The 140,865-nt window shown below is 52.0% G+C and overlaps 3 protein-coding genes and 2 non-coding genes across 5 annotated transcripts; 2 read left to right on the forward strand and 3 right to left on the reverse strand.

Annotated features, from left to right (window-relative positions):
• Nucleotides 1–4,350: 4,350 nt before the first annotated feature.
• Nucleotides 4,351–17,501, reverse strand: STX2 (syntaxin 2). The gene is made up of 10 exons (XM_049769279.1): nt 17,399–17,501; nt 13,749–13,826; nt 13,380–13,479; nt 11,265–11,339; nt 9,846–9,919; nt 9,453–9,561; nt 8,561–8,634; nt 8,229–8,366; nt 6,434–6,544; nt 4,351–4,586 (listed from the first exon to the last, which is right to left on the reverse strand). The coding sequence occupies exons 1-10, from the start codon at nt 17,426–17,428 to the stop codon at nt 4,509–4,511; spliced, it is 867 nt and encodes a 288-aa protein (XP_049625236.1). The 5' UTR covers nt 17,429–17,501; the 3' UTR covers nt 4,351–4,508.
• Nucleotides 17,502–27,896: 10,395 nt separating this feature from the next.
• RAN (RAN, member RAS oncogene family) lies at nt 27,897–31,068 on the forward strand. Its single transcript, XM_049769262.1, has 7 exons — nt 27,897–27,998; nt 28,344–28,388; nt 28,912–28,996; nt 29,123–29,248; nt 30,048–30,235; nt 30,420–30,590; nt 30,672–31,068. Exons 2-7 carry the CDS (start codon nt 28,353–28,355, stop codon nt 30,714–30,716), a joined length of 651 nt encoding a protein of 216 aa, XP_049625219.1. The 5' UTR covers nt 27,897–27,998; nt 28,344–28,352; the 3' UTR covers nt 30,717–31,068.
• A 9,349-nt stretch (nt 31,069–40,417) lies between these two features.
• Nucleotides 40,418–40,521, reverse strand: LOC126002149 (U6 spliceosomal RNA). Its single transcript, XR_007492924.1, has one exon. It is a non-coding gene; the product is annotated as a U6 spliceosomal RNA (small nuclear RNA).
• Nucleotides 40,522–50,446: 9,925 nt separating this feature from the next.
• ADGRD1 (adhesion G protein-coupled receptor D1) lies at nt 50,447–102,523 on the forward strand. Its single transcript, XM_049768256.1, has 34 exons — nt 50,447–50,532; nt 51,471–51,582; nt 52,796–52,937; nt 53,119–53,221; nt 53,498–53,607; nt 53,728–53,999; nt 54,081–54,120; nt 56,206–56,483; nt 61,022–61,136; nt 61,670–61,897; nt 64,090–64,185; nt 65,883–66,005; nt 68,659–68,838; nt 70,279–70,533; nt 72,956–73,020; nt 74,029–74,184; nt 75,578–75,637; nt 77,291–77,408; nt 78,012–78,122; nt 78,418–78,493; nt 81,515–81,660; nt 84,372–84,376; nt 89,933–89,997; nt 90,839–90,968; nt 92,336–92,439; nt 92,724–92,835; nt 93,020–93,173; nt 96,175–96,241; nt 97,767–97,833; nt 100,063–100,154; nt 100,307–100,433; nt 101,121–101,162; nt 101,312–101,407; nt 101,894–102,523. The coding sequence occupies exons 1-34, from the start codon at nt 50,447–50,449 to the stop codon at nt 101,951–101,953; spliced, it is 3,993 nt and encodes a 1,330-aa protein (XP_049624213.1). The 3' UTR covers nt 101,954–102,523.
• LOC126003244 (U6 spliceosomal RNA) lies at nt 62,672–62,777 on the reverse strand. Its single transcript, XR_007493776.1, has one exon. It is a non-coding gene; the product is annotated as a U6 spliceosomal RNA (small nuclear RNA).
• Nucleotides 102,524–140,865: the final 38,342 nt, after the last annotated feature.

The following is a 140,865-nucleotide window of genomic DNA, read 5'->3' on the forward strand; positions in this document are numbered from 1 at the left end:
GTACGGAGGGCCGCAAAGGGCCCGCTGGCCGAGAGTTTGAGACCCCTGCTTTAGAGGGACTCAGAGAGATGTCCTTACATGCTAGTAAAACTATGTCTCAAATGAGAGGGGCTAATTTATGCCGCGACCTCTATCAATTCCCCTTCACCCTGAGCATCTCATGGCAATTGTGGGGATAGGCCAACAAAGGCATCTTGTAGAAAAGCCTCTTTGAATCTTGTGTCCTCCCTTAGCCATGGGCTCCAGGTCACGACACGGGGAGATGCGGGTCTCTCTGGTTTAGTGCCAGTAGTAAATGATAAATGATCGGCCCTGGGAAGGCGTTTAGGTCAAGAACTTGTCACCACTGGGAAGGCACTCTTTCCCTCTGTGGCATGTGTGCAGGAGAATCTCTAGGGAACCTGGCACATACAGTCCAGAGTGAGAAATACAAGTAGGATGAGCCTGGAGAGATAGCACAGCGGCGTTTGCCTTGCAAGCAGCCGATCCAGGACCAAAGGTGGTTGGTTCGAATCCCGGTGTCCCATATGGTTCCCCCATGCCTGCCAGGAGCTATTTCTGAGCAGACAGCCAGGAGTAACCCCTGAGCGCTGTCAGGTGGCCAAAAAACAAACAAACAAAAAAAATAAAATAAAATAAAATAAAATAAAATAAAATAAAATAAAATAAAATAAAATAAAATAAAATAAAATGCAAGTAGGTGGATCAGAACAACATGAAGCCATTCAGAATGGGGCCGTGTCAACAGATGTTCCAGTGAAAGACACTACACATTCAGTCCAGCTCGAGGGGGCTGTCATGGTGGTAATCCAGCAGAGGGTTAAGTCATTCACCATCGTTGGGATCTTTTTGGGTCTCTGGGTCCTAGGTCACTGTTCGAATGCCAGTTATAAAATCACCCCACAGGCCATATTTTCAAGCCCAGGTGGGTGAGTGAAACATGTGTAGTCTGGCAATCTTCTACCTCATATCTGTACCCACCTACTGTTTTTATTGAGTCTAGAGACCACCCCTGGTGGGGCAAGAAGGACAGAGTAAGGACAGATAGCTCCAGCTGTCCTGAGCCAGTCCCACCCAGATTTATAAGTAAGACAATCTCTGTTTTGGGTTAAATACAAGTTGTAAACAACCATACAAAGAAACCAGGGATGATTGGGGCCGGCGAGGTGGCACTAGAGGTAAGGTGTCTGCCTTGCAAGCGCTAGCCAAGGAAAGATCGAAACCATGGTCGATCCCAGGCATCCCATATGGTCCCCTAAGCCAGGGGCAATTTCTGAGCGCCTAGCCAGGATTAACCCCTGAGCATCAAATGGGTGTGGCCTGAAAAAACAAAAAAGAAACCAAGGATGATCTTTGTTTTGCTTAGCCAGGAGTAACCCCTGAGCATCAAACGGGTGTGGCCTGAAAAAAAAAAAAAAAAGAAAAAGAAACCAGGGATGATCTTTGTTTTAGGTAAAATAAGATGTAACCTAACAATTCTGGGTGCTCTCTCTCTCTCTCTCTCTCTCTCTCTCTCTCTCTCTCTCTCTCTCTCTCTCTCTCTCGCACACACATATACATACACACACATACTCTCTCTCTCTCTTTCTCTCTCTCTCTTTCTCTCTCTCTCTCTCTCTCTCTCTCTCTCTCTCTCATCCCCTCCTCTCGACTTTAAAATAAAACCTGCTTTTACTTTTTTAAAACAATCCCCCACAACTGTCTGCGTCTCTGGCCTAGAAGAAAAGGGTCTAAGAAATGTCAGATTTCATGTCTGAGAAATATTGAAATATTGGCACCTGTTGGATGGGCTGAACCAACCTGACCGTGACCTTGGGAACTCCAAAGCAGGCCTGTAATGGCTCCTTCTGCTCTGTGCTGCCCTATGCCTAAGAGGGTTCCCTGCATTTCTGTAAGGGGACTGCAGAGCCCACAAGCACTGGGCCCGGTGCTTCTCAGGGAGCCCCAGTGTCCCCTCTTTAGACAAAGCCCCTGGTGCCAAGAGCAGGGGTGTGTGTGTCTGTGTGTGTGTGTGTGTGTGTGTGTGTGTGTGTGTGTGTGTGTGTGTTAATGAGCTCCTCGGAGACTTTGGGAGCAGGGTCTGGGGGTGCTGCTCCCAGAAAGTCACTGTGCTTTTGGGGCCCAGCCTCCAGCAGGATGAAAGTTCCTTGGGAATTGGGGAAGCGACTCTGGGAATCTTAGTGGCCTGTTTGGGATGTGGCGCCCTCTGCTGCCCAAGCCACACCCTGCAGCACAGAACTAGGCAATGGCCTGTCCTCCCTGACCCCAAGATTCCAGCCCACCCCGTCCTCGCTGAACTCCCAAATTACGGTCCCCCAGTCCTCACTGTTTTCACAGTGCCCCCCAATTCCAGATGTCCTGGCGGGAATCCATGGCTGGTGGTCTCGGCACTCCAAGTCTTCAGCTCCCACACCCTCACCTTGTAGACCTCTTGAACTCTAGCCTAGGGGCTCAGTTTCAGGTTTCACCCCAGAATTTGATATCCCACAGATACATTTAGGGGACAGGCTTTTTTTCCTTAAATGGACAGGCAGGGCCAGAGAAACAGGACAGCAGCTAAGGGCTGGCCTGCACATAGCCCACAGGGATTTCATCCAGCACCCCCTTAAGGAATCCTGAGCCCATGCAGGAGAGATCCCAGAGCACCACCTAGTGTGGCCCTAAAATGCAACAAAAGAAGCAGCAGAGCAGAGCAAAGCAGGCGGACAACTGGGCAGGCAGCAGGTGGGTGGGAACTGAGATGGGGCCCCGTCCAGTTGTAAGGAGCAGAACCTGGTAAGCCCTCCTGCCCCTGCTGTCCTGAGGTAGAAACTGCAGCAGCTTGTGACCCAGTGACACCATCACACTGTGATTGAAAGTGCTGCTTAAAAAAAAAAAGAAAGAAATTAAGTGCTGCTTGATGAGTGACACGGTCCTGCCCGGTCACTGCCACTTCTTGAGAAGTGATTTATTCACAAAAACACAATAAAATGCTTCCCCCAAATCATCCGGGAATGACAAGGCAGACAGCAGGGGAGTGTCAGAGGATCTCTGAGAATCTTTTAATGTAAACAGCGAGATGTTTGGTGTAAGCATTAAAGAATAGCAAAGGAGTCAGTCCAGTCAATATATTTTTAAAATCCAGATTTCAAAAAGGCACAAGGCTCAGGCACGCACAAGCGTCACCTGCAAGTGAATCAGATGCATGGATGCACAGATGCCATCCCCAAAGCTCTGGCCCATCTGGGGGAAGGTTCCCAGAGGAGCTCAGGGCCACTCTGACAGAAGCTACAGGGACAGAGACCGGCCATCTCAGCACCAGGCCCCCATATGACAGACTCAAGCAAGCGTGACCGCTAAGCAGCGAATCTCCTTCAGGATGTGGGAGGGTGAGATGCACAGAAAGGGCTGAATCTGCAGCTCCTCCGGGAGCCTGAGAAGTTTGTGTCACCCACGGGGGCTCCCGGCACATGGAACAGGGGCCCTGCCACAGTCACAGCCATCATCACATCCCTCCGGGGCACAAGCTGAGGCCCACGTCCTCGTGGTCTCTGCTGACCAGAGCAGGCTCCACTAGCTATCACTGCTGTCACGGGGGCAGAGGGGGGGGACAGGCTTTTCGGGTCCTTCACTTCCTCTGTCCGGGCTCGCTCATGAGTAAAGGCGTTGTGCACGTTGTACCGGAAGATCAAGCACGTTATGCTAAAAGGCCTTAAAGCACAGTGAGGATATTCATGGCAGGCTCTGTAAACGGGGACTCAGCTTCCAGGAGTCAGTGAAGGTCGGGTGGGCATGTCCCGAGGACGCCGAGGCTTGACCCTGCAGGGATGTGCTGCCTCCTGGTTCCATGGCCCCCTTCAACCCCAGCTGTGCTCCCAGGAAGAGGAAACTGAGTCTTATCTCCTGGGAACTGGAGTCTGGTGGGAGCTGGAGATGTCGTCTGCCACCTGTTAGTGTGGACAGAGACCTGCTGTCTGGGACAGAGGCAGTAGCACCCTAGTCTCTGTGCCCAAGACCAGCGTCGTGAAGGAAACTGAGTCAACAAAGTGAATGTATCAAAGTAGTTAAGTTACAAACTCTTCAAATGACAGATAAATTACAAAATAGCCCTGGATCATAGAAATGATCTTGGAAAAACAATGAACGGAAATAAAACCAGGTGGCCCTTCATTCCCAGTTCAGCACTGGAAGGGGACAAGGCCAATTCTCTGAGCCCCTCCCCTAAACATGAGACAGGCAGTGAGAACCACCACACGCCAACACTCAGGCAGTGGGAGTCGGGGAAGAGGCCACAGCGGCCAGCTCGGGAGCCACAGAACACATTCCTGCCATTCCAACCCAGTGGGTCCTGAACCTGGACCCCCGTGGTCGCCTCCCAGTCACCCCACCCAGATCCAGTCTCAGTGAGGAGACCCCCACGTGTGGGGTTGCTCGGGATTCCTGGTAGAGAGGCAGATTTAGGGCATCAAGGACCCAGCCATGGCAAGTGGCAGGCACGGACAGCCAACTCCTGCGTCCAGGGGTGAAGGCTATGACAATGTGGCTGCCAGGACGATGCCCAGGATCAGAAGCAGGATAATTACACAGATGACGATGAATGTGATTTTCTGCAAGAAAAAAAGGATGTGCGTTTGCAAGGAAGAGAAGGGAAGAAACGCCTCAGCGACTCCGAGGAAAGTCTCCTGACTGGACAGAGCAATAGCATGGCAGGGAGTGTTTGCCTTACATGTGGCCAACCCGGGTTTGATCCCAAGCATGCCATATGGTCCTCTGAGCCTACCAGGAGTGATTCCTGAGCATAGAACCAGGAGTAAGCCCTGATCACTGCCAATGTGGCCCAACCTCCCAAACAGTTTCCTGATGCCGAGACAATCACAAACTCAAATCCTTCCCCAGAGCGACCAGCAGGGTAGACCCAGTGAAGAAAGCAGGGCCAGGCGTGTGCCCTGGGTGGCCACAAGCTTTCCTGAGGATATAAGCCAGAGCCCAGATATGCAGTAAGAAACTATTCACTCAGGGAACCTCCAGAAATTGAGGGGACAGTCCTGAGACCATCCAGCTCCACATAAAACCTCCCTCCGTGCACATCCACCCCAATAGCATCCACACTCCTCTACCCCCAAGACTGTCCACACTTTGTCTACCCTTTCGGCGTCCACTTGCCCCATTTCCTAGCCAGAGTCTTGCTGTTCCATGGAGGCTGTTGGCTGCTCCCTGGGTCCCTGCACAGAGGACTATGATGTTTGAACTATGATGTCTGAACTCAAGACCTGCTCACCTTGCCTCGGGGGCCCCCTTGACTGTGGGAAGGAGCCCAAGAGGGGCCCACCTGCTACCCACACTGCCACCCACCCTGCTGATAAGCTCACCTCAACTTCCTTCCCTGGACCCCAGTTTCATCCTTCGTCCGAATGGAAGTGAGGGAACCCACCTCAGCCCAAGCCTCGGATGCTATGGTCAATCTGCGACAGCTCAGGGGACATGAAGCCAGCCCTGCTCCAGTCCCGATCTGGGCCCCCCAACCCCTTCTAGACCCCCTATCCACTCTGATGGGCCACCAGTAGAGTAGGCAGCCCTAGAGGATGCGTCTATTGTGCAGCCCCCTTAGACAGGTCAGAGCCACTGAAACTGGGAAGAATGGAGCTGGCAGGGATGGGGTGGGCAGGTCACTACTGCTTGCAACTCCCATGCCTCATGCCATCACTGGCCATCCCAGAAAGCAATCATAAGAACAAGCCCCACAACCAGAGCCACATTCACGGCCACCATCACCCACTATTTCTGCCAGAAACAAGCAGGTGGGTCAGCAGTGGACAGAGCCTGCCCCACATGGAACAGCCAGACTATCACAGCCTTGCCCAGAGCAGGGTGACTGTGGCCCAGCCTGGACCTGTGCCCTGCAAACCCCATGAAGGCCTCATGGCCGGGCTGATAGTGGCTCACAGATCCGATTCTGGCACCACACAGAGTACGAAATCTGTGTTAAGGGAGTAGGGTTCGGGAGAGTCCCAGAACAGGCACACGCGTTCTACAGGGTCACGGTCCACGTGGACATGGGACAGACCCAAACTTGGCCCTACAGAACTTGGTTCATGTGGACATTCCATCATTCTACGCATGACGGACACCAAGACAGCAGGAATAGAAGGAAGCGAACCCGAGACAGCGAGCCAAGCCCCTCCCTGCCAGGATGTGGGACACTGACCGGGCAAAGCTGCAACCCAGGCCCAAAACCAGAGAAGGCCGGAACAGGGGCTGAACCACGCGAGGGTCTGTAGTGAGGGTCTCCAGGGTGTGGAGTCAAGGGTCACCCAGAGACAGGCAGGTGCCTGTGGGTCTAGGGAGGAGCCAGGAGCCAAGGTCACTGGAGCCATGGTGGCTCTTGGCTCTATGTGGCAGACTCCACAGCATCTCCACTGTGCCCCCCACCCCGCCAGGCACCCCCCACACTCACCCTGCGCGCCTTGCTCTTGAAGCGGACAGCCTTCTTGGTCTCCTCCTTGGCGTGCTCCACATACTCTGAGGCGTTCATCACATTCTTCTCAATGTTGTTGATCATCTCACCCTGGAACAGATGTTTCTTGCTGCAGAGACGCCTTTCCACCACTCACCTGGCTCTGACCTAACGGGGTGTGGGCATCGCTAACGGTCACAACACAGGGATCCAAGAGCAGAGGCGCCACGCAGAGAACCGGGGGGGGGGGGGTCCACACTGGTTGAGGCCAAAGGGGACAGACACATGTCCAGGCCAGCAGGACCAGGCTTGATGCCACCGAGCTGAGTGTGTGGTCCAGGGAGAAAATGCCATACTTCTCTGTAGGACAGCGAGACACAGCTATCACTCTGGCCCCAATTTTATTACATTTTATCATTTTTATTCAATTAAAGAATGGTGGTTTGGGGCCAGAGAAATAGCACAACAGTAGGGCATCTGCCTTGCATGCAGCCGACCCAAGACAGCTGGGGATTCGAATCCCAGCATCCCATATGGTCCCCCAAGCCTGCCAGGGCCAATTTCTGAGCACAGAGCCAGGAGTAACCCCTGAACACCACCAGATGTGACCCAAAAACAACAACAACAAAAAAAGAATGTTGGTTTGTGAAATTACCTGTAGTTGAATTTTGCGTATGTGATATTTGGATGCTGGGCCCACCCCTGTGTGGTTCCTCTCACCAAGGTTCCCGGACTCTGCCATCCTCCACCCCCTGCCTAGCAGCTTAGATCTCATGTTTTCGGCATTGTTGGGGCTGTACCTTGGATGTCAAGCTTCACCCCTTACCCTCACCCCAATATGACTAAAGCCCTGGGTCCCCACTACTGCTCTTTCTCAATCTTCTTCCTTCCCACCTTGATTTCTTCTTTTTTTGAAGGGGGGAGGTGCTCAGGGGTTACTCCTGGGTCCGTACTCTGGAATCACTCCTGGCAGGCTCAGAGGACCCTATGGTATGCCAGGGATCAAACCCAGGATGGTTGCATGCAAGGCAAATCCCTCCCTGCAGTGCCATCGCTCTGGCCCCATCCTACCTTCTCTGTCCATCTCCTCCCTGAGCTCTGGGGTCCAGGGTGACATAGGCACACTCTTTGCTACATAATATTTCCTCATACAACTATTTTCTGTAACCAGTTAAGCCCTGCTTCTTTCTGAACATTCTGTGCTGAAGCCCAGAGTCTTACACAGATGTGAGGGGCCCTTCTCCTATGTCCATGTTCCCCAGAACAATCCGGGATGTGTTTACAAAGCCGGAAGCAAGCTCCTCCATTTTTTTTGTTTGTTTTTTGTTTTTGGGTCACACCTGGTGATGCTCTGGGATTACTCCTGGCTCTGTGCTCAGAAATCGCTCTTGGCAGGCTTGGGGAATCATATGGGATGCCAGAAATTAAACCCTAGTCTGTCCCGGGTCGGCTGTGTGCAAAGCAAACGCCCTACCACTCTGCTATCTTTCTGCCCTTACTTCCCCAGTTCTAATGCAGAAAAAGCCCCAGCCCCTGATAGGCCACTGGATGCAGTGTCTGTGCCCACCAGCCAGGGAGCTGGTTCCACCACACCTGCAATAGCACAGGCTGGCACCAAGGGCCCCATTACAGGACGTTCCAGCACGGATGAATGTGGGACGTGTTGTCTGCTTGGAGGCAGCCCAGGAACTAGAAGCTCCCAGACACCAGGCAGGGCCACCATGAACGGCACCACAGCCCCTCAAGATGGAAGTGGGTCCGACGCTGGTCGGGGCACCGGGCCAGGCGCACCAACCTGCGTCTCCACGAACATGGCCATGTCCAAGAACATGTCGTGCAGCTCGCGGATAGTGCTCTCCAGCTTCAGGATGTCCTGGTGACGCAACTCGATCTCGTTAAGCGCCTGCCTGGTCAACTGCGAGTCCGAGATGATCTAGCGGGGAGCCAGGACACAGTGGGGGGCACTGAGCGAAGGGAGGTAGCTCGGACACGCGCATGGGCACGTAGACACACATACACACACACACACTCACCCAAGCATATACATGTCCACCCACACCTGCACACCCACATGTTTACACACACCTGCACACACACTCCACACAGACACACACTGTCCACGCTTACGTCAGCCGTGAAGATAGACGGGCTCCCGCTCTCCAGCATGTCCTCCAGTTCCTGGTCTGTGGTTGTCTTCCCAGCTGTGAAGGCACCAACAGATTAGCCTTTCCCACCCACCCACCCTGGGGGCCAGCCAGGCTCACCCCAACTCCTCAACCCTCCTCCAAGGCGCTTCTTTGGGGTATAGCCCGGAGGTTCCAAACCCACCTTGCCTACCACCCCTTTCTCTGAGCAACAACTCGCTCAGCGACCCCTGGAAATTAACCTTCCTTTGGTTTTTGGTTTTTTTTTTTTTTTTGGTTTGAGGGCCACACTGGAGTGCTCAAGGGTCACTCCTGGCTCTGCACTCAGAAATCACTGTTGGCAGGCTCAGGACCATATAGGATGCTGGGGATTGAAATAGAGTCAGCTGTGTACAAGGCAAACACCTTTTCCATTAGGCTATGGCGCCAACACAAACATCAACCTTCTTTAAGCAAAAAGCAGAGCACCCAACAGGGCACCAAAGAACAGAGCTGGGCGGACTTTGGCTGGAATGACCGATGGACTCATGCAGGCCTGAGTGAGACTCTCCCTGCCCAGAGAACAATACCCAGAGCCTTGCTCACCAGCAACAGGCACAAGGCAGCCTATGCAGAGCATACAGGGAGAGTAGGAGAGATCTGAGAAGCAGTTCCCAGATAGGGCTGCCAGAGCCAGGGACGAAGGAAACAGGGCCAGGGGTTTCTGAGGTTTTAATAAAGTGTCACAGGTGGTGGTGATGGGGTGGAACTCGAGCCCTGCTCTCAGTAATTTTCTGAAGGAGTCTAGATACTGAGTCCATTTGGCCTTTAGGTTTCACGGTTTCATAGAACACTGGGACCATCCGGCCGTGATGTCCTCGCTCCCAGACACTCACTGATCTCCAGCTGGCGTCGAATGCGCCCTTTGCTGCGCTCCCGAAACACTGTCTGGGCCTCATTGTACTCAGTCATGACTTCCACAAACTTCCTCGACAGCACAGAGTGCTAGGGGCAGAGGACACACGAGATCAGCAGGCACATGCAGGGAGAGAGCAGGGCAGGACTGGGGCTTGCAGTGGCCACGGTCCTGGCCCCGAAGATGGCCTCTGCCAGTCATCTGAGGGGGTGACGCTGACAGACTGTGCCCAGGAAGAGACTCTGGCGAAGCATCTATCCATCTGCACAGATGCCATGACAGCCAGTGACAGCGAGGACGCAGCACATGGAGCCCGAGCCAGGGGACCAGAGACGCTTTTCCCTCTCCTTCTCCCCCTGCGGGGGTGTCAAACCTGAGTCCTCCGGATCCGGAGGGACACTGATGTGCGGCCGCTGCTCTCGTCCTGGTCGAAACTCTGTTCAATGGCTGAAAGCAAACAGGAAGGGGGCCCCTGAGACCAAAGAGGAGTGTCTCCCAGACAACTCTGATCATCACTGGGAGGATGGGGCTCTGCTTTCCCAGGACAACAGGCAGTATGGGGGACCAGCACCACATCCAAAATCACTCTTGTCTCTCCCTAGCCAACAGAGGCAGAAGGGAGACGAGGGGCCTGGAGGGACTGGCAGGGCCCAGCAATAATCTCAATCGCACACTGATCGAGGACAGGCCCGACAACTGTGGAGCAGACTGATGTCAAAAAGAACAAACTTGGGGGAAAAAAATCTAAAAATAAAAATGGATGAACCGGAAGAAAACAATTCAGGGGCCAGAGTGATAGCACCTGCCTCATGCCCATGCACCCACTGGCTGTGCAGCCAGCCAACCTGGGCTCCATCACCAGCACCCCACATGGCCCCCTAGCTCCAGAGCACAGAGCCAGGAGTAATCCTCGAGCACTGCCAGGTCTGATGCAAAAAAAAAAAATGTAAATAACGAAGAAAAAACGTAAAGTGGGGGCCAGAGAGATAGCATGGAGGTAAGGAGTTTGCCTTTCATGCAGAAGATCATTGGTTCGAATCCCAGCATCCCATGAAATCCCCATGGACCCCTGAAAAGTCAGAGGAAAGTAAGGCTTAGGGCTCAACCCCAGGACCCCTCAGGTAAGCCTCAAGCACCAGAACTCAGAGCTCAAGTGAGCGATGGGAAAGAATCAGGAGCCGCAAAGCCTCCAGAAATGTGGTGTTGAGGCTCTGCCCATGAGTGCCCCAGCCATGCCCAATGGAGGGACTGTGTGGGCCAGGCAGGCTCGAACCTGGACCTCCTCCACTTAGGGCCTGGGCCCAGCACCAGGAACTCGCTGCATGGAACTCATTATTCACCTCACATTATTTCAAGTCAGCACCAAAAAAAAAAAATTTAACAAAAAGTGGGGGGACAGAGGTATAGCACAGTTATAGGGCGTTTGCTTTGCACATGGCCAATGTGGGAAGGACTCGGTTTAATTCCTGGCATCCCATATGGTCCCCCAGTCTGCCAAGGGTGATTTATTTGCACAGAGCCAGAAGTAACCCCTAAGTGCTGAAGAGTGTGGCCAAAAACCAATCAATCAACCGATCAATACATAAAGTTTAAAAAAATATTTTAAAGAGGGGGGGGGAGAGAGAGAGAGAGGGAGGGAGAGAGAGAGAAGAGGTTAGTGATGTTGTTCGCCGCTTGCCATGCTTGGGGGTGACTCCAGGCTCAGTCCCCACACACAGGACACGAAAGAACCTCAGACTAACCGCAGCTTATTGGCACCATTGAGGACCCGATACGGAAGAAACTCACTCACACTTCAACTTGGCTCGGACTTTATTTGCCGTTTTCTTGATTTCTTTGTTCAGCTCTTCAAGCTCCTCTTTTATCTCTTTAAAATTAAAAAACAGGATGGGGTGGAATGTTTCTGAGCTGAACTAGCCAACAGCAGTCGTGCCCAACAAAAACAAATGACCAGAGGATGCTCCCAACAGATATTGTAGCCTTCGGATTCCAGGGAGAATCCAGGGTGGCCCTGCCCTGGCAGCTGCAGGTGACCAGAGAAATGCCCCACTGCTGTAGCAAGTGATGATGTTCTTCTGATGGGACATTGACACACAGCTCCCAGGGATGGAAAATTTGTTTCTTTTCTTTTTTGTTTTTGCGTGAAGCCCACACCCAGCAGCGTTCAGGGGTTACTCCTGGCTCTGTGCTCAAAAATTACTTCTATCAGGGGCTGGAGTGATAGCACAATGGTACTAAGGTAAACGGTGTTTACCTTGCATGCGGCTGACCTGGGATGAACTGGGATTTGATCCCTGGCATCCCATACGATCCCCAGAGGCTGGCAGGAGCTATTTCTGAGTGCAAAGCCAGGAGTAACCCCTGAGTGCCAATGGGTGTACTTCTGGGGCCGGGCGGTGGCGCTGGAGGTAAGGTGCCTGCCTTGCCTGCGCTAGCCTAGGACGGACCTCGGTTCGATCCCCCGGCATCCCATATGGTCCCCCAAGAAGCCAGGAGCAACTTCTGAGCGCATAGCCAGGAGTAACCCCTGAGCGTCACAGGGTGTGGCCCAAAAACCAAAAAAAAAAAAAAAATTTACTTCTATCAGGCTCGGGGACTCTATGGGATGCCAAGGATAGAACCCAGGTCAGCCGCATGCAAGGCAAACATCCTCCCCTTTGGGCTATTACTCTGGCCCCGGGCAATAAATTCTTAAAAACTACCCCTGGTTTTTGGGTCACACCCGGCGGTGCTCAGGAGTTACTCCTGGCTGTCTGCTCAGAAATAGCTCCTGGCAGGCACCGGGGACCTTGTGGGGACACCGGGATTCAAACTAACCACCTTTGGTCCTGGATCGGTTGCTTGCAAGGCAAACACCGCTGTGCTATCTCTCTGGGCCCTGTAATACGATTCTTTTTTTTTTTTTTTTTTTTTTTTTTTGGTTTTTGGGCCACACCCTGTGACGCTCAGGGGTTACTCCTGGCTATGCACTCAGCAGTCACACCTGGCTTAGGGGACCATATGGGACGCCGGGGGATCGAACCGCGGTCTGTCCTAGGCTAGCGCAGGCAAGGCAGGCACCTTACCTCTAGCGCCACCGCCCGGCCCCTGTAATACGATTCTTAATACCATCCAGGATTCCAAAGAACAATGTGTACCTGAAGTGTGAGCATGCATATGTGTAGTGCCACATACCTATACACACACACACACACACACACACACACACTCACATGTGTACACACATGGGCTCTGTCAGGGCAGGGGGCTCAGCATAGTCTGACCCCCCCAAAAAATGGGAAGGAGGTACTGACTGCTGTGAGAGGAACAAGTGGTGACAATAACGATGGCAGTGCCACATGTGTAATCAATCCCGTCCATTCAGGGCCGTCTCCAAAACTGTCTCCTGTGTGAGTTTTCCCTCCTGGTGGTCTGTGGTCCAGCAGGCTCTGAGTTGGAGCCCCGGAAGGCTTTATTGTGCCTTTGGACACCGCATGGAACGGTGGCAGAACAGGGTGACGCAAGGAGCCAGAGGAGCTACAGAACCCAACAGCTGTGGACGCTTGAGGCAATGAAGACCAGCTCCAGCGTCTATACAGCCAGCCAGGGGTGTAGATGGCAGGAAAGGAGCTGGGCCAGGGGGCAGAGCAGGACTTGATAGGTCCAGCCCAGAGCCCAGGGCCCCAACTGCCACTGCTGGCTCCCTTCCGGTCCCGGCAGCACCCATTGGAATGAACGAGCACCACGGAAGGGCCGTGGCCCAGAGACCCGTGAGCACCACGGTGACCGTTGAGGGCACCAGATGGGACCGATGTGTCTTGAGAGAAAATTCTGGCAGCAGTGCCAGGTCCATGGGATGCCCCCTAGCAGGCGAACCAACCGCTGCCATGCAGGGCTGTGGGGAGATTGCCTGGAAAAGGGCACTTACTTCCCTCAGGGTTGGGCGCGGAGAGGATGATGCTGTGGTTTTTCTTCACTTCTTCCACGTGCCCCGAGATCTTCGAGATATTGTGTCTGATCTCCTCCACCTCAGGACAAAAGTTGCTGTCAGCACAGGGGCTGCCCCACGGTCCCACCACAGAGTGGCTTCGGGACTGCAGAAGGCCTTGCCCTCAGGCCAGATACCACCCAGTGCCCCAGTACAGCTGAAGCAATGCCCTGAGCCTGGGAGCAGCCTCTGAGCACGGCCAGAGGTGCTGGTGTCGCCTAAAGCAAAGCAGACCGACATGGTTTCACTGAGTCTGAGACGATGGCAAAGTGCGGGGCTGCTCAGAGAGCGTGATTCCACACGGCTTACCTGGTGGAAGAAATCGTCCATAAAATGTTCCTTCTCAACCAACACCACGCTCGGCGGCTCATCTTCGCTCGTCTTACACTGCAGCAGAAAACAGAAAGCGGAATTTCAGTGACTTTGGGCTTTCACAGACAGGAGCAGCCTCGGCTCACAGCCTCAGTCCTTCAGCCGACACAGCCTTCCATGCACTGATGGGCAGGTGGACAGGCACCCAGGTTTCTGGGGCACGGCCTCCCACCCTTAGTGACAGCCAAGGGGGACCCACACATTGGTCGCCTCAGCAAGTGTCTAGTTCTGTATCTGGGTGTACTTATAGCCACACAATTCACCCAATGTGTATGCTTAAAGTCGGGGTGTTCGGGTGTACTTACACACTCTCCATCACACCCCCTAGACTGGGAGCCCTGTTAGCAGGCTCTGGGAAGCTCCCCCAGATCACAGTCCTCTCAGCACTCCATGACCATGCGAACCACACTGAGGGCTGCTCCTGGGGCTGAAGGGCCAATGCGTGCAGCATGGCTGGACGAAGACCAACTGGGATGGGCCTGACTGGCTGGGGAGGGCCCCTCTCTGCAGCTGGTCAGAGAAGCAGCAGCTGAGAGGCCCCAGGTGGGGAGCTACGGAGGAAAACAAGGCCCCCCCTGGGAGGCTGCTCCTGCCCCTACCCCAGGGGCCCTGGGGCCACCCCAGCCCAGTTCCCATGGCAGCACCTGGTCAGCTGCCATGGCTGGACTCTGCTTCCATCCTGTGGTACACCCACAGGCACTCACTCACTCATCTCTCTCTTGCCCCCAGAGGCAGCACCAAACCATTCTTCTGCCTTCACACGCAAGTCCCCCACCCCCAGCCCGACAACGGCCACCACCACCCACCTGCCTGGGCACTGCACTCTCTGCCCAGAGCAGCCCTGCACCAGCCAGTGGCCTTGCAGAGGATCCGACAATATGGGCTTTCTCACAGGCCAGGGCTGGGACCCGCAGACACTGGCTGGGGACAGGCAGAGGATGGAGAGCCCCAGGGGGTTCACCCTGCAGTGAACACTGTGCTCTGGGCCTTCCCGGGGGAAGCTGCTGGGCCGGGAACTCCTCAACAGCAAGGACAGGGGAGATCCTGAGGCAGATGTGCAGCCCGGAAAGGGAGAGACAGTCCTGAGCAAGACCAGGCCAGAGAGGTAGAAGGGGAGAGTCAGGTGGATGTGCCCAACCGTTTGAGAGCCACTCAGAGAGATGTTTCTGGACCAGGAGAAGCCCAGGGCTGGGGCCTATGTGCTCTGCCCGCCAGAGCCCAGGTCTGTTCTGGGAACCCCACAATCCCTCAGGCACAGCTGGGAGTGGCCCCAGAAGGTCTTGGGTGTGCCCAAGAGCAGAAAGGGGGGAAGGAGGACACATTTCACAGGCAAACGGACAGAGATATGAGATAAGAAAGAGCGGCAAGGACGCTGGTTCTGAGGGCTGACAGTGCACCCATCAGCTCGCTGGATACTCCTTCACGGTGTACACGGGGGGGGGGGGGGGGCGCGGGGGCAGATATCTCGGTGCCTCTCGACTGGGTCAGACAAAAATTTACACCCCTGAGGAGCTCCAACACCAGATGCGGGGCCACCGAATGACAGGGCAAGCCGTGGGTGACAGGAAGGAAAGCACCGTGTCAGGGGGCACCACAGCCAGAAAGAAGTTTAGGGGCGCCCAGTTCAAAGTCAAGCCTAGCTTGTGCCTGCAGAAACCTCTCCCTCACCAACCTGTATCCACATCTCACCGGCTCTCCACATCTCTATCCCGGAGATCTGGGCGCTGCCTTCACTCTTGACTTTAGGAGTTTCCCGAGTGGTACTTCCGCCCACTGGGAGCACATGTGGGAACTGGGGTAGGGGTGTCTGGGCTGCACCTGAGGGCTCTAGGGGAAGGTGCAGTCCAGGAGCCGGGAGGCTGCTGCTACCGGGAAGGGGAGGAGGCCCATTAGGTCTGTGGCCGGGGTCAGGAGTCAGGGTAAGCCACGGAAAAGCCCACAGCTCATGGAGCTGGATAAAACAAGAAGCAGAGGCAGAAGCAGCAGCCTCTGGGTCCCCTCCAGGTAATTCTTGGGGGCCCTCCTTCTCAAGCACAGGCATTACAGCTAAAAAAAAGAAAATTTCGGGGGAAGTGCTGTATATCACAGCTATTTTGTCCAGACGGAAGCTGACAGGTTTTGACTACCAAAATTTTGGGAGGTTTTGGGGAGCTACACCCAGCAGCACTCAGGGGTTACTACTAGCTCTGTGCTCAGAAATAGCTCCTGACAGGCTCAGGGGACCATATGGGATGCCGGGGATTGAACCGGCGTCCATCGCCGGGGATTGAACCGGCGTCCATCCTAGGTCAGCCGCGTACAAGGCAAATGCCCTACCGCTGTGCTACCATAATTAAAAGTTACACTTTGCCTAAAGAAAAGCACCAGCCTTTGTGACTGTGACAGTGACACCCATCCAACTACTGATGAGGGGCACACTTTCGGGGGGGAAATGGCCATTTATGCAGGCCAGACCATTCAAGTCCAAAGAGACTTGGCCAAACCGGAAGATGACTCTGGCCTTTCTCAGCTCCATCCCCAGCTCGAAGCAGTCCCTCAGCACTGTGGGGTGTGGTTTAAAAGTCACAAGGCAAAAGAATTAAGCCACTTAGTTGTAAGTGCCTCTAATGCGATTTTACCTTAATGTCTTATGCTATCGAAAAGGCCGCTTTTTAAAAACTTCTAGAAAATGAACCAACGAGATGGTAGTCAAAGTGGGAAGGCCCTGGCCTGGAGCCAGGAATGACCCTTGAGCACAGAGTCAGGACTAAGCCTGGAGCACAGTGTCAGGAGTGAGTCCTGAATACAGAATCTGAGTGCAGCTCAGGGTGTGGACCAAACACCGAAGGAAAAAGCCTGGAATCTTCTAGAAAACAAAACCAGCACCAGCAGTAGCAGCGTCGATAAACTAAAAGGAATTGAAAGCATCACTAATTAGGCAGCAGAGTTTGCTCCCCTTAAGGGATACGTTGTTTTTCCTTCTGCAAAGGGACAGGAAGACACTGTGATCCCCGTTTTATTCCGAGGCAAGTGGAGGTCTTGAGGCTGGAAGCTGTCTACCCCAGATCAGACAGTGCAGAGGGGGAATCTTGCAGCTGAGCAGGAGGGTCTGGACAGGGCCCAGAGCAGAGGCTGGAGAACATAAGAGCACCGAGTCCTTCTGTCCACAGGGCACTCTACCCCCTGCGGGGTTTGCTGAACCCCAACCCTGGGACAGGGTTCCATGGATGGAAGAGGGCAGCGGACAGAGGGGGGAGAGAGATTCTGCCTCACACAGGACCGTTGTCAGCCCCGATGGCCCTCCAGGCTCCTGGGTGGCCTGGACCCTTGGGCACCGCCTGCGCCCTGTTCTGTGCAGTCTGGGGACACAGCTAGCAGCCTCTGGGCTGACTCCTGCGTCTGTGCTCAGACTTAAGTCCTGACCCGTGCTCAGGAGTCAGTCCTAACTGTGCTCAGGAGTCAGTCACTCCTCACTTAGTGCTCAGAACTCAGTCCTGCCTCTGCTCAGGGCCACCCCATGCGCTGCGGAGGGCGGACCCCGGTCCAGTCGCGGGTCCTCCCCGGGCAGCGTCTCGGCCCATCCCAGGCCCGCGCCGACCCCTGCTCACCGCCCGCAGCTCAGCCAGCCGGTCCCGCATCCCCGCCGCCACCTGATGCCGACCGGCCGCGGGCTGCCTGCCGGCTCCGGGCTCCAGGCTCCGGGCTCCGCGCCGCCCCGCCGCCCCTCGGGCCCCGCTGCCACGGCAACCGCGGCGCGCTCTGCGCGTGCGCGTGCCCGGCCCACGCGCGCCCCTAGCCTCCCCGGGGGGACTGAGCGGCCCGGGGGCGGGGCCTTGAGGGGCGGGGTCTCTTGGGGGAGGGGCCTCGTGGTGAGCGGGGCGGTGTCTCTCTGGGGGGCGGGGTCATTCAATGTGGGCGTGGTCTTAGAAGTTTCTTGGGGCGTGGCCTCGAGTCCGGATGAGGCGGGGCCTGTGGGAGGTGGAGCCTTGAGGGGCTGGACCTGCGTTGAAGGCGGGACCTAGGAGGAGGGCGGGACCTGCTGGAAGCGGGAAGTAAGAGGAGCAACGGGTTGGGGCCCGGGGAGATAGCACATTGGTAGGGCGTTTGTCTTGCATGCAGAAGGTCGCTGGTTCGAATCCCGGTTTCCCATATAGTCCCCCGAGCCTGCCAGGAGTGATTTCTGAGCATAGAAACCCTGAGCAGAGCCCGGAGAGATAGCACAGCGGCGTTTGCCTTGCAAGCAGCCGATCCAGGACCTAAAGTGGTTGGTTCAAATCCCGGTGTCCCATACGGTCCCCTGTGCCTGCCAGGAGCTGTTTCTGAGCAGCCAGCCAGGAGTAACCCCTGAGCATCGCCGGGTGTGGCCCAAAAACCAAAAAAAGAAAGGAAGGAAGGAAGGAAGGAAGGAAGGAAGGAAGGAAGGAAGGAAGGAAGGAAGGAAGGAAGGAAGGAAGGAAGGAAGGAAGGAAGAAAAAAGAAACCCTGAGCACTGCTGGGTGTGACCCATAAACCAAAAAAAAAAAAAAATAACGAAATGTAGCATGGGCCTTCAGGGTCCAGAATTGTCAGCTCGTTGGGAGTGGGAGGGAGTGGGATAACCCAGCAGACACTGGGTGGGCTGGGGACAACGAGAGCAGCCACCTGGGGCACAGCGGCACAGAGGAGGAAGGCGGTGCATGTGGAACAGGCCACTTCTCGTGTGACAGGGTTTCTGCTCCAGCACACAGTGCTCCAGGTGCTCTGGGCACTGTGCAGTGCTGAGTGGAGAGCAGACTCAGGGCGGTGCACACTGGCTGCACATCCCACCTGGCCTGAGCCATGGCCGCTGCCCCATGTGGACGTGCTTTTATGCCATCACATTTTGAAACATGAATTCGGTTCTCAAGTTCTGAGATCACCCATCATGGAGGTGCTTCTGTCTGGGCAGCCTGGGAGCACAGGTGTGGCTGACACACGGCAAGTCTCAAGCATGGGGTCAATTATTCCCGTATCCCTGTGTCCCTACAGGAGTTTGAATTGGGCTCAAGGGGACAGATCTTCCTTCTCAGACCTGTTTCAGCCAGGGTCCCCCATTGATTTTTCAAAGTCAGGGAAGCTGATAGAAACTTAGTAAATGGAAAACGCAGGCCCCATACCTAGCAAATTGTTAAACATTTATTCTTATTTTTCTCACTGTTTCATTGTGTGTTGATTATTGTTTTGGTGTGGGATCCACACCTAATGTTGCTCTGGGCCACATCTAACTTGTATCATCATACCTGGCAGGGCTCAGGGGTCAGAGATTGGCCCTAACAAGTGGTGCAGTTTCTGCCTAATGTGAAACTGGTCCTTGAAATCCCAGTTTATCTGAGCTCCCATGCTGCTATTACTTACATAGGAGCCTATAGTGCTGTGTTCCTTGCATGGGGGCGAGAATAGTTCACCCAATGTGTGCTGGTGACCTTGGCGAGCATAAAGAAGAGGGGTCTGGGCCTAACCCATAGTAGAGCAGACAGGGCACTTGCCTTGCCTGGTGGCAAAGTGGATTTGATCCCTGGCCTCCCATATGGTCCCCTGAGCCCACCAAGAGTAATTCTTGAATGCAGAGCCTGGAGTAGGACTTGAGCACCATTGAATGTAGCTCAAAAGTTAAACTAAAACAGGGGCCGGAGAAATAGCAGAGTGGTAGGGCATTTGCCTTGCATGCGGCCAACCCAGGACAGACAGTGGTTCAAATCCCGGCATCCCATATGGTCCCCCGGGCCTGCCAGGAGCAATTTCTGAGCGAAGAGTCAGGAGTAACCCCTGAGTGCTGCTGGGTGTGACCCAAAAACAAAAACAAAAGAACAAAACGAAAAAAATAAATTAAAGCAAGTAGAAAAATGAAGAACAAACAAAATAGAAAAAATGAAGAGAATAAAAGTAAAGGAAACTGCTCCAGCAAAGAAGGAAGCGTGTCGGGAAGGCAGCATGTAAATAATGATGCAGGGGCCGGAGAGATAGCATGGAGGTAAAGCATTTGCCTTTCATGAAGAAGGATGGTGGTTCGAATTCTGGCATCTCATATGGTCCCCTGTGCCTGCCAGGGGCAATTTCTGAGCATAGAGCCAAGAGTAACCACTGAGCGCTGCTGGGTGTGACCCAAAAACCAAAATAATAATAATAATGATGATGATGATGTTGATGATGCAAAGACATGCTCAGTTCCCACTAAGTGCTTCAGAGAAAACAAAAGGGGCTGAGCAGAAAGAGGACTACCATGGAACACTGTCATCTGGAGCATCAGAAAGGTCTTGTGAGAAGGTGGCATCTGAGCCATGTGCCGAGCTGTGAAGGAGCCTCACAAGCAAAGATGGGAGGAACAGGAACGTCTGGGGATGTGCCTAGGCTTGAAAGCAGGAGCAGAGAGACAGGCTGAGGGGCGAGGGGACAGGTAGGAGGACAGAAATGTCGCAGCTCCCAAGGGTGCCAGCGGCCAGGCTCCTCGAGGCTGCAGAGGAGAGGGCTGACTGCTTGGTGTCCAATCAGCTGCAGACAGGAGAGAACATCAGTTTTAGGGAATCCCTATCCAGCTTCGTCGCGTGCATCAAATTCTGAGGAAATGTCCCACAATCCAACAGGATGTCACTCATTCTTCAAAACAACAGGCTTCCAAGACCCTCTGCCTGCCAGCCGAGAGTGTCAGGGCAGTGGGTGAGCATGGGCATCACGTGGGTGACAGCTCAAGGTCCTGGCCCAGATCATCCAAATCCCTGACAGATGACACAAACCAGGACTGTTCACTTCCTAATGTCCATCAGCACTGGACAATGGCCCAACAAAATGGCCTGGTTCAAAGACATGCACAGACCCGTCCTCCACGGCCCACCCAAAGCCAGGAAGAAACCCCTGTGAATGATGCAGACAGTACGAAAAAATTACAGGTGGGAGCAGAGAGATAGCTCACTGATAAGGCGTTTGCCTTGCAAGCAGCCAATCCAAGACAGACAGTGGTTTGAATCCTGGCATCCCATATGGTCCCCCGAGTCAGCCAAAGAGCAACTTCTGAGAGCGGAGCCAGGAGGAATCCCTGAGCGCCGCCGGGTGTGACCCCCAAACAAAAAACAAACAGGAGCCAGAGAGATAGCATGGAGGTAGGGTGTTTGCCTTGCATGCAGAAGGGCGGTGGTTCGAATCCCGGCATCCCATATGGTCCCCCAAGTCAGCCAGAGAGCGACTTTTGAGAGCAAGCCAGGAGTAACCCCTGAGTGCCACCGGGTGTGACCCAAAGAAAAAAAAAAAAAACTAGGGGCTGGGTAGGTGGCGCTGGAGGTAAGGTGTCTGCCTTGCAAGCGCTAGCCAAGGAAGGACCACGGTTCGATCCCCCGGCATCCCATATGGTCCCCCCAAGCCAGGGGCGATTTCTGAGCACATAGCCAGGAGTAACCCCTGAGCATCAAACGGGTGTGGCCCAAAAACCAAAAAAAAAAAAAAAAAAAAACAAAAAAACTAACTAACTAACTAAATAAATAAATAAAATATTACAGGGAAAAGTGGGGTGAGGGTGCGGGACTTCCTTCTGCTCTGCACATCTGCTCCTCTTTGTGTAACTGGCTCCAGCTTTTTTTTTTTTGTTTTAAGATTTTGGGTCTGGGCTGGAGAGATAGCATGGAGGTATGGAGTTTGCCTTGCATGCAGAAGGACTGTGATTCAAATCCAGCATCCCATATGGTCCTCCAAGCCTGCCAGGGGCAATTTCTTTTTTTTTTTTGGGGGGGGGGCGGTGTTCCTGGCTGTTTGCTTAGAAATAGCTCCTGGCAGGCACGGGGGACCATATGGGACACCGGGATTCGAACCAACCACCTTTGGTCCTGGATCCTCTGCTTGCAAGGCAAACGCGCCGCTGTGCTATCTCTCCGGGCCCCAAGGGTGATTTCTGAGTGTAGAGCCAGGTGTAACCCCTGAGCTCTGCAGGGTGTGACCCAAAAACCAAAAAAAAAAAAAAAAAAAAAAGATGTTTGGGTCACACCTGGCGAACTCGAGGATTACTCCTGACTGCACTCAGAAGTAGCTCCTGGCTTGGGGAACCATATGGGATGCTGGGGATCAAACCTGCATTCGTCCTGGGTCAGCTGCATGCAAGGCAAACACCCTACCACTGTGCTACCACTCTGGCCCCATGGCTCCTTTTTTTTTTGGTTTTTGGGTCACACCTGCAGCGCTCAAGGGTTACCCCTGGTTCTACACTCAGAAATTGCTCCTGGCAGGCACAGGGGAACATATGGGATGCCAGGATTTGAACCACGGTCCTTCTACATGCAAGGCAAACACGTATCTCCATGCTATCTCTCTGGCCCCTGCTCCAGCTTTTTAAGCAAAGTGGGCAAACCTCTTAGGATGAACCGGCAGCCGCTTTGGACAGTTGGATGGGGAAGGGCCCTCTCTCTGCAGCATGAGCAGGACTGTGCCTTTCACTAGCTCCAGGACAATCAGCAGACTCTCTGAGGTAGCCTGTCGACACTGTCCCCAGCCGACAAGCAGGGAGGTGCCAGTGGCAAAAGTCGGTGCAAGAAGAGCCGGTGTTCTGACTTGCACTTGCTTCCTTGATTATTTTCATGGTAAGAAATTTAAAAAAAAATGCTAAAATATATACACATTGGTATTTTACCACCCAGAACTGTATGTTATCATATTTGTCTTGATTTTGATAATTTTGTTTTTGGGTAACACTCAGTAGGGCTCAGGCATTACTCCTGACTCTGCGCTCAGAAATCACTCCTGACAAGCACGGGGTGGGGCGGGGGACCATATGGGATGCCGGGATTCGAACCACCATCGGTCCTGGGTCAGCCACTTGCAAAGCAAATGCCCTACTGCTGCGCTATTTCTCCGGCCCCTGTCTTAATTTTGAAAAGCTTTTTATTTATTTATTTATTTATTTATTTATTTATTTATTTATTTATTTATTTATTTATTTTTGGTTTGGGGGGTCACAACTGGAAGTGCACAGGGTTTATTCCTGGCTCTACACTCAGAATCACTCCTTGCAGGCTTCGGGGGACTATACGGGATGTCGGGATTCTAACCACCATCCTTCTGCATGCAAGGCAAATGCCCTACCTCCATGCTATCTCTCCGACCCTGCTTTTGATTTATTATTGAGGGGGGAACTTTGGGCCATACCTGGTGATGCTCAGGGCTTACTCCTGGCTCTGTGTTCAGAGATCATTACTGTCAGGCTTCGGGGGCAATATATGGTGCTGGGGATCATATTTGGGTTAGCTGCATGCAAAGCAATAGTTCTACCTACTGGATCAACTTTATTTTTCTTTTTATTTAAAAGTTGAACCCTGGGAGGCCAGAGAGATAGCACAGCAGGGAAGGCATTTGCCTTGCATGCCGCTGACCTGGGTTCAATCTCTGGCATCCCATATGATCCCCCAAGCCTGCCAGGAGTAATTTCTGAGGGCAGAACAAGAAGTGACTCCTGACTGTTGCCAGTGTGGCCCAACAACAACAACAACAACAATAACAAACAAACCTACAAACCAATGGGGACGGAGTGATAGTACAGTAGTAGGGCATTTGCCTTGCATGCTGCTGACTCAGAACGAGACTGAGTTCAATCCCCAGCATCCCAGATGGTTCCCCGAGCTTGCCAGGAGTGATTTCTGAGTGCAGAACCAGGAATAACCTCTGAGTGCCACCAGATGTGGCAAAAAAAAAAAAAAAAAAACTTCCCCAAATGTTGAACCTTGGGGCATAGAGTTCAAAGCCCCTCAGTAGGGAGATGTGTCAGTAACTGGAGTTAGGCCTTCAGTTACATTTAAGGAGGGGATGGAGAGATAGTACAGCAAGAAGGGCACTTATCTTGCACATGGCTGACCTGAGTTCCATCCCTACTACTGGACAGTCCCCAGAGCACAACCACAAGTGATTCCTGAGTGCAGGGTCATGAGCAACACTTGAGCACCAAAAAAATCCACACACAAATAAAAAATTGTAGCCAAAAATAAAAAGTTTTTTTTGGGGGGTCAGGGGTTCCTCCTGGCTCTATGCTCAGAAATCATTTCTGGCAGGCTCAGTGGACCATATGGGATGCCAGGATTTGAACCAATGACCTTCTGCATGAAAGGCAAACGCCTTACCTCCATGCTATCTCTCCGGCCCCAAAAATAAAAAGTTAAACATTGCAGGTTCTTTGTTTAAATTCATAAGTTCCTTCAGGAGAGATGAAGTCATGAAATTTTCCTATACATGGATGTACACGGAATCTATTATGCTGAGTAAAATAAGTCAGAGAGAGAGAGAGAGAGAGAGAGAGAGAGAGAGAGAGAGAGAGAGAGAGAGAGAGAAACGCAGAATGGTCTCACTCATCTATGGGTTTTAAGAAAAATGAAAGACATTCTTGCAATAATAATTTTCAGGCACAAAAGAGAAAAGAGCTGGAAGTTCCAGCTCACCTCAGGAAGCTCACCACAAAGAGTGATGAGTTTAGTTAGAGAAATAACTACATTTTGAACTGTCCTAATAATGAGAATGTATGAAGGAAATGGAGAGCCTGTTTAGAGTACAGGCGGGGGTCGGGTGGGGAGGAGGGAGACTTAGGACATTGGTGATGGGAATGTTGCACTGGTGATGGGTGGTGTTCTTTACATGACTGAAACCCAAACACAATCATGTATGTAATCAAGGTGTTTAAATAAAAAAAAAAAAAAAAAAAAAAAAGCCTAAGTTCCGGGGCCGGGAAGGTGGCGCTAGAGGTAAGGTGTCTGCCTTGCAAGCACTCGATCCCCCGGCGTCCCATATGGTACCCCCAAGCCAGGGGCGATTTCTGAGCGCATAGCCATGAGTAACCCCTGAGCGTCAAACGGGTGTGGCCCAAAAACCAAAAAAAAAAAAAAAAGCTTAAGTTCCAGGGACTGGAGAGATAACATGAAGGTAGGGCACTTGCCTTGCATGCAGAAGGAAGGACGGTGGTTTGAATCCCAACATTCCATATGGTACCCCGAGCCTGCCAGGAACGATATTTGAGTGTAGAGCCAAAAGTAACCCCTGAGCGTTACCAGGTGTGACCCAAAAATAAAACCAAAAAAAGAATAAAGCACAAGTTCCAGCCTTCAACTTCTGATTTCATCAAATTTCTTTTTGTTTTGTTTTGTTTTTTATTTGGGTCCACACTCAGTGATACTCAGGGGTTACTCCTGGCTCTATGCTCAGAAATCACTGCTGGGGGGGTCGGAGAGATAGCATGGGGGTAAGGCAGAGTAACCCCTGAGCGCTGCCGGGTGTGCCCCAAAAACAAAAACAAAAACAAAAACAAAAAAAAAAAAGAGAAATCGTTCCTGGCAGGCTTGGAGGACCATATGGGATGCTGGGATTCGAACCACCATCCTTCTGCATGCAAAGCTAAACGTCCTACCTCCATGCTATCTCTCCAGCCCCCCCCCCCCAATTTCTTTCTTAACGCCAGGGATTAAAGCCGGGTCCATCCTAGGTGGGCCGTGTGCAAGGCAAACCTACCACTGTGCTATGGCTCCAGCTCGATTTCATCAAATTTCTTTCATCATTTCTTGAGGAAGGCATCAGAATTCAGCCTGTGTCACTGACATCATTTAAAAGCATATACACCATACATTCAATATCGAAATGAATTTGTTTTCTCTTTGCAAAAATTTTCTACAAGGGGTCAGAGAGATAACACAGCGGGTATGACATTTGTCTTGCATCTCTGGGTTTGATCTCCGGCATCTCATATGGTCCCCTTCCAGGCCAGGAATAATCCCTGAGCGTAGAACTAGGAGCAAGCCCTGAACACCACTGGATGTAACCTCCAAAATTATAAGCAATGGGACCTGAGCGATAGCACAGCAGTAGGGCGTGCCTTGCATGCAGTTGACCCAGGATGGACCTCAGTCTGATCCCCGGTGTCCCATATAGTCCCCCAAGCCAGGAGCGATTTCTGAGCACATAGCCAGGAGTAACCCCTGAGGGTCACTGGGTGTGGCCCAAAAACCAAAAATCCCTTTAAAACAAAAAGCTCGCACATGACTGCCTTATGCCCAATAGATACCTGTGTAACACTAAATATAGTATAACATAGTTAGCTACCTTTTCTGAACTTGCTTTTCACCACCTAGCTAATTATAGGGAGCAGTCTTTAAATAAATACTTTTTTTTTTTTATATGTGAGGGAAAACACCTGGCGATGCTCAAGGGTTCCACCTGGCTCTGTGCTCAAGGGACCGTATGGGATACTAGGGATTGAACCTAGGTCCCCCACGTGCAAGGCAAATGCTCTACTGGCTGTGCTCTCTCTCCAGCCCCTCTTGTTTTTGGGTCACACCCTGAGGCGCTCAAAGGTTATTCTTGGCTCTGTGCTCAGAAATGGCTCCTGGCAGGCTCAGGGGACCATATGTGATGTGATGCCAGAATTCAAACCCCAGTCTGTCCTGGATCGGCTGCATGCAAGGCAAATGCTCTACCGCTGTGCTATCTCTCAGACCCTCTCCTGCCCCTCTTTTGTTTTGGTTTTTGGATCACATCCAGCAGCACTCAGGATTCCTGAGAACTCAGGGGTTCCTCCTGACTCTACGCTCAGAAATCGCTCCTGGCAGGCTCGGGGGACATATGGGATGCCAGGATTCGATCTCCGGTCCCTATTTAAGCATGACTTAAGGCCTAACTCTAGCGACTGCCACATTTCCCCATCTGTCTAGGGATTCTTCCTAGACGGGGTGTCAGGGGTAGGGCGCTGGAGCACTTTTGTCCTTCAGTTCTTAGAAGCTCAATGCCACGGTCGTTCCACTAGCAGCGCCTGAGTGCAGCAAGGGGACCAAGGCCCAGCTCCCTCCCAGTGGTGCAGGATCAGCCTTGGGTCCAGCTCGCATCACTTGTGCTCCCAGTAGACTTGTCCTGAGCCCTCCTCTGCGGGTATACAGACTTCTGCACTGGCCCCACCCTGGGTGCAGCAGCAGAATGGGGGGCTCGCTAAGCCTGATTCTCTGGGATCTGAGGTTCCCCTTTCTGGGAACCTGGGGGGATGCTCATATTTATGACTGACTGACCTATCTATTTATGACTGACCTATCCACTGTCCCCCATATTTGCAGTGGCCTGGCCTGCAAACTCAACAGTACTCTAGGGGGCCTGGGGTGAGGGTTTTGGAGCAGCAGCATTGAAAAGTTGGCAGTCCAGCCGAGAACCAGATTTGGGTTCAGCCTAGTTGCAGGTGGGGACAAGACTTGGGACCCACTTTTGCGCCCAGGGGCCCAGTGGGGAAGGAAGGCCTAAGAGCCCTGGGCAAAGGGGTGTGGGTGGGGCAAGTCTGGGTTGGCTGGGGTTGGGATGGGGGAAGAAGGCCAGGAGCCTGGGCAGAGGGCATGGAGCAGGGAGAGGAAAGGGAGGAGGAAGGGGAGGAAGAGGAGGAAGAGGAGGAAGAGGAGGAGTTGGATGAAGAGGAGGAGAGGGAGGAAGAAGAGGGAAAGGAGGAGAAGAAACAGGAAGGAGAGGAGCTGGAGGAGGAGGAGGAGGAGGAGGAGGAGGAGGAAGGGGAGAAGGGATGAAGGGGAGAAGGGATGGATGAAGAGGAGAGGGAGGAAGAAGAGGGAAAGGAGGAGGAGAAAGGAGAGGAAGGAGAGAAGAAGAGGAGTTGGAGGAGGAGGAGGAGGAGGAGGAGGAAGGGGATAAGGATGGATGAAGAGGAGGAGGAAGAGGGAAAGGAGGAGAATAGAGGGGAAGGGGAAGAGGAGAGGAGCTGGAAGGGAAAGAGAAGAGGAGGAGGAGGAGGAGGAAAAGGAGGAGGAAGAGGAGGAAGCAGAGTTGGACGAGTTGGACGAGTTGGAGGCCGCGCCCCCATCATGGCGCCCGCCGCGCAGGGGGGCTTTTGTGCCTGTGCGGCGCCTCCCGCCGCTTCCCGCTCAACGGGGAAACCGCGCGGCGCGACCGCTAGGGGGCGCCTCCCCGCCCTGCGCACGCGCGCGCCGAGCCCGCCTTCCGGACTCGGGCCTCGGCGCACGTGGCCCCGCGGGCCGCCGGCGCACGCACGCGCGCGCGCGCACGCTCCTCTCCCTCCCCCTCCCCCGGGCGGGCGGCGTCGCCGTGCGCGCGCGGTCACGTGGGCGCCGCGTCGTGCCGTTGCTCCGCCCCCGGCCCGCGCGCGCCTGCGCGGCCGCGTCTCGGCATTTGAATCGCGCTTCCGCCATCTTCCCTCCAGCCCTCGGCGCTCGTCGGGCGGAGACGCGTGTGCAGGTAGCGCGGCCGGGGCGGCGGGGGGCCGCGGAGGGCCGGGCCGGGACCCCCGGAGTCCCGGGGACGCGGCTGCGGGCCGGGCCGGGGCGGGCGGGCGTGCGGAGGCCGCGTCCGAGCCCCGGCCTCGAGTGGAGCCGCTGCGGGCCCCGGGGCGGGCGGGCGGGCGGGCGGCTCGGGCGGGGCCTCGGGGCTCCGGGCTTCGGGGCTCCGGGCCGGGCTGGGCCGAGCCGTCATGGCGCCCTCCGGGCCGGCCGCGTGCGGAGGGATGGAGCGGGCGGGACGGCGCGGCCTTTGTGGGCCACGTGGGGCTGACGCCGCCTCTCGCCTCCCTCCCCGCGCCCGCAGCACCTCGGCATGGCCGCCCAAGGGGAACCCCAGGTCCAGTTCAAGGTAAGGCCCCGTCCGCCCGACCCCGCCGCACCGCCCGCCCGACACCGCGCGTCCCCGATCCCCGGCCAGCCCGCACCCCAAGCCCACGTCTCTTTCCCCGCACCCCAAGTCCACGCCGCTTCCCCCCATCTCACCCCGCATCCCCGATCCCCACCCAGCCCGCACCCCAAGCCCACATCTCTTCCCTCGCCTCCCGCCCCTGGTCCCCACCCAACCCGCACCCCAGTTCCACGCAGCTTCCCCCAACTCCCACCCCACATCCCCGATCCCCACCCAGCCCCGCACCCCAATTCCACACACCGCTCACCCCCCACATCCCCGATCCCCACCCAGCCCGCACCCCAGTTCCACACACCGCTTACCCCCACCCCAATTCCACGCAGCTTCCCCAACTCCCACCCACATCCCCGATCCCCACCCAGCCCGCACCCCAATTCCACACACCGCTTACCCCCCACATCCCGATCCCCACCCAACCCGCACCCCAATTCTACGCTTCTTCCCCCGACCACCCCCCCTGCAGCTAGTGCTTGTGGGCGACGGCGGCACCGGCAAGACCACCTTCGTGAAGCGCCATCTGACCGGAGAGTTCGAGAAGAAGTATGTCGGTAAGTGCAAGCCCACTGCGGTGGTGTGGGGGTACCGGGGCGCAGGGCGCCACCCACCACCCGGCCTCCGTTCATTTCCCCGCACTCCCATCATGATTCTCTTCCTTTCGTCTGTCTCCCCCGCAGCCACTCTGGGCGTGGAGGTGCACCCGCTCGTCTTCCACACCAACCGCGGCCCCATCAAGTTCAACGTGTGGGACACGGCGGGCCAGGAGAAGTTTGGGGGCCTGCGGGATGGCTACTACATCCAAGGTGAGTGCCCGCCCGACACGTGCTCCTTCGTCACTCCCTCCACCGGGCTTCTGTGGCTGCTGTGTCACGCCGGCACCGCAATGCACAGCCAGCTCCTCCCCAGAGTGCCGGCAGGGCTCTGCTGAGTAGTTAGTTCCTGCTCTTTTGTGAAGCCACCCCACCCCCGGACCCCCTAAGTGATGTGGCAGGAGGCAGGAGATGGTCCCCTCTGCAGGAAGGGCAGACCTGGCCCTTCCAGAGGTTTGCACAAGGGATGTGGAAGTATTGTGGGTTCGAGTTAAGTGTCCTTTGTTCCAGCGACTTGGAGGAGAAGGCTCAGACTCTGAATGAAAAATAGTTGGAAATTGTTCCCCAACTTTGCAACATGCTCCCTAAGACATTCTCTAAAGAGAGCATCCACAGACTGAGTCTCACTAACTTTTTTCCTGGTTGGTTATTTAGAGTTAATAGATAGTCCCCAAGTTTTCAAATGGGAATGTGTGTCAGGGGGGATATAGTAAGCCACTTCTGAGGAATAGATTTCTAGACAATCAGAACAGGAGCTCAGCTATTTGGGATATCGACCTTGGTAATAATCTACTGTAAGTTTTTGGGGGTCGTCGCTGCACAATTAGCGATGACATTACAGGAAGAGATTTGAGAGAGACTAAGGTGGCCTTTTGAGTTCAAGGGGAATTTTAGTGTATTACAGCAATGTAACATTGTGAGTAGAGAAACTACTAGATTGGATCCCTTATTTGTCTTTTTTTTCCTCTGGAACCTTTCAGTAAATTCCGAGGTGTGCTACTTTTTCTTTCAGCTCAATGTGCTATTATAATGTTTGATGTGACATCCAGAGTGACTTATAAGAACGTGCCTAACTGGCATAGAGATCTTGTTCGTGTCTGTGAGAATATCCCCATCGTGCTGTGTGGCAACAAAGTGGACATTAAGGACCGGAAAGTTAAGGCCAAGTCTATTGTCTTCCACCGGAAGAAAAATCTTCAGGTAACATGCTGCTTAAAGAATGGAGAACTGGTAGAATAAATGACATAATAGGTTTGTTTTAAATGGTTTATAAAGGTTTTACACGTGGCCTGGAAGAATCTTAGCTTTTGGGGATATCTACCCAAATCTTTTGGATCAATCCCAAGGTGATGGAATTTTAAAAGTTCACTTTTCTTTTGAACAGTACTATGACATCTCTGCCAAAAGTAACTACAACTTTGAAAAGCCCTTCCTCTGGCTCGCTAGAAAACTGATCGGAGATCCTAACTTGGAGTTTGTTGCCATGCCTGCGCTTGCGCCCCCAGAGGTGGTCATGGATCCCGCTTTGGCAGCACAGTATGAGCACGATTTAGAGGTACGTTGGGGTCTCGGCACCCCTGCCCTGGGTCAGCATGTTGTGGTGTGGGTCGCTAACCACTCGCTCCCCTTGGTCCAGGTCGCCCAGACAACGGCTCTCCCGGATGAGGACGACGACCTGTGAGGAGAAGGAACGGGAGCCCCAGCGTCAGAAGTCTAGTTTTATAGGCAACTGTCCTGTGATGTCAGTGGTGCCGCGTGTTTGCCACTTTATTATATAGCTAACCAGAACATGTGCTTAATCTTTGGGATGCTGAAGGAGATGAATGGGCTTCAGAGTGAATGTGGCAGTTTAAGGAAAAAAAACTTTTTTTTTTGGACCGCATATTTAGCTGTGTTGAAACTGCAGTTGTCTCCATTTTGAGTTTCTAAGACAGCTGCGATCACATCACAACATTCAGTGGTGAAATATTGTTTGTTACTGTCATTCCCATTCCTTTTTAGAATCAGAATAAAGTTGTATTTCAAATATCTAAGCAAGTGAACTCCCTTGTTTAATGAGCCTTTGAAAAAACACAATGAGGGGGAATTGTGCTTTTCGTAAATTTGTAACATAATTGGTAGGTTAAATTGAATTTTCTTGTACAGTTGGATCATTTCACTTGTTCATTTGGACATGTGAGTCCTCCACATTCTATTTGGTAAGTCGCTCAAAGGTGTAAATACTGTAAAGGTGCAGTGTGCTGAGCCATCTCCACCTGCTAGGTGGTGTCTCCCAGGGAAAGTAGAGTTTTGTTGGAGGCTTGTGTGACCTGTTGGTACATATGTAAGACATACTGCATTTATTTTATAGTGTAAGTGGACACGTTTTTATGTAAAACTTTGCGAGGTCTATGAAAACGTAGAATTGTGACATCTGGAGGGGATTCACATGTTAAAAGATGGAGTATTTCTACGTCTGCTTTTCAGTGTTCCGTGTTCAATGTAAAGTCTGCGTTCGAGGAAGGTGTTCCATGTTTACCTGCTGCTTTCAGGCACTTAAGATCTTAAAAGATGTCAAAAAGTAGTCAAGTTGGATACCACAGTTTGGCGTCTTTACCTGAGGCAATTTGAGGAGGTCAAGGACAGACAAAACTAGTGTTAATAGTAACATTCCAATGACTTCTCAATTATGTGGAATGGTGGACAAGACTTCAAGAATAGACCAGGATCTTTGTGTGGTTCCGCATTTAAAGTGAATCTGGTCTGTCATGCCTAAAAGTTGGATCTCATTGACACTATCCTGTAGTAATGATGAAACTTAAGGACCGATGTTTTAAACATTCAAGTATAGCCCATTTACCAAAGTTCACTAGGTGTCCAATTAACCTTAAGTGATGATTTTCCTACCTAAGAAAGTAGAAAAGAATTTCTATATGAAGAGTCAAAAACCAAGGATAGAACCAAACATAGTTAACAGGTATTGATGCAATCAGATCTAAAGTGTTGTAATACACTTCCATTTAGAGCCTGAATTTAAGTCTGAGCTGTTTAAGTTTCCTCCCATAACTGGATGGAATTTTTCGGATAATGTGGGGGATGTGTTTGTAATTGTATTGTAGAGAATGTAAGTGACAATTCTGAAAAATGTAACTGTTACGTTTTGGAAGGGACATCTGTTCTTTATGGTGTGGGAGATGATTACAAGTCATTGGAAGAAAAAAATGCAAAATATAGTTGCTTCTACTTTGCCTGAATTCTCTGAATCTTCTCCAGTTAGTGTTCACGACAGGGAACTGAATAGTTGGGGTTCTCTGGGAGGAGGGACCTTCAGTCCGAATCCTGGAAATGATCAGTGTGCTGTTGCCACTTGCTGCCATCTCATGGCTTATTGGAACAGAAGGGGCAAGAAAGGACACAACTTTTGTGGGCTATGTTGGTGCTCGGGTTACACCTGGTGTGTTTGAGACATGGTATGCAGGGGATCATAATCAGGAACCCACTGTTCTTTGTTCTGGCCCTTGGGAACATGGGCTCTTAGGTGATAGACTTGTGTTTTTTAGTTTTAAACTTAACTGGGATATTTCATAGCAAATCAAAATGACATGAGGCTGCTGCTCAGAGCAGTGGGCTGGAGTGTTGGGCTGACGGCCTACTTGAAGCTGCAATGTGCTGCTTCCTAGGCCTGGGACTCTGGGCTGATGCTTCAACAGGGCCAGATGTCCCTACTGGTGGCTTCACTGGGTGGGAAGGTGAGTGCATAAGAGCCTGCCCTTGGCCAAACTGCACAGGGCAAGGACTTGGTTCACTCACTTCTCTAATGCTTAGATGTCAAAGAAATTGGTTTAGGCTGGGTGGGGGTTGTTGGGAGATGTACTGTGTGACCCATGCAATCTCAGGAGTTTCTGTTAACCCACTAGTTCCAGCCTGTTCAGACCTAAGGGAGTCGGTGGCTAGAACCAAGAGGTGACTTACCCAGGGTGGTATCAGCCACTGCATGGATGTAACAGGACTAGAAGGGGGAACCCTGGGTCACAATTTTCTCTTCCTAAAATAAAAGCTCAGCAAGTCACACTTTGATCATGTGGGCTCCGAGGGTAAGCAGCTTTGCTTCCTGGAAGAAGTATCCTGCAGATGGTCAGAGACAACCATTGGGAGGTCAGGATGATCAGCGGCCTCAATTGCCTCGGTCACTGGTCTACCAGGGACACCACCTCGGTCACTGATGTGTGTGGTACGAATAAGACCGTAGCCAATTCCTAGTGTGCAGTGAGTGTCCACATTGCTGTCCCTATGCGACAGGCTCCATCTCGGAACACAGTCCTGCGTAACTTGGTTTTCAACATGATCTGGAGCCATACCTTGCAGTGCTCCTGGATCACTTCTGCCTGACAGGACTCGGAAACATGGGGCATGGGGGATGGAGCTGGGCCCACTGCAGTACAAGGACTCAGTCTGCGTGTGTGATGCCCAGCAGCATGAGGGGCCACTGCTTGAGGAGGAGCAGAGCTGGGGATCAGCTGTGTGCTGACCCCCCCCCCCCCGCATAGCTATTTCCAGTCCCAAGTTTGATGTTGATTCCACATTAAGTGATGCCATACACAATCACTTGTGAGTCTGACTTCACTTCTATGTCTTTGACAATCACCTGTCATAAATGACATGATTCTGTTTACACCCATTTTCCATTACGTTTAAGTATATAGGGTATATGTACGCACACATACATACACTATAAACATGTTCTAGAGTTTGTCCATTGACGGACATCCAAGTTGATTCCTTAACTGCTTAGATGAGGTGGAAGATGAGGGAACACAGTAGAGGGAGGGAGGACCGTGTCCACTGATCTAAACACATCCCACAGAACCTGGTTAACCTGGGGAGCTGGCTAGAAAGCTGGGAAATGGTCAGAGTGCTGCTTTCCCCAGGAATGAAGGAGGGAAGGTTTGCTTCCTCCCACCCACACCATGCTCCTGAAAGGTCTGTTTCTCCCTGCAGTAAAAGAAGTTAGATGTAAAATAGTTCTGCCCTCCAAGGGACTTGACATTTTTGTTCATTCAACTCCAGTGGGATCAAGCAGTTGCTGATTTCAGTTTCACTTTCTAGGTTTTCCTGTGGGTTTAGCACCACTTGAACAATCGTCTGTGGCTTGGGGGTCCCATCGTGTGACAAATGCTCTGGGTTTGCTGGAGCCTGTTGTGATAGTCGAGCTCCTAGACCAGCTTTCAGGGAGGAATTTTCCCCAATGCTCAGAATGTCCCTTTGCCTCAGAGCCCCCCACCAGGTGGGAAACAGCATGTGCCTCCTGGAGGATCCAACCTCAGGGAAGCCAGTTATTTTGAAAACACTCCGGAGGGGGCCCGGAGAGATAGCACAGCGGTGTTTGCCTTGCAAGCAGCCGATCCAGGACCAAAGGTGGTTGGTTCGAATCCCGGTGTCCCATATGGTACCCCGTGCCTGCCAGGAGCTATTTCTGAGCACACAGCCAGGAGTAACCCCTGAGCACCGCCAGGTGTGACCCCCCCACCAAAAAAAAAAAAAAGAAAACACTCCGGAGGTACAGCGGGGAGATACAAGATTTCCCAAGATTTCCCTCCTCAGCATCCTGCGCAATGAATCCACAAAGGTCAGCACACAGGACTAGAGCAGTCTTGCTGGGCCTACAGGTGTTTGCAAGGAGTGGTGTCCAGTTTGCAGCTCTGGGAATTGTCACGGGTGCTGCGAGGGCTGGTCAGAGAAGGAAGGGAGTGGAAAAGTGGTACCAGATCGTGATTTCAGTCAGGTCCCGAGCTCCCACCTGGACCACAACATGATGAGCAAAGGCTATGAGTACATGAGTCCATGTCTCTGAGGACATGTCCCTGGTCCCTCTGCACACATAAGGGCTGGGAGCTTCCACTCTGTGGCCACTGCTCGGCGATCAGCCCTCTGCCCCGTGAGCCGCTCCCAACCTTTCTTGGGCTGAGTGCAGAGCCCAGATCACTGGTCCTCTAAGACAGCCTTTGGCTAATTCGCTCTTCAGTCTCACGGGACAAAGAAGGAAGAGTGACCCCTGGGGGGGTCTGTTTCCAGGGTTTGCATTGATCCTGGATCTGGAGGACCTCCTGGAAGACCGCAGCTTGTCAAACGTGGTCAGTGCCCCGCGTTCGATGCTACAGCAAGGACCCCACTTCTGAGTGCTGTTTTTTTTTTCAGACTAGCTTCAAAGCCTGCTGTGCGGTAGCTCGTGACAGCAAAGACCCTGTGGCCACCTGACAAGTGACCAGGATGATGCTTGCTGCTCCTGTTTTGGGGCTCCTCAGCGTGGGTGAGAGGGCAGGTGGGGTTGGCGGCATTTCACTTGATTTGCACAGTGCATTTAGAATGGTGAGGGACCGAGGCCTTCGTTCTGGAGTGGGCTTGAATGCGATGTTCCATTATGTTTTCCCTTACACGTGGCGTTGCTTGCTCAGAGTTTATGAAAATAGTGTTTCCGAAAAAGCATTTGTCAAACTGCTCTTGGGAGCCTAATTGGATTCATTACAGCTTGTTAGAACCCAATAACGTTTAATAACGTGGAAACTCCAGAGGCGCCACGCCTGAAAATGGACCTTATCACCCACATGCTTTCGTGGCTGAGGGCTCCCACTGGTCCCCGCCCTCCCAGTGCCCCCCACAACCTCTGCTAGTGCCGTTGCTCGTTTTGCAAGGAGTTTAGCTGACTCTAGCTCTATGCTCAGATGTCACTCCTGGAGGGGCTTGGCAGAACATATGGGGTGCTGGGTTGGAATCCGGGTTGACCCCTTACAAGACAAATAAGTGCCCACCCCACTGTGCTATTACATCTTAAACTTCATTGGAGGGAGTCAAAGCGGTGGCACATCCGGTAGGGCATTTGCCTTGCACGCGGCTGACCCAAGGCAGACCATGATTCGACCCCTGCGTCCCATATGGTCCCCCAAGCCAGGAGCAATTTCTTTTATTTTTAATTTTTTATTTTTAATTATGAGGATAATGATGCAAAGAGGACAAGGTAAAGTTACAGTGAAAGAACAATCACCCATAAACAGAGTTCTCAGAAGAAATCCCCTTGCTGATGCCTAAATTTTGAACTTACAGTCAAAAAAACATTAAGAAAAGTAAGTCAGAACCCATGTACAATTACTTTGTCCACAAGTCCCCAGATTGTAGTACATTATAACATTTCTTAACAGTACACAAAGCAACCTAAAGCCATGAGATTTATGTGACTCCTTAACTTTGAAGGCATAGTATTTTATATATTCATGCACATACATATTAGTTTAAGTTAACATTAAAAATTTAAGAGGTTTTTTTTTAAGGGTTAGTCAAAAGGGCACAGTAAAATGGTGTTAGAGTGGCAAATATTGTTTGCATAGGCCCACCAAAATATGGGGGTCATAGAAAGGAATAGCCTTGGTCTAAATACAAGGAGACCACTACCCCTGAAGTTTCCTGGCATAAGACCAACTCTAGGCTCCAGGCAAACTAGTTTATTCAATCCAAGTCATTGTCTGTAGTGCCAATACAGTTTTATTTTTCACGCAGTCCTATTGTTGGCATCAGGTTTCTGTATTAAAGATCCTGGAATCTGCACATCCTACATTGAAGTCAGGCTGGTGTGGAGTATCCTCTAGTTTCACCTCATAATTAAGGGGCAATACAGCAATCCCTGTCCAGTAAGCAGGTCACTGTTCTTGTTAAGTCTTCTCAGTGTTAAGGGAAGTCTCTTTTGAGTAGATCGATGTCAGAGCAGCTGTAGGGTCTTCCCTGGTAGAGGATTGCCTCCACGTGATGTTATAGACAACCTTGGATGTTTTGTAGATGTCTTCTCTAGATCAGGGGTGAATGGACAATGCCCATTCTTCTGAGGCCTGTGCCAGGTCTTTATGCCAATGTTCAGGGTGTAAGGTCCCATTGCGCCAGGAGCAATTTCTGAGTGCAGAACCAGGAGTAACCCTTGAGGGTCACCAGGTGTAGCCCAAAAACAAAAACAACAAACAAACAAAAACTTCATTTGGATATTCAGTATTTGCTATTTCACCTTATTCTCTGCAAATGTGCTCTAGCCTTTGTTTTTATGGCTTTTTTTGTGGAGGGAGGTCATACCGGCGCTCAGGGGTTACTCCTGGCTCTGTGCTCAGAAATCGCTCCTGGCAGGCTCTGGGGACCATATGGGATGCTGGGATTCGAACCACCGACCTTCTGCATGCAAGGCAAACACTTTACCTCCATGCTATCTCTCCGGCCCCATTTCTGGTGGTTTCTAATTCTAATATATATTGGGATCATTGAGGGAAAAAAAGTCCTTTAGTACAAGTACAAGCAAGAGCATACAGTCCAGGGGTTAAGGTCTTTGTCTTGCTTGTGATCAACCCCAGTTCAATCCCCAGCACCATATATGGCCCAGAGTGACCTGCAGCACTTCTGGGTGTTACCTACAAACCTTAAGCAAGCAAACACATATTTTCAGTTCATTTAAAAGCATCAGTTTAAAAAAGCTACTTGAGGGGCCGGAGAGATAGCATGGAGGTAAGGCATTTGCCTTGCATGCAGAAGGACAGTGGTTTGAATCCCAGCATCCCATATGGTTCCCTCGGCCTGCCAGGAGCGATTTTTTTTTTTTTTTGTGGCTTTTGGGTCACACTGGCAGTGCTCAGGGGTTACTCCTGGCTCCATGCTCAGAAATTGCTCCTGGCAGGCACAGGGGACCATATGGGACGCCGGGATTCGAACCGATGACCTTCTGCATGAAAGGCAAACGCCTTACCTCCATGCTATCTCTCCGGCCCCAACCAGGAGCGATTTCTAGGTGTAGAACCAGGAGGAATCCCTGAGTGCTGCCAGGTGTGAACCCCCCCCAAAAAAAGCTACTTGATAAATAATAGAAGAAATTTGAGTACTGATTAAATTTTTTTTGTTGTTGTTGTTTTTTTGGGTCACACCCGGCGGTGCTCAGGGGTTACTTCTGGCTGTCTGCTCAGAAATAACTCCTGGCAGGCACGGGGGACCACATGGGACACCGGGATTCGAACCAACCACCTTTGGTCCTGGATCGGCTGCTTGCAAGGCAAACGCCGCTGTGCTATCTCTCCGGGCCCCTGATTAAATATTTAATGATACATGAAATGGTTATTAGGAAAATAAAACAAGGCGTGGTATGAACCCTGAGCCAGGAGTGACCCTGAGCACAGAGCTGTCAATGAGCCCCTAGCACCACAGGGTTTGACCCCAAGCTCTAGCCCCAAACAGCTCCCAACTGCAGCCTGGTTCATGTCTTTCCCCCAAGTCAGTTTACAGTGGTAAGATGGGGTGTGTGAGCACAGCTATGACCCATCGCATAACTCAGACACTGACCATCCCGGGTTCCCCCTCATTTCAGAACTGCAGGCGGGTCTGGAGGACACCAAAACTTCACCCTGTCTAGGGGAGCTGGTCGAGATTTCACTGGCTCTCAGGTGCTGCCAGGTTTCTGGGCTGCTGTGACAACACTGTGCTCCCAGTGTCCAGTGTCCTTCTCTGGCCTTGCTGCTCCAGCCCGTGGACACTTGCTGACAACAACCTACCATGTAAAGGGACTGGGAGAAGTCAGACATAGATGCTTTGGGTCTGGGGAGGACGGTTCACACCAGCAGAAATACCACCCCAAGTATTTTTCCTTTCCCATTGTTGGGACACCCCACAGTGCCGAGGGCTTGCTCCTGACTATGTTCACAGGTCACTCCTGGTGGCTTCTGGGGTCAGACCCAGACCAGCCACCTTGCTGGGCAGGTGCCCAGGCTGTTGTCCCTCTGGCTCCAGTTCCAGCTCCCAACTCTAAGCCGTGAGGATTTCTTCCATGTTCATCATTTTGTTCCCGTTGTTCCTGTCACTGGCCAACTTGAAGAGGCCAAAGACTTAATGTTTTTCATCTCCTCACATACCAGGGAGTTTCCCCAAGTATATATATATATATTTTTTTTTTTTAATTTTGGGACTACACCCAGCAGCGCTCAGGGGTTACTCTTGGCTCTGCGCTCAGAAATCACTCCTGGCAGGCTCATGGAACTAGATGAGATGCCAGGAATCAAACCTGGGTCTATCCTGGGTCCGCCACGTGCAAGGCAAATGCCCTCCCCTCTGTGCTATCTCTCCAGCCCCTCCCCAAATATTTTGTAACACCGGTTTAGCCCGGTAGGTCTGATAGTGCATGGAGAGTGATTCTTTGCTCACATACCTGAACGAGGCTGCAGGGCCCATCTGTGCTTCCTTGGAACTGTGGCCCGACTCTCCTCTGCCCTGGAGATAACGTTTTCTCTGCTTCTCTGCACACAGATGAACGCAAGAGAACACACTGTTTTTCTGCACCACCACCCTCAGGCCCTACAGGACAGTATCTGGATAAGAAGACATGCTCGCTTTTCTCACCAGGGGTCTTCCATGAGTGGTTCTCTCCTCCCTCAGCAGACTTTGCAGGGCTGTGGGAATGCAGATGTCGCCTTCCCTGCCTCTCATGTCTTTGGGTGCTTGCAGACACGCTGCAGCTGGGCCAGGCACAGTTCGTGTGTGTGTGTGTGTGTGTGTGTGTGTGTGTGTGTGTGTTGGGAAGAGGCAAGGCCCAAGTCATGGACGTAACTAGTGTTGAATTTGTGGCCTTTCCTGCTGGACCAACCCTGTACCCCTGGCTTCGTGGGGCACTTGCCTTGTTGTGCCCACAGGGCCACTCACCACCCTTAATGACTGAGCATTGCGGAAAGCAGCTCCTGGTGTGCTCTGGATTCAATGTCCTTGTCACAGGCCCCCATGTCTGCGAACTGTGTGGTCACTTCCCATCTCACTGGCCACAAAACACAGAGGGCCCACTGCAGGTCTTGGGTGTGTCCCCTGCTCACTTCTGTCTGGGAAGACTTTATGGGAGGGGGAGGTTTCTCTTTCTTCTTGTACATGTCTAAGCTTATGGCTGACACTCAGGGACAGTTCTTGGAGATAGGATGCTACTTTTCCCTTTTCATCCTTTTTGTTTTTGTTTCTGTTTTTGAACCACACCGAGTGGCGCTCAGGGATAATCCTGGCTCTGCACTCAGAAATTGCTTCTGGAAGGCTTTGGGAACCATATGAGTTGCTGAGGATTGAACCTGGGTCTATCCCAGGTCTTCCGCGTGTACTGATGTGCTATCACTTTATTTATTTATTTATTTAATTTTATTTTGGGGCCACACCCGTTGTCGCTCAGGGGTTACTCCTGGCTATGTGCTCAGAAATCGCTCCTGGCTTGGGGGACCATATGGGATGTCGGGGGATCAAACCGTGGTTCATCCTAGGCTAGTGCTTGCAAGGCAGACGCTTACCTCTAGCGCCACTCCGGCCTCTTCCTTTTTGTCTTTTTTTTCCCAGAAACACACGCTTTATTGGGGTACGCAGCTCAAAAATATGGAACACTTCATGAATTTGCGTGTCATCCTTGCGCAGGGGCCATGCTAATCTCTGTATCGTTCTAATTTTAGTATATGTGCTGCCGAAGGGAGGACGTCTTTTAATCCTCTCCTTTGGTGGTGGTGTACCAAGGCAGCTCTGTCTCTGACATCCACTGAGGCTCGCCCCTCCTTCAGGCTCAGTGCCCGCTGGTCTACATAGCCTGTTCCTGTGAGTTCCCACAAGGGAAATTTCTTTCTCAGTCCTGATGCTCTTTTGAGCTCAAGCTGCTTTGGTGGGTCTCCTGAGGTCTGACTTCACATGGCGGGAAATGACTCATGGTGTAATGGACTGCAGGGCAGGGCTGCCTGGACTGCCCTTCACACACATGGGACTCCAGGAATTTGAACTCATGGTTGACGCCAGCCACGCAGGTGGTCTGGGCCTCAGGGCTCCTCTCCAGGCCCCAGAGCAGGATTTTTCATTTTGGGCATTTGTTTGTTTGTTTGTTTGTTTGTTTTTGGGCCACACTCGGCGGTGCTCAGGGGTTACTTCTGGCTGTCTGCTCAGAAATAGCTCCTGGCAGGCACAGGGGACCCTATGGGACACCGGGATTCGAACCAACCACCTTTGGTCCTGGATCGGCTGCTTGCAAGGAGCTTTGGGCATGTTTTTGCTTTTGTCTTTTCTGTTGATACCTGGCGATGCTCAGAGATTCCTTCTGGCTTGGCTCTCAGGAGTCACTCCTGGTGGAAGTTGGGGACCATATGGATGCCAAGTCTTCTATGCACAAGGCAAGTGACTTCAACCCTGAGCTCTCTCCAGTCCTGTGTGTGTTTTATCTACACATGTATTAAGTTCATGTCCAAGTAGTAAGTACCATATTTTACGCTCTAAAAGACACACATAGTTTTTATTTTTTTATTTTTGGGGTTTATTGGGGGGGGATTGGGCCATGCCTGGCGGTGCTCAGGGGTCACTCCTGGCTATCTGCTCAGAAATAGTTCCTGGCAGGCATGGGGGACCATATGGGATGCCGGGATTTGAACCAACCACCTTAGGTTCTGGATCGGCTGCTTGCAAGGCAAACGCCGCTGTGCTATTTCTCTGGCCCTTATTTTTTTTGGGGGGGGGGGAGGTGTCACACTCGGCAGTGCTCAGGGGTTACTCCTGGCTCTATGCTTAGAAATCTCTCCTGGCAGACTTGGGGGACCATACGGGATGCTGGAATTTGAACCACCATCCTTCTGCATCTAAGGCAAACGCCCTTCTGCTGTGCTATCTCTCTGGCCCCCACACATAGTTTTTAGATGCTATCCTCCCCTGCACTCAGACCAGCTCCAGGCATCATTCACTTCATAAGACACACCTTTTGGGGGGGGAAAGGGCGTCTTATGGAACAAAAAATACTGTATATGTGTCATGCTGACCCTGTGTGTGTGTTCAGGAATCAAGTATCAGGGGCCGGAGAGATAGCATGGAGGTAAGGTGTTTGCCTTTCATGCAGGAGGTCATCGGTTTGAATCCCGGCGTCCCATATGGTCCCCCGTGCCTTCCAGGAGCAATTTCTGAGCCCGGAGCCAGGAATAACCCCTGAGCACTGCCGGGTGTGACCCCCCCCCCAAAAAAAAAGTAATCTCCACTAAAAAAAAAAAAAGTTTGGGCCGGGCGGTGGCGCTAGAGGTAAGGTGCCTGCCTTGCCTGCGCTAGCCTTGGACGGACCGTGGTTCGATCCCCCGGCGTCCCACATGGTCCCCCAAGCCAGGAGCAACTTCTGAGCGCATAGCCAGGAGTAACCCCTGAGCGTTACCGGGTGTGGCCCCCCCAAAAAAAATTAAAAAAAAAAGGAATCAAGTATCTCTCTGTTCTCCTAACATCATCCCAAATACATTATTGTGAGGCTGGAACAATAGCACAGTGGTAAAACGTTTGCCTTGCACATAGCCAACTTGGGATGGACCCAGGTTCAATTTCTGGGTTTGATTCCCAGCTTCGATTCCTGGGTTCAATCCCCGGGTTCAATTCCTGAATTCGATCCCCAGATCCCATATGGTCTCCGGAGCCTGACAAGAGTGATTTCTGAGCACAGAGCAGGAATAACCAACCCCTGAGCACCACTGGGTGTGGCCCATAAAAAACAAACCCCAAATCCAAATATGTTATTGTTCATGTGCTTACAGCTTTTACAGTAATTGGTATCAAATATAGTGACAGAGGCAGAAGCGATAGCACAGTGAGTAGGGCATTTGCCTTGCACATGAATGACCCTGGTTCAATCCCTAGCATCCCATATGGTCTTCCGAGACTGCCAGGAGTGATTTCTGAGTGCAGAGACAATAGTAATCCCTGAGCGCTGCCAGGTGTGGTCCAGAAACAAACAAACAAAAAATCAAATACACTGATGGGGCCAGAGAGATAGCATGGAGGTAAGTAAGGCGTTTGCCTTTCAGGCAGAAGGTCAGTGGTTTGAATCCCGGCATCCATATGGTCCTCCAAGCTTGCCAGGAGTAATTTCTGAGCCTGGAGCCAGGAGTAACCCCTGAGCACTGCTGGGTGTAAACCCCCCCCCCAAAAAAAAAGAAATTAAATACACTGAAAGTCACAGGATGTCAAGGAGAATGGGCCTTCGTAGACACCGATGGTATCATTGTCCTGTCTCCCTGTTCAGAAAAGATGAAGGGTGGTCTGTTTCCATCCACAAAATGAGAAAATGAAAATGAAAAGGATTGGAGCTGGAGAGATAATATGAGTAGGGCGTTTGCCTTCATGCAGAAGGACAGTAGTTCGAATCCCGGCATCCCGTATGGTCCCCCAAGCCTGCCAGGAGTGATTCCTGAGTGTAGAGCCAGGAGGAGTAGCCCCTGAGTGCTGCCGGGTGTGACCCAAAAAACAAAAAAACAAAAAAAAAAATGAAAATGAAAAGGATCCATGAAAAATGACCACAGGATCCTTCTCCTGGAACTCTCTGGAACTTTCTATCTCACCCGAGCTGTGTGTCCTACCTGTGGTCGGGCTCATCTTCTTTAGAAGAACTAGGTGCCACAGCCAGAGTAGTAGCACATAAAGCAGGTGCTGGCCAGGTACATGGCTGACCGGGCTCAAGCCCTGGCACCCCACAGGGTCCCCTGAGTACCACAAGGAGTGATTTCAGAGCATCTAATTGTAAAAGATTTAGCCATCATGACCGTCTCAGAAGGACAATGAAAATCGGGATGAAGCAGAAGGAGATGTGGGGCAGGCGGTGCTGGGTGTGGTCCCCACATGCATCTGGGAAGATTCCTAAATGGAATGTGAGTCTTATCACCTGGGACGGGCCTTTTCTTTTTCTTTCTTTCTTTCTTTTTTTAATCTTTGGGCCACACCCAGTGACGGTCAGGGGTTACTCCTGGTTATGCACTCAGAAATCGCTCCTGGCTTGGAGAAACATATGGGACGCTGGGGGATCAAATCTCAGTCTGTCCTAGGCTAGCATGCACAAGGCAGATGCCTTATGCCTTGCACCACTACTCAGGCCCTTCTCTTTTTCTCTTCTCTCTCTCTCTCTCTCTCTCTCTCTCTCTCTCTCTCTCTCTCTCTCTCTCTCTCTCTCTTTTGGTATTTTTTGGGCCACATTCAGCAGAACTCAGGGTTGTTCCTGGCTTTGCACTCTCAGAAATGGCTCTTGGCAGGCTCAGGGGATCACAGGGGATGCCGAAGAGGATCACACTTGGGTCCATCCTGGGTCAGCAGTGTGCAAGGCAAATGCCCTACCACTGTGCTATCTCTCCTGCTCCATGAAAGGTGTTTTTTTTCTGATGGCCAAAGGCTGGCAGGGTGAGAGCAGATGGAAGGGTTTTTTGCTGCATGTATCAGCAGAGATACATTTTTTGTGAGAGGTAACAAAAAAGCAGAGAAAGCAGGTGAAATAGTTTTCCTGAAATACACAGGGATAGAGAGAGTGGACAGAGTGAGAGAGAGAGAGACAGAGACAGAGAGAGAAAACAGGGAGAGAGAGAACAGGGGGAGAGAAAATAAATAAAGCAAATGCTGAGTTAGTAGTGCAGCTTGTGGAACTCTGGGGAAGGTAAGAACATGATGGGGTTAATTCTTTTCTTTTTTTTTTTTTTTTGGTTTTTGGTTTTGGGGTCACACCCGGCAGCACTCAGGGTCACTCCTTGCTCTATACTTAGAAATCGCTCCTGGGCTGCTCAGGGGATCATGCCGGGATTCAAAACCACCGACTTCTGCATGCAAGGGCAAACACCTTACCTCCATGCTATCTCTCCCAGCCTCTTATTTTATTTTATTTTATGTGGTTTTTGGTCAACACCCAGCAATGCTCAGGGTTACTCCTGGCTCTACACTCAGAAATCGCTCCTGGCAGGTTCGGGGGACCATATGAGATATGCCGGGATTCGAACCATCGTCCCTCTGCATGCAAGGCAAATGCCTTACCTCCATGCTTTCTCTCCAGCCCCTGGGGTTAATTCTTAGTTGAAGAAAATATGGTCCAGAAGCTTCTCCATAGAGAACAGAGCAGAACCCTAGTGTTTAGTGTTGAGTGTGAGCAGATGTGCGTGGAGGACCTTCCTGATTCATTTCTGGGTAGTTGTTGTTTTGGGACTGTAGCTGCCCTGGGGGCCTGTTCCCAGGGGTCACTCTGGGGCCCCCTAAAGCATAGGCGCCTGGACAGCGCACGTGTCTCTCCTCTGCCCACCCCTCAGTATGAACCCACTGTCCGTGGTGCAGTATGAACCCCACCGTGGCTGGCCTGCCTGGTATAGGGGTTCCCCCGCATATGGAGGCACCTATAGGCTGCACTTACCACCTGCGTCAGCACGGGGCGCGTGTGCTCCATGCCTTGTGTCCTCGCTGAGGGGACCAGTTGAGCCACAGCCTGGGGCTCCGCAGGTTCAGGGAACACCCACAGTCCTTCCCAAGAGCACCCATGCTCTGTCAGGGAGCACCCTTGCTCCCTCCCAGGAATGCCCACGCCCCCCTTTCTGGGGAGTACCCATGACCTTTCTGGAGCACCCACACTGGAGAATACCCATGACCTGTCGGAAAATACACACAGCCTGTCTAGGGAGCACCCAAGTCCTATCCCGGAGCATACACACCCTGTCTTGGGAGCGTACATGCTCTTTTTAGGGTGAACCATGCTCTGTTTGGGGAGCACCCATGCCCTACTTGGGGAGCACCCACACCTGGGACTGGGGAGTATCTTTGATCCGTCCCAGGAGTTCTACATCCCATTCCAGAGAGCATCAACACATCATCTACGGAGCACCCACACCCCATCCAGGGAGCACCCAAGTTGTGTCCTGGAAACACCCAGACCCAGGCTGGGGAACACCCGGGTCTGCCCCCGAACCGAGTCCTCCCTGTGATCTCCTATCATCATTGCCCTCGGAGGGTTCTCCTCAGGGTCACCAACTCGTGCCTTTCACTGCCTGGACACCAGGCAGGACAGCGAGATTGGTGGAGTTGGACGTGCTTCGGAGGGAAGTTGCCAGGACTACGGTGGGTTCAGTTGTAGCTTTGAGGGCTGGAGGGGGCTGTGGGGGATGTGGCCCAGCGGAGGGGGCTCTGGGATCTTGCGGGGTGGGCAGAGGGATGAGTACCAGCTCTGCGGGTTCACCTGGGGAGAGTGAGCAGAGAGGGAGGCCTCCAGGTCGGAGGCCAGGTTGGGGCAGCTGTTTCCACGGGGCCAGGGTTCATAGGTCACAGTCTCACTTGCCAGATGGCGAAGAGGGTGAGAGGGAGAAGGCGGGCCCCACAGGAGGCCACAGGTCAAATCAGGCTCACATACAACACCGGACACCCCCTTCCACCCCTGCTGTGCCAGTGGGTCTTAGTGGCCGTGAGGCCCGAGGAGGGTCCCTAAACCCTGAGGCTGAGCACTCCATAGGTGGGTGCTGGGGTCTGAGTGGGCTACTGAGGGCAGGGCTCCCCTAGGGGTGGGTCAGGGACTGAACAGCACGTGTGTGTCGGCTTGGAGTGCAGCTGGGGTGTTCAGGATGGGGTACCCCAAATCACAGGGTACTCAGGCTGGGTGGGTAGAGGGTGGAGCGGTCAGGGGCCCCTCAGACGTTTCCAGTTCCTGGGCTCAGGGCAAGATTGGGGTGCAGGGGCCGGAGAGATAGCATGGAGGTAGGGTGTTTGCCTTGTATGCAGAAGAACAGTGGTTCGAATCCCGGGAGCCCATATGGTCCCCTGAGCCTGCCAGGAGTGATTTCTGAGTGTAGAGCCAGGAGTAACCCCTGAGTGTTGCCGGGTGTGACCCTCCCAAAGAAAAAGAAAAGATTGGGGTGCAGAACCAGCCGGGTCTGAGTGTTCTAGGTGGAGGCTCCAGAGGGGCGGGAGTGGGACCCCCAGATGAGGAGCTACAGAGAAGTAGGACCCACCTGGATGATGGGGAAAGTGAGGGAATGGGACACCCCAGCTGCTAGAATGGGCTTGGATGGCCCCCAGCTACCCCAAATGGAAGTTGATAGAAAAAATTGGAACCAGGTTGCTTACTTTTCCTACTCATTCTGACACATGGTTTTGCGTGGGTGCTGTGGGGAACCACCCGGGGCCTCAGCCTCAGACAGACAACAAGGGCAGCTCACGCCTCACACTTCCCGCAAGCCTGGGTGGGGGCAGCGAGAGGGGCTGACTCACCCCCATAGTGGCAGCGTGACGCATCGAGGGACACACAGTAGGTTCTGCAGGGGTGAGAGTGTGAAAGTGAGAGGATGAGAGTAAGAGTGTGAAAGTGTGTGTGTGAGACTGAAGATGTAAGAGAGGGAGAGGTGAGGTCGGAATGAGCAAGTGGGACTGAGACGGTGTGTAAGAGTATGACTTTGAGTGTGTAATGGTGCGAATGTCTGAATATAATGCATGCAAGCCTATGAGTGTGCGAGCGTGTGTGTGAGTATAATGGGTTGAGCGGGTGAGTGTGATGAGTGTGGGTGCAATGGGTGTTGAGTGAGGGCTGTGGACGATGTGGAGGGGTGAGGAAAGGGCTGGAGCACCTGAAACGAGCGAGTCGCTGGGCACACACTTAGTCATTCACACTTACTCACATATTCACATACACTCATTATACCCACACCTTCTTACACACTTACACTCACACACATGTCCCTCCATCTGCATACACACATGCACAAGCCTGCACACGTGTGCGCACACACACGCCACTGTCAGTTCAGACTTGCATGCAATGGAATGTCTGCTTGTAAATTATCTGTGCTGTCAAATCCTTTGTTGGGTATTTGTGAATCCAAGAACAGTCCCCAGAATGAGAAATTACTTCCCATTCCCTTGTCCCCTCTCGGGGAGACCTTGGTAATATTTATCCGCAGCAAATAATAATCCACACAGACGAGAAGGATAGGGCGTAAAAGATTGGGCAAAGAGAGAGAGAGCGAGAGAATCCTCTTGCAGCCTGCAGTTTTCGCAAAAGGACCCCTCTCCCCTGTCCATCAAGCTATTTATTGCCAATTCCACAGCGCCCCACCTGGAAGGGCTAGGTGGGGCAGTAGTCACAGAACAATCCTAAGGAAATCCTTTTATAGATAACACTTCCAAGAATAATCTTTTTTTTTTTTTTTTTTTGTTTTTGGGCCACACCCTGTGACGCTCAGGGGTTACTCCTGGCTATGCGCTCAGAAGTTGCTCCTGGCTTCTTGGGGGACCATATGGGATGCCGGGGGATCGAACCGTGGTCCGTCCTAGGCTAGCGCAGGCAAGGCAGGCACCTTACCTCCAGTGCCACTGCCCGGCCCCGCAAGAATAATCTTATGGAAACTTTTTCAGATGTAGTCATCTGCTCTCTCTTTTTGATTGCTCACTTGGGTCACACCTGGCAGTGCTCAGGGGTTACTCCTGGTCTGTGCTCAGGAATCACTCCTGGAAGGCTCTGAGGACCCTCTGAGAGGACGATGATCACCCTCCCCACTGTGCTATCACTCAGCCCCAGGAATGTCTGATCTCTAGTCAACCTCATCACTTGAGAGGGACACCACACAGGGACACCCAGTATATGGTACCCCAGGCAAACCCCCCCCCCCACACACACACACAGGAATAGGAAGGGACACAGGAAGGAGAGCCAAGAAGAAAGAAGCTCAGCACTGAAGGCGTGCATGGCATGGGCCCTCAGGGGAGCACAGCTGGAAATGCCAGGAAACGCGGCTGTCGCTGGGTGTTGGTGGCTCTTGCCATTGTTTTTCAAAGAGGAAAGCAGCAAAGAAGGAATTCGCTTCTGACTTTGCGTCAGGCTCTGCAGGCTTCTTTGAGGGAGCTGAGAGAGGCATCTTTCCTGGCGGGCAGGTCCCTTGCTTGCAGGCACTAGTGGCTCTGGGTCTGGGGGTGCTGGTGGACCCCAACCACCATCTCATTGTCCTCTCCTGTTCAGGGCTTGCTGACACCCAGAGCTTCATTGCTCAGCAGCGGAAGGAGAGACTTACTTGAAAGTTGCTTCGGGACTCGGTTTTAAAGTGACTGGATTTAGCCTCTCACTCTGAGCAAGAAATCTTGGGAGTCCAGCCAAGGGGGTGGTGGAGGCTGGTCACAGGTGCCTTCCCTAAGGGTCAGGAGGCCACTGGCCATGACACAATGTCCCCTTGGGGCATCTGACATCTACTCTGCCCTTGCATGCCTTCAGGCATGATCAGTCTGTTGCCCTGACAGTGACTTTCTTTCTTTTTCTTTCTTTTTTTTTTTTTGGTCACATCCGGCAGTGCTCAGGGGTTCTCTCCTGGCTCCTATGCTCAGAAATCAGTCTCCTGGCAGACTTTGGGGACCCCTATGGAATGCTGGGACTTCAAACCACCGTCTCCTTCTGCAGGCAAGGCAAATGCCCTGCCTCTATGCTATCTCTCTGGCCCCAACTTTTTTGTTTTTGTTTTTGTGCCACACCCGGCGGTGCTCAGGGGTTACTCCTGGCTGTCTGCTCAGAAATAGCTCCTGGCAGGTACAGGGGACCCTATGGGACACCGGGATTCGAACCAACCACCTTTGGTCTTGGATCGGCTGCTTGCAAGGCAAACGCTGCTCAGTGGTTACTCCTGGCTGCATTCAAAAATTGCTCTGGGGCCGGGCGGTGGCGCTGGAGGTAAGGTGCCTGCCTTGCCTGTGCTAGCCTAGAACGGACCTCGGTTCGATCCCCCGGCGTCCCATATGGTCCCCCAAGAAGCCAGGAGCAACTTCTGAGCGCATAGCCAGGAGTAACCCCTGAGCGTCACAGGGTGTGGCCCAAAAACCAAAAAAAAAAAAAAAAAATTGCTCTGGCAGGCTTGAGGCACCATATGGAATGCCAGAGATCAAACCCGGGTCAGTCTGGGCCAGCCTGTGCAGGGCAAATGCCCTTCCACTGTGCTATCACTCTGGCCTCAGTGTGGTGTTTATGAATCCAAGCCCATGCTGGGATTGTCTTAGTTTCTTGAGTACATTTTATTGTGCTGAAAAAGTCTCCACCATTTTCTCTCCAAACATTTTTTTCTGCCTCTTTTTCTCACTCCATGTCTGGAATTTCAGTCACACATGTGTTAGATTATTTGACGTTGTAACATCATGCCTCACACTCGTGTTTTTTTTTTTTTTTTTTTTTTTTTTCACTTGCTGTCTCCATTTGGATCATTGAAGTGACTCAGTTTACAGGTTCATTCCCGACAGGAATATGTCTGTTCTACTCTTCTGGGTGACACCTTTTCCTTCAGCTTCTTCTTCTTCTTCTTCTTTTTAATTTATTTTTTTGGTTTTTGGGTCACACTCGGCAGTGCTCAGGGGTTACTTCTGGCTCTATGCTCAGAAATCGCTCCTGGCAGGCTCAGAGAACCTTATGGGATGCCGGGATTTGAACCACCATCTGTCCTGAATTGACTTTGTGAGCCTGTGTGCCCGTATTACAGATGGATGGAGCTGGGCTCGGGGGTTCTGGGACACAGCTCAGGGGGCTGGTTGCAGAGGGGGCAGGGTGAGTCTAAACTCAGCAGGGTTTGGGGAGTCTGTTCCTGTGATTCTCACCGACCAGCCCTGGGCAGGGGGCACATGAGACACTGGACACGGGATATGGCCTTCATTGGCTGTGTCTGTGCCCAGGGTGTTTCCTCAGTGGCTCTGCCCTTTGGGCTCAAGGACAGTCCCGACATCACCAGGTACTGTCTGTCCCTCACATGCCCCCTTCTGAGGTTTATACTAAGGCAGTGATGTGCCTTTGTGTGGGACCACTGAAGCCTATCCAGTCTCCCTCTGCCTCAGAGAATAGTCCCTGTCCCAGGGGTCCTGTTGTCCCACAGTTGGCCCTGGCCAGCTGATCTCCTGAGCAGATCTCAGTGCTGCGTTGCTGTTGGCTGCAGTGTGGGGCAAAGGTCACTGGGGCTGTCACTCAGGGGTCACTTGGATGGCATGGGGGTGTCATTTGGTGGTCACTCGGGTCAATCAACACTCAATAGGGCACACAGATGGCAACATGGCTAGAGAGAGGAGCTGGGAAGGGGGCACTACCCAGACCTGCTGTCCCATCAGAGCTGCGAGCTCTCTCACTGAGCATGTCCCCACTCATGTCAGGGCTGGCACAGGAAGAGGAGGAGAGACCAGGAATGGGGGATGCTTCAAACCCCTCACCTGCTAGAAGCTGCCAAAGGGACCATCGAGAGGCCTACCATGGGGAGGCAACCCCCCACCCAACTCTGCACACCTGCTCTGTGGCTCTGGCAGTGGCTAGCAGGAGACTCAGCCTCAGGTGTTCACGGATGTGGCCCATGATGTCAGAAGTGCCGATGTCCAGCCAAGCCAGATGGTGGCACAGACCACGCTCAGCCTCAGGGCCAGTCACACCTTGCTCAGCCTACAGGCCCATCCTGGAGCGAAGCCTCATAGGCCTGTTTTCTTTCCTTTCCTGGGCTGTGGTGAGTGAGAGCCTAGGTGGCCAGCTGGCAAAGGGGCACCAGGACAGTGACTGGGCATTGCCGCTGCCTCTTTCTTACTGATTCACTAAGAGACACATAGTTTTTCCTCGGTAAGTCCCAGCTGTGTCCACACTCGCTAGGTGGGTGTCACTGCCCCGGACCTGACTACTGTCCTGGGCTGTAAGCACCGTGGAGCCCCTCGGCAGCCCTGAGACAGCAACCGAGTCACTTCCTTTCAACACTGGGCAGCATCCACACTACAGCCAGCACGGGCCCAGCCTGGTGGACTTTCACCCTGTGTGATAGATTTTCCCACCCTCTGTCACCTGGCACCAGGGAAGTTTGGGCAGTTAATACTTCACAGCCAGGCAGTGGCCCAAGGCAGCCCTATGGGAACTGGGGTGTGGTGAGCTGATCCCTTGGTCCTGGTTTTCTCATGCAGTGGGTCTCGGGGAGCAGATCCCTCAGTCCTGGGATCCTCATGGAGTGGGTCTTGGGGAGCAGGTCCCTGAGTGGGTTTTGATGAGCAGATCCCTCAGTCCCTGGATCCTTAGAGAGTGAATCTCAGTGAGCAGATCCCTCAGTCCTGGGATCCTCAGGGAGTGGGTCTTGGTGAACAGGTTCCTGAGTAGGTTTTGGTGAGCAAATCCCTCAGTCCCTGGATCCTCAGGGAGTGGGTTCCATTGAGAAGATCCCACAGTTCCTGAGTGGGTCTTGGTAAGTAGATTCCTCAGTCTCAGGATCCCAAGGAGTGGCTCTCAGTGAGCAGATCCCTCAGTCCCTGGATCCTCAAGGAATGGATCTTGGTCCCTGTGGGAGTCTTCATGAGTGGATGCTTCAGTTCCTGAGGGTCTTAGTGAGCAGGTTCCGCAGTCTTGGGATCCTCAGGGAGTGGGTCTCGGTGAAGGGATCCGCCAGTCCTGGAATAGCAGGTCACTCAATCTGAGTGGTTCTCAAGGAGCAGATCCCTTGGTCCTGGGATTCTCAGGCAGTGGGTCTCTGTGAGCTGATCCCTCAGTTCCTGAGTGGGTCTTGGTGAGAAGATCTCTCAGTCCTGGGATCCTTAGGGAGTAGATCTTGATGAGAAGATTCCTCAGTCCCAGGATTCCAGGAGTGGTTCTCAGTGAGCAGATCCCTTGAGTAGGTCTCTGTGAACTTTTTTTTTTGGTTTTTGGTTTTTGGGTCACACCCGGCAGTGCTCAGTGGTTACTCCTGGCTGTCTGCTCAGAAATAACTCCTGGCATGGTTTCCATATGGAACACCGGGATTCGAACCAACCACCTTTGGAACCAACACCTTTGGATCGGCTGCTTGCAAGGCAAACCCGCTGTGCTATCTCTCCGGGCCCATCTGTGAACTTTTATAATGTGAGCAGCTTGCCTCACTTGTCCTCATTCCTCCAGTGTTCTGCCTGCTACGGACAGACTTGTAGGTGGGAAGAAGCATTTGGGTTTTGCTGGACTCGGGTGGGTGAGCTCCAAGAGCCCGAAAACCTGCTGTTTCTGTCCAGGGGCTGAGAAGTGCCCCTGGTCCCGTCTGTCTGTCTGGGAGGGCCTGGACCCTGGGGGGCAGGGCAGAGATACAGGACGGATCCGATGGCCAGCCTGGGGCTCAGGTTTGGGGCAGCATGGCTCCTGGGGGCCTGATGGGCTGTGAGGCTGGAGCCGCTCACCTTTGACCTGACTTTCTTCTGGTGCGGAGCGGAAGGTCCGTTTTTCCCTCTTTAGGAAGCAGCTGGACTCGGGGCTTGATTCCCATTTAAAGGCAGGAAGGAGAGTATGCCTGAGCGTTTACGGGGTGTAGCATTTACGGGGTGTTATTTCTGCCTCCCAGTCCCTCTCAGCGCTGACAGCTCCTGCCTCACGGCAGATTTAAGAGCCGTAGGAGACGCCACTCCAGATGTGACCCTGCCAGGAGACGCCGCACCAGGGTCGAGGCAAGACCAGGGGTTGGTCAGGGGGCTACAGCCAGAGCCAAAGAGAGGGTCAGGTCAGTCGGGGAGGCTCCGTGAGTGGGGACAGGTGGTCCCAGTCAGGTCCGTATGTCCACATCTCCAATCTTCTGGGTAGATCAATTAGAGCTCTGTGTGTGGGTAAACTGAGGCAAGGGGCCCTGCTGGCCTGTGAGAGCCGCAGGGGTTAAGGGCCGGGCACTGTGCTGGGTCCCCACCACCCCACCCCATTCCACCCCCTTGCAGCCCCTCTCTTCTCAGGCCCTGCCTGTTGCACAAGTCGCCTCACAGAGCTGCACAAGGGGCTGATCCCAGGGCCCGCCCAGGCCCGCGCCCTGTCTCAGGATCAGCCCCAGCTGCTGGCGGCTGCAGTTAGGACCGGGAAGGAGGCGGGGAGGAGAGGGGCGGGAGTCTGACCTCTGTCTCCCCACCCGGCAGAGGGCAGCGAGGTGCAGCCCGCCAGACCTGCTGACATTCTCTGCTGTTGCAAGGGACAGGAGCCGTCTGGAGCCAGGAGAGCAGCGGGGAGCAGTGGTGGGACTATGACTCCAGCAAGCCTGGCTGCTTTTCCGGGGGCTGGGGGACACAGGAGGCTCCTCCACTGACCAGCTCAGCTCCCCACTTCCCCTCTCCGTGCTGCGGTTCCCTGGGCCCTCGTGGGGATGGGCCCCTGCGGCCACCCTGGGCAGAGCTGAGCCACGGCTGCCCTCGGGCCATGGGGCCGCTGCTGGCCACCGCGCTGGTCCTCTGCTCTGCGTGGCAGGTTCGTGGGGTTCAGCGGGGGCAGGGGTCACCACTGTGACCCCCCCCCCCAGATCAGCTCACAGTGGTGTTTTGTGTGCAGGTTCACAGCGGGACCCTCGCCAGACTGCAGGCTCACCCAGGTAAGATGCATGGTGGACATTGGTCCCTGTTGGTCTTGGTCCCCCTGGGCTCCTCTGCCCCTCAGGAGATGTGTGTCGGGGGGAGGGGGAGGCTGGTTCGTGGGGGAGGGACAGCCCTCGGCTGGGGTAAGGTGGGGTCTGGCCTCTGTGCCCTCGTTGGGCACGCTGACCCAGCCTGGTGTTCCCAAGTCTTACCCGGAGTATATGCTGAGACCCTCATGGAGTCCCATCAGGACAGACCCTAACTTGGTCCATGGGGAACGGTGGAGTCCTGGGGACACCCCCGGCCTGTGCGTCAGTGAGCAGCCCCTCTCACATCTCCCAGAGAGGCAGCTAGGTGTGTGTGGGTGGAGGTGGCTGTGACATGGCCGGGGAGGTGTTTCAAAGGCCGCACGAGGACCCCTGAGGGGACTTTGGAGAGCTGCTGACTAGAGGGGGGCCTGTCCTGGGGGTCTGCCTGCCCAGCACTGACTATCCTGTGGGGTCTGCCTGGCTCAGGGCAGGAGGCTAAGGGACTGTCCACCCCAGCTCAGAGCCTGGCATTCTCTCGGATGTGGATACACATGTCCACATGCCGACTTACTGCCACTCATGCCTCTTACATATATGTCCACATGCCCACTCATGACCACTCACACCTGTTATAGACATGTCCACAAGTGTCCCCACATGGCCACATCATCCATGTTCATATGCATGATCCTACATGCCTCTTCATGTCCACACCCTCAGTGGACTCAATACACATGACACGCACACAAAGGACCACGTGAGTTCCCTTCCCCTCCCCGACAAATGTCCCTGCCCCTCCCCCTTGTGGCCTCTCTGGCTCCATCTTTGCTCTGTCTCTCTCTCTCTCTCACACACACACACACACACAAACACACACACACACACACACAAGCACACACCTGTCTGCATAGCAGTGGGAAGTGCGTGATCTCTTCCCTGCCCCGCTTGGGCTGGGGATGGGTATCAGGGTTTCAGGGTGTCCCTTCTGCCGTGGCACTGACAGGCCTGAGGCAGGCACAACTGACCCTGGCATCCCTTCTCAACGTCAGTGCTGCAGTCGGACTGGGATCAGCAGTGCCCACTTCCTGCGGCCCTGCCGGGTTCGGGAGACCAAGCACACCCTGGCAGTGTCCAGCCTCCCTACACTTATGTGGTTTGCAAAGGTGGGGCAGACTGCTGGTGGCAGGGACCAAGCTGGGTGTCTAGAAACTCTGTGCTGGGTCGAGGGCTCAGCAGGTGGAGCTGGGCTAAGCTCAGGCATCTGTCCGTGAGGGTCCTGGTGTGTCTCCTCCTCCCCATGTCCAGGGCACAGAGCTCGGTGTGCAGATCTGGGCAGCACTTTTGGATGTGCCTACTCTTGGGCCCGTCAGCAGGGTCCACAGACAGGGAGGGTTGGGTGTAGGATGTGGGCAGGTCAAATGCTTCAGATCTGAGTCCCTGCAAGGGTTTGGGACCAACCCAGGGCAGGGACCAGCCAGAGCCCTCAACATTTCCATGTATACAGCCCTGCATTTTCCAACAAACTTTAGAGAGGACACTCCCCCATTATTGTATGAGAAAAAGAAGAGACTAAGGGAAAGAAGAAAAACACTAGGATAGGGGCCGGAGCTCTAACATGGTGCGTAGGGCGCTTGCCTTGCACATAGCTAACCCGGGTTCCATCCCCAGAACCATTTATTATACATCCAGGACTGATCCCTGAGTTCCACTGGGTATGGCCCAACACACACACACACACACACACACACACACACACACACACACACACACACACACACACACACACACACCTACAGGTTTGGCCCAAAAAGTCACCCTGAGGGGGCCAGAGAGATAGCAAGTGGGAGGGCATTTGCCTTGTATGTGGCTGACCCAGGTTTGATCCCCAGCATCTCACAGGGTGACCCTGAGCCTGCCAAGAGTAACTCCTGAGCACCAGTGGTTGTAGCACCAAAACAAATAAAAACACCCTGAGCTGTGCTGTGTCCTGCAGACCTGGGCACAGTCCCTACTGATCTTCCACACAATCTCAGTGCTTCGGTCTGCCCTTTCTCAGGCCACGTGTGTCCTCAGAGCTTTGGCCACCAGCCCCAGCCCTGCCCAGAGCTGGAGGGCCCAAGCCCCTGCCGAGCGCTGTCTCCTGCGTGGGCCCTGCCCTGGGCCAGCTGCAGGCCCTGGGCAGTCCAGTCTATGCACGAATCTCTGGCACTTCCCAGCACAGCCGTCCCTGCCTGGGGCCAGTGTCCTGGCTCAGACACGACCCTGCCCGTCCCGTGCCAGCTTTCTGGAGCCGTTGCTCCATGGGTGGAGCAGGGGCTGGGCGGCTCCTCACCGCCTGTTTCGAGGCCACAGTGACGTGGAACATCTGTTCTTTGTACAACAGATGTTGTTGCCTTTCCGGTTTGCAGTTTCTTTCCCCAGATGGGTTAAAAGAACAAGTGAGTGAGGAAGTTTGCTTCCCCTCACAATGGAGATCCCAGATTTTAGGGGAGGCGACCTGGCAGGAGGGAAAAGGGGCCTTTCTGCTCATCCACTTACCCTCGACATGGCCCGCTGTGTGCCAGACCTGCTCAGAGAGGGGGGTGGTGTTCTCGCTGCATCCCAGGAAAAGCTTTTCCAGTGGCGAGAGTTCTGAGGTTTACTATGGCTGGGCAGGCTGAGGGAAGCCCCTGGCCATGGCTGCATATTGTCCTGATGTCCCAACCATGGATTTGACTCCTGGGGTGTGGAACTGTGTCTCCCCTTGTTCCCACCCATTCCCCTTGGGGCCTTGACTTTCTCTAGAAGTAAGAGGTGCCACATCTGTCCCCCGGACTCACCACTGCAGTGTCACCAGTGGTGTGTTTCCTTAGTGCCCATTGCCTGGACAACGCCTCGTTCTGGGTGTAGATCAGAGCCCCTAAGCCACCTCATGCTGGCAGGCACTCAGATCACCCCCACTAGCATCACTGTGGAGGACACGGGTGTTTGGGGCAGCTGTGTCTGTGTTCACAGTCTCTTGCTACCTGGTTCCTTGGCTTGGTCACAGAATTTGGTGTGATTGTTTGCTGAAAGCGGGTAGAGTAGACTCTCAGGGGTGCTGCACTCTGGTCTGGGAGAACCAGCACCCGGACGGAGGCCCCCACTCCCAGTGTTAGGAAAATCTGACTCCCCGTCATTTGGGACACACACTCGAGCACTCAGGGCTGAATCCTGGCTCTGCACTCAGGGCTTCTTTCAGGCACAGAAATTCATCTGGGCTGTGGGAATCCAACCTGGGTCCACTTTCCTCACTGTCCTACCTCTACAACTCCCATCTTGATTTCTTATTTTGGTACAGACTTAAGAATACTTGTAGTCAAAAAAAAAAAAAAAAAAAAGAGGTGGCAGGGTTAAAAAAAAAAACAAACAACTTGCAGTCAAATTTCCGACGCTTTTCCTTGAGTACAGGGAAGGAAATTCAGATGCTTGTGGAATCAGGCAGGGTTTTGAAGATGGAGGAAGGAACCTTATTTGGTTTTAGGTGACCAGTCAGCTGCAGCTGCCAAAGTGAATACTATTCTCAGCTATAAAAGCAGTATCTGGGGGCCAGAGAGATAGCATGGAGGTAAGGCGTTTGCCTTTCATGCAGAAGGTCATCGGTTCAAATCCCGGCGTCCCATATGGTCCCCCGTGCCTGGCAGGAGCAATTTCTGAGCATGGAGCAAGGAATAACCCCTGAGCACTGCCGGGTGTGACCCAAAACACACACACACACACACACACACACACACACACACAATGCTTTGCATTTAAAAGAAAAACAGAAAGAAAAAAAAAACAGTATCTGGGGGCTGGAGAGATAACACTGTGGTAGGGCTGTGCCTTGCATGCAGCTGATCTAGGACAGATGGTAGCTCGAATCCCAGTATCCCAAATAGTCCCCTGCGCCTGCCAGGAGCAATTTCTGAGCACAGAGCCAGGAGTAACCCCTGAGCGCTGCCGAGTGTGACCCAAAAACCAAAAATAAAATAAAATAAAACAGGGGCCAGAGAGATAGGATGGAGGTAAGGTGTTTGCCTTGCATGCAGAAGGTCGGTGGTTCGAATCCCAGCATCCCATATGGTCCCTTGAGCCTGCCAGGAGTGATTTCTGAGCACAGAGCCAGAAGTAACCCCTGAGTGCTGCTGGATATGACCCAAAAACCAAAATAATAATAATAACAACAACAACAACAACACAAAATAAAATGAATAATTGGTGCCAGAGTAGAGTGGAGAGGACACTGGCCTTACACACTGCCAACCCAGGTTCCGTTCCTGGCATCCCCTAGGGACCCCTGGGCCCCATTAGGAGTAATTCCTGAGCACAGAGTGAGGATTAAGGAAGTCCTGAGCATCATCAGGTTGGCCCCCCAAACAAGAACTAAACATACATAATAAGCATCTGTACCCCAAACTGGATCTTTATGTCTGGTTGACAAAATGGATAGATTTTCCTGTCTACACCTGTGCAGAACCTATGTCTTGGTGGCTGTCATTCACTCAACAATGTGCCCTGTGCCACCCTCACTGTCTCTCAAAGGGAGACAGACCCTCCTTGTCATACTCTGGTGTCACCCACAGGCCCATTAGCAGTCAATTGTCCAGATATGTACAGCCAGAGGCATTTTCACAGCACTTTTCATGGTCTTTTGGTAAAGGTGTTCCCAGGAACCTTGACTCCCCCCAACACACATACAACCCCAGGACATTCACCAGGGCCAGGTGCCCAGTAGAGCCCTGGCCCCTCTATTCCGAGTGTTTCTTGTGTTACCTCTGGGGCGGGGCCTTCCATTCTGATATTTTGGGGCATCGGTGATTGACTATAGGAAAGCTGTGGACAAGGGAAAATTGAATCTGTGTGAGACTCCAGCAAAATTCTTTAACATTTTAACTCGTGAATTATATTTTTATACTTCAGTCAGGATTGATTGACAATCCCCTGAGCAACATGGTTCCATGTTTCCACATTTAGCACCAGCCTTCCCTGGTGTCCAAGTTCCTTCCTGGGTCCGCCTCTCCCCTGGTCCATGTCCCTCCCTGGGCCCACATCCCTCCATAGTATCCATGTTCATGTGCCCACCACCATACTGTTCGTCATTTGTCCCCACTGTGGCCAGCTTCCTGCTGAAGTCCAGTTTCTGTTGCCTATGGGCTTTTTAGACTTTTGTTCTTCACTTATTCAGTTCTTATGAAAGATCATTCTGTGTCTGTGTCTCACCTTCTTTGTAGGTTTTGGTTTTGGGGCCACAGCCGGCGGTGATCAGGAGTTACTGATGGCTCTGTGCTCTGTGATCTACTGGTGGGTCTCAGGGAGCTAGATGGGAAGCTAGGCATCAGACCCGGTTTGGCCATATGCAAGGCAAATGCCCTCCCTGCTATGCTACAGCTCCAGCCCCATCCCTCTCCTGACTAACTTTATTACACACGATTCTCTCGAGGTCCTTCCACAGAGCTACAGACTCTGTGATTTCCCCCTTTTCCTGTAACTGAGTCCTATCCCACCATGTGTCTGTGTGCCACCATTTCTGATTTGCCGTTGTGGTCCTGGGATACTTGTGCTGTGTCCACATTTTGGCTAGTCTGGGTGATGCTGCGCGAACAAAGAAGTGTGAATGCTTCTGATTTCCATTGCTATAAGAAGTGATGTGGAGGGGGCCCGGAGAGAGCACAGCAGCGATCCAGGACCCAAGGTGGTTGGTTCGAATCCCGGTGTCCCATAGGGTCCCCCATATGGTGCCTGCCAGGAGCTATTTCTGAGCAGACAGCCAGGAGTCACCCCTGAGCACCGCCGGGTGTGACCCAAAAACCAAAATAAAATAAAATAAAATAAAATAAAATAAAATAAAATAAAATACACTTAAGAAAATGAATGACAGGGCCCGGAGAGAAAGCACAGCGGCGTTTGCCTTGCAAGCAGCCGATCCAGGACCAAAGGTTGTTGGTTCGAATCCCGGTGTCCCATAGGGTCCCCCGTGCCTGCCAGGAGCTATTTCTGAGCAGACAGCCAGGAGTCACCCCTGAGCACCGCCGGGTGTGACCCAAAAACCAAAAAAAAAAAAAAAAAAAAAAAAGAAGTGATGTGGAGCATTTTTCATATTCCTTCTAGCCCTCTGGGTGTCTTCTTAAGGGAAATTTCTCCTCATTTTGGGGAGATTGGTTTTGTTCTGTAAAGTTCTACCACTGAGATAGTAGCCCTTTATCAGACCAGTGGTAAACAAATATTCTCTCCAGTCTGTAGGGCGTCTTTTTCTTCTGGACATAATTTTTTTGGGGGTCACACCCAGCAGTGCTCAGGGGCTACTCCTGGCTCTATGCTCAGAAATCGCCCCCCCCCCCCCGCAGGCTCGGGCAACCATATGGAATGCCAGGATTCAAACCACCATCCTTCTGCATACAAAGCAAATGCCCGACTGCTGTGCTATTTCTCCAGCCCCTGGACATCTTTTCTTCTCTTCTTTCTTTTCTCTTTTCTTTTTTCATTTTTCTTTTCTTTCTCTTCTTTATTTTTCTTCTCTTTTCACTTTTTTCTCTTTTTTTTTCCTTTTTTTTCTTTGCAGTGCAGTAACTTCTTATCTTTGCTAAATTCTTTTATTGTTTGTAATAGTTCTTCAGCAACTGAATTCCTTTCTTATTTGTAATAGTTTTGAGGCATCATTACCAGGCAAACATAATTTAAAAGTAATGACTGTGTTATTTCTTCTTTCAAGCCATTTTTTACAAGGAAGAACTCAGAGCTGGGCTTATCGATTTTCACTTATCTGGGATCTGGTTGTCCCTGTGGGGCTCCATTTAGTGGCTGGAGCACATCCTAGGAGGAGGGATCTCAGAGAGCTTGGCCCTGGCAGTGTGGAACGGGGGTGGGGGGGTGGGGGAAGTGTGTTCTCCAGGAGGACTCCTGGGAGGACTTTGGGGCCTTCACTGAGAAGAAGAGAGTAGATACAGGCATGGCACCAGCTTCTGTCACCTCAGAGCCCCAGGTCCTCAGGAACTCGGAGATGATCGGTTTGGGAGGCAACAGCAGGAGTAACTGGCCAAGAGCACTGAGCCGGGAAGCCAGACTATGAGGTTAATCCAAGTGTTAGGGGTATCAGGGATCGGCCTAGTCCGTGCCCGTGGGGCCCTGCGGGTGTCGCCATGACCTTGGTGTAACTTTCCCGTCCTTTCCAGCTGTCCTACCCCATGTCCCCTCATAGGCGCTACCCTACCTGTGTGCCCAGCACTGAGCCAGCCTGTCATTTCCTCTGCTGATGCCTGAGCCTGCCAAGGCCACTTACATGCACTTTGGATTCATTATCATTGTCCATGTTGGAGCCTGGAGGGGCTGGAAGGAGTGTGAGGTGGCCAGTTCATGCCCCAGGTCCCTCCCAACCTGTGGGATCCTGAGTGCTGGTGGCCTCGATTCATATCTGTGAGCCCTCCACCCCTCTGCCCTGCACCACTCCAAATCCACCCTGTGCTGGGCTCTATTCACATGCCTCTCTGGACAGTGTGCCAGGCCCTTCCTGATCTCACAGCTCTGTCCTTGTGCCTCCCAGGCTTTGAGGTCCTGGCCTCCGCTTCCCACTACTGGCCACTGGAAACCGTGGATGGCATCCATGAGCTGGGCTCTATTCACATGCCTCTCTGGACAGTGTGCCAGGCCCTTCCTGATCTCACAGCTCTGTCCTTGTGCCTCCCAGGCTTTGAGGTCCTGGCCTCCGCTTCCCACTACTGGCCACTGGAAACCGTGGATGGCATCCATGAGCTGCAGGACACAACAGAAGGTGGGTGGGACGGACAGGTGGGACTGGAGCGTGCCAGGTAGGCAAAGGGCTGTCAGTGGCTTTCTGTGCAGATGGGCAGCAAATCTGAATCCTAATTGATGGAGAAGGTGAGGGTCCTTGAACTATGCTTGCGTTGTGATAGGGGGTACTGAGCATCTGCCCATTTGAACCAGGAGCTCAGGAAGGCACACCAGATCTATGCAGAGACTGGCATTTTGGGTCAGGCCCTCCTAGGCACTGTCACTCCCTGGCCCACCAACAGTCTGATCTGTAGTTCTTTTTTTTTTTTTTTTGGGTCACACCCGGTGATGCTCAGGGGTTACTCCTGGCTGTCTGCTCAGAAATAGCTCCTGGCAGGCACGGGGGACCATATGGGACACCGGGATTCGAACCAACCACCTTTGGTCCTGGATTGGCTGCTTGCAAGGCAAACACCGCTGTGCTATCTCTCCGGGCCCTGGTCTGTAGTTCTAGCCCAGCTTCTGCCTTTGTGAGAGCAGTAGCCCCAGGTCTGCCCGAGAAACTTCACACCAGTCAGAGGCTCTTCTCCCCATTTCCTATTTTCTTTCTTTCTTCTTCTTCTTTTTTTTTTTTTTTTTTTTTTGGTTTTTGGGTCACACTCGGTAACACTCCTGGCTCTACACTCAGAAATCGCTCCTGGCAGGCTCAGGGGACCATATGGGATGCTGGGATTTGAACCATTAACCTTTTGCATGCAAGGCAAATGCCTTATCTCCATGCTATCTCCGGCCCCTCTTCCTTTTTTTTTCTTTTTTAAGTATGGAATGCTTCATGAATTTGCATGTCATCTTGTGCAGGGGCCATGCTAATCTTCTCTGTATCATTCCAATTTTAGTATATGTGCTGCCGAAGCGAGCACTCTTTCTTTCTTCTTATTTGGGGTAGGGGCTGCTCCTAGCTCAGAGAACACCCTAGTGTGCTTCTGGGGGCGTCCTGCAGTTTGTGCTTGAAGAAACTAGGCCGCAGTAACAGGGTGTCTGTTCTCTCAGGCCCATATGTGGGGCTCCGAGCAGGGTTTGGGCTGCGCTGTCCTCAGCGCTGCCCTCACTGCTTAGCTCAGCAGTGACTGTCACTCTCACAGGGCCTCGGAGGCTTTGAAGGAAGCAACTCTGCCCTTGCACCCAGCCAGCGGTAGCATATGGCATGTCCTGTGTGCGCTGTCCCTATGGCTGGCTCGACAGGCTTTGGGCTTGTGTGCTGAGGCCAAGACTCCCCTGAGATCTGCCTCCAAGTCTCCACCAGTCACATGAGGCCCCGTGGATCTGGGCCTTGAAGTGCAGAGTTCACCGCCTGCTTCCCGGAAAGAGAGCCAGCCTCAATCAGGACTTTCCCCACCCTGTCCATGCTGCGCTATGGCTCAGACATGCCCTGACCTCCTCCTGGATCACCCTTCCTTGTCTTCCTGCTGTTTGCTGTCCTGGGAGCAAGTGGGCCAGTATAAATAGGCCAGCCGAGCATCAAGAGGCTCTTTGGCCAGTGCTCAGCATGCATTAGCCAGTTCTCTTAAGAGGGGGCCAGTGACAACACAGTGGTAGGGCATTTGCCTTGCACGTGGCCAACCCAGGACAGACCCAGGTTTAATCCCTGGCATCTCATATGGTCCCCCAAGTCTACCAGGAGCGATTTCTGAGCACAGAGCCAGGAGTAACCACTGAGCATGCTAGGTATGGTCCCCAAACAAACAAACATGCAGGGGATGAGATCTTCTCCATGGGGCGGGGCACATCCCTTCGCCCTGACTCAGCTGCCCTGCATGGACCCCGTTCACCACCTTATTAACCTTCAGTGCACAGCTCCTTTCGACCCCGACCCCAAAGGGGAAAGGAGCAGTGGGACCATCACCTCCCCGCACCTCACCCCCTACAAGAGCTGCCCCCAAGCTGTGGCCCTGTTCCTCGTGGCTGTTTGTTCGTCTGCTCTGTCCATCTGTCACCACCATCTGTAGCTGTTCTCACACCTGTGTTTGTCTCCATCAGTCATGACCTCTGCCCTCAGCCCTCCCCTGCAGGCCACCAGGCCCCTGGCCTGCTGGGTTTCATATCTCTCAACTCGGGACTCACAGTCAGGACACGGCTGGGGGCATGGGCAAGCGTGGGAAGTTGAGAGATATGTGATCTCCTGTGTTCCGGTTTGTTGTTCACTCACTCGTGTTTGTTTTGTTGTTTGTCCAGCCTTGCGAGCTCACAACCTCACTGTGCTCCCTTCCCATAACGCCACCTTTGTGCGGAGCAATGACTCCGTCTACTCAAACTTCTCTGCGACCGTAGGTAGGTGAACCTCCCGCCCCCACCTGGAGCCCCCCAGGGACTGCCTGCAGACAACTGCAGCATCACGGCCACCAGGGCCACCGAGTTCCCTCCACCAATAAGCGGAGGCCGGATGGGCCGATCCAAGTTCTGAGTGCAGCACAGGGCCTTGGCACAGAGGTGTAGTTGGGGGAAGGGGTTTGACGTGGCTCCAGCTCCCTGTTCTCCAAGCAACGGGCACAGCTGGCATGGGTGCGGGTACGCATTGCACTTTCGAAGGGAGGCTGATCTCGGGAAGGGGAGCAGAAGACAGTTTCAAGATAGCTCACCCAGAAAGTGCTCTCTTACATTTCATGAGATAATGCAGCAGAAACCGTTTTCTTTTTTTTCTTTTTGTTTGTTTGTTTTTGGGCCACACCCGGTGACGCTCAGGGGTTACTCCTGGCAATACGCTCAGAAGTTGCTCCTGGCTTGGGGGACCATATGAGACACCAGGGGATCGAACCACGGTCCATCCAAGGCTAGCACAGGCAAGGCAGACGCCTTACCTCTAGCGCCACTGCCCGGCCCCAGAAACCGTTTTCTTACCTTGCACACAGCAGACCTGGGTTTGATTTCCAGAATCCCATAGCATCCTTTGAGTCCACCCAGAGTAAACCCTGAGTACAGAGCCAGCGAGAACCCCTGAGCACTGTTGGGTGTGATCCCCCCAAAAATCACAATATTTCTTTTGCAGTTGGCAATTTATTATTTTTTTTTTTGGAAGCCAGTGCTGGGATTCCTGGGGAAGTGGGCGCTCATACCCACAAGTGTGTTTCCCTCACCCCCATCCACTCTCGGCCCCCACCCTGGGATTTTTGGATCCCAGGGTGCTATTGTGTGACACCCCAGGTCACAACTCTGTGTCACGGGTTACAGGAACTTTCCCACTGTGATGCCAGCAAGTTGAGACTTTTATCTTTTCTCCGCATGGGCACAGAGGCTGCCTTCTGCTCTTTGTACCCACTGGATAATATAGTTTAGCGGTGTAGACGTCAAACTCACGTGCAGGCACCAGCTGTCCACTCCCCAGGGGGTCTGAAGTGCCCCCAGCAACGAAGAAGAGATGAGAGACACAAGGTCGGAGCCTGCCAGAGTTCTGTGGACCTCTGTGCTGGGCTTCACTGTGGGGTCTGAGACAGGCTTCCCGCGGGTCACTGAGAACTGTCCTGTTCCCACACTCCAGGCGACATTGACTGTGTTAATGATCAATGTGTCATTCTGTGTTTTATGGTCATTACTGCCTATTTTGTGAGCCCTTCACCACCAGATACCCACACACCACCAGACATGTGGGCTGTGGACCCAGCCAGCACCTCTGCTGGGCTATGTCACCTCATCTCACATCTGCCCCAGAGGTGTCTGGTGACCTGCTGCCCAGTGGAGCTGATGTCCCTTGGAGGGTTGTATGCAGCTAGCAGGGCCCATGCCCAGAAGCAGGGTGTGGTCAGGGTGGGTGGTGCCCATGGGGCTGCTGCAGGCCAGGTCAGTGGGGCCACTCTAGACCTCACATGAAGGCCCTGTGTCCCTTTCAAACACAAAGTTACTGATGGTTTATTCAGTGTTGACCAAGGATGACCAGGGTCGACCTTGTCTGATGCTCGCTCATCATGTGTCAGATGAATGCTGGCACGTGCCCTTAGTTTGAATCTCATGCTGGCCACCACCTTGTCGCCTAGATATCGTTGAGGGGAAAGTCAACAAAGGCATTTACCTCAAGGAGGACAAGGGGGTGACGCTGCTGTACTACGGGAGGTACAGGAGCTCCTGCCTCAGCAGCCCGGCCCAGTGTGGCCCTGAGGGTAAGTCGGGTCTTGCACAATGCTCTCCCCTTCCTTCCTTTCTCTTCTTCTCCCGTCTTTTCCCAACATTGCACAAGGTTCATGCCTGCTTAGCAGCAAATAGCCCAGAAACACTCTTGTGTGTCAAGTCAGGTGGCCCCAGGGAATGAGCTGCCTAGGGGTTCTGACTCAGGACCCCTATCCACAGAACTGGGGACTCTGAATTTCTACTCTAGAAGCAACTAAATGCAGCCTGACAAGCTGGGTCTGGGCTGTTTAGCCTAGCAGCCGGAGAGTGCCACATGCACATGTCCTCACAGGTCACCTCTGCTGCTATAGGGACATTGTCCCCCAAGTTCAGGGCCACCTGAGCCCCCTGATTCCAGACCAGCGGGATGAAGAGGCTAAAGGGAAGGAAGCCTCACTGCTTAAGGGTTCTGGGGGTGGATCCAAACTGCTACACATGGGGTTTGTGGCCCCACACTGCAGTGCAGAGAGGCTGGCAGGTGGGCAGGATGTTCTGGTCCAGCTAACACTTGGAGGGTGACCTGAATGAAGATGATAAGGCGGGAAGTTTCCACACCCATAGGACATATTCTGGCTGTTGCATGACTCGGTCACTCCCGGGCTTGTCTATAGTGATGGTGGACATGGGGCTGCATCCTGCCTCCCGCTTTGGCTCCTGGTGGGTCTCTGGACGGGAGAATTGGGCTCCACCTCCAGGCTGCTCCTATCACTGGGTGTCAAGGATGGTTTTCTGTGGACACAGGGGCCTGGGTTCTGGGAATCAGAACCAGAGCCGTGGGAGCTGACTGTGGGCACAACCTGGCAGGGGGCTGTGCTGGGGGTGATGCCAGGGCAGGGCATGGTGTTGGTCACTTCAGGTGTTTGAGTTGGCTGTCAGCATTGAGAGGCAGGAAAATCCCTCGTGGATCTGGGTTTAGGAGCTGGGTCAGTGAGGGCCAGACACCATCTGCAATCAGCAAGGTCTGATATACATCCCCAGCCCTTCAAGCCCCCGAACACCACCAGTAAGCACTGCTGGGGTCCCAGTGCCTTCCAGTCCCACAGTGTGGTCCAGCTCAGGCCCCTCTGATCCAGCCTTTGGCTGTGCCTGGGCTCAGGGAACTTGGGAGCCCCTGGCTCTGTCCTGTCTTGTCCTTCCTGTGAGGCCATCTGGTGGGAGATCCCAAGGGCCTTTTGTGCCCTGTACTGGGTGTTCTGGACATCCCTCGGCTCTCTCTTCGGGGGGTACAAACTCATCCCTCATGAAGACTATATTGGTTGTACTAGTCATTCGGGCAATCTCAGTGCAGTGGGCTGCCAACCTACTTGGGCTAGTGAGAGATACCTCACCTCCTTGTGGAGGCAGGAAGGAAGGAGGAAGTGAGATAGGAGGGGAGTGAGGTGAGGAATGAGGAGGAGAGTGAAGGGGGAGTGAGATAGAGGTGAGGCAGGAGTGAGGTAAGTGAGAGGAGTAAGGGGAGCGAGCCCCTCTCTGTTCCCTCTTCTCTCTGCACTGGGCAGCAGGTCTGCCTGCCTCCTTAATTGTGGAGGGCAAGTGTGGTAGTATGGTCAGGTGACAGAGTGTGGCAGTGTGGCCGAGTGTGGCGGTGTGGCAGACTGGGCTGCAGGTCTGCCCCATTCGCTCCTTGTATAGTCACCGCAGCCCCTTCCTGTCCGACTGCAAACATCCCCCCGTTTTCATTTGTGTTTTGACTTTGTTATGGTACATTTTATGTCCTGCTGAATTTTATAATATTTATTCACTGAAGTTAATCCATCTTTTCTGATGACATCTGGGTGTTCTTTCTTTTTTTTATGTCTTGAGAAAGAACTTCCCGCTGTCTAGTTTTTAGATGGATTGGGATTTAATGCTCATAAGATAAAAGTACCCATTTGCCAAGATTTTATTTTTAACTTTTTTCCTTTGGACTTTTTCTTTTTTTGTACTGCTGATCCCTAGTACATGACAGGACCCCTCAAAATACAGGTCACAGGAGGCTCATTGTGGGCCTTGAAGACTAGGAAGATGTAAATGGACATTTATGTATAAGCTGTTGCTTAGCAGAAAGGTAGCTTTGCTGGTGAAGGAAGAACAAAGGAAAGCTCAGACTGTCCACCCACCTCATCTACACTAAACAGGTTTTCTTTTCAGTTTTCTTATTTCTTGGACAGGAAGACCTTTGGCCAAGACTGGATTGGATGAATAGTTCTTAAAAGTTCCAGCAAAGTGGAAAAAACTGACTTCCACGAATCCCACGGGGACTTGTTTCATAACAGCATTTCACAGCTTGTACCGTCCTGTGTGGGTGTTGCCGGGGACCAGTGGGCCGGTGCAAACTCACACTGGACTCAGGCGAATAGAAGCAGGGCAGAGGGAATGCATGTGGTTTCCTGACCCAGAGACTCCAGCTCCATGCTCCTGTGACCCCACACATGTGCTCCTGTGTCTGACCCCACACACATCGTCTATAGTGATGGTGGACACAAGGCTGGGTCCTGCCTCCCGTTTTGGCCCCTGGTGGGTCCCTGGACAGGAGAATTGGGCCCCAGCTCCTGTGTCCTGACAGGGGCTTCTCTGTGGTCCCAAGGAAAGGGTGTCTGGGTACGGGCTCTTCTGAGGTACGGACCTGCTTCCTGCCCCTGCTGAGCCACACCTTCCTTTCCTCAGGAGTCACGTTTTCCTTTTTCTGGAAGACCCAAGGAGAACAGTCCAGGCCAGCACCATCCGCGTATGGGGGCCAGGTCATTTCTGATGGCTTCAAAGTTCACGCTAGTGGCGGCAAAGGAGCTGTGGAGCTGTATGTGCGTGAGAACTCCATGACCTGGGAGGCCTCCTTTAGCACCCCAGGTGAGGATGGGGAACAAGCTCATGGTGCCAGGTTAGGGCCCAGGTCAGGTTCGGAACCGGAAGTAAGGACCCGGGACAGGCTCACGGTCGCAGATGAGAGTCCAGGTCCCTTCTCTGGTGCAGCCTCCTGAGAAGGAACAGGAAAGGTGAGTGCCCCCTCCTTTGCCCTCCTTACCTCATACCTGCTAGGGAGCTGACAGAGCTTGGTGCTCAGGGTTTACTCCTGGCAGTGCTTGGGAGACCATCTGGGATACCAGGAAGTGAACTTGGGTTGATTGGATGCATGCAAGTGCCTTATCCACTGTACTATCTATCCAGTTCCTGGTTTTGTTGTTATTGTTGTTGTTGTTGTTATTGTTTGGGCCACACCTGGTAGCACTCAGGGGTTCCTCCTGGCTCTGCACTCAAAAATCACTCCTGGCAGGTTTGAGGGACGATATAGGATGCCAGGAATCGAACCCGGGTCAGTCTCAGGTTGGCCGAGTACAAGATAAACGTGCTACCACTGTACTATCACTCCAGCTCCTCCAGCCCCTATTTATAAGTAATTGATGCCAGTTTTCTACACAGAAAGTCACATATCCAATAGAAGATTCATTTCTTCCCAATATGTATATGTACATATTCCCAATATGTATCAGTATTCTTGTTAATTTTACAGCGACTTCTACCACCATAGGTTTTGCTGCATTTTTCTAGTATTCTCAGTATGATCCTGGAAAGAAATGCTGAGGAGGGGCCAAAGAGATAGCATGGAGGTGGGGCTTTTGCCTTGCATGCAGAAGGACAGTGGTTCGAATCCCAGCATCCCATATGATTCCCCCGAGCCTGTCAGGAGCCATTTCTTAGTGTAGAGCTAGGAGTAACTCCTGAGCACAGCCGGATGTGACCCAAAAACAAAAACAAAAAAGAAATGCTGAGGAAACAGCCTTCCCTTGTCTCTGGTCATCTTGGTTTCCACTACAGGCCTTGTGCTCTGGTCAGTGCACGTATCTACCTATTGCCAGATATTGTCATCATTCCTTTGCTCACGAGTATTTTCATTCACGACTTCTGATTTTAAGTAGCAAAGGGTTGGGGCCTGAGCGATGGCACAAGCGATAGGTCGTTTGCCTTGCACTCCCTGACCTAGGACAGACTCCGGTTTGATCCCCCGGCATCCCATATGGTCCTCCAAGCCAGGAGTGATTTCTGAGTGCATAGTCAGGAGTAACCCCTGAGTGTCACAGGGTGTGGCACTCCCAAAAAATGTAGCAAAGGGTCTATTGGGGGTCATGTTTGGAGATTGGGGGGGGGCAATTCCTGTACTTCAGCGGATGAGGGGACGCGCCTCCCAATGTGGCCTCTATCAGGACCCGAGCATCCCCAAGGGTGAGTCTGCACCTAACTCAGTAGGCGGCTGTGTTCTGGGCGTGACTGTGTCCCTCTTGTCTCTTCTAGGTCCCTACTGGACTCACATCCTGTTCACGTGGAAGTCCAAGGAGGGCCTGAAAGTCTACGTCAATGGGACTCTAAGTACCTCGGACCCGAGTGGGAAGGTGTCGCATAGATATGGGGAGCCCAGCATGAGCCTGGTGTTGGGGTCCGAGCAGGACCAGGCCAGGAGGGGTGAACAGAGCACCTTTGATGAGTTCATCATCTGGGAGCGGGCGCTGACGCCTGACGAGATCGCCATGTACTTCACAGCGGCCATCGGTCAGTATGGGCCCTCCTGCCCCTTCTCTGCCCTCTGTCAGGTCACTCCTACATCAGGGCACCCTGAGGGGCCATGATGGAAGACACAGAGGCTTTGGGGAGAGCAGAGATTCTGCACGCCAGACTCACGGGGCGGGGGGATGTGCTAGTGAGTCCCACACCCCTTTGAGCTCAGCACAGAGGACTTATTTCCAGCAGGGATTTGGGGGTCCCAGGTTCTCTCAGGCACAATGATCATTGGGGTCAGGAAGGTCGTTGTCCCCGCCCCCCACCAGGCTGGAGAGTCCACATAAGCAGAACAATGTGGGGCAAACGTCTTCTGTGTCTTCATGTCACCAAACACCATTGTCTCCTCTGTCAGACAAACACAAATGCCCTCCTGGACCATGAAGGTCAAATATGAGTAGAGGTCACAGCTATAACCCACATGCAGACCTGCAGTACTTTTGCACCGTTTCCAAAAATAACGTTTACTTTTCTGCTACGATTTCCATTTTCATTCTGCTCATAAGTGTATGCAGCGCCTGTGTGGTTACATAAACGCTCTGCCAGAAAGAGCAGTCAGCACGTAGGGACCTCGGGAGCATTCCCAGATTGGCTGACGGGGTGCTGGGAATGACCGGGAGTGGGGGGTGCTCTGGGCAGTGCAGAGCCTTCCGGAGCCTTCTAGAGCTGCCCTCACGCACGCTCTGACCTTGTGCTCCTTCGCTGTTTGGGCCCAGTTGGTGGTGACAGAAAATCTACCTCAAAACCACTTTAAGCGAGAAGAAATTTTTATTCATCTCACACAGACACGACAGGGCAAAGTCTGTTTTAAATGAATTTGACCCCAAGCCTCACAGACTGTCCCCAGAAGGGCTTGTTGCAAGCTTTTCTGCATGTCCAGGTGGCTCCTTGCCCTCCTGGGGTGTCCTGGCAGGGACAGGACCATGGGCAGCAAAGCCCCTGGCCTGGCCGCGATGGCAGGTTGGCCCCTCAGTGCTAGTGTTTAGGTTTTAGAATATGCTGCGGGGGGGGGGGGGGGCACGGAGAGATAGCACAGCACTAAGGCGTTTGCCTTGCATGCAGAAGGTCAGTGGTTCGAATCCTGGCATCCCATATGGTCGCCTGAGCCTGCCGGTGGGCGATTTCTGAGTGTAGAGCCAGGAGTAGCCCCTGAGTGCCTCCGGTGCGACCCAAAAACCAAAAAAAAAAAAAAAAAAAAAAGAATATGCTGGGCCACAGCTCCTCTCTGCAAGGCTGTGGGGCCTGCCTGGCCTGGCATGTTCAGGAGAGGGGCTCCCCAGAATTGGACAGGGAGCTGCTTTGGGGGCAGGGAGAGAGCCAGAGCCCAGTGCAGCCTTGGACACTCCTGTCCTGCAGCGAGTGGATGGCACTGTGCCAATAGAGCTCGCCCATGGAACTAGGCCCAAGGAGCTGGGCCCAAGGAGCTCTGCCCCTGCCGCAGACTAGCCTCAGGACAGTGCCAGGACCTTAGGAGGAGGAGGAGGATAGTGAGCGGGCATGTGAGTGCCTAGGACAGAGGCCTGTCATTTGGAGGTTGAGTTGTCTTTATCTGTGCTGTCTCTCACTCCCCCAGTAGACTGCTGGGGCAGAACCAGAGCAGGACTGGGAAGGGATGTTACTGATTCTGTTTTTGTCTGTTAGTTTTTAATTTTGGGGGGTGCCACACCCAGCAGCGCTCGAGGGGGGGGGGGGGTTTACTTCTGGCTCTGTGCTCAGGGATCACTCCTGACAGGCTCAGTGACCGTATGGGATGGTGGAGATTGAACCCGGGTCCGTCGCGTGCAAAGCAAACATTCTCCCTGCTGTGCTATTGCTCCAGCCTCCATGAGTCCGTGATAGGACCCCGAAAGCCTCTAGAAGTCAGGAACCCTCCTCGCCCCTTTACTGGGACCATCCCTCACTTGCTTTCTGGGGGAGAAGTTTTGGCCTTGCCCTGTAATTCAGATGAAGCTGAAATAGATTTCTTTTTTTGTTCTGTTTTGTTTTTGTTTTAATTAGGGGTAAGTGGACACACCCAGTGGTGCTCTGGGGACCTAGTGGTCCCAGCCCAGCCCATGATTGTCTGCAAAACGTGTGCTCCAACTTTCTGGCCATCTCAACCCAAAGTCTGTTTCTTTATTGGTTTGAAATCGGTAAAAACTCATATGAGACCACATTTTTCTGAGATGACTCGTCTGCAGTGTTCCCAGGCAAGCTGGAACCTAAACAGAGAGATCATTTGACCTGGGAAAACTCATACATTCAACTCATTAGGCTGACTTATTAGCATTTGATCATTCCAGCTACCTCCTTACCCTGAACATTCTTAAATTTTCTTTATTGTATCGAAAGCCAGGCACTTTTTGAACCTGGCACTCGGATGCACACACATAAGCGTGTTTAATCACAAGTAAGAGGCATTTGTTTTCCCTTCCAGGAAAGCAGGCGTTGCTGTCTCCCACCCCACTGGGCCTCTTCACGGTCCCCACCACGAGGAGCCGGGTAAGCAGCACATTTTTCTTTGTCCGTGTTTGTGGATGCCTTTTTGCTTGGCTCACCTCCAGAGTTGCTAGAATTCCAATAGTCCGACTCATTCTTATTGGCAATATTGTCTGGGAGGAAAGAATTGGTGGGTAGGAGCTAAGCCCAGTACTAAATTTCCTGAAACTGTACTCAGAAGTCAGCCCCATCCTCCCATCTCTTGGGACCCCTGTGCACGCAAACTCATGAAGCCGCAAATCCGGGACACATTAGGGAATTGTGAGTCTGGGAGGAGCTGGCTTCCTCCTGTTCTTTGCCCCCTATCTATCTGAGAAAGGATCGATTCTCATAGAAATGTTGGAGCTGGGGGCAGCAACTTTCCTTGCGGGAGCCTTGGGGGTGCCAACCACAGACCCAGCCTGCCCCTTCCTGCTATGGAGTCTCCCACAATCAGTCCAGCTCGAGAAGGCCATCATGGTGATTAGCCACCAGAGGGTCAAGTCACTCACCATCATTGGGGTTTTCTTGAGGCTTCAAGTCACTGTTCGAGCACCAGTTGTAAAATCATCCCACGTGCCAATATCTCCAACCCCAGGTTAATGAGTCTGAATCAGGGTTGCGCATGAAACAATCCAAACCAGGCTGAGGATGAAACACATGTAGTCTGTCAGTCTTCTACCTCATATCTCCCCCAGCTGCCTGTCAGAACTGTTTTTATTGAGTCCAGAGACCACTCCTGGGTGGGGCAATAAGGACAGTATAAGGACAGATAGCTCAGGCTGTCCTGAGCCAGTCCCACCCAGGTTTACAAGGAAGATGATTTCTGTTTTGGGGTAAATCCAAGTTGTAAACAAACATGCAAAGGAACCAGGGAGGGTCTTTATTTTGGGTAAAATAAGGTGCAACCTAATAGGAATCGAAGTATTTCCCAAGGTGTCTGTATCCCAGAATGTCAGGCGGGTTGGATAGATGTGATCACTGCCATCTTGTGGGCCTGAAACTCAGCAATGGTGGTCGCCACTCCCACAGGTAACCTCGGATGCATACCAGCCCATTATAACCAACCTGACCAAAATGCGGACAGACATTCAGAGCACCAACATGGTTCTGAATCACCTCCACAGCGTGGCCCTCAGCCTGCCCAGCAAGTCCCTTTCTGAGGCTACAGCACTGAGCCTCACCATGGTAAGGTGGCTGCCATGGGGCCAGCCCTGCCCTGGGCAGCAGCTCAGAATCCCCTCCCGGCCTCACAACCTTCCTGCTCCCCACCGGTGCCCATGTCCATCTTGCCCTCCACGACCATGGCCCAAGCGTATCCTTTGAAAGGCAGTAGGACTGGTCTTTTGGGTTATTTTTGTTTTTATTTTTTGGGGTTTTTTTGGGGGGGACCACACCTGGCAGTGTTCAGGGGTTGCTCCTGACTCTGCACTCAGAAATCACTCCTGGTAGTGTTCAGGGAATCATACGGGATTCCAGGGATTGAACCTGGGTCTGCTGAGTGCCAGGCAAATGCTCTGGTTCGGGACTGGCCTTCTTGTCCTGGATTCTTAGCCCTGGCCCCTTGGGGGTTCTGGACTTACCATTGAAGGTGCTGGAGGAAGTGAGGGCCAGGATAGTCCTTTCCTACATACAGAGGAGGCTGGGGGAGCCCAAGTTGTAGGTTGGTTATACAGGTGAATTCGGAGGACAGGAGGAACAGATGCCAAACTTCTGTGGTCACCTCAGATTGAGCACCTGAGATTCCTGGGGGCCATGTGGCCTGGGGTGCTGAGTCACTGGGATTCTCATCTACATTCAAATGGCCCCCACTCATGGATTGACCCTCTAAAGGGACTGAGCACGCTAGGCATGGTGCCTGCCTCTATATGGTGCAGGTGCGAGGGGACCCAAGGCTTGTCATCTGATGAGCAGTCCTTTAGGCTTCATGCTCCCCCTTTGCCCTATACTATGCACAGCAGGCCAGAATCTGCTCCTTCTCTCTCATAGCCTTGATGGGGCCGAGTGGTAGCACAGTGGTAGGGGGTTTGTCATGCACGTGGCTGACCCTGGACAGACAAGGGTTCGATTCCAGCATCCAATATGGTCCCCCAAGCCAAGAGTGATTTCTGAGCGTAGAGCCAGGAGTAACCTCTAAGCGCTGCCTAGTGTGGCCCCCCAAAAAAAACAAAAACCAAAAATAAAATCTCATAGCCTTGGCCCACTACCTGTGGACCTTCAGAGGCTGTGCTCAGCTGTCATTGTGACCTCTAGGAGCTGCTGCAGGCTCCAAGCAGGGAGATCTATGAGTCCATTCTGGTCCCAAGCCCACATGCCAAGGCATAGTCCCCAGCGCCAAATAGGGGGACCCCTCCTGCCACATCTGACTCCCGCTGCCACCTCACATCACAAGAAAAAAATGCTAACACGGATCTGGCAGGTCTGCTCAGTTTTCCCAGAGGAAACAACCTGCAAACAGGCATCCTTGCATGCTGGCATGAGCTCTGATGCTCCTGTCCCCAAGACCCAACCTGCTGTGGGAAGACAGAGCCACAGCTGGCTGAGGGTACAGACAGACCCGTGTCCTTCCTTCTGTCCATAGAGCTTCCTGGAGAAGGCGGGGGAGGTGTTTCAGATGCCCGGTTGGACAGCTGTGTCCCAGGTAAGAGGCAAGAACATTCTGCTCTGCAGTGAGCACCCCTGCAGGAGCCTGGTCCTAGCAGGGATAAATCGGCCAGCTCGGAAATGCCCAGAGCTGCAGCCTCAGCTCCAGAGCTGGTCCGCACCAACGGTGGCTCACTGGTGACTGGCGTTCGGGCCTGGTGTTCCGCGCCCCAGGGGACTTGGTGTGTCTGTCCCACGTGGCTGGACTCTTGGCGTGCAAAGGCAGTGACTGGGTTTCTTCGTGAGAAACAGACCAAACCTTGGAGTTTATTAGCACATTTTTTTTATAGGGTGTTATTCTCAGAGGGTAATAAAACTCAAGTTTGACATTGTAGATCTCTAGAGGAAGTCAGAACAGTAGAATGATGACAATATGTAACTTCGTTTTATTATTTTTTTTAAAGTTCTTTTTTTGGGGGCCGGAGGTGTGGTGCAAGGGGTAAGGCATCTGCCTTGCCCGTGCTAGCCTAGGACGAACTGTGGTTCAATCCCCCGGTTTCCCATATGGTCCCCCAAGCCAGGAGCAATTTCTGAGCGTCACCGGGTGTGGCCCAAAAACCAAAAAAATAGTTCCTCTTTTGGGGCCAGAGAGATAACACAGCAGTAGGGCTTTTGCCTTGCATGCAGCTGATCCAGGACGGATGGTGGTTTGAATTCCAGCATCCCATATGGTCCCCGTGCCTGCCAGGAGCGACTTCTGAACACAGAGCCAGGAAGTAACTCCTGAGAGTTTCTGGGTGTGACCAAAAAAAGAGAAAGTTCCTCTTTTTCTCTCATAAAATCATAAAAATGTTGATTTTATTCATTTAAAAAATAAAGGTGAAGGACTTGAGAGATAGCACAGAGGTGAAGGTTGTTGCTTTGCGTGTGTCCAATTCTGGTTCCCAGACACCACCTATGGTCTCCTGAGTACCTTCAGGAGTAATCCCTGAGCACAGAGCTAGGAGTAATACCTGAGGTAGGAGCAAGATCTGAACACAGAGCTATAAGTGATCCCTGAGCACCACCTGGATGATCCCAGGCCTGAGTAGCACTGTTCCCCGCCCCCCCTCAGTCCTGCCTCACCCCATCTGGCCCCACAACAAAGCCCCACCTTACAGAATCGGTGGTTCCCAGGGAACCTGCCAGGTCTGGCTGCCCTCTGGACAGGCAGAAGCCAGTGAAGGGCCAGAACATGTGCATTTCTGCATCGCAGAAATTTAATTTTCAGAAACTCTGCCATGAACTATGCATGAATACAGAAATGCCCATCTTCAGCAGACATGAGGCACGTTAGAGAGCCAGCCACCAACCACAGAACCCTGGACCACAGCACTTTCCTGGGCTCTGTAGGGCTAAGAGAGATGGCTGAAGTTGGCCTGAGGCATCTACTTACATCCCATCTGACTCTCTAGTACACACAAGTGGGTGGGGAAGATGCCTGAGCTCTGAGTGGCAAAGGCAGGAGCAAGGCAGGAACCCCAATTTCTGTGGCGGGGTGGGGGGGGGCTGGTGAGGTGAGAGGCCGAGGCCTCAGTGAGTTCAGAAGAGTCAGCCAACACCTCTGCACCTTCTTGTGTGTCCAGTGATGTGGGTTCAAGCTGTTCTATGGGGCGGGTGACAGCAGGATTGACACATCCACCCGGTGACACTCGAGTCGGTTTCCCTCCAGAACAGCTCCGTGGTGCTGGGCCTGATCGACACCGTGGACTTGGTCATGAGTCACATATCGACCAACCTGCATGTCCATGAACCCCAAGTCACCATCAGTGGTTCCTCTTCCTTGGCAGGTAGCATGGGGCTATGGGAAGAGGAGGAGCAGGGCCAGGGACTTCGTGTGATGACGTGTGTGTGTGTGTGTGTGTGTGTGTGTGTCCTGGTGCAATGAGAGCACATGCACAAAGACATGTACTACACATGAATGAACACACAGGCATACACAAACACACAATAAGACACATGAACACATGTGGTCATCACACACAGAGGGACATACACATAACCATGAACAGATGCACATGCATACCAGGACACACATGAGCACACATACATATAAGCACACACAAACATATACACACGGACACATGCATTGCAAAGTCACACACGTGCACATAAGAACAAATAAAAAGTATGCATGGACTGTTCATGTACACAGACATGGACGGTACATGCATGGGAACACCGGCACACATACGTGTGGCTGTCGATGGGGACCCATGAGGCAGGAGCTTTCTGAGCATCAGGGCTGTGCCCAGGAATCTCTGCCCCAAGGGTGCTGTGTTGGAGAGCCAGGTGGCTCCCACTCCCCCGGAAGGTGCTGTGCCAAAAGCCGGATGGCCCCCCATGCTACCCTAGAGGTATGTGATTGAAGCTTCCTCTCCTGTTTCCTCCAGAGTTTTCTGTGGCCAAACTCCTGCCCAAGACCATGAATTCCTCCCACTACCGCTTCCCAGCCCTTGGGCAGAACTATATTGAGATCCCCCAGGAAGCCTTCCATGGTCAAGGTCAGTGCCCGCTGCCCTCCCCTGGCACCCCAGGCTCCTTTCTGTCCCTGCTGCAAAGCAGTGCTAGGAGAGGCAGGGCCTGGGGTTCCAGGGATGCTGTTACCCTGCCCTGATAACTCTCATGGTGCTGGTGACAACCCTCTTTGCTGACTGTGTCTGTCTGTCAGTGACATTCCTCTCTGTCCCTGTTCAGGCCCCATGGGGGGGGGGTGGCCCTGCAGGGAGGATGGCCAGCTGAAAGGGTGGCCCCACATGTGTCTATGCCAGCTTGAGTCCTTCTTCTGCTTCTTCCCAGCCTGGACAACCATCGTGGGCCTCCTCTACCATTCCATGCATCAATACCTGAGCAGCATCTCACCCACCAGCACCAGGTGAGGCCCGGGTGGGCCCAGGGCATGGGTGTGCGGGTGCCCAAAGCTGCAAACCCTGCAGCCATCTCCCACCTCCTCACACCTGCAGGATGAGTCACCCTGAGTAAAAGGGTGACTTGTCGGCTGACAGTGAACCCTCTAAGTGCGAGAGTGTGTGAATAAATGTGTGTACCTGTAAGTCTGTGTGTGTAGATGGATGAGCATGTATGTATAAATGTGTGAGTGTATGCATCATTACATATGTGTGTGCATCAGTGCATATGTGGGTGTGTGCTTGAGCATGCATGTGTATAAGTGAGTGGATGCATGTCTGAGCAGACCTGGCACCCTGTAGCTCACTAGGGGGAGGCTGATGCCCAGGTGTGTTGGTGGCATGTCCAGTAGACATTTTGGGTGTAAGGACATTTGCACATTATGAGAAAGAGGGCACCGACTGGCTCCAACCCTTGTTCCTGAAGATTCTACCAAATGACTTGAGCTGGAATTCAGTTCCAGGCCTGTTCTGCCAGTGTCCCTCATGTCCTGGGTGTCTCCTCCACAGCTGACAATGGTAGAAGCTTCCAGGCATTTCCTGTCATGCCACAGTCACAGGAGTGGTGTCATGTGGCACCGTCATGAGAGTCAAAGGCGCGGGCACGGGGAAAGGACTTGGCTCATGACTCCTATCTCAGGATCCTTCTCAGTCCTCAGGTCTGAATTAAGACGTGGGCACCAGGCCAGTTCCCCCACCCCAACTACCCCACAGGCGTATGAAGGCAAAGGGCTAGACTCAGCCTCAGATCCCAAAACCCATGGAAAATGCGTTGGCCAGTATTAGACAGCAATTGAGCCTTGGCATGTCACTTAGGACTTTCTGAGCTCAGGGGGACCCAGCCTGCTCTCAGCAGCTACGGCCATCGTCCGAGATCTCCGACCCAGAGCCTGGTTCTATAGCCCAGCCAGGACTGCGGTTAGGGAAATGGGTGATACAGTGAATGTGAGTGAGTTTGTGGGCAGAGGGAACACCGTGTCACAGACTGTCATTACCTTCTCCTCTTTCTCACGCCACACTTGCACCCCCACTGCATCCCACAGCCTCATCTGGAACTATTCTGGCTCCCCTTGAATGAGAAAGTTGCATGTGTTCACCAGCTGGGAGAAGCGGGGTTCTTTCGGCCTTCCAGAGAGAGGTAGCCCTGGGCCTGGGTGTAAAATCACCCCACCCCAAGTGGTGGTGATTTTAGAATCTGAATGAATGAGTCTGAAGCAGGGTCATTCATGAAACAATCCAAATCAGGCTGAGAATAAAACACCTGTAGTCTGGCAGTCCTCTATCTTGTATGGAGATGAGCTGTCTGCCAGAACTATGGTTTTTATTGTGACCATCCCCATGTAGGGGGGTAAGACAGAGTAAGGACAGAGCGCTCAAACTATCCTGAGTCAGTCCCACCCAGGTTTACATGTAAAACTATCTCTGTTTTGGGGTAAAATCAAATTGTAAACAAACAGATACAAAGGAACTAGGGGTGATCTTTGCTTTGGGTAAAAGAAGGTATAAACTAAGGCCTGGGTGCAGACACACCCTGTTTATTTTGGGTGTCCTCTTCTGCCTCATGAGTCTGGGTCTGCTCCTGCCTGGAGACACCCGCTGTCAGACCAGCTTCTGGAAGCCACATGGCTGTGTCCACAAGCGGAATCTGGGAAGCAGCTCAGGCCCTTCAGCTTGTCCATATGCTTTTAACTTTCTCCATGTGTTTCTCAAGACACCGCATCGAAGCAGTTGCTTGTCTGCCTGTGAGTGGATTGGCTCATCTGTGAGTGGGTCCCCCACCCTGGCAGCTCTGGGTGGGGGGCGGGCAGCGATGGGGCACACCTAGAACTTTTTGTCAGGGCCTTTAGCTCCAGGTTGTGCTACCTGTTGAGTTGGGCTAATTCTGCACCTGACCACGTTATGGTTCGTGGCTGATCCTGTGACTGGTTCTGTGGTCCTATTTGCTGGAAAGACCATGTCTGTCTGGTCACCTCACATTTAGCTCTGATGGAGCCACTTTTACAGATGTGGGTGCTGGCTGGGTGCTCCTGGGGATTCCTCCATGCTCTATCAGGAGGTGCAGTGCAACCAGGAACCCAGATTTCTGCCTTTGCGTCACATTCAGTGCCTGTTGGCGTCACACTCAGATGATTTTCAGGTGGTGCTCCTCTTCCTTTTTTTTTTTTTTTTTTGGTTTTTGGGCCACATCCGGCGGTGCTCAGGGGTCACTCCTGGCTGTCTGCTCAGAAATAGCTCCTGGCAGGCATGGGGCACCATATGGGACACCGGGATTCGAACCAACCACCTTTGGTCCTGGATCGGCTGCTTGCAAGGCAAACACTGCTGTGCTATCTCTCCAGGCCCGCTCCTCCTCCTTAGTGTGACATTGGTTTGGGGGTGCTGAGAAGTTGGGGTGGGCCTGTAAAGGGACTTGGTTCAGAACCACATACAGGGTAGGTCTATGGCGCTATTTGTCATGGTGTGGAGGGGGTGGCTGTAATCAAGAAAAATGGTTTGAGCGGCTCTTCGGTGCCAGAGACAAGTGGTGCTTGAAAAAGATGAGCCAGACACCATTTCTCGCCTTTTCTTTTCAGTCTGTCAGTGTCTTCTGGGCCAGAGCTGGGCTCCAGGAGCATTTATTGTAGACGCCTGATGATCTAATCAACCTGTTGGGATTTCAGGAGCCTACAGAGGTTTCAGAGCCCGCACATGCCCCCTCTTAGACCAGAGTGACTGTCCCTGCGCAGTGCTCCCCTGAGTGCCAGGTGGTGCTCAGTGAGCAGATTCACTGCTGAGAGGGGAGCCAGTGCCTGGCGCTGGGATGAGAGCCCCATTCCCAGGGTCCAGGGCTCAGAACTGGCCTGTCCTTCAGCCTCTCAGCTCCATGCTCTGCATCGCCCAGAGTGAAGGTGGGTCCCCAGAGGAGCCTCAGGAGTCAGCAGGCTGCAGACCCTGCTGGGATATTGGTTCCTCCATCTTCACTGTGTGTGCCATGACTTCATTTCTTCCAGGATCGCTGAGGCCGCAAAGTACAAAAACTTCCCACTGTCAGCTGCCAGCTCCCTCATCTCTCTGGAGGTGTCCCCGCAGCCCATGCTGTCCCAGAACCTGTCCGGCTCCCCGCTCGTCACAGTCCACCTCAGTCACACACTGGTGAGTGGCCCAGCTCTGAGACAACCCCATTCCCTGTGCGCAGGCAGTGGTGTCCCTTCACCCGCCTCTGAACCTGCCACGAGACACTCGGCCCTGCCATATAAGCTCCCTCTGGTAGCCAGTCCGGGGCCTTAGGGCCACATGTGCACAGTGGTCAGTGCCAGTCTCTGGGGATGCCATCGTCCTATTGTTCATATTTCGGCTCCAGTGTGTGTGTACATGGGTGTGTGTGGTTATGGGTTTGACTGTGTGACTGTGGGTGTGTGTAATTGTTTATGTGGATCTGTGTGATTAAGTGTATGAGTATCTAGATTGTGTGAATATGGGTGTATGTGAGTCTGTGAAGTGATGGGTGTATCTGTGATTGTGTATACGTGGGTCTGTGATTTCGTGTTTAGTGTGTGTATGTACTTGGGTCTGTGTTTGTGGGTGTGACTGCACATGGGTCTGTGTGGTTTTTGGGTGTGAGTGTATATGTGGGTTTCTGTGATTGTGGGTGTAAGTGTGTAGGTGGGTCTGTGTGGTCTTATGTGGCTCGGTATGAGTGTGTCGTGGGTCTGCATGGTTGTAGTGAGAGTGACATTGGTCTGTGGAGTGTGTGAGGAGTCTCAGCTTCCCCCCTGGCTCAGTCTGTTTCCATGCTGTGGTCGAGCCTTCTGTACACTGACCCACAGGCAGATGGCAGCTTAAAGACCTATGGGCTTTTATGTTTGCTGCAACTTTCCGGCTGGGATGTTCAGTCGCTCAGACCAGCAGGACACGGCAGGCCGCGGTGTCCTGGCCTATCTCCCCCTGAGGGTGCTCAGAATGCAGGGAGACAGCGGTCCAGCTTCCTGTCAGGGCTCTCTGGCGGTCTCAGCCTTAGCCTCTGTCTCCTTAGGGCCTCCTGTGCATGTGGCAGGAATGAGCTGTGCTTCGGCTGAGTCCTTGGGTTCACAGTGCCCTGCCCCAGGGTTCAGGTGCAGACACCTCGTTCTCCTCTACTGCCTTGCTGTGCTGCTCCCCAAGGCCGCACCATTCTCAGAGTCCTTCCTTCTTAGAGCCCCACAGCCTCAGCTCATGGACCTGGGAGTGTGGCCATACAGAGACAGTGCCAACATGGTTGGTGGCAGGCAGGTCAGCCATGGGTCTGGTCTCTCTCCTGTGGATTGGGGAGCACAGATGCCTGCACCCCTTTCTACTACCCTTGCTCATCTGTCGGTTCCCCAATCCCTATAGCAGTTTCTTCTTTGAGCAGAGAGATGGGGTCATGTGAGGGGGACATATGCTGCCCACTGAAGATAAAGTGACCACTGGCTCTGGTCCGCACTTAGCTCACCCAGTCCTGACTCATGGTGCCAGGGAGGGGACACAGTGCTGAGGGCCGAGGCTCAAGGATCTGTCTCCACAGTCCAGGCTCAGACGGGGGGATGGTGGATGGCTTCTGAGGGCCAAATAGATCGGCCCCCTCTTGCTGCGACTCCAAGTAGCAGGGTTATGGGTGCCATTGGAAATCATTTTTGTTTGAGGCCATGCTCTGGCCTGTGGATTCAAGCAGCTCCATAAAGGTGCAGGGCAGGCGCTTCTGGGCGAGTCTGGGATGGGTGGCATCTTCCTCCCTCAGCCCATGGCTTTCTTGCCACAAAGCATCTGAGCATCCTGGCGAGGCCAAGAGCCAGCCCAGCCCCTGCCCCCCGCAGAGGCAGAATGAGGGGTCTCTGGCCACTGCTATTGCTGGACACAGGCTGTTCTGGGAGGTGCCAGTGTGGAAAGCAGAGCAAGAGAAAGGGTGGATTAAAATGCAAGGCCCGTGTTATTGGCTGGTTTGCTATAGCTATTTTTAAAAGAGAAAGTTTCGGAGTAAAGAGTCTCAACCCAAGGAGAGGCGGAGAGGACGCGCCTCCCAGTGCGGGAGGTAATTGAAGCTTGCCTGCTTGGGGTTTGGGGTTGGCTTTTGAAGGTTGCTTTGCATTTCTATGACGTTCTGGGAAGGCTTTTTTGAGTGAAAACAATATTTCTGATGGGAACGTTTTTCTAAGAGGCCCTGAAGGCTGGGAAGATCAGGGGTTCTTAGGGGCTGAGTGGGCGCAGACGATGCCTGTTTCCTCTGGCAGTGGGGGCTGAGCCAGGGGCCTGGCTGGGCGTAGAGTGGAGCAAGGGCCCACTGGCATCGTGGTCCGCTCATCTGTGACCTTGTCACACGCAACGCAGGACAGTTTAACACACACCTTTCAGGCCTCAGAATGCTAATGTCTGGAACTGCTTGCTGAGATGGGCCACAAATGCTGCTTCAGCTTCAGGGCAGGCACCCTCCTGGATAAGGCTGCTGACGAGAAACACTTTCGTCATTCCCCATGATGATGTGTATCTGCTGAGGGATATAGAATATTCCACTACGCAGGCTTTTGAGCACACAGGGTCGCCATGTTGGAACTTAAAAAATGCAAATGCCACCCAATGCAGAGAATCACACACACTCATGTACTCACACATAAATATTAATTTATTCATATTCAAATATACTCAAAAATATGCACATTCATACACACTTAGACTCATAGATTCACTCTCACAGATTCATATACACTCACGCACATGCACACAATCACACTCTCAGCCCACATCTTCCTGTCCTTCAGTGCTTTCGTCCAGCCTGTGCCCAGCCCAGCCAGGCAGGACTATCCCAGGAAAAACTGGGCCAGCACTCACAGTCCTAGGAAGAAGTCCTTGGAAGAGGAAAAGTAGGAGTAGGAGTCTGAGCTTGAACAGGAAGGTTTTCTGGGGTCAGAAATGGAGGTTTTTTGGGACCCGGGAAGGAAGTTTTCAGCTTTCCCGGCCTCAGGAAAGAGTCCCACCTGAGCCCCTGTGAAGGTAGCCTGGCCCAGCTGTTCTGGTCAGCTGTGAAGGCCGTGTGGGCAGCTGCATCGGCCCGAGCCACGGAGCATCTGTTACATGGTCTCTGCTCAGCATATTGAGTTCCGTGTCTGTTTTCCTGATCTCACAGCACAGCAGGAAAATGAAGTTAGTGGCACATCTTTGAGAAATTCAAACCTGGTCTATAGGGAAAGGCACTTTGCAATTCAGACAGTCCTTATGCTGGAAGTACCGAGAAAGACAGATGGCCCAGAGAGCCTCAAGGGCAGACTGACCTGGACAGTGCTGTTGGATGGGCCTCCAGCATGCCCAGCTGACCCTGATGGAGAGAATCGGGTTGGCCGGGCCAGTGGGCTCAGGAAACAGATAGTGCCTGACGTCCTGGGGGTCTAGGGTGGCCTGAGTGGCTGGGACCCCACAACATGCCTAATAGATGAGATTTAAGATGGTGGGGTTCATGACTGACCCCAGGTGTGGCAGTGCCAACCACCACGAGTAGGCAGGTAGAATGAAGAACAGGTTTGTAGCTACCCCCTTTTTTTTTTTAAATATCTTTATTTAAGCACCATGATTAAAAGCATGTTTGTAGTTGGGTTTCAGTTATAAACAGAACACACCCTATCACCAGTGCAACATTCCCACCGCCAATGCCCCCCTCCTCCCCCACCCTTGTGGCTACCCTTGATAGACCCCAGAAGCTAGTCTGGGACCAAACAGCAGCTGTGCACAGCTCCTGAGAGCTGCTGCCATAGGGACGATGACGGGGAGATGCCAGGACATCGCTACTGGTTGTAGCACACAGGGCTGGGACAGAACTCAGCCCAGCAGCCTTCGCCCAGTTTTCACTTCTGTGGGACCAACGTTGTCATGTCGGTGTGGCCCTTGGAATCAGCATCCCCGAATGGTGTCCTAAGAGCCAGCCTGGCCCCTTCCTGGCGGTTCGGGCGTGTTCCAGGCACTCTCCAGAGTTCCAGAGCCGTGACAGGGTCTCCCCGGACTCGGGCTGTTCTTGGGCTGGTGCGGGTGCTTGGGAAAGTGAAAAATCTCTCCACCCGCCTGACTGTTTTCAGAGCCACTGCACCATTTCATTCTCCCACCACCGACGTCTGAGCAATGAGGCCTCACGGCACTGCACTCGCCATTTTTTATTTTAATTGCTCTTCTTGTCTTGCTTTGAATTTCCTTAATGGTTCATGACATTGACGGCCTGTCCTCGTTGCCCATCTGTGCTTCCTCCAGGATTAAGCGTCTCTGCATAGCCTTTGCCTGTTTCCCGGCTGCTCCCATTTTCTCAGAGCGGAGTTTTGAGGAGCCTTTAGCAAGACGTGACTTGAGTCAAACGCTTGGTTTCTAAGTACATACCCCTGGTCTGCAGCTTTTTAATCCACCTCTGGGGTCCTGCACAGAGCCAAAGCTTCTGTCTCTTACGAATTCCAATGTCCTTGAAAACTCTTTTCTTCATATTTTTAGTATCAAGACCAAGTCCCCTTTACTGGGCTCTGGATCCTGAGATGTTTGCTGTGTCCTCAAGGTCTTAGTGTTTGCCTTTGACATGTTATCTGGGATCTGTATTCTTTACATTTTTGCATGAGGTGAGATAAGGTTGAGATACGCGCATATATGGCTATGTGAGCGCACTGTGTGTATATGCATAAAAACACCAGTGCATGTACATCTGTATTCCCAATGACATGTGTTCAGAGGCATGCCATTCATATGCATGTTTGTGTGTGTATGTAAGGACATATGCATACCTCTGCTTTTTTTTTTTTTTTTTTTTTTTTGGTTTTTGGTTTTTGGGCCACACCCGGTGACGCTCAGGGGTTACTCCTGGCTATGTGCTCAGAAGTCGCTCCTGGCTTGGGGGACCATATGGGATGCCCGGGGATCGAACCGCGGTCCGTCCAAGGCTAGCACAGGTAAGGCAGGCACCTTACCTCTAGCGCCACCGCCCGGCCCCAGCGCCACCGCCCGGCCCCTCTGCATTTTAACTTGTATGCGTGTGTATGAGTTTGGATACACGAGCGTGTGTAAACTTGGATGCAGGAGTGTGAATTTGGACACATATAAGTGTGTGAATTTGGATACATGTGTGCACAGTATGAATTTGGATTAATATGAGTACATGTGAATTTGGCAGCATGTGAGTGTGTGTGAGAGAGTGTGCTGTGTGTGTGGACTCAGCGGACGATGCTCAATTGCTCCTGTACTGTTTGTTGGAAGAATGGTCACCGAATCTCATCAGTGAGTGCTTTTGCTCTTCCTCGGGCGCCGGTGGCTGTTTCAGGCTCTCCCCTCAGCACCCTCTTCTGAGAACAGGAGTTTGTGAAAAGCAGGTAGAGGTAGGTACCCATGAGGACCTTGCCTCAGATCACACCCAACGCAGGTCCTCTTCACTGGGCTGAGGTCACACTGCAGTCAGCTCGGACAGGCCCCTACAGGTCCAGAGACCCTGCCCTGTGCACCCAGGCATGTCACAAGGACCACGCTGCTTACAGGTGTGCTGAAGGCATGCCTTCAGTCTTCCTTGCCCCAGTCATTCTCTGTTCTAGCCCTTAACTCCCCGCCCGTGACTGTTTCTTTTCAGCCCACAAAGACTTGTGTGTTCTTTGTTTTCCAATCATCAGTATCTTCTAGGCACTAGAACACAAGACCTGAGCACACTTTGCCCGATTTAATATGAGTCTTGTGTTTCTGAGCTTGTATTAAGTATGTTTTGGTGTCCGCATACTTTCTGCCAGTTTATGGAAATGGCAGTGATTTGGTATGCTGAGGCCCAGTGAACTCAGCAGTTTGAAGATTTTATCAGGGGTGGGGGTGTTCTCCAGCAGCGCTTGGGCTCTGGAGCCTTTTCTGCTATCACTTTGTCAAGAAGTCTGTGGACAGGATGCCAGGACCACCCAGCCATACACAGAGGTGCTCACAGAGCCACATGGTATTGGGGTGCAACTGGGGAGCTGTGCATACCAGGCCATGTTAAACCTGAGGTTTCTCCCTTGTCTTTTATTATTGCTTTTTTGGTTTTGGAGTTTTTTTTTTTTTTTGGTGTTTTTTGGGCCAGGCCTAGTGACGCTCAGGGGTTACTTCCGGCAATGCGCTCAGAAATTGCTCCTGGCTTGGCGGACCATATGGGACACCAGAGATTGAACTGTGGTCCATCCTAGGTTAGTGCTTGCAAGTCATATGCCTTATAGCTATCGCCACCACTCCGACCCCTATTATTGTTATTTTTTGTTTGTTTCTGGGCCATACCTACCAGCACTCAGGGATTACTCCTGGCAAGCTCAGGAAATCATACGGGATGCCGGAGATCAAACTCGGGTCAGCCGCTTGAAAGGCAAACAAACGCCTTCCCCGCTGTGCTATCACTCTGGCCTCTCCATTGTCTTGAGTTTGTCTCCATAAAGGTGGTTTAGCCCTGTGAAGGGCCCAGCCTGTCCTAGGGAGGCCCATGAGGTGCTGCACGGGTGGGTCCCTGCACCTGAGACCCTGGCATGTGTCCCCAGGGCTTTGTGTCCATTGTGTGCTCTTCCTCAGATGTGACTCTCTCCTCAAGCTGTGGGTCTCTGGTATCCCCTCAGCACCCTGTCCTGATCATAGGAGTGTGCGAGAGCAGGCGGAGGCAGCTGAGTCACAATAGGGCAATCATTGTCTTCCTCTGGCACCGATGTTCCAGGAATATACCTGTAACACTCTATGACATGCCCCATAACACATGGATGGTAACAGTAGAATGTGCATGTCACATTTCAGGAATATGCCTGTAGCATGTAACGTGGCCCCACAACACACATTTATGACAAGGAGAGCCCATGTTTGTCACTGAGTATGTCCCTCTCCAAGAACATGCCTTCAGCACACCTGTAAGCAACGTGGTCCTTGTGACATGCCTGGATGCACAGGGCAGGGTCTCTGAAACCCTGTAGGGGCCTGTCCGAGTTGACCGAAGTGTGACCTCAGTCCAGCGAGGAGGATCCCACTTTGGGTGTGATCTTGGCAGCTCTGCTCCACCCTCAGCCATACAGGCGCTGGGCTGCGGCCCGCCCAGATGATTGAAATTCCCTAGAGAGCAATCAGGGTAGGAGTCTGAGACAGCGAAGGGGGCCCTCTGAAAGGGAAGGAGGGAATCCCCTCCCCATCCTTGCTGTGTGCTGGTGCTCATCACACACACACACACACACACAAACACACACACACATGCACACGTGGCTCTCTAGGGCTGGAGAGAGGGTAGGGAGGGAAGCCCCAAATTCTCTCTCTCTCTCTCTCTCTCTCTCTCTCTGTCTCTCTCTTTCTCTCTCTCTCTCTCTATCACTCTCTCTCTCCTGTTTCCCCTCTCTCCTCTCTCTTCTCTCTCTCTCTGTCTCTCTTCTCTCCTTTCTCTCTCTCTCTGTGTGTCTCTCTCTGTGTGTCTCTCTCCTCTCTTCTCTTCTCTCCTCTCTCTCTCCTCTCCCCACCCTCTCTCCTCTCCTTTCTAGGCTCTTGGCTGGGGCTCTGAGGCTCCACCCTGCCAGAGGTGCACGGGGCTATAACTGTGCTGAGAGGGGGCCCCAGAGCTAAGGGGCTGTAATGGGTGGGGGGAGGTATCTTCAGCTGATGAACTCCATGTCCCAGGGTGACTGTCCAGGTCATGGCCCACCCAGTTCTGAGTCACTGGGCAGTGGTCCCACGGGGCAGTGTCAGGCTTTGGTGTACAGGCATCGCCCTGTTGTGCTGGGGGATGGTGGGCACTGCATACCCTGGGGGTCACAGGAACTTGTTTTGGAGCTTGTGTTGGCCATGGTGGGAAGGGGGGGGGACGACAATAACAGGCCTGACTCTCACAGCTTACTTCTTCCCAAAGAGACTGCTTGGGCCCACAGTCATAGTTTTGGGGGATCAGGGGCCTCCCAAACAGGGCTTGGGGGCAGCCCCTGGAAGCTCAGCCCATCAAACCTGGTGCCTGATTACTTGGGCCCCAGTTCATGGTCTTTCTTGGGCCCTAGGTCAGGGTGTTACTCAGGCCTACAGAGCCAAAGCCAGAGTCAGGGCGGAGAGTGCTCATTCACCAATGCTCTGTCTGTGGGAAAGGGGGTGCAGTTGTGTCTGGTGGGACACGGAGCCCAGGCCTGTATTGGGACACTGTCCTTTGGTCCTTGCAGAGAACCTGGATGTAGCTACACCTCATTCCTCCATGCAGCAAATGCCATCAGACAGTGGCCTTGGGAATATCCTAGGCAAATCACACTCTGAGAAGAGGCGGTGACAGGGCCTTAAGGCTCTGCCCGGGGAGGCCCAGGGTGATGGTCTCTGAGCTGGCAAGGGACAGAGCCAGGGGTCTGCTCTGCAGAAGGCACCACACGTGCGTGAGGCCTGAGGCTCTGGTGGGCCATGGGATACTTGCAGCTGTACCCTCAAGTCCCTCTTCCTTGCATACTCAACAGCAGCTCAGTGCGGACACCATCCAGAAAAACCGTGTGTTCCTGTACTGTGCCTTCCTGAACTTCAGGTATGGGGCTCCGGAGAACCCAGACGCCCCACACACCCCACACAAATGCTCCACAGACCAGCCTGGACTCCCCCACTGACCTGCCTGAATGCCCCTACACACCCACCAGGGTGCCCCAGACACCCCACAGACCCTGCAGAGATACAGAAGACCCTTACAGACGCCCTCACACACGCTAATGGTCGTCTCCCACACCCCCATGGTCACCCACACACCCCCACGCGGTCACACCTGCAACCCCCCCCCATGGTGGCCCCCACACCCCTGCACCCTCCTACACCCTCACATAGCCGCGTGGTCAACCCCACATGGTCGCCCACACACGCCCCCACATTACTGCCTACAGACGCCTGCACCGTCACCCCCGTTCACCCCCACACACCCCCACAGGTCACCCCCACACACCCCCACAGGTCACCCCCACATCCCTGCATGGTCACCCTACATCTCTCACAGGTCACCCCACACCCTCACAGGTCACCGCCACATACCCGCAGTCACCCCCACACACTCGCAGGTCACTCCACACACCTCTACACACCCACAAGGCTGCCCCCACACCTACAGGTCACCCCCACACTCCCGCAGGCCACCCCACACATCCTCACAGGTCATCCCCACACACCTGCACACACCCCCACATGATTGCCCCCCACAACTGCAGGTCACCCCCTAGACCCCCACAGGTCACCCTCACACCCCTGCAGGTCACCCCACAGTCCCCACAGGTCACCCCCTAGACCCCACACGGTTGCCCCGGGCGGGCGCCTGGCCCTGCGAGGGAGAGCCGGGCTGCTGCTGACGCCCCCCCCCCCCCCCCCCCGCTCTGCTCTGCGCCCAGCTCCAGGCCGGCCGTGTGGTCGGACGAAGGCTGCACGCGGCTCGAGAGCAGCCGCCACCTGCACGTGTCCACCTGCCGCTGCTCCCACCTCACCAACTTCGCCATCCTCATGCAGGTGGTGCCGCTCGAGGTGAGGTCACGTGGGGCCGGCACGTGAGCAGGGGACCGAGGGAGGGAGCGAGGGAGGGGAGCACGCGGACGGGCCTCAGGTCAGGACCAGCACGTGGGCAGGGCCGTCAGGAGCGGGGACCAACACGTGAGAAGGGAAGCTACTGAGAGGTGGATATGTGGGCGTGGCTGACACGTAGGTGGACACGCCTAGTGGGCGGAGCTCGACAGGGCCGATTGACACGTGAGAGTGTGAGAGGGGGCACGTGAGTGTGCCCACGTGGGTGGCCGGCAAGTGGGCGGGTCTACCAGGCAGATCCGGCATGTGATTGGAGCAGAGCTAACAGGGCGGGGCGAGAAAAATGGGCGTGGCTTTCAGAGGGCGGGGCAGGCGGGCAATATATAGGAGGGATGAGCGCGTCCCTCACGTCTCAAAGAGGTGATGGTCTCTGTGTGGGAGTCTCACTTCTCGCTCTGGGCTCCATGCCTGGCTGCAGGCTCTGAGGCACGGCATCCAGACAGTGCCCAACCTCCCGCAGGCCCTCTGTGAAAGAGAGAGAGGCTGGGACGAGGGGCAGAGCCCGTGGCCACAGAGGCGTTGGGTTTGTGGTCTGTGACTCAGCGCCGCCCGGCAGGCTTTTCTGGGCCTTTCTAAATCCGGGCTGGCCCCAGAGCAGAGCAGAGAGGAAGGGCACTGGCCGGCCACTCGCCCTCCACAGAGCTGCCACACAGAGTGTCGCCTCACAGGCCCATCCACCCTGAGTCTGTCTCGGCTAAGGGGCAGACAGGGGTGGGGTCCATGTTGGTGCCACGTCTCTGTGAGGAGTGGGGATTCTGTCCTGCCTGGTCCTGCAGGGAGATGTTCCCGAGACCCCCTAAGTTCCAGGGGTCCTCAAACTTTTTAAACAGGGGGCCAGTTCACTGTCCCTCAGACCACTGGCGGGTCTGACTCTAGTAAAAACAAAACTTAGGAACGAATTCGTGGCCCGCGGGGCCATAGTTTGAGGACCACTGCATCCCTCAGGCACCTCACCCACCCTCGTCGATGGGGTGACCCCACGGCATGGCTGGGACAGACATCCCCAATCCTGTCTGTGGGCTCAACACTCAGTGAGAAGCTTCCCCAAGGGAAACCCGGGAGCTCCTGCTGAGTGGCTGGGAAGGTTTGGCCAACGTGGCCAGGCCAGGGCTGGGTGCAGGGGAGAGAGGTCACTGCAGACCAGGCTCCGAAGGGAGCAAAAGGCCCGGCTGCCTCTTGACCCCCATGGCCACCCCGTCCTCAGGACTCTCCTGGACTCATTCATTCAAGCCCAGGGGCCTTGGGGTGGTGGCAGGCATCGAGGGGGGGTGTCCTGCGGGCCAGGCGCTGACCCCTCCGCCCCTGTACAGCTGACCCAAGGGCACCAGGTGGCGCTGTCCTCCATCAGCTACGTGGGCTGCTCCCTGTCCGTGCTGTGCCTGTTGGCTACCCTCGCCACCTTCGCCGTGCTGTCGTGAGTCCTGCACCCCCAACCCCAGGGCACTTGCACGACGCCCCCTGTTCGAGTCTGTCCCTCGGCCCTTTCACGCTGAGCCGAGCTGAGGGACAGGCCTTGGAGTGTTCCAGAGAGAAAGGAGGACCGGAGGGTGGCACTAGCGGAGAAGGGAAGTTCTGCAAAGGTCCCAGCACATAGGTTTCTGACCAGGGAGTGAGGCCAGTTCTCCTGCGAGGGGACGTGGAATCAAGGAGCAAAAGGGGGCTCCCCACGAGTGACTCGGCCGTCCCCCCTCCTCCCAGCTCCGTCAGCACAATCCGGAATCAGCGCTACCACATCCATGCCAACCTGTCCTTGGCAGTGCTGCTGGCCCAGGTCCTGCTGCTCGTCAGCTTCAGGTTGGAGCCGGGCACGGTGAGTGGCGAGCCAAGTGCCCCCCATCTCCAGGCTGTGGGCCCCCAACCGACCCCTTCTGGTCTCAGTGCCTGAGTCCCGGGCCCACGCTGTCACTCAGACCCGAGGCGGTGCCAGACTCCCAGGGAGGGCCTGAGAGGGAGGCAGGGAGGGCTGGAGCCCCGTCGCCCGTTGCTCTCCGCAGATGCCATGCCGCGTGCTGGCCGGACTCCTGCACTACTTCTTCCTGAGTGCCTTCGCCTGGATGCTGGTGGAGGGGCTGCACCTCTACAGCCTGGTCATCAAGGTCTTCGGCTCGGAGGACAGCCAGCACCTCTGCTACTATGGGATAGGCTGGGGTAGGCCCAGCTGGACGTGGGGGGCAGGATGGGGCAGGGTGGGCGGGGACCTCCAGGTCATGGCTTAAGGAGGGGATGAATGGGCTGGTCGCCTCGTCTGGGGGCTGACGGGCAGATACGCAGCCCCTAGAATTGCTGACTGACGGTCACTGGGGGCATCTGGGCATCACACAGGAGGATGTGCCAGGTTTGAGCTTTTCTGTCTGCTGGTGTTCAGCTGTTTTCACCACTGCCTTGGCAGGATCCGCCTTTCTGTCCTGGGCTCCGGGTTCAGCTTGTCTCTCCAGCATGCAGAGATGCTTCCAGGCGATGGATGGGGGAGCTATCCCTGCACACCTGGGTGTCGGTGGTTCCCTCTGAGCTCTGCGTGGCCGTGCACGGGGGCCCCATGCTCTGCTCTCACCGGATTTTTCTCTTCCCCCTTCTTCCTTAGCCCAGGGTCATCTATCCGTAGGTTGAGATCTGAGTCTCTGCAGATCTCCCGTTCTTCCTGCCGTGGAGTTCTAGCTCCTTCTGTGTTCCCAGATGGCATCCTGGGTACTCAGCCTCCCTGTGCCCTGCAGCTGGTTTCAGGGACTGCCAAATGCCTCTCCGAGCCACTGTGTGCGGAGCAGGGGCTCGGGGCAGAGCGGCAGGTCCTTGCCGTGGGGCTGCTCCGTCTCCTGCAGATGGTTGCTTGTTCTTTGCCATCCAAGTCAGGTTAGGGATGCTGCTTGCTTGAAGAATGGTCTGTCTCCTACTGTTTGGTCAGCGTCGCTGTGCGCCATGGCAGTTCCAGGGCCAGCACTGGGTCCTGAGAGAATGTCAGCCTCCTCCCTGCCACCTCTTTGAGTGACTGGGCAGGTGGTTGAATGCGGAAGGGATTTGGCCACGTGAGCTGTGGTGTTGGGAGCCAGGGCAGAGTCCAAGGCACCTCGCAGGTACTCAGGCTCTGCCAAGAGGACCAGATGGGAGAATCTGCCCTCTGAGTCTCTCCATCAGCCTCTCTGCCCCTCTGTGCCTCTCCTACCTCCTCAGGCACTGGCTCTCCCTTTCAGCAAACGCTGCTCTCACCAGAAGCTGCTTCACTACTCTGCCCAAACATTCTCACCCATGTTCTGGTGCACATATGCAGTGTGTGGTGGGTGTGAATACATATGCACACATGCCTGTACACACACATAGGACTGCACATGAGTGTGATGTGGGGTTGTGTGTCTCTGCACACACATGTGAGGTGTGTGGTCAGGCAGCACTTTCCAGCCCCTGGATGCTGAGTCTGGAAGTGCTGTGACTTGGTTTCCCTTCAGGAACTCCCTGACATGGGTCCAAGTTGATCTGGGAGCTGAGAGGGAGAAAGAAACAGGCCTCTCCCCTCGGTTGCTCATCCTCAGCATCTTCTTTCTTTGAAGTAAGACCAAACTGGGCAGTTGCCGATTTTGAGCTTTATTTACTGTCTGTGAGAGCCCTGTTCCCCACCTCGCAGCCTCAATAAGGCTTTGCGAATGCTGACTGAGCCAGCTTGTCACTTTCAGGGGACAGAAATCAGTGGTGCCTTGGACAAGTCAGGACTAGGAGGGAATCTAGGGGCGTGAGAGTCAGCAGTGAGAGGCTTTATTCTCCTTTTCCATTTTGGGGGTCAGAGTTCCCGGATGTTCGTAAAGGGGGCCCCAACCCTGACCACAGGAACTTCTGAGGTTTCAGAGATGAAGCCCTCACCCCTACCAGCTCCCTCAGGTGCCAGGGCAGCCAAAGCCACAGGTTCACACCAAGAGTGGTTCCTTGCCCCCTTGGGCAGTGCTACCCTCAAACCCACAACAGACAAGTCTTCAGGTGTTGCCAAATGCCGCCCGTTGGACTAAAGTTGCCCTATTGAGAATCATCAGCTTATAAGAAATGTGATTTCAAGGAAAGGGCTTAAGTCAGCACCTGTCTGTTGGTGTATAGGGGAAGTCCTAGCCGTAGGGATGGTCTGTTTGTTGCGTACCCCCCCAAGTACAGGTTTGACCTTTCACATGTGCTTGCTTCTCTTCCTTCTCAGTCTGACCTATTCCCTCTGATGCTGGGTTCCCAGGCCTATCCCTGTTCCCATGGCTATGGCTGCTCCATTAGACCCACAGCCACATCTTCTGACATAAGTGATGCTCAGAGGGCACAAGACTACAGGAGCCTTTTCAAGTTAGTGTCTTTGGGTTCTCTGTGAGGACCCAGAAGTGGAATTGCCAGACCTGATAGTGTTTCTTTTCTTGCTCTAAGATGGAGCATTGCTATTCTCTGTAGCAGCAGCCTCACTGATCTTAACCACCCGCAGGGTTCACTGGATGGCCTGCACTGTCTCTGGATGACAGCCACACCCTCAGACTGTCTTCACCCTAATTCAAGTTTCTCCTACCATACAGAAGCCTTTAGATTGCTGTAATCCGATTCATTTATTTTTACTTTTGTGTGCCCTGCTAGACAGAGGGTCAGAGAGCCATTGCTAAGGCAGCTGAGGAACACAGGCCTGCATCTCCCCTCTCCAGACTTGGTAGGCTCAGGTCTAACTAACCTTCAAGGATCTATCTATTAGGTCCACAATGTAGGGCTGTGATCAGGTCTTGTCCTTCCACCAATCGAAGTAATTTCTTCTCTATTTGGTCTAGACCTTGTTGTTGTCATTGGTTGTCTCAGAAATCGGGATTTGTTTCTGGGCTCTGTGCTGTTCTGAATGCTGTCCTGTTGCTACACTGCTGTGGCATGGCTGGAGTCAGGGAATAGAACACAGCCCTTAGCTCTTACACTGTCATCAGCAGCAGCAAGTACCCTTCTGTTGCATATGATTCATGCCCTGTCTGCTGTGTATGTCACGCTTACATCAGTGCATGAACATGGGTGCAAACACTGTCTCTATAAGATGTGAGGCTTCGGGGCTACCCCAAGTCCTCAGTACTCAGTGGATAGCTCTTTGAATACACTGGGCACATGATGAAGACAAGAGTGGAAAGGCTGGAGAGGTGAACATGGCCCTCTGCTCTCTCTGCAGGACTTCCCCTCCTGGTCTGTGCTATCACTGTATCCGCTGCCAAGGACAGCTATGGGGCAGATAACAAGTAAGTGGGTGGGACCCACCAGGAAGGCCCTCCCAATTGGTCAGGGGTTGATGCTGACTCATGGGGGCCTGGCACTGGGGGAGGTCGGACAGGTGCTCCTACCCCATCTGCACAGGCCACATCTGCCCACAGGTGACTCGGGAAGAGGATGTGGTCAGAACCATAGCACAGCAGGGAAGGAATTTGCCTTGCATATGACTGTCACAGGTTCAATTCCCGGCCATAGGGTCCTCCAAGCCTGCCAGGAGTGATTTCTGAGCACAGAGACAGGAGTCCCCTGAGCACCACCAGAAGTGACCAAAAAAACCCCAATAAAATTAAATAAAATTAAAAAAATTAAAAAACCCACGACCATGGGCTGGAGAGATAGCATGGAGATAGGGCATTTGCCTTGCATGGTTAGAATCCCAGCAGCCCATATGGTCCCCGAGCCTGCCAGAAGCTATTTCTGAGCATAGAACCAGGAGTAACCTCTGAGCACTACTGGATATGACCTAAAAAAAAAGGGCCGGGCGGTGGCGCTAAAGGTAAGGTGCCTGCCTTGCCAGCGTCCTAGCCTAGGACGGACCGCGGTTCGATCCCCCGGTGTCCCATATGGTCCCCCAAGCCAGGAGCAACTTCTGAGCGCATAGCCAGGAGTAACTCCTGAGCGTTACTGGGTGTGGCCCAAAAAAAAAAAAAAAAAAAAAAGGCCCGGAGAGATAGCACAGCGGCGTTTGCCTTGCAAGCACTGGGATGATTCTGGTCTTTGTACCTTAGTGCACGGATTCACTGACAAGGGAGCATTGAAAGAAAAGGCCCAATGGTGCTCGCAGGCCAGACCAGTTCCCTTCAGCTGGGTGTTTCAAAGTTAAGCTGTTCCCTGTCAGTGCACATGACCCTGGCCTTGCTGTTCCAGCCTGACTTTCCTGGCTTAGACCTCAGGAGCAAGCCCGAATTCTGGGGCACTACCTTGTGGACATGAAGTATGTATGTGAATATAGACGAGTGCGAGCTCCCTTTCACAGAGCCCCAGGAGTCTTGAGGGAGCATGTGAAGACGCACCATGTAGGGCATCCCAGAATTACTGTGTCACCATGAATGCCCACCTTGACTGCTCTTGTGTTGGTGCCCAGGCTCCTCATCACCTCTGTCCCTGAACCCTCCATCCCAGGGAGTTATTGGGATTGTGTTGGGGTTTACCAGTTGCTTCTCTCTAGGCTGGGGGGCTGCCAAGAACCCCTCATCCCAAAACTGTACCTACCATGTCCCTGTGACACTATGGCCTTCAAAGCCCTACAGAGGAGACAATGTTAGACCGGTGGAATGCCCCTCCTGTTTACTAGATGAAAACCCACTTTGGAGCCTGTACTCTCCATGACTGAGACTTTCCCCATGAAACTCTGTGGAAGTCACCTTGCCCCTGACCCAGAACGTCCTTCCTAAGGATAAGCTGGGTTGCTCACAGTGGGGGCATGGCACAGTGTCCTTATGACTATCAGGTCTCTGTGGAGGTGTTCTCCATGATCTCCCTCTCCCTCTGTAGCTGCTGGTTGTCTCTGAAGAATGGCGCCATCTGGGCCTTTGTGGCCCCTGCCCTGTTCGTCATTGTGGTGAGTCCCCTGCCATGGCACTGTTGGGGGGAGGGCCCATGTGGAGTGTTCAGGGCTGTGGAGCTGGGGGGGGGGGGATGAGCTCCCCTCCCCTGTCATCTCCCACACAAATACCGAGGGATGTGGGGTCCACAGGGCTGTGCCTCCTTCTTTACCAGGGCAACATGAGCCCCATCCTGCGGGGGAGATGGTGCATGTCAGATGATATCACACAGACCCTGGCCAAGAGAGACAGGAAGACAAATAGACACCACAGAGCCCTTGAGGAAAGGGAAGGATGATGGATTTGTCATGGCCAGGAACACGCACTTACTGACTTACCCACTGTGGGGATGCAGCTGCCTCTCTCCCACACAGAGTGAGAGAACCAGAGCCCTCAACTCTCTCGCTTGTGGTTACTCACTCATGGCATCTGTGGCCGGGAAACCCTGGCCTGTCAGAGAAACTCAGTCCTGTCAGGGTTGTATCTGCTGTGCTCTGTGGGGAGCACTTGGCTTTCTGGCTGGTCTCCAATAAAGCCCGGTCGTGCCAACCGTAGGCCTTGGGTCTTGGGGGCTCGACTTGGTGAGGTCTCTCATCAATGTCCTGGTTGCCCTGAAGCCTCAGGTCAAGTCTCTCCCGGAGTTTGGAATTTCTGTGTCTGATGATGTAAATCGACATAACTCTCGTGGCCCAGTCTTGGGCCCTGTTACTCAGAAACACACTTTCTGGGGCTATGGAGGCTGTTTGCAATTTGTCATGCATGGGATGTGGGGTGTTCCTGAGGTGAAGGCGTTGGGGCCTGCAGAGGGCAGCACTGGGATTGGAAGAATGGAAATCTAAGAGGCCCAAGCACAAAAGCTGTTTCCTCTGAGAGATGCCCAGTAGATAGGTGGCAGGGCCTGTGGCACTTCCTCTGGGTCCACCCTCATTGCAGAGGGGTCTGGACACAGCCACTGTCTCCTCCAAGACTCTGAGTGTCCTGAGGGGGCAGCCAACACTCTACACAGAAAGCAAAAAGCCTGTGCACAAGTGACCCCAGGGGATAATGGGGAGCTGGTCTCAGGCAGTCATTTCCATGGCCAAGCTGGAGGGAAAGTTCTGGGCTGAGTGAAAAGGAGGTGTCTGCAAAAGCACTTCAAGAAGGCCCCATCTGGCCCTAAAGCAGAATTTGTTTCCTGGGTTGCAGGGAGCCTGCCAGGAGTAATTCCAGTACTCCTGAGTAACCACAGACTTGGGAGTAACCCAGGTGTGGGGACAGGTTCACTAGGTAAGGCCCAAAAAAGAGAAAAGGAAAGAAGGTCCAGGAAGACAGCCCAGCACAACTCCTGTCCAAAGGAGAGGGGTTCACCTTAGCACACACACCCCTGTCAGGACCCTCACAGCAGCTGTAGGGGTGCTTGGAGCCTGACCATCTTGCCGCCTCCATGGCTCCAGGCACCTGATAGGCTCCTAGCAGGATCCCTGCGTATGGGGGAAGCTCTGGGGAGCCTCAGTGAGAGGAACTTGGGGCTCCCCACAGAGATACTCGCCGGTGCCGGTGCCGGTGCCATGGGGCATCTGATCTCTGCTCTCTGGAGACCGCTGGCCTTTCCCCCTCTTCTCTTGGAGCCTAAAGTGCCTCTGGGGTGCTGCATAGAGACGTGCAGGTGATTCACTGTGAAATCACCCCACGCACCATATTTTCAACCCCAGGTGAACAGGTCTGAAGCAGGTTAGCTGCTAAGAATGAATACATCAAGCCAATCAATGGAGAATCATGGAGTCAGTGACTTATCACCTCGTAGACCCACTCTGCACCCAGACAAACCAAAACCTCCCTTTATTCTTCCAGTACAAACCAGGCAGGGGAGGGTCAAGTGAGATCCAGGTGGACTTTTATATGTCAAAGGTATAGGTGAAAAGGAAAGAGGAAGTTGAGGAACACCTTATTTGGGGTAAAAGCAGGGTGTCATCTATGGGGCCGGGCGGTGGCGCAAGAGGTAAGGTGCCTGCCTTACCTGCACTAGCCTTGGACAGGACCTCGGTTCGATCCCCCGGCGTCCCATATGGTCCCCCAAGCCAGGAGCGACTTCTGAGCACATAGCCAGGAGTAACTCCTGAGCGTCACCGGGTGTGGCCCAAAAACCAAAAAAAAAAAAAAAAAAAAAAAAAAAAGCAGGGTGTCATCTAACAGACCAGGGTCCATGACACATACGGGGGTCCCTCCAGCTGTGGGATCAGATCTGACCCTGCCCACTCTGCGTTTAGGTCAACATGGGGATCCTCATCGCTGTGACCAGGGTCATTGCCCAGATCAGTGCTGACAACTACAGGCTGCATGGAAACCCAAGTGTCTTCAAGTAGGTGCCAACCCTGGCCCAGGCTGGGCACAGCTTCACAGGGCCACAGACCCCAAGGTCTAGCCCTAATCCTGTCTCAGCTGGGCCTGTGTGTCCTGGGACAAGCATGAGGACCCTGGGGCGTCCTTCCCACCAGGCCTCACTCCCTGCAGGCTGACTGTGAAGGCAGTTGCAGTGCTGCTGCCCATCCTGGGAACCTCGTGGATCTTTGGGGTGCTCGCTGTCGACAGACAGGCCGTGGTCTTCCAGTATATGTTTGCCATCCTCAACTCCTCCCAGGTAGAGTGGGCATGGGGGGGGGGCGCATATTGGGGTTCTCTGCACATGCCTGGGAGTTCACAGCACAAGGGTTTCAGAGGCCCTGCCTGGTACTGGGGAAGCCCCATGGGTCTAGTGAGGGAAGAGGCTCAAAGTTCCCTTGAGAGGGAGCCTGGCACAAGGTAGGTGGGGTCCTATACTCTGCATAGAGGGGACCCCCCCCCAGCATAGCGCCTAGTCCAAATAGAGCAAGTGTTGGGCTTTTCTGCTCAACCCCCTTCCACTTTAGTAAGATAGTTGTCCCAGTGCAGCCCGATCCTGTCTGTCTGTCTGTCTCTCTCCATCCCCTCACAACCCTTTAAAGAGAGAGAGTGGCAGAGATAAGATGAGGGAGCATCTGTCCCCAGAGAGCCCCAGTCTTCATGTCTGGGGATGCTTCATTCCAAACACATGATGTGTCATCTGCCCCAGCACCCATCTGTAGAGGACTTGACCTCTGCTCTGTCCATCCAGCCTTGCCCTTGCCCAAGAGAATCTGTCTGGGTGCCACAGTAGCCACCCCATCCCTGCAGACCATCAGGCTATGGGGTCTGGCCCCCTGCTCAGCCCCAGCAGGATTGGTTGTCTGCCTCCAAGCTGGTTTGTGGGGAGACCCGCCATGAACTGGCACCTGACTGCTTAATGATTCTCTGCCCTCTTCCTCCCTAGGGTCTCTTCATCTTCCTCTTTCACTGTCTGCTCAACTCTGAGGTAGGTCTTCCCCTGACCATGCAGGAGGCCTGGGGAGGGTGGGGGCTGCTCCAGGCCAAGCTGGGTTCTATTGCTCCTCACTTGGGACCAGTCTCACATCAGCCCAGCTCCCTAGCATGGGCACTGCCAACCTCTCCTTTGGTTCCAAGGTGAGAGCCGCCTTCAAGCACAAAACCAAGATCTGGTCCCTCACCAGCAGCTCTGCCCGAAACGCCACTGGGAAGCCCTTCACCACTTCAGACATCGTGAGTGGGACCCTTCTGCCCCAAATCTCAACACAGGCATGGCTCTTCTGTGTGTCTCCCAAAACTGGAGCTGGGCCCAGACTGCAGAGCTGCCACTCAGCTCCCCTTAGCCTCCACAGTGTTCCCTGCAGACTTGTGTCAGTCAGGGTGGGTGCTGTTTTCACACTCCAAACCAGTGTCACCTCCCTCTTTTGGCACTTGGTGTGTAAACTTAGGGGCCAGTCCTCCAGTTGCCTAAAAGGCAGACACAGGCCACACCAGGGCCCACAGAGGTACCAGTTTCCCGCCCAACCCTGGCTGCCTGTTGAGACATAGAAGCTGGTTTCTTCTTCTAGGGTAGAGGCCCTGCCCCATCTTCCTTCTTCAGCAGGGTCCCTGGCTACTGCCATGCTCTGAGGGAGGGGTCTCCAGGACAGTTGCCTCATGACCTTGTCTACATACCCCTTGGGGTGGAGTGATCCCAGTGACAGGCCTCTGTGCTCACAGGTGAATGGGGTCCGACTGGGCACAACCTCACCCAAACAAGTGGACCTGTCTGCAGTGTGAGCGCTGAGGCCACTGGCCTGCCGGGACACACCCCAACAACAAGGGAAGAGATGGTTGGCCACACCCGCAACTCAGCCCTGAGACTCTGCCTGGCCCCAGATCTCACCAGCACCCCAGCCCCTCACCCTGTGGCACCAGGACCCAACACAGTGCACCAGCAAGGAGTCCTGGGAGGGAGCCACAGCAGGCAGGTGCCCAGGAATGGGAAGGGAGGAATCTCCCCACAGCTAAAGGGCTGGGGAAGCATCTTCGAGTGTGAAGGCTGCCAGTAGCAGGACCCTCTTTCCTGTAGGGCCTGTCCTGGGCCACCCTAACACCAGCATTTCTCGGGCCTTTTCCTAGTGGGAGCCTCTCAGCCACCGATTCCCAAGTGGCCTCCGGTGGCTGGTTTCCCAGCTCCTTTCCCAGTGCACCCCCAACCACTGTCTGTCATGGAGCACCTATAGTTGGGCTTCCCAGCATCTGAGCAGGGACCATGGGATAAGCACCTTTCTCCCTCCTGTGGCCTGTCTCCCCAGGGGACACAGCAGAGGTTTGCCAAGCCTGGGAGGGGTGATTGGCATTGGGACTGCCAAGTGGGACCTTTCCTGTGCCCCACAAAAGTGGAAATTCTCAGAAATGTTGGATGACAGAAGCCAGACTCTTTCTGATGATGGTGCCACAGAAGCAGGATCCACCCCCGTGTGCCCAGACACCCCAATCTCTGCTGGAAAATCAGGTGTGCAGCTACCAGCCCATGGCCCAGCACTCATACTCAGCAGGGCCCAGAGCACAGGTTTCCCTGCACTGAACCAGGTCTGTCAAATCAGGAGCTGCCTCAGGGCCTGCCAGCCAAAACTTAGCATGCCCGTGGCTTGTCCAGCTCCTATTAGAGTGGTCCGTGGCCCCCTAGGGCATCACTTCTAGCCTCCTCTGTCCTCACACAGTTGCTGTCCACACACAGTTCAACCAGGGGTTAAAACTGGGCAAAATTGGTGTGTTTGTATCGGTTTATAGCACAGTAAAGCAGGTGAACACCACCAAGTATGTGAAAGTATGTTGTGATGTGTATGAAATAAAATCTTGTTGATGAAACAGGATGAATGGTGAAGGCTCTGAGAAAAATGGTGAGACCCTGCCCCGGGGTCCCCTCGGCTTCCTGGAATGCAGTTCAGTGCTGGGAACCATGAACCTGCAGGGTCAATGATGTAGCCCTGCTGCTCCCTCCCCAGGATTGTCCCTCCCAGGGCTGCCTCAGAGGTCCTTCCTGTACCTCCTGGCATGCTCCCTAACCTCGCTGTGCATGGGTACCACTCACACAGCCCTGCACCAACCTCCTGCCTTGAAATGCAAAGTGCTTCCTATACCCACTACCTGGCACCATGGAACTACTGCAAACACAGCAACTGCAAATTCTGTTCTATAGACACTGGGCTCTTTGCCACGAGTCTGTTTATACTTCTCCGCCATATACAGCAACTAATCCACTACGGAGCATGTGTAACACAGAGGTTATATTTACTTATTTTTTTATACCTTAATCTAATTCACATAGAGTTGTGTCATTTATGCCTTTATGATTATGACTATTTTAAGGTGATTTTTCAGGTAAAAATTTCAAAGCTATTTTTGCATCAAAAAAGTAAGGGGGCCGGAGAGATAGCATGGAGGCAGGGTGTTCGCCTTGCATGCAGAAGGACGGTGGTTCGAATCCCAGCATCCCATATGATCCCCGAGCCTGCCAGGAGCGATTTCTGAGCATAGAGCCAGGAGTAACCCCTGAGTGCTGCCGGGTGTGACCCCCCCAAAAAAAGAACAAAAATAATAATAATTAAGAGCCAGAGCTGGGGCCGGGCGGTGGCGCTAAAGGTAAGGTGCCTGCCTTGCCTGTGCTAGCCTTGGACGGACCGCAGTTCGATCCCCCGGTGTCCCATATGGTCCCCCACGCCAGGAGCAACTTCTGAGCACATAGCCAGGAGTAACCCCTGAGCGTTACCGGGTGTGGCCCAAAAACCAAAAAAAAAAAAAAAAAAAGAGCCAGAGCTGTGATGCAGCGGTAGGGCGTTTGCCTTGCACAAAGCTGACCTAGGACGGGCCCTGAGCGTCCATCAGGTGTGACCCAAAAACCAAAAAAAAAAAAAAAAAGTAAATAATTGGGGCCAGAGCAATAGCACAGAAATAAGGAATTTGCCTTGCATGCAGTCAACACAAAATCGATCCTGGTTCAAATCCTGGCATTCCATATGGTCCCCTGATCCTGCCAGGAGAGACTTCTGAACACAGAGCCAGGAGTAACCCCTGAGCTCTGCCGGATGTGACCCAAAAATCAAAAAAAAATTTTTATGAGTCTCAAAAATTTTTCTAGAGTCGTGTGCCAAAGTAGTTAGTGAATCAATTCTCATTGCCAACAGGAACACTGATCATGTCATTTTTCAAGAGTATTCCATTTGATATCAGTATTTTTATTACTGATTTACTATGTATGAAGCTTTGTAGTTTGCATTTTCTTGATTGTTACTGATATTGAGAAAGTTTCCACGTGTCTCTTTTTCTCTTCTTGATACTAATGGATTAACTGAAAGTTCTGAGTCACCAGGAAGATGTTCCGCTCTTATACAATTTCCCCTATGGGGTTGTGACTATAGTTCCAGACCTTTCCTGACCCACCTCCACACCAGCCCTCTATCGGGCTATCATAAGGAAACACAGAGTGTAATGTCATCTGCCATTTATTGACGGCAACTTCATTACTTTTTGAGAATTTTCATAATCTGGGCATGCTCCCCTGCAGTGCTCCTAGGGATCAGGGGCTGCTCCAGCTCATAGCGGGGCCTCCAGGGAGGCAAACTTAGAGCCTCTCCACTGTTCTCCAGCTTTTTCCGCTCTTTTCATATTTTTTGCTCTTAAAAAGCCTTTATATATTCATGTTGTCTCTATGTTATTTATAAACTAAATTATTAATCTCCTTTTAAAACTTTAATAGGCCATTTTGGGGAGCAGTTTTAGGTCTGCCGAAAACTGACAGGAGGAAGTTCCCATGCCGAGCTCCTCTCTGTACATCCCCCACTGCACAGACCTGAGTGCTGCTGTGAGGAGTGGGTGCGGATGTGCTTGTAACGAGTCAGTCTGTAGTCTGTGTGCATCTGGGCTTGAGGGTGTGGCCAGTCACAATGATGCACAGAGATCCACTGCCACAAACCCCTCTGCTGTGTCTCTCTCCTTCACCTTCTCTGCACAGCCTTCCTCAAGGCATCGCCGAGGAGGAACCATGTAGCAGGCCCTGGCTTTCACGGCGTCAATCCCTCTAAGTGCGAAAGCTATTTTTCAGCACCAGGCCATTAGGTGGCTGTGCTACTCTGCTGTTAGCTTTGAGGGACACCAAAGTTGTTGCTTGCAGTGCAAGGAAGGCCCTGGGGAGGTGGGAGCACAGCCTGTGCCATAGCTTCTCACTCATCTTCGCACAAGATCTCTGTCACTTCTGTGTTTGGGAAGTAAGAGTCCATGTGGCCACCTCAGCCAGGCTTGCTCATGGCTAGGAGAATGGCATCTCTCATTGGGTCCCAACCTGCTTCTCCCTGTCATCTCCTCTGTCCTCGTTCTCTCATAATCCTGGAATCCATTCTGAAGTCAATTTTGTTAATTGGGCAACTGCAGCTGACTGTTTTGTCAGAATCAGTGTTGTTTGTCCTCTGAAACATTGATATGCATGATTGGCTATTGAAGAGAAATTTCAAAGTCATATAGTAGATATCCACTCATTTTCTAATCCACTGATTAGAAAATTCCAGAGTTCCTTTGCTTAAAATTTAATTTTAGAGACCGGAGAGATAGCATGGAGGTAAGTCGTTTGCCTTTCATGTAGAAGGTCAGTGGTTCGAATCCTGGCATCCCATATGGTTGCCTGAGCCTGCCAGGAGTGATTTATGAGCATAGAGCCAGGAGTAACCCCTGAACGCTGCCGGGTCACAACCCAAAAACAAAAACAAAAAAATTAATTTTTAAACAAATTTTTATGTTGGTTTTCTTCGCTTCTTTTTATTTCTTTTCCTTTTGTTTGTTTGTTTTGTTAACACCTGGTGGCGCTCAGGGCTTACTCCTGTCTCTATGCTCAGGGATCACTCAGGGACCATATTAGGTCTTGGGAATTGAACCTGGGTCAGCCTCGTACAAGACAAGCACCTAGCCTGCTGTATTCTCTTTCTGGCCCTTTTGCTTATGTCTAATATTTAATAAAATATGGACATGTTTCTTTTTATCTCAGCTCCCAATTTGGGGAAATATTTTCTAAACTGCAGCTCTGATTATTTTTTTTTCTCTGATTGTTTTTTTATTATTTTTTGTTTTGATTTTTGGTTTTTGGGCCACACCCATTTGACGCTCAGGGGTTACTCCTGGCTATGAGCTCAGAAATCACCCCTGGCTTGGGGGGACCATATGGGACGCCGGGGGATCGAACCGCAGTCCGTCCTACGCTAGCGCTTGCAAGGCAGACACCTTACCTCTAGCGCCACCTTCCCGGCCCCGATCTCTCTATTTTTTATGTTTGTGTCATCTCCTTTGAAAACTTGCTCACTGTTTGGAATTCTGTGCTATGTTCTTTGCTTATTATCCTACCTCTTTGATATTTTATATAGAATTTATAAAATAGGGACTGGAACAATAGCACAGCAGGTAGGGCATTTGCCTTGCATGTAGCTGACCCAGGACCAACACAGATTCGATCTCCGGCATCTCATATGGTCCCCAAACTTGCCAGAATTGATTTTTTTTTTTTGCCAGAAGTGATTTCTGAGTGCAGAGCTAGGAGTAACCCCTGAGTTCCGCCGGGTATGGCCCCAAAACCAAAAAAAAAAAAGGTAATTATTTTTCAAGTGTGTATTTTGTAAAAGGTCAATTCTGTTTCCTGCTTTCAATCAAGATCTCTGATTCTCATTTTATCACACCAAACACTTTATCCAGTCAGGTTCTTCTCTGTGTGATGCAAAGTGATGTTTCTAAGAACCAGCTTAGGAGCCAGGGCGATAGCACAGCAGTAGGGCATTTGCCTTGCACGCAGCCTACCCAGGACAGACGGCGGATCAAATCCTGGCATCCCATATGGTCCCCTGTGCCTGCCAGGAGCGATTTCTGAGAGCAGAACCAGGAGTAACCCCTGAGCATCACCGGGTGTGACCCCACCCCCCAAAAAAAAACCAGCTTAACTGTGATTATTTTGGGGGGGTCACATCCAGCAGCGCTCAGGGGTTACTCCTGACTGCACTCAGAAATCGCTCCTGGCAGGCTCAGGGGACCAAATGGGATGCCAGGGTTCCAACCACCATTCATCCTGGATTGCTGCATGCAAGGCAAATGCTCCACGGCTGTGCTTGCTCTCCAGCCCCTTAACTGTCCCTTTTACTTGGTTCAATGGGAAGCCTTCTCTTAAGCCAATATTTTCCTGTTTTAAGATGCTGGGCGTGAGTATGTAATTATGTACGTAGGTGTTTATGAGAATATATTGAGTGCGTGTGAGCATGTATGAGTGTAGAGTATGTATGCAAAGTCTCTGAAGTCACACTTTACTCTTAACTCACACATTAGCTTGGAGGTCAGGATCGCTTTTCTGACTTTGTCAGGGCTTGCCCACGGCCAGAACTTGTTGGTAGACTCTTGAACATGAGGCTGACTTTAGAAGTAATGGAGTGAAATCAATCCGGCAAATTATCTCTCGTTTGATTGGTGGTTTCCAGCCTGTGATGGTTCCGAGATTTTTACAAGGTATCTACTAGTCGATATGTTCTGCAAGCATTGTCTGTCTATTGAATAAACAGTATGTCTCTACAACCAGGTGTCTGCTAAAAGCTTCACTGAGGCCAGAACTGCAGGCAGTCCTGTGTATTTTTCATCTGGAAAACAATAAACGTGTGACTTCGATCAAGGGAGGGTAAAGAATGCCCTCAGGCTAGGCAATTAGAATTAACTCTAGATTCTGGTTTTAATTCTTGCAAGAATCTGCAAATGAATTTGAGACTTGGCTTGCTCAAAATCCTATAATTGATCCACTAGTGCTGTTTCTAATTCCTGCTGCTCAAAAATTGGCTCCTTTGTGTTCTTTTCTCTGCATTTATTTGTTCTTTGGGTCTAGTTTTGTACCCTCCCCAGTTTTCTGTGCTCAGGAGCCTGGGCTGATCCCAGCAGTGCGGGGCTCATAGGTTAGGTGCTCAGCATGGTGCTGAGAGTCATCAGAGACAACATGGTGGTGCCTGGGGCTCCTGGAACCATAGCAGGGTGGTGCTTAAGGTGCTACCCTGGCCAGTGCTCAGGGAGCCACATGGAACGGGAACAAACTCAGGACCTGGTACATGCAAGACATGTGTACCACCCCTTTGAGGCAATCCTGATCCCATGAGCTCTCAGGTTTCATTTATTGGCTTTGGGTTTGGGGACCTTGGACCACATCCAGCAGTACTCAGGGCTATTCTTAGCTCTGCGCTCAGGGCAGTTCTTGGGGGACCACCTGTGGTATGGAAGATCGAACCCCATGCATTCATATGGGTCAATTGAATACAATAAAAGAACCCTATCCTCTGCACTAGCATTCTGGCCTCTCCCATGTCTCATGTTTCAAATAAACTTTTTATTTATTTATTTATTTATTTATTTTTGGTTTTTGGGTCCCACCCAGCAGTGCTCAGGAGTTACTCCTGGCTACATGCTCAGAAATTGCTCCTGGCAAGCACGGGGGACCATATGGGACGCCGGGATTCGAACCAATGACCTTCTGCATGAAAGACAAACACCTTACCTCCATGCTATCTCTTCAGCCCCTCAAATAAACTTTTAACTTTAAAAGTTTTTGATTCACAGAAAAGCATTGGAAACAAAACACACATTCCCCTTCTATCCTGGATTCTGGGGTAAATCTCGATTGGTCAGATGGCCTTGGTGATTCTAATCTCCTTGCCATGGTTGGCTCACACAGAGGCATGAGCAATGGCAGGAGGGACAGCTTTCTCTGTCTCTCCCTGCAGTGCCGCAGTGTTGTGGGCCAGACCGAAGGACCCTAAGAATGGCTGTGGAGAGAGAACTGGGGACCCTGTATAACACTGGCCCTCAAGCGATCACTGAGTCTGCTCATCCCTTGAGCCAGGGAACAATGTCCGGATGTTCACAGTTAGGGACCCGGAGCGTCCTCATATGCCAGGGAGGATCCAAGTGCCTGCTCCCACTCACTTGAGCTGAGATGCCAAGAGCTGTTCTCCAACATGCCACCCCCACATCTTTCTAGGAGATTTAATCAGGATGAGTCATGGCCCTAATGAGCCCGAGCTGTGAGAGGTCCCCACTCCCGCTGGCTGCGGCCACTCATGTAACTGGATGTTTTGGAACATCTCTTGTCTTTGCTAACAAGCTGATTGCCAGTCAGCTTGCAGACGGCTCCAGTCACTGTTCTCTGCTCTGAGCTGGACTGATGTCCTCTTGGCAAGCAGGACTCCTGGGGCTCCTGAAGCTGGACTCAGGGCAGGCGCTTTGGAGTATAGTGGGGGGGGGGGACACAGAATGGTCCTGGTGTCCCTGCCACAGAGAATGACCTACTTTCCCAGACTAGCTGAGGTTGCTTCGGTTCCTAGGAAGCTGGTCCCCAGGCCTGGAAGAAATTGCCGCTTGGAAGAGCTTAGAGTCGGGGAAGATGGATGGGCTGGGAGTGCCACTGGCAGGAATGAAGAGTGAGCTCTGCAGCTCAAAACCATGCTAGAACATGAAGAGGAGTCAGCTACTGTGAATATTCCAGAGAAGCTCCCTTTTTCTCCTACCATGAGGTGACAGTGGGCCCTGGGTCATGAGGCTCTAACCTGGAAACAGACACCCATCCACCATCAGCAGGAACATTCCACTGGCCTAGAAAAGGCAAAGTCACAGCTATGTTACTGACCAGTGCACAAGTGCAGCTCTGCATGTGGGAAGACTCAAGATCACCCACTTGCCCTGTGCTGGGGAGAGGAGGAGATGGTGGCCATGCCCAGGCCCTGGTGGGGACATTGTCTGCCATGCACGGGGGCACCAGTGGGGGTGGTCTCCATTGCCCACAGACTATCCACTGTGTCATGAGCTCATTCACACTGGCAAAATTTCTCCCTCCCATACTTCTGAGGAGACTGCAGTTGCCCATGGCTGTGGCTTGGCCCTGAGTTCCTTAGTATTCCAGCTACTCACAAGAGTGCAGGTTGGTAAATGGCAGATCCAGATTTCTGGCATTTCTAGTAACTCTCAGAAAATGCTACCACAGCTGCCTGCTGGGACTCAGCCAGGTGCTCAGACCTGGATCTCCTGGTAGCTTCTCCATGCCCATTTTTCTCTTCAGCTGGTTGTTTATCAGGGGGAGTCTGTAGGTAGAGCCTGACTGCAAAGCAGGGATCACTGAAATCTGAGAAGCCACCGTGGTGGTCCCTACCCTCTGTCCTCCTCCTGGCCTCCTCTGTGCCCTGCAGGGTAGGGTGGGAAGGTGCAGGTACTGGTTGCATGACTGCCAGGCAGGATCTGTGACCAGGATGCTCCTCCAGGCCCTGCAGTCACAGCTTCTCCTCTCTACCCACCATTTTGCTCAGAGCAGCCTTTGCCATCTGTCGATGCCTCTAATGATCTTGGACTTTCTGCTTGGGGCAGTCATACTGACTTAAGTTTCTGCTGCATCTTGAGTGAAACATTTCCTCACAGGATGTTCTTTGGGGCAGTGAATCAAGTTTTATTTAGTGCCTATTTACTAATTTTTAATCAGCAGTTTCTTGAGCCATTTTATGAGGAAAAATTAGCCAGTGATTATTAAGACTCCAGGCATACAAAATTATTTAAATTAAGTTCCAGCCCTCATCCATTTTAATAGCTGCAATCAGTACATAAAATTTCTCTTTTGGATTCGGTGCTTTTTATTTCTATTATGATTATGATTATCTCTGAAATTCATCCCCAAACACCCAAGTGCCAACAACTGTGCTCAAAAGATTAGCAGAATTTTAAATTCGTGATTCCTTATTATGAAAGCACATAATCATATGAAATGTGCACATTATTGATAAGCCTGAGGAATGGAGTGCATCACCCGGAACTGCTCATGAGAAACCCCTGGGAAAACACCGCAGCGACACTTTCCTCCAGGGTGGGTGCAGATTCTGTGTTCCTGGACACGCAGCACCGACGTTCCAAGTCTACACGGTAGGATGAATCGCTTCTGGGATTCAGGGTCCATGCCCAGCGGGGAATCATGGCTGGAGTCCTCGGGGGCTTTGTGCAGAGCACCCACTGCATGGGTCCCACCTGGGCAGGTCTAGCCTGGGAGAGCACCCAGTACTGGTGGAAAAATTCTCCCTGTATCACTCTGCACCTTTCTCTTGCACCAGGGTTGCTAGCAATGGCCATATGCATCTCAGGCCACACTGGGCCCAACTCTAGGAGCTCAGACTCCAGTGTGATCTACCCTCTGAACTTGGCTGAGGAGAGGGGGACACCGAACTCCCAGAAAAAAAAAAAAAGCTTACAAGAGCAATCAAGGACCCGTGGCTGTGGGCAGGGGCTCGGTGGAGGTCTGAGGAGGAATCTGAGGAAGGAGATGGATGGAATTGGGCCACAGGACAGGGCTAGGCAATGCCTGCCATTCTCCAGGATGATGGGTCATTGTACTGGCTGTTTCCACAGCCACTTCTCACTCCAGGAGGACCTGGGCGTCACCTCCGGTTTGCTCAAGAACAGAGAGAGAGGAAGGAGCTGGCAGTTCCTGACCCTTCACACCACAGACCCGGCTTCAGGCACCACAGGAGCCAGGCCTCCTACTCTCTCAGAGCTCAGACCTCTCTGTGCTTGGCTTCGGCACTTCAACCCCACCATAAGGCACCTCTTAGGTTTGCCAGCTCTGGGCCGTACCACAGTAACAAGATCGCAGGCAGGGCCCGTGTACCCTGAAGTAGGTTTTCCAGTCAGCCTGTGGCCAGTCTGAGGCTCATTCTGATTGACCAGTCTCAGTCTTGAACCAATCAGGCTGCCCTGTAAAGTGAAAAATCTAAGAGCAGTCTCTGATTGGATGTGCTGTGGTTATGTGACACCCTAAGCTAATCAGGGCAGCCTGGCTGGCCAGTTCTCCAGAGGCCTGAGTTCAGGGCCAGGCCTGGTGGAAGAAGGTGAGAGGCAAACTAACAGCTCCTGAGAAAAGGGGTCAGGCTTCCTACCTTGCCTCTGAGTCCTGATGAGGGGACCCAGGCTTGAAAAGGAAGTACAGTCAACAGCCCAAGAGGTGAGTATGGGGTATATGTCCTGGTGGGAATGCCAGGAAGGGCTGCAGGGGCTTGGGTGCAGCATGTAGGGCAGCAGCACAGTCATGTCGAGTGTGTCTGGCCCAGCTCGCCTTGGCACCCCTTATTTTGCATTCTGGGCTCTGAGCTCAGACCCGCATTCTTTTTTTTTTTTTGGGGGGGGGGGGTCACACCCGGCGGTGCTCAGGGGTTACTCCTGGCTGTCTGCTCAGAAGTAGCTCCTGGCAGGCACAGGGGACCATATGGGACACTGGGATTCGAACCAACCACCTTAGGTTCTGGACCGGCTGCTTGCAAGGCAAACACCGCTGAGCTATCTCTCCCAGACCCGCATTCTTACAGCATCTTCTATTGGAATTCAGGCTTCTCTGTGATTTACATCTGGTGCATTTACTTTCTTACCTTTTGTCCTTTCTAGTCAGTCTTGTACATCATTAAAAAATGTTTCATGGGGCCAGAGAGATAGCATGGAGGTAAGGCTTTTCCCTTTCATGTAGAAGGTCATCAGTTCAAATCCGGCTTCCCATATGATCCCCCATGCCTGCCAGGAGAAATTTCTGAGCATGGATCTAGGGGTTTCCCCTGAGCACTGCCGAGTGTGATCCAAAAACCACGAAAAAAAAAAAAGGCAAAAAAAAAAAAAATCTTACTAAACCAGAGAAGTGGATTCACTTTGTTTGGGACCAGAGAGATAGCATGGAGGTAAGGCATTTGCCTTTCATGCAGAAGGTCGTTGGTTCAAATCCCGACATCCCATATGGTCCCCTGTGCCTGCCGGGGGTGATTTCTGAGCATAGAGCCAGGAGCAACCCCTGAGCACTGGCGGGTGTGACTCAAAAAACAAAAAAAAATCAGGGCTGGAGAGATAGCATGGAGGTAAGGCGTTTGCCTTTCATGCAGAAGGTCATCGGTTCGAATCCCGGCATCCCATATGGTCCCCCGTGCCTGCCAGGAGCAATTTCTGAGCATGGAGCCAGGAATAACCCCTGAGCACTGCCGGGTGTGACCCAAAAACCACAAAAAAAAAAAAGTTTCATTTTCTCTCTTTCCAAGAAGTGGGATTCCAGTCTAGCTTTCTTGTCTGTTCTGTCCCTTGGGCAGTCTCACAGAGACTTTGCGTCCTTGGTTCCTCAAGGTCTTGGACTGATGTGTGGAAATAGTCACATGGTAAGTGGTCATAGTTCCAGAAGCATCTGGGCTTACATATTCAAAGTGGAACCTCCCCCAGAGTTTCAGTTTCAACTCTAGGTGACCCCTGTGCACCTTTTCAAGTATTCCTCAAAGTTCTCGAGTCTTTTTTTTTTTTATCCACTCTCAGCCTAGATTATCAAGTAATGTCCCAAGAGAACCATTCACACATATCCAGGTTTTGTCCCAGAAATAATTTCCTTTTAGATGTCTCATTGTCAGCCACACATGACTTTATTAAAATATTTCTCTTAGGAATTAACAGTGTTAGAGTCTGGTCTCCACATGCTGGTGAGCACATTACTGATAACACACACACACACACACACACACACACACACACACCCCTCTTTGTGAGCAAACAGAACATGTACCTCTAATCTGTACCCATGTCTTTAGGATTTTACTTTTGTCCACATTCAGTGGAAGAACTTTAACCTTTTCTCTAATGTGTGCACATAGTGGGAAACGAGGAGGAGGAAAAGACATTCTGCTTGGATATAAAAGCTATGACCTTGGGATGTGAGAAGAGCAAGTGTGGCATGGGAGGCTTGGGGTGAGTGTGGCTTGGGGGTGAGTGAACAGGTGGGTGCAGAGATGCTGCTGGAGAGGCAGGAAACACTGTCTGTCTTGGCCCCACATCTGTAAAGCCATCTGAAATGAGTGACTGGAGTCAGATCTCATTTCCCAGGGAGCCCATCATGGAGGCAGAGGGGAACTGTCCCAGCAGAAGTGTTTTCTTTGAGATTTTGTGAGTTCTGGGTGTCATACCCACAGCAGCCATGACTGGTGGTAAACAGTTGGGCCATAGGGCCAATCTCAGCAGCATCCACAGTCCCACTGAGCCCATTCCATCTACTGTCATGTGTCTTGAGGATGCCACTTTGAGGCATCTCATAGTCACTGATGAGCCTTATCTGAGACCATTCTTGCCCTTAGAGTCAGATAAGGTGGATTGATAAGCAGTCTGTCCATGTCGACGCTGAATACTGTACAGTGACAGGACAGTGAGGCGAATTCAGATGTGTGCTGTGAGGCTTCAAGCAGTGTCTCTGCTCCAGACAAGGCCGCTGTTGCCCTCGAATGGGGCCGTGTAAGGCAAGGCCCAGAGCACAGAGAAGCCAGCACTATGGCACCAGCTTTTGAAGGAGAGATTATTACTAGGCTCTGCCATGATTAGTAGCCAAGGGAAATACAGAAGGCTTTGAATTGGTTTGAGGCCAGTCAGTTGAAGCATCCTTGTGGGACCCTTATGTCAGAACAGACCCCAGGGCGGCCGCCTTTCTAGCTCCTGAGTTCCATAGGCAGGTGAAGGTTCCCTAGGGACTGGAAGGAAACCAGAGTGACTCAGTCCTTAATCTCAGGACTCTTGGCGCTGAAAAGCAGCTGGTGTGGGGAAGGGTTTGTATCTGGGTAAATTCATTTGGAGCAGTTTCTCATCTGCGGTTTCTGAAGAGGGAACATTGCAGATGTGATGAAGTTACCGATTTGATGCGAAGGGCTTGCTGGACTATTAGGCTCACAATATAATTCATGGTCTTTAAAATAGCGAGATCACCTCCAGCCGGGCTGCAGAGAGGAGGCGGGGGAGGGAGGCAGAGCATGAGGAGGCTCTGGCTGCTATTGGAGATGGAGGAGGGGGCCTGGGGAACTGGTTGCCTCTGGAAGGTGGGAAGGACCCTGCAAACAGCCAGGAGGAATTGGGGTCTCCGCTGGATTCTGCCAGCAACCCAAACAAAGGAGGACTTGGATCCTCCTAGAAAAGCCCCAGCAACACCTGCAGGCACTATTTTAGCCTGTCAGGCCTTCAGCAGGCATGAGAGAGTCTGTGAACTGCCAGATAGCCAGCTAGTGGTCCATGTCCTATATTCCCAGGGTCTGGCAGGTAAGCAATAGGAAGTCATCTGTGGCTGTTTCCAGGAGGAAAGGGAAATGGACTCTTTCTAATCCTCCTGAGACAGCTGTGTAGTTGGTGTGAAGGTGGTGCTGACCTCTGGGTAGTGAGCGGAAATCTTACTAAGAAGAGTGGGTGCTGCTGCCAAGGAGAGATGGGCTAATGCTTTGCCAGTTCCAACCCTAATGTAGAAGAGCTTGAGTCAGCAGTGAACTGTGACCATGATGAACCCAGATCTGACAATGATCCACTTATTTGAGCGTGCATGTTCCTATGCATAGCAAATCTGGCAAAGGATCCAATGATCTAGAAATAGTTTTGAGGGGGAAAGGAGCAGTTGGACTGTTTTGTTTTTCAATGTGGCTGTGCCTTCTGTGCTCCTGGTACCAGCACTGAACACTGAAGAAGGGGTGCTGGCAATGAGATCTTCACTATCCCTCTCCCAGTGCACATGACCACATGTGGTAAATGTGTCAGGGGAATGGTGACATATCCCTTCATGCTTCAGCACAGGACCAGGTGACAAGAGGCAAGGACAGTCAGCTTCTGGGGGGGGGGGGGCAGTCAGCTTTAAACACAGTTCACACAGGCTAGACCAATCCCTCTTATCCATTTCCCGAGAGAAAATTACTTTCAAGAATCATTATAAAATTATTATTCTATGAAATTTCATTATTTATGTCTAGACAGAAAGAAATTGGGTTTTGATGATTTAACTGTATTTCCTGCTACTCTGATGAGGAACGCTGCTTTTCTTCAGAGGTGAGCCGTTCCCTGAGGAGGCATTCGAAAGTTCCTGGACTCTCATGGTCTATCCTGGGTGACATCTGGGAGAATCATGAATCTGTTGGCTTTCAGACCTCTTCCTTCCCTGTGTCCCCTGAGTCTGAGCAGATGTCTGTGGGCTGCATTTTCTAGGCAGGCTTGGTGCTGGCTGACTCACAGCCCTCCTGTGCCTTCGCTGCTCTCCAAGCTGACCCTGAACAACTGCTGTGATTCCTGTTTTTCTGACCAAATTCTCCACAGCTTTAAGCTGGCTCTATCTTCTCCCACTTTGACTTTCCCATGTCCATCCTTGGTTTTGTTATAGCATCTATGTGGTTGGTGCTAGTTGTAACTAATGACCTTAAGCACACACCCCGTTTTGACATCCAGAGCACACACCCTACTTTCCCTAATCTCCTTACCCTGTCTTCCCTAAACACAAAAGCACCCTGTTTTAATCCCCTCTCTCATCCTACCCCATAGGCTGACACAGAGTCCACACCTTACTCTCTTCTAATATAAATAACCATTTCCCACCTACAATAAACTGAGTTATTCTCCCAGAGTGGTTGGTGGATGCTTCTTTGTGAGTGCTATACTGGCTTGAGATCCAACCAACCAGTGACTTACATATCTAGCAATTCTGACCTCACCAGAGACCCTGACCTCACCATTGACTTCTACATCTTGGGATCTGACCTTGCCAGCTTCATTTACACCTGGCGCCCAGAGCAGGGACTTTATCTACAACTGGTAAGATGTTTCCTGGGGTAATCTTGTGGCTGCTCAAGCAGATTTCTCTACTGTGTATTATTTTTTTTTGGTTTTTGGTTTTTGGGTCACACCTGACATGCTCAGGGGTTACTTCTGGCTCTCTGCTCAAAAATCACCCCTGGCAGGCACAGGGGACCATATGGGATGCCAGGATTTGAACCACCGACCTTCTGCATGCAAGGCAAATGCCTTACCTCCATGCTATCTCTCTGGCCCCTTCACTGTGGATTTTTAAGTTAGCTTCTATTTGGTTTAAAGTTGTAACAATAGCTCGGTTTTGGGTTGAGGGACCCTGGCCTCTTTTTGCATATATTGCTACTGTCTTTGTTCCAACAGTCAAGAAAGATAAAACAACCAACATAGTCATTTTGTTTTGTTTTGTTTTTTGGGCCACACCCGGAGATGCTCAGGGGTTACTCCTGGCTGTCTGCTCAGAAATAGCTCCTGGATGGGCCCGGAGAGATAGCACAGCGGTGTTTGCCTTGCAAGCAGCTGATCCAGGACCAAAGGTGGTTGGTTCGAATCCCGGTGTCCCATATGGTCCCCCGTGCCTGCCAGGAGCTATTTCTGAGCAGACAGCCAGGAGTAACCCCTAAGCACTGCCGGGGGACCATATGGGACACCGGGATTCGAACCAACCACCTTTGGTCCTGGATAGGCTGCTTGCAAGGCAAACGCCGCTGTGCTATCTCTCCGGGCCCCCAACATAGTCATTTAATCATGGGTTATTCTGGTAGTGGTTCTTCTTGTTATAGTTTGTATGTATGTAAGAGAAATGTGAAAAGTTTGGGCCAAACTTTCTGAAATGCTTTCAACTGTTTCTAAAATGCCCCCTACTGTTTCTAAAAGGCATCCAACTCTGTGGGAAAAAAATCATATTTTCATTAATTTTTGTTGTTGTTGTTTTGTTTTAGGGTCACATCCGGCAGCACTCAGGGGTTACTCCTGGCTCTATGCTCAGAAATCGCTCCTAGCAGGCTCAGGACCATATGGGATGCTGGGATTCAAACCACCATCCTTTTGCATGCAAGGCAAACACCCTACCTCCATGCTATCTCCCTGGCTCATATTCTCATTAATTACACGTGGTCAAGCCAAAAATCTTGAGGCTGGTAATTCACCACCTCTTACTGGCACTAGGCCAGAGGAGATGCCAGCCACTTCACTGGCTAATATTGACTTACTAAATGAAACTAATTCCAAAAATGAGATAGTGACAGCTCAGTCAGAGCTAAGTCAGAAAGCAGATCTGTAAGATCTCACCACACCCCCACTGCAGCTGCCAATTCTCAGAGAAATTGGCACTAATACAGACCCAGAACTAACTCCCTCCCATCAAGAAATCAGTCAGGAGCTGGAGAGGTAGCACAGCAGTAGGGCATTTGCCTTGCATGCAGCCAACCCAGGACTGGCAGTGGTTCTATTCCCGGTTTCCCATATGATCCCCTGAGTCTGCCAGGAGCGATTTCTAAACACAGAGTCAGGACTAATCCCTGAGTGCCGCCAGGGTGTGACTAAAAAAAAAGGAATAAATAGATTTGAGGGGCCAGAGCAATAGCACAGTGGGTAGAGCATTTGCCTTGCATGCAGCTGACTCAGGACTGACAGTAGTTCTATTCTGGCATCCCTTATGGTCCCTGTAACCTGCCAGGAGTAATTCCTGAGCACAAAGCCAACTTGTACAATGGAATATGTAGTTTTATGAAGGAGCTAATACTAAGATTAATAACCTAGATTACTCTGGAAGGATAGTTGCAGGAGTTCCATTGTCTTATGAGATGCTAATAGGAGAAGGGGAGTTCTCAGAAATAAATAAGCAAGCAAAATTACCCATGCTGTTTTGTCAGAGAGTTAAGGAAAAAAAAAAAAAGAAAGAAAAAGGGATAGAAATAAAGTAAGTAGCATCTCTCCAATGCTTTATCTCTGTTGCACTCACAGAGATTACTCTATCACTATCCTGGGTGCCCCTGCAACTGTGTAAATTTTTTCTTTTATATCCAGTATGACAAGGGAGTGTGTCCAAGAGGTGTGTCCAGGGGGCACTTCCAGGTTCAACTGTAATTACAGGTGGGTTACCCAAGGGGGCATGTTCAAGTCCAAATGCCATACGTCAACGTTGAAGGCTTGGGAAAAAATTGATTCTGATGTCGAATTTAATACAAAGATTTTCCAGTGAGCTTCTGAGAATTTCTAGGGAAACTGACAGAGGCTATCCAGAGCCAGATTAAAAACATGGTAGTACAACAGGTCCTGACAAAAACATTAGCCTTTAACAATGCCAATGAAAACTGTCAGGCTATATTATGTCCCATAAGGGAGAGAGAAGATGTAATGGTATTTGTAAAATGCTTGTAGGAATGTTAGAATATACATTTCTCCCTCCAGGCCCACCATCACCTCTTTGTCAACCTTTGTTATTCAAATTCAAACTCTGGGGAACCAGAATGGATACAATTATCTGGTTAATAGGCATGGTGAACTCCACCCAAGGAGACCACATGGACTTTGTGCAAAGGATTCCATTGGGCTAGCGATTATTTCCCATTTTCTTATCATATCTCCAGCAACTGGGAAATGGGTCCAAAAGCAGCCCCCAAGTTCAGGTCAGAGGCTTTAACTGTGGCAAAATGGGACATTTACATAGAGTCTTCAGGATGCATTCCTCTTTTGCTCTGGCTTTCCTGAACCCGTCCCCCACTCCGAGGCCAAGACTTAATCATTCTGCCTCAGGAAACTGGACCAGGGGCCAATGCAAGGCCCCACAAATCAGGGAACTTTTTCATCAGTAATTCAGGTTCCCTGGCAGCCCAAGAGAACTCCACAGCACAAACTCACTAAATCCTGCCACTTTAGGAAGCTCTGCCCTTGATATGCTTTGCTCTGAAGAATTGACCATAATACCAGCTCAGTGCCCTTAGAAGATAAGATCTGGTATAAAAGAGTACATTTCAAAAACAAACAAACAAACAAAAAAAGAAATGGGCCCGGAGAGATAGCACAGCGGCGTTTGCCTTGCAAGCAGCCGATCCAGGACCAAAGGTGGTTGGTTCGAATCCCAGTGTCCCATATGGTCCCCCGTGCCTGCCAGGAGCTATTTCTGAGCAGACAGCCAGAAGGAACCCCTGAGCACCGCCAGGTGTGGCCCAAAAACAAACAAACAAACAAAAAAAAAAGAGTAAATTTCTTCAGGAACCGTGGGGTTGATAATGGGAGAAACTATCTGACTCTTAAAGGTATTTCTGTTCATCTGAGAATTATAGATTTGGACCACGTTGAAGAAATAGTAGTTCTTGTTTTCATGCCCAGTTTGGACATTTTTTTTTGGGGGGGGTGTCACACCCGGCAGCACTCAGGGGTTCCTCCTGGCTCTATGCTCAGAAATTGCTCCTGGCAGGCTTGGGGGACCATATGGGATGCCGAGATTCAAACCACTGTCCTTCTGCATGCAAGGCAAACACCCTACCTCCATGCTATCTCTCTGGCCTCCAGTTTGGATTTTTTTTGTTTTCACTGTACATTATATTATTTGTTTATTTTTGTTTATTTAGCATATCAGAATAAGATAGCCCAGAAATTACCTTTTTTGTTTTAATTTTTTTGTGTGTGTGGTTTTTGGGTCACACCCAGCAGTGCTCAGGGGTTATTTCTGGCTCCAGGCTCAGAAATTGCTCCTGGCAGGCACGGGGAACCATATGGGACACCGGGATTTGAACCGATGACCTCCTGCATGAAAGGCAAACGCCTTACCTCCATGCTATCTCTCCGGCCCTCCAGTTTGGATTTTTAAAAAAGGTGAAAACATAGCTCAGAACAAATCAAGGGAGGGGGCTTCAAAAGTACAAATCCTGATGCTTCAGTTAGTCCATTAATAGCTTTTACTGCTAAGCTTAAAGAAGAAAATCCAATATTAACCCTTGAAATCAGGACAGAAGTTTTTTGGTTTTTTTTTTTGGTTTTTGGTTTTTGGGCCACAATAGCTCCTGGCAGGCATGGGGGACCATATGGGACACCGGGATTTGAACCAACCACCTTAGGTCCTGGATCGGCTGCTTGCAAGGCAAATGCCGCTGTGCTATCTCTCCGGGCCCAGGACAGAAATTTTGAAGAAATGTTTGACTCTAGCACTAAAGTTTCTATAATTGCTTTAAAACACTAGCCTTGCAATTGGGCTTTGCAGAATATTCCTTATAGCCTGGAAGAAATAGGTAGTGTCTTGCCCCCAGTGTCTGTTCACAAAAGCACTAAGCTTTTGAAGTGCTTAGGACCAGACAATCAACTGGATATTTTTCTACCACACATAGCTCCAGTTTCAATAAACCGCTGGGGGTGCGATTTGCATGAGCAATGGTGGACAGAATATCACATCCCTCGTCCAATCCCCTTTCACTTCACCAACTCAGATGTTTCACTGTATTGCTCAACCCTCTTCCAGCACACCAGCTCAGAGGTTTCACCTTTTTAATTGGCAGTACTGGGTTAAAGCACCCACCACCTATTCCAAGCTAATGGAGATCCAATGTTCTAATTTAGATTCCCCAGTGGCCCATCAACTGCACAAAACTAGAGGTGCTTAGAAACTTAGTCCACGAACAACTGAGACTGGGACACATTGAAACTCCTTTGCTGAATGGAATTACCCTATATTTGTAATATAAAAGAAATCAGGTAGCAGGAGACTTTTTATCTGATTTAAGAGCTTGACAGCTCCTTGCATCCTTGGTTCCTATGGGGAAACTACAGAATGGCTTACCTTCACCAAAACACTAGTCCTTGATAGTAATTGACTTAAAAGACTGTTTTTATAATATTCCCATTCACCCAAAAGACAGAAGGCACTTGGCCTTTTCAGTTCTTTCTCTCAATAATATAGCCTCCATGCATTGGTTTCAGTGGACTTTTTTTTGGGGGGGCCACACCCATTTGATGCTCAGGGGTTACTCCTGGCTAAGCGCTCAGAAATTGCCCCTGGCTTGGGGGGACCATATGGGATGCCAGGGGATCAAACTGTGGTCCTTCCTTGGCTAGCACTTGCAAGGCAGACACCTTACATCGAGCGTCACCTCACCGGCCCCTCAGTGGACGTTTTTTGTTTTGTTTTGTTTTGTTTTTGTGGCTTTTTGGGTCACACCCGGCAGTGCTCACGGGTTATTCCTGGCTCCAGGCTCAGAAATTGCTCCTGGCAGGCACGGGGAACCATATGGGACGCCGGGATTCGAACCGATGACCTTCTGTATGAAAGGCAAACACCTGGGCCCGGAGAGATAGCACAGCGGCGTTTGCCTTGCAAGCAGCCGATCCAGGACCAAAGGTGGTTGTGGTTGGTTCGAATCCCGGTGTCCCATAGGGTCCCCCGTGCCTGCCAGGAGCTATTTCTGAGTAGACAGCCAGGAGTAACCCCTGAGTACCGCCAGGTGTGGCCCAAAAACAAAAAAAAAAACAAAAAAGAAGGCAAACACCTTACCTCCATGCTATCTCTCCGGCCCCTCAGTGGATGTTTTTACCTCAAGGTATGGTGAACTCATCCACCATGTGTCAATATATTTTGATGTGGTCTTATGTCCAGCTCCCTAAAGTTTCCTCCAGACAAATTTGGTCTACTATATATACGATATTTTAAGGCCTGCTCTACGGACAGAGAATTATATTTCTATTTATATTACAGTATTATATTATAATATTTATATTATATTACTATATATTACTCATAAATTACTATATTTAATATTTCTAGAATTCTAATGTTTCTATGAATATGTCATCAGTTGCTTGCAGGTAGATGGTTTAACAATAGCCAGGGCCGGGCGGTGGCGCTGGAGGTAAGGTGCCTGCCTTGCCTGCGCTAGCCTAGGACGGACCTCGGTTCGATCCCCCGGCATCCCATATGGTCCCCCCAAGAAGCCAGGAGCAACTTCTGAGCGCATAGCCAGGAGTAACCCCTGAGCGTCACAGGGTGTGGCCCCCCCCCAAAAAAAAAAAACAATAGCCAGTGAGGGCCCGGAGAGATAGCACAGTGGTGTTTGCCTTGCAAGCAGCCGATCCAGGACCAAAGGTGATTGGTTCGAATCCCGGTGTCCCATATGGTCCCCTGTGCCTGCCAGGAGCTATTTCTGAGCAGACAGCCAGGAGTAACCCCTGAGCACTGCCGGGTGTGACCCCAAAAAAAAAAACAATAGCCAGTGAAAAAAAAAACAGACTTTGCCTCCAGTTCAATACTTGGGCTTTGTATTGGAGAGTACTTAGTGCATTACCAAAAGCTTTCTATTTATCAGAACAATGTAAGGACTCTTTTTTTTTTCTTTTTTGAGGGCTTGAAATGGGAGGAAGAAGGGGAGGAGAAAGGAGAGAGAGGGAAAGAGAAAGGAGGGGAAAAGAGGAGGGAGGAAGGAGGGAAGGGGAGTGAGGAGGAAGAGGAGAGAAGAGGCAGGATTAAGGGGTGGGAGGGGAGAGGAGGGAGAAGGGAGGAGGAAAGGAAGAAGGGAGAGGAAGGAGGGGGAAAAGGGGTGAACAGAGGAGGGAGGAAGGCAGAGAAAAGAAAGAAAAGAAAGGGGAAGAAGGGAGAGGTGAACAGAGAGGGATGAGGGGAAGGGAGAAGAGAAAGAGGAAGAAAAGGAAGGGAGGAAGGAGAAAAGGGGAGTGAGGAGGAGGAGAGAAGAGGCAGGATTCAGGACTCTCAATGATTTTTAAAAACTCTTAGGTGGGGGCCGGAGAGATAGCATGAAGGTAGAGCATTTGCCTTGCATGCAGAAGGTCAGTGGTTCGAATCCCGGCATCCCATATGGTCCCCAGAGCCTGCCAGAAGCAATTTCTGAGTGTAGAGCCAGGAGTAACCCCTGAGCAATGCCGGGTGTGACCCAAAACAAAAACAAAACAAAACAAAAAAACTCTTAGGTGATATAAATTGGATCCGTCCCTCCCTTGGGATTCCAAACTCTGAACTCAGCAACTTATTCAGCACAAGGAAGGAGATGCAGACTTAAATAGCCCAGGTGTTTAACTCAAAGGACCCAAAGGAATTGAAAGTTTTTTTGGCTCCACAAGTCCTATCTTTTTAGATTCATATTTGGAGAGAAGGCCTGGCCTTTAATTTTTAGAACTTCTCATTCTCCTACTGATACTGTTGCTCAGCTGTCTGAATCTCTGGGATGGGTTATACAACAGCCAACCCCGAACATTTGTGCCCTATTTGGAATTGATTGCTGCTCTTATTATCAAAGCAAGGCTCAGAGCAATTTTTTTAATTTTTTCCCCTTTGATTTGCTTTTTTTTGGGTGGTGGTGAGTGGTGGTGGGGTGGTGGTGGTGGTGGGTGTTCTTTCTTTTTTTTTTTAAATTTTATTGATTGATTGGTTTCTGAGTCACACCCAGTGGCACTCAGGAGTCACTCCTGGCTCTGCACTCAGAAATCGCCCCTGGCAGGCTGGGGTATCATACAGGATGCCAGAATCAGGCATCTACCAGGTTGGCCACATGCAAGGCAAAAGCCCTACCAACGTGCTATCTTTCCAGCCCCTCAGAGCGATTTCTTTGTTAGGTTTTGATCCTGAAGTAATAGTCCTGCCAATTCCAAAAAAGAAAGTAGAATGCATATTACCTCTCAGTAATTACCCTTCAATGAGTCCTGTCAGATTTTTCAAGACACCCTGACTTTAACATAGGATCTGTGGAAACATCAAGATCTCCAAGTACTGAAGCCTGTGACAACTGTGATTGTGGAGACCCTTTTCTGGTTCCATGAAGAAAGACTTTGGAGTTACACAAATTAGTATGCTTAGAGCCTGTAGTTAGTCTATGGCAGGATGCTTTGTGAGTAGGGACACCTGTTTTAAGGCCAAACATTTTTTCCTTATAGTTTTTCAACTTATTCTGCACCTATGCAAAAAAAATTGCCACCTCTTTTATCTTTTAGATAGAGACATCTGCTTTTTTCAGAACCTTGAGGGCATGAATTACTTAATTTTACCTCATATTTCTGCCTTTTTCTATAAAGTTAAAAACTAGTGGGGGGGCCGGGCGGTGGCGCTAAAGGTAAGGTGTCTGCCTTGCCTGCGCTAGCCTTGGACGGACCGCGGTTCGATCCCCCGGTGTCCCATATGGTCCCCCAAGCCAGGAGCAACTTCTGAGTGCATAGCCAGGAGTAACCCCTGAGCGTTACTGGGTGTGGCCCAAAAACAAAAACAAAAAAAAAAACTAGTGGGGCTGAAGAGATAGCATAGAGGCAAGGTGTTTGCCTTGCATGCAAAAGGACGGTGGTTTGAATCCCGGCATCCCATATGGTCCCCCGTGCCTGCCAGGGATGATTTCTGAGCGTAGAGCCAGGAGTATCCCCTGAGCGCTGCCAGGTGTGACCCCCCAAAACAAACAAACAAACAAAAAGTTAAAAACTAGTTGAGGGGCCGGAGAAATAGCACAGCAGTAGGGCATTTGCCTTGCATGTGGCCAACCCAGGAGGGACCTGGTTCGATTCTCGGCACCCATATGGTCCTCCAGCCTACCAGGTGGTTTCTGAGTGCAGAGCCAGAAATAACCCCTGAGCACCATTGAGTGTGGCCCAACAACCAATCAATCAATCAATAAAGTTAAAAAAAAAAAACTAGCTGAGTCTCCATTGTTACTGTTTAGACTCACTGAGCTTGGGAGATTTCTCTGGAACTTTCCCATCAAGTTTACTGTGATTCTACTGGGCTGACACTGCTAAGAAATTTTGAGGCCACAAGTGACCACACAGTCCAGGATCTATAGATCTGAAACAAATTTAGTGGCTTGGCAGTTTGAGAAAGTTGAGTGTGGCACTGGACCGTTTTTTTTTTTTTTTTTTTTTTGGTTTTGGTTTTGGTTTTTGGGCCACACCCGGTGGTGCTCAGGGGTTACTCCTGGCTGTCTGCTCAGAAATAGCTCCTGGCAGGCACGGGGGACCATATGGGACACCAGGATTCGAACCAATCACCTTTGGTCCTGGATCAGCGCTTGCAAGGCAAACACCGCTGCGCTTTCTCTCCGGGCCCAACACTGGACCATTTTGTAGGAGGGTGTTGAGTGTGGTCCTGAGCTGTTGTAGTTCATTCATAAAGGGGACTCTCCTCCCACCCATTCTGAGAAGGTCCCAGAGGGATCAGCCCAGACCAGACACAAGGGGAGAATGTGCAGCTATTATTTTCTTTTGGCACTTGGTAGAGACTCTTGTTTTTTAAATCTTAAACCTTATAGTGCATTCATCAGAGTAGTGCTGTGCTGGCATAGAGACAGAGCGTCCAGAAATAACCTTCACTTGTGTGGTGAAATGATTCCTGACAAGTAACAAGTAATAATTCCTGACAAGTAATGCAAGGGAGTAGCCAGTTTCAACCAGCAAAAGCACTGGAAAAAGGAAGGAGAAAGAAGTTAGGCCCTTAAATACATCATCTGTGATCAAATAATTAAATGCAAGAACTAAGATGAGAGTCTTAGGAAGATTTCAAGGAAAAAGAGAAATTGAATACCCACAATGTATTAGACGTATCACCAAGAGAATAGGCAATGAAAGCAATTCGACTTCAACAAAATAAAAAAAAAATTTATTTAGATAATTCAATTTTTCTAAATAATTTTTATTTTTAATAGGGCTGTATCAAGTAGTTCAAAGAGAATCCAAAAATGGGAGAAAATATTTTCGAATCATAAGGGATTTATATTCAACATATATCAGTAGTTACCACAATTCAATAAAAATAACAATTTAGTTAATATATTGGAAAAGGACTTGAGTAGCCATTTTTTTAGAGAGGAAATGCCCAGTAAGCCCATGAAAAGGTCGTTATTACTGCAAATTAAATTCAAAGCAGAGTCTTTCTGAGAGCCTGCTATATCTCTCATCACTATTAATTACCAAGGCATCAAGAAGTGTTGGCAAGGATGTGGAGAAAAGAGCACGTGCTCGTCAGTGAGAATGTGAAGTGGCATGTCCACTGTGCAGACAGACGCTGGAAGTTCCTGGAAGGAATCAGAAGTTGCTGTACTGCTCAGTGCCTAGGGCACCCCCAGAGGACTGAAGGAAAAAGGGGTTAAGAGCTATTGTCCAGTGTCTCTGTTATTGTAGCAGCCAATGGCGGACACAGCCCCAGAGCTCTCCCAAACTCCAGAGGACACCCCAGGGCTGGCCACTTCACCCCAGTGAAGCTCAGCTCTTGGCACACTCCGGTCTCAAAGGCTCCTCGCCCCATCTCCCCATGCCAGCCCAGTGCCAGGCCTTCAGCGCTGACTGACACTCACTCTCGAAAATTAAACTGTGCTGCCAGAGGCCTTTCACTCACACGCAATCTCCTAATTGCTCCTTTGGGGAATCGGGACAGATCAATCCTTCACCAGCGTTTGCAAATATGATGTTCAAGGGAAAAATGACTGCGTGTCTGCTTTCTCTCTGCCAAAGGCACCGACCACCATTTCTCATCATTCTCCACCAGCAGCTTAGCTCCTGTCCTCCTTACTGCTGGACTTAAAGGAGCCCCGGGCTTTGGTTTCTCATCCCATTCTATGTAGATTCCCAACTCAGTGCTCAGAGCACAGCCAAAGCAAAAGCTCAGATGGGGACATTAGAGGCTGACTGCAGCCAGGGAGGCTCTGGGAGGGCACTGGGCCTGGGAGCTTGCTCAGCTTTCAGTGTGCTGCTAACCATTACCTGGACCAGATTAGCCCTCTTTCTAGCCTGAAGGCAATAGCATGTCCTTAGGGAGTTTGGGAGTAGGGGAAGGACAGCATGGCTGTGACAGTCACTCCCTTAGGTCGATGCAGAAGGACTGGAAGAGAGGGGCTTGAAGATAACAACCAAGACTAAGATGGGTGAGATTCTAGGTGTGGGGGTCCTTCTCCTGCTCCCCATCCCACTCCCCATCTCAGCCAGAACCCAGAGTCAGGCCCACCCTACCTAGGGGCTGAGCTGTGTGGGAGAGGGCACCTTCTCAGGGCATAGTAGTGACCTCTGCACTCTGACCTCCACAGAGCCCTCGTGGGAGGGGTCTGTCCCCAGTTTTCCTTGTGCTTCACTGGCTCCACCAGGTCGTGATAGTGGGTGTAGAAACTACCTTCAATGGAGTCCAAACCCTTCTCACAAGACCACAGAGCATGTGAGCCTTCCTGGCAAGAGAAGCCAGAGCTGGGGAGTGGGACAGGGTGTGGAGAGGGTGGGAGAGCTGACAGGGAAGAGGCACTTTCTGCCCTGCACCCACCTGCACCCCCAACTCTATAGTAAAGTGAGATGAGGGGCCGCTTCTCTCCTGCTCCCTCCTGCCCCTGCCCAGCCCTTCCTCCAGGCCCCACTTCCAACACTGGGGCTTGCTACCTCATAGAGTGTTAGATAATAGAATGTGAAAGTTGAGAAAAATTTGGCAGCTATGAAATATTTCTTCTGAATGTACAACAACCAGAATTAATTCAAACACAAAGTGAATCTAAGCATTTCCAACTGAGAGTCATGGTGTTGCATTTTTCAAGCAAAAATGGGTCTTAAGTGGAAAGAGTTGAGGAAACTGGATGCAGCCAGCACAGCTCAGCAGGGCCTGAGTTCCAGGATCCTACCCACCTCCATCACAGCCTCTGAGCCCAGGACCTCACCACCACAGGGGCCTCTGGATCAAGCAAATGCCTCCTTTGCCTACCTACTGGGAGAAAATCAAAAGCACAGGAACTTCCTATTAGAAATTAATCATCATTAAAGATCCGAGTATAGATCTGTGGCTGTGCTGGAGGGGAAGAGAAAATCAATAATCCATAAGACTTTAAGTGTGTTGTCCGGAAGCAGAAATACCTCCAGCCTGATTCCCCAGCTTCCTGCTGAGTTATTTAAATTTATTCATCTCCAATATTAGGAAACAGTCTTAATTTTGCCAATCCTTTATACGAACACTACATTTTTATGTGAAACACGAGGCTCTCATTGGATCCGGGAAATGCAGGAAGGTCAGGCCTGGGGTTGGCAGATTTTCTGCACCAGCTCCTCCTGCTCCAGGGCCTACACCCAGGCTCTGGGGTCTATGCCCAGCTCTAGGGTCTGTTGCCTGGCCCTGGGGCTAACTTGAGCACCAGCAGGGCTTCCTGGGAAGCCCCCAGATTCTTGAGTACCAATTGCACAGCCATCACTCACCTGGCCAGCAGAAGGTGGGAGAAGGAAATGCTTGTCAGCCCTAGGTACTTCCTGGGAATGGAGTCAGGGGCCAGGCATAGGTCTCTAGTGCCTGAGAGGGGAACTAGCCTAGAGGCCCAGGGACAAATCAGTGCATTGGACAGCCAAGAGACAAATGCCATTATCTCAAACAGTCAGAAGGAGAGGGCAGTCTCCTGCCTGCAGCCTGCCTGCCCTGCCCATCACCTTGCCAGCCACATAGTGTTCATGTGCAGGGCTGCAGTGGGTAGGGAAAGAGTGAAGACAAGGCCTGTGGGAAGCGGTGGTCAGGCCCTGGGTCTCCACCACATTTAATAACATGTGGTAGCCAGAGACTCAGAAACAATGCATCTTCCTCATCAGAGCGAAGGGAATTCAGAAGCCCCAGTTCACAACAGTGGGGGCCTCCAATGGGCAGTGGGGCTAGTCCAGAGGAGGCACTTGCTACCCTAGTTGCATCCCTGTCTCCTTATAGGGTCTCCTGAACACTACCGATTGTGACCCCCAAACTAACAAATAAAGCAGGAAGAAACCCATCAGCAGAGTATGCGGTGAAAGTCTGGGCATCCACACACTGATAAAGAGAAAAGAACGGGCATAGGGTTAACTCCAGACAGTTCCAAGGGGACCTGCAAGAGGAGATGTGTGAATGGATGCAGCTGACGTCCTCGTGGTCCACCGACAGCAGAGACTGGTTGGAAGCAGCTCCCTAGTGTTTATGGGGTGGTCAGCTGTGGGTGAAAGGAGACAGAAGCTGACCACACACACACACACACATACACACACACACACACACACACACACACACACACACACACACACACTGGCCCTACCTGCTGGGCACAGTCATGGCCACCCCAGACACTGCATCTTCTCTCCCCCGCCCCCCCTTCCCTCCCCCCCACCCCCCCCCCCCGCCTGGGTGCGCCACACGCAAAAGTTCTCCACGTGTCTGTTCGGAGCAGCTATGTGGGGACAATCTTTTCTGGAATTATCTCATCGAAAATTCACCCCTCCTCCCGCAGTCATAAGCCGAGTCCACATTAGCCCTGATTTGTGAATTGCTGTGAAGACAGAGGAGCTGTCAGCGTGTGGAAGCCAATTCCTTTGAGAGCTCAGAGCACATTATCTCCTGCAGCTCTGAGCACTGTCCTAGGAGGAGGATCTGGAAAAGGTGCTTACAGCACTGCCTTTCCTGCTGGAGGTCAGGGGCTTTCCCATAAGGGCAGATGAGTTTGAAACCAGCTCAAGGTGGCGCTGGCCCTTCCAGAGGGCAGGGGCAGTGGGGAGGATGCCAGAGATACAGGACTGCAGGGCTGCCAGCTCATCTCCCAAGAGGGCACTATCTAGCCCAGGACCAGCTGCCCTTTCTTCTAGACTCAGACAAAAAAAAATCCTGGAAAGGTGAGTCAGGGGGTGCTCTGTGGATCTGGGTGAGAAAATCCAGAATATTCAAGACCAGGAGCAACTCTAGGGCTATGTTGTCATGATATCACAGCCCCAAATCCCTCAGAGCACTGAGGACCAGGTGGGTTGGCACATAGCACTGAGGGAGCCCAGGTTCTGCACATGCGGCCTCGATACCTCAATTTCATCGCTGATAAGTGCACAGAATGTTGTCCCTACCCCACTGGGTGAGCCTGAAAGGAATTCACGCAGCTAAAGCCTGCACCACAGGCCTGTCTCACAGCTGGAGCCGGGAGATGCTGTGTTTAACGCCACACTTGCAAAACAGAGTCATCATTTCCAGAGGGCACAGAAAACCAGCGGAGTTCATCAGGTGGTCTACGGGGCAATTGCCAATGAGTCACTTGTTCTAAAAACCTTGATCTCGCAGTTTCCATCTTTCTCATAACAAGCACGTTGGACTCCAACCCCGCATGACACATGTCCCTCCAGGTACTTTTTTCCCAGTGGACTGCAGCCATCTGAAGCAAGTCGCTGTGTGTGATCCTTTTGCATCTGAAGAGCTGGCACTGCCCAGGGGCTATAGGACAGTGTCTTAGTAACCGTTAAATTAATGTGTGTTGGAAAGTGTTGTATTAATTATTAATTATAGAGTCCTAGTGTGGAGGGATGGTGAGGCCTTTCTCGGCCCGGTCTGGTGGGTCTATGGCTTCAGAATAATGGTGAAGAAATGATCCACAGCAGTCAGATGAAGTTTCAGGAGACATCCGGTCCTAACTTCCATGTGCATATTTCGCATGGCTTCTAAGCTAAACAGCCTCTTTCCTGTTCCTCTGCATCCATGCTGTCTCTCATCTCTCTCCCTGCTGCGTCTGCCTCAGTCCCCATGCAGCATCTGCCTCTCACCCTGCCCCCTAGGCCACTCTTAATTACCAATCACAGACCTTTCCCAGATGTGGGTAGTCTCACCTTCCAGGTGATATAGGCAGGAAGTTGGGGGAAGAGTAACAGAGAGCAGAGTAATTCTGACTTCACAACACACACAACCTTTCCAGAAGGACAATGGCAGCCTCCGCAGGCTGTAACCACACTCTGGGCACCTCGAGAGAAGGGCATGTTAATAGTCATGGGACTTGCTTGCTCATGACCCCAAAAGGCAGGTTTTTTGCCAAACCTAAACTCTGGTTTCCTATACTGTAAATTGTGGTATTGGGAGGGAAGGTTGGAATTCCCAAGCAGATTGCCTCGGACAGTCCCAGGTGGGCACAAAGTCATCAAACTCCATCTGCTTGGGAGACATGCCCAATCTGCCACTTCACAGCAGACTGACCCAAATGTAACTCCATTCTACAGTGAACTCACCATCGGGTGGAAACCAAGCATACAAATTGAATTCCTAAGAGAAACGTTTAATAGAGTCATATGTGGCTGAAAATGAGGTGGCTAATGAAATGATTTTGGGGACAGCATGTGGCCATTTGAAACAAAAATGAATGGTGCTCAGTGAAAGCTAGTTGAATGGTCTGTTGCTATTAAATGATAAAAAAGGAAATCCCTTAAAGCTTCTAGGCCATATCGGAAAACCCCACCAGAGAGAACTAAAGTTTGAGACTGTTGATCGTTGGCAAAAGCCTTGCCTTGATCTGCGCTGAAGGAGAGTTTGGGTGATCTGACCCACAGTCTGCACCAGTGTTTCCCCATCCTGGGAGGTGACTATGATTCTCTGACAGATCTATCTTTGGGTTCTAGCCAAAAGTTTGAGTTAATCCAAAAATTAGTCCCTAATTTCTTTTTTTGTTGTTGTTTTGGTTTTTGGTGCTCAGGGATGACTCCTGGCTCCATGCTCAGAAATCGCTCCTGACAGACTCAGGGGACCATAGGGGATGCTGGGGATAGAACTGGGGTTGGCTGCATGCAAAGCAAATACCCTACCGCTGTGCTACCACTCCTGCCCCATTCCCATTCTTTTTTTTTTTTTTTTTTTTTTGGTTTTTGGGCCACACCCAGCAGTGCTCAGGGGTTACTCCTGGCTGTCTGCTCAGAAATAGCTCCTGGCAGGCACGGGGGACCATATGGGACACCAGGATTCGAGCCAACCACCTTTGGTCCTGGATCGGCTGCTTGCAAGGCAAACATCGCTGTGCTATCTCACCGGGCCCCCCATTCCCATTCTTACGTTTTCTACCTGACCTTGTCTAAGCCCTGCACAGTTGACCTTGAGTATGTGTTGACTTAGCTGATGCAGCTCTGAGGAGACATGGGGCAAAGATTCACTGTGTATTTAGGAGGGAAACACCTGCAGAACTGTGGACCTGGGCAAATCACTTCCCTCTGTCTCTGGAGTGTGCCCCAATCAAGGACACCTGAGAGACAAGGCAGGCCACAAGCCTCAGAGTCATCAGTGCCCTTCACAATGTGCCCCTAACCCTGTTGAGGACTCTGGGAGACTCTCCTGAACCCCCTGTGAGCTTCCAGGAGAGTCAGATGCCATGAAGCCATGGCAGAAATGACTAGGACTGGGACAGGGGTGGAACAAGCCGTGGTGAGAAAAAGCTGAGACATGCTAGTCAAAAGGAACCACCTGTCTCCACCTGAGAAGGAGAGGTGTCCCTCAGGCCCTGCTGAAGCACATCGGGGAGGAAGCCTCAGGTACAACCTCCGCTCCCTCATGCCTATCTCCTCAGGGCCCAGGCCAGACTCTGTCCTGATGTGGAAGCCACAAATCAGAGCCAATCAGACATCCCAGCTTCATCCAAATGGACCAACAGAAAACAAATGTCACTGAATTGCGACTGAGAGGAATATTCTTATTCTAATTAGTTCCCAATTTTCAGGCATCAAGATGGAAAGGGCCAGGAAAGAACAATAGTCTGTTGACCGTTCTTGTTTCCATAGTCGTTATAATGAGGCTTTCTTCCAATGCCTCATCTTCAGTAAATTGTTGTACGAAAGAGAAAAGGCCAATTTCCTCCCAGTTTTGCATTTTAACAAAGAGAGAAAGAGAGATGTCATCCTGAAATGGTGAAAATGTTTTTTCTCCCTTTATTTTTTAAAGCCTCAATATCTCCCTTTTATGTTTTTACTTCACGGTTTCTCAACTGGGAAGAAGAGAGGATGTTTCTTCATAAACACCTAAAAACATTTGGAGCAGAAGCTTTTATTTCTTATAAAGAAGGGAATTGTGTGTGTGCGTGTTGCCCAGGGACTTCACATTCGACCCCCTGAGTTATGGCCCTGATTTGGAAGAAATTATTTTTCTGGAACTTGGTTGAAAATCGCATCTCTTCTCCTTCCTGACTTGACCCTGGATTCTTCAGATGCTGTAGCTTTGGAACAGTGGCACAAGGTCTTGGACCACCAGATCTTTAACCCCTAGCATCCCACGCCCAGAGCTCAACGACCCATCTGCTTTAGTGCATGGGCTGTTTTCATTCCATTATCATGTGGCTAATTTGTGAAGGGCTGTTAGAAGGTGCTGTGCTTACTACCCAAAAAAGAGCTACAAGCTCACAACCCTGAACTCCATGTGTGAGTCGACCTGTGTGTCTGAAGCTGCTTTTCAGTCCTTCTGGAACTTTCTGCACAGGGTCTGTAAAATATTATAAAACTCCCACACCCACATGGACCAAAGCAGCAGACATGTAGAGAATGTTCCACTAGTGGTGGGATTGATGTTGGAAACATTGAATGCCAGAAACTACTATTATGAACAACTCTGTTTAAACCAAAGTTTAAATTAAGTCATGCTAAAAAGAGTCTAAAAAAAGTCAGAAAAGCAGAACATTGACTTGTCTTAAATTTTTTTTATTCTTTTTTTATTTTGCAAACATGTATTTTGAAAATCTACTATATACATTGACTCTGTGCTAAGTGCTAATGGTTGCAGAATAAATGTGGTCTAAGCTACACACACACACACACACACACACACACACACACACACACACAGGATAACAACATGATTGATTCATGGCCCTATGGATTGCCTGGCAAGGTTAGGGCCATTAGTGGTGGGCAAAGATCCAGAGGCTTCTGGAGAAATCAACTAGGAGAATTCAAGACCCTCTAGAAGCTAACAGATGACAGGTTGCATGGATGTTTCTGGGTGCACACTCACAGTTTCCTCCTAGCACTGAGCCTGTATCTTTGGTGCCCTGCCACCTTCCCATCATCCTATGTGATGAGGACACAGGTTTCCCTTTGATGAAGTAAGATGGTGCTCAGCCCCCTCTCAGTCTATCGTTAAATCCTTACCACAGACAGACTCAGGGATGGATGTGTCACTCTGGAGGGACCAACGAGACTCAGCCCTGGATGAAGATTTCTGGGCTTTTGGGGAAGATGTAGAAATTAATGAGACACAGAACCCAACAGTGACCGTGCTGTGCCCCCAAGGAGAGAGCAGATATTAGAGGGGACAAAGGAAAATGAAATCTAAATACTGTCTCTTGAGCTCCTCACTGAGGCTGTGCCTGAAGACGTCTCGCTGGATGCTTTTGTGTTTATCAGCCTGTAAATTCTGGGTTTCTGCCAAAGCTGCCTTCAGTTCTGAATTCTATAGATGTGCCTGATATTTTTCAGTGCCGTGTCTGAGTTCTCTTTGGGGACCAGGAGCTGGAGGGAAGCTCTCAGACTAAGAATAACATTGCAAAAACGTGCTTCGCAGCGGCAATTCCCGGAGCTTCTGCCATCTAAAAAGAACGAGCCTTTCATTCCCAACCAGTCCAAGGAACCCTGACTTGAAACACGGCAGCGTGTTCTCTGTCTTCCCAAGCTCTTGGTACCAAGGAGTTTCGGATCGAGTGTGCCGATGGGTGTCACACACACACACACACACACACACACACACACACACACACACACACACACACAGAATTGCTCAGAGCAATTGCTTAACGGAGCTCTTCGGAAGGGCCCAGACACCCACTTCCATGTGAGTACGAGATATCAGGGATCTGGACTGGGAAATATGACTCATGTTTGACCGGCCTCTGGTCTCCGGGAAAGTAACACCCACATTACCAGACAGCCCCAACCCTACAGAGCAAGATTGGGGGTGGTGGCCAGGAGCGAGTCTAACGTCCCTCCTTTCTTTCCTCCTCCCTCTTGGGGTCTTCTGGGGCCTGCCATATTCCTGGAAGAAGGTGGGGTCCAGAGAAGTCAACAGACTTATAGCATTTGCTGGTCTGCAACATAAGCAGACAGAGCCATTGCTAGTCCAAGACTACCAGAGAAACTCAGCTGGTCTCTTCAGAGAGAAGGAGGGGAATTTGGGGGCAGGTTGCCCTGGTTCAGGGCCTGGATTCCTGGAGCTGGGCTGGAGTCAGGTCAAACGCATCTTCTGGGATAGCAGCTCCTGATTCACTGTCCTGGTTCCACCGTTTTTGTTTTGTTTTGTTTTTTGTTTTTGGGTCACACCTGGCGGCTCTCAGGGGTAACTCCTGGCTCTACACTCAGAAATCGCTCCTGGCAGGCTCGGGGAACCATATGGGATGCCGGGATTCGAACCACCGTCCTTCTTCATGCAAGGCAAACGCCCTATCTCCGTGCTATCTCTCCAGCCCCGTTCCACCATTTTTGATGTCAACATGCCACCAGGATGCCATCTGGCACAAAATGCAATGGTGTCCTAAACACCCTCAGCCGGCCACAGTCAACCACCCGGCTATGCACATCATCCCGGGATATCCTTTCTGGCCGCCCCATTTTATGATTGCGATTTTACAAAAAACGGGGCCATCTTCCTAGTGGCTTAACACTGCGGCACTTTCTGGCATTGTTTATAGCGGTGTGATTGGTTCCTGAACTGAGGCCAACTTAGCCCGGGAAATCCTGAGTGAGCAACTCAGTCGAATGTAAATGGGCGGGGGTGGGGTAGGGGCTCCACAGTGGGGGAACCATTAGGAAAGGTGCCCAAGCAGGTGCCAGGGTCTTTCCAAGAGGAAGCCTATGTCCCCAGGGCCTGCCTCAGGCTGCCGGGCTCACCGTTCAGTCCCTGTTGCAGACCTTAAAATGCAGAGACTGACCTGGTAAAACTGGGCTCCACCTCCGCCGCACTCAGGCCAGGGAGAAGGTCCCTCAGCTCTAGGCTGACTCTCCCAGGAAAGACAACCCCGGGGTGCCCCTGGGCATCCAGGCACCAGGAGCTGCAGGGATGAGGCAGAACCTGTGGGCTCCACAGGGCCAGGCTGGCCAGGGGGAACGAACTTGAGCCAGAGCCAGCCAAGCATTTCTCAGGACCTTCATTCTTCCATTGCCGCCTTCCCCGAAACACCCTCCCTGTCCCTCTCTCCTGCCAGCACAACATTCATCTTCCGTACCAAGGACAATTTTGGACTCACTTCCAACCTTGATTAGAATCTGAAGCGACACCAAAAGGGAAATGAAGTGCAGAGCTTCCTGGCAAGGCGCTTGCATGTCTGGCACCATCACTCCCCAGCCTCATGCCCATTCCCAGTCAGTGTCTCTGCGACCTCCTCACCCTCTCCCAAGCTCCCCAAAAATAGGGCTCCCCAGCCTGGCACTGCCAACCCAATAGGCATCAACTGTGAAGGAGGAGGAATAGAGGGCGGGGAGGCGGCTTTGAGGAAGATTAGGCTGTTGGCGACAGTGGTGAGAAGGAGGCAGGATGAGGGTGAGAGTGACTCTGACATGGGATGGCTGGGGACTGATACGAGGGTTCAGCAGATAGAACCAAAGTCAGTGACTACACAGACTCGGCCACGCCATTTTTAATCAGCCCCCACAAGTGGCAGGTGCTAGCCAGAAATAATCCCCAGATGGAGGGGCCCCACAATAATGGAGGGGGGTGGAGGGAGAGAGAAAGACAGACAGACAGACAGAAAGAGAGACATGTGGACATTGCAGTGCTAACACAGCAACGAAAGAGTTTAAACTTTCAGAAAATAGTTCAGGGGCGGGAGAGAAAGCACAGTGGGGAGGGTGTTTGCCTTGCACGCAGCTGGCTCGGGTTGGATATCCCCGGCATTGATAGGCCCCCCTGAGCCTGCCAGGACTAATTCTGGCAGGAATACTGGCAGGCTCAGTCATTTCTGAGCCAGGAGTTATCCCTGTACACAGCTGGGCGTGGCCCTCCAAAAATTCATTTTAACAGTTTGTTAAATTTTCTCCCATCTTATTTTAGCTCTGTGCTTGTTGCTACCTGTCTGTTTTTTGTTTGTTTGTTTGTTTGTTTATAAAACACAGTGAGGACTTTCCCTGCCCTAACTGGTCAATGTTGTCCAGGTTCCATTGTCAAGAACGTGTTATCCCAAATGCCTGTTTACGTTTTTTGCTTTTGGTTTTGAGCTGTTCTTTCTCTCTTCCTCTCCCGCTTCCCGTCTCTACGCACCACCACCACCACTCCGCTTGGAAGGTGACTCTGGGGAGAGGTAGAATGAACACTAAAGATGGATCTCTGAGGACCATTTTCTGAACTTTTTGCTGTCAAGAAAGGGGAGAGATCCAAGTGGTTCCAAGAAAATGGGATGAGCCCCTCGTCCATTTCTCCTGCCTAGTTGAAAATGCTCTGGCTACTTACAATCAGGCCCAAGAGCAAAGAGATAAACAGCAGGAGGAGTCTGTATGTCACATCCATCACAGCTGCCCTGCCCTCCCCACTGCGCCCTGCCCCCCCCCCCGTGCTGGCTTGGCTGGGCTGCCCTCGGGGCCTGTTCTCTGGCATGGGAACACTTGTCCCCCCCTAAACCCCAGTTCTGTGATCTCGTCCCTAAACTGACCTTCATTGCAGCCAGAGTGATCCATCCAGAGCTGAGCTGATGTCAGATCCCCTCCTTCCCTCCCGCCTGGCCCTGATCCGGGACCGGGGTCACCAAAGTGGTGGCCACACTGAGCCGCAAAGAGTGACCACACAGAACAAAGGCCTCAAAGCCACACAAGACGGACTTGTTGGGAACAGACCCCCCAGTTGGGCCCCAGGGCAGTGGGGTGATGGGTGAGTCAAACGGCTGCACTGAGAGGAATCTATTTTCAGTCCAATAGAGCTAATGTGGCAGGACAGTACACAGGAAGGGGATGGTCCTGGGGGGCAGCCAAGGGTCAGGTTGGGGGACATTCCTGGGGGTGGAGTCACCTGTAGCCCCAGGAGACAATGTGGGACCCTAGGCCCAGGGGACCCGATAGCCTCTCACAGGGTGAGAGGGAAGCTAAGGACAGCTGGGCCTGGAACCCACCCATGGAGCTCCACAGGAGATCAGGGGAAAGATTTTTTTTTTTTTTTTGCTCACACCTGGTGGCACTCAGGGGTTACTCCTAGCTGTGTGCTCAGAAAATGCAACTGGCAGGTTTGGGAGACCATGTGGGATGCTGGGGATCGAACCTGCATCTGTCCTGGGTCAGCCACATGCAAGGCAAACACCCTACTGCTGTGCTATCGCTCTTGCCGCTGGAAAGATTTGGGCTGCCAAAGGAGGCCCCTGACAACCGTCCCTGAGCCCCGGTACCCACCCCAGTCATCTGGGCACAGTATGGCTACACAGCACAGGGCAGAACAACAGAGGGTAGTCGGGCACACATAGAGGACAGAGATTGCACAGGCCATAAGCAAGACCTCGTTCCTGCAGTGTCACTGAGCTCTGATGGGACAGATGCCCCATCCTCCTGTCCTGCTCCTGGGTTGCATAGAGGGTCGTCGTGGCTGATTTGGCGACATGAACGAGGTAGGATGAGATTAGACTAACATCTGAATCTGTGAGCCAAGGTGGAGAATTTGGTCAGGGCTGACTGGCATGAATTTCCCTTTATTCCTGTAAGTCCCTCCAAGGCAATTTTCTCCAAGATAAGGAATGTACATGGGTCAAATGATTATAGGCAGGTGCCCATAAAATAAACCCCTCGAGTCCTCTCTCAGAGATGAGCTGATTATGATGTGCCAGGATTTGGTAATCACACTGGGAACTTAATGGAAAAATAGCTGGTATGCTAGAGAGAAATGGGGTGGTGAGTAGATGCATGGAGGGAGGGATGAGTGGATGAATAAATGGCAGATGGATGATGTATATACTGATGGGTTGGTGGGTGGAAAGAGTCTATGAATGGGTAGATGGAGGATGGATAGCTGGGTGGGTGGATGTATGATAAATGATGGCAAAATAAATGAATGATGGTGGATAGATTGAATAGATGAATGAATGGATGAGTTGGTGAGTTGTTGGCTGGCTGGATCCACTATATTCTCAACCATTTGAAGTTAACCAGGATTCAGGTAAATTATAGGAAATGAGCAAAGGACCATCTATCTACCCATCCATCCATTTTCACATCTATTTATCCATCGATCCTTCCACGCATTCAGCCATCACCTGCCCACCCAGCTGACCCACCCATCCTTTCATACCTCTACTTATACATGCTTGTACCTGTCTGCTGTGTTTTCTTCTATAGATCCTAGAAAACTCAGTGTCCTCTGGAACTGGGACTTGCTTCTTCTGAAACAAGGCTTCACTGGAGAATCAAAAGACATGATTTTATGCCAGCCTAAACTTTTACTTTACATTCTGTCGTATCCCAACTTACTTCATAAATCTACACCTAAACATCAGTTCTAGAGGTAGATTTCCAAATGAATTCAAATAATCCTACCGATGGTGTTCATTCCAGCAATGTCACTTTTAGCAAAAGCCTAGAAACTACCAAACATCTATCAAGAGGTGGTGGATTGTTACACGCACATAAATGGTTCTGTGTCCATGTGCTCAGTTAGTGGGGAAAAGAGAGTGTGCTGAAAGAGGCTGCAGTCAACCCCAAGTAGACCAGTTTTGTCATTTCTTTTATTTTTTTGATAGTGTGTTTATAAGAGCTTGACAAACTATTCGTATTCTTTTGCTCCTTTCCAAGTTGATAGTGCTTGAGTATTGCCTCTTGAGGAATAAGGAGCTTTGGTTGCTAAGGAGTGAGAGATATTTCCATCTCCCTTCTGTGAAAATGTCTCCAAACAAACCTGACTAGGACACAGACCCTCCCCCAGCTGCAATGAGTCACATGACATCTGTGGCCCTGAGCCCCCCAGGTCAGGGAAGGTTTAGGAACTGGAGGGACTGTGAGGGGCCTTACACTGTAGCTCAAGAGATGAAAGCGCCCAGTTCTTCTTCATGACATTGAAGCTAAAAGCATCTTCAAGGACAAATATTCCTGACCAAGCAAGCGGAAACAAAGATAAACAAATGGGACTACATTAAACTAGGAAGCTTCTGTACCTGAGAGGAAACAGTGATCGGGAAACAAAAGACTGGTCACGGGCCCGGAGAGATAGCACAGCGGTGTTTGCCTTGCAAGCAGCCGATCCAGGACCAAAGGTGGTTGGTTCGAATCCCGGTGTCCCATATGGTCCCCCGTGCCTGCCAGGAGCTATTTCTGAGCAGACAGCCAGGAGTAACCCCTGAGCACCGCCGGGTGTGACCAAAAAACAAAAAAAAAAAAAAAAAAAAAAAAAGACTGGTCACAGAATGAGAAAAATTATTCACTCAACACTCATAAGA

Source organism: Suncus etruscus, chromosome 2 (genome assembly GCF_024139225.1).
Source record: "Suncus etruscus isolate mSunEtr1 chromosome 2, mSunEtr1.pri.cur, whole genome shotgun sequence".
Taxonomy (NCBI): domain Eukaryota; kingdom Metazoa; phylum Chordata; class Mammalia; order Eulipotyphla; family Soricidae; genus Suncus; species Suncus etruscus.

Excerpts from the sequence above, each read along its gene's own strand:
- STX2 (XM_049769279.1), bottom strand. The coding sequence starts at position 17,428 with ATGCGGGACCGGCTGGCTGAGCTGCGGGCG. Across the intron at positions 9,562-9,845 it reads TCCGGATCCGGAGGACTCAG|CACTCTGTGCTGTCGAGGAA; the intron begins GTTTGACACCCC and ends CTCTGCCCCTAG. Across the intron at positions 6,545-8,228 it reads CCATGTTCGTGGAGACGCAG|GGTGAGATGATCAACAACAT; the intron begins GTTGGTGCGCCT and ends CATCTGTTCCAG.
- RAN (XM_049769262.1), top strand. The coding sequence starts at position 28,353 with ATGGCCGCCCAAGGGGAACCCCAGGTCCAGTTCAAG. Across the intron at positions 29,249-30,047 it reads GGATGGCTACTACATCCAAG|CTCAATGTGCTATTATAATG; the intron begins GTGAGTGCCCGC and ends TTTTTCTTTCAG. Across the intron at positions 30,591-30,671 it reads AGTATGAGCACGATTTAGAG|GTCGCCCAGACAACGGCTCT; the intron begins GTACGTTGGGGT and ends CCCTTGGTCCAG.
- ADGRD1 (XM_049768256.1), top strand. The coding sequence starts at position 50,447 with ATGGCCTTCATTGGCTGTGTCTGTGCCCAGGGTGTTTCCTCAGTGGCT. Across the intron at positions 70,534-72,955 it reads GTACTTCACAGCGGCCATCG|GAAAGCAGGCGTTGCTGTCT; the intron begins GTCAGTATGGGC and ends TTTCCCTTCCAG. Across the intron at positions 73,021-74,028 it reads TCCCCACCACGAGGAGCCGG|GTAACCTCGGATGCATACCA; the intron begins GTAAGCAGCACA and ends CCACTCCCACAG.